Source organism: Gymnodraco acuticeps, unplaced genomic scaffold (genome assembly GCF_902827175.1).
Source record: "Gymnodraco acuticeps unplaced genomic scaffold, fGymAcu1.1, whole genome shotgun sequence".
NCBI lineage: Eukaryota > Metazoa > Chordata > Actinopteri > Perciformes > Bathydraconidae > Gymnodraco > Gymnodraco acuticeps.
The window spans coordinates 361,191-483,812 of NW_022992122.1; the positions used below are offsets into that span (position 1 = coordinate 361,191).

Below are 122,622 nucleotides of genomic sequence, written 5' to 3' on the forward strand. Positions count from 1 at the left end.
AAAGACCCCCCTCTGTGTGGTGTGTGTGTGTGTGTGTGTGTGTGTGTGTGTGTGTGTGTGTGTGTGTGTGTGTGTGTGTGTGTGTGTGTGTGTGTGTGTGTGTGTGCTCTCTGAGTTCAGTGAAAAAAAGGGGACAGATATGGCCTCACTTCCCCAGCTGATCTCGTACATAAAGACATTTTTATTATATATGACACGTTTTCTAAAATGATGTTTAAATGTGCAAATGAGGGTTTTTCTGCCAGCAGGGGGCAGTAGTAGCTTGTACAAAACATGCTTTAGCACGCACGCACACACACACACACACACACACACGCACACACACACACACACACACACACACACCACACACATCAAACAACGGATATTTGGGGACTATTTTCAGCTGTGTGTGTGTGTGTGTTAGCATTACTATACTTGTGGGGACCTAAATCTGTTTACACAGTCACGTGTGGGGACTCGCCTCCCTTATGGGGACAAAATGGAGGTCCCCTTGAGGGGAATCATTAATTTTAGGGTGAAGACTTGGTTAGCGTTAGGGTTAGGCATGTGTTGGTTATGGTTAAGGTTAGGATAAGTCTCTAGGAAATGCATGTAAGTCAATGTAATGTCCCCTGAAGTGATGTATACACGGTATGTGTGTGTGTGTGTTAGTGTGTGTGCATGTTTTTAATAGTTTCAGGAGAACATGGCAGCTCTATGGCACAGAGGAAGAGAGATACATCAGACTTTGTTTACACAAACATGTTTACAGTGCCCTTATTTATTAAAGCAAACAGTATTTCTGCAATATATCATTTTCTGCTTTTTACATACACCTTATGATTTCATTTACTTATTTAAATTCTTTATCACTTTGTATGTCTTAAGTTAGTTATGATGTGCATCTACAGTAAAGCCTTGAATCTTTAGCATTTAGATAATCACTCACCTGAAGAAGAAGAGGAGGTCACGTGGTGTGATGAAGAGGAATTGCAGCATCAGGTGTTTTTAATATGCAGTCTTTTATCTTGTATCCCTGCATCAGTAAACTCAGGAGCATTACAGGTACAGTCAGGTTCTTGAAGAGTGTATCGCCCCCTAGAGGCCTGGACTGGAAATACAGCAGGAAAAACAGGTCTAAATAAATAAGATGAGTAATTACAGAACAGATTTTATAATAAAAGAAAATACTATTAAAAGTCCTGAAAATAAACCATACTGAAGTGAAAATATAAAATGTAAGCAACATTTATTTAAAAATAAAAGTGTTGATTGTGCAGTAAAGTTGATCTGCACCCACGTTACTGATGAAAACTCGACAGCAGGAAGTCTGTTTTGATTTCTTTTTAATGTAGAATATAAAATCTTCCTCCAGTGACAAACAAAAAGTAAAACGTTTGATCGTAAAAAAATAAACACACAAACCTGAGGGTGGTGCTGTCGAGCTGCAGTGTATTAACACACACACATACACACACTTTAAGAAATACACACACTAACACACAAATAATCGCACACGTCATTCAACAGCACACAACTGGTAAAATGGGCTCCTGCTCAACAGATGAAGCGCTGACTGAACCGGAGGACCAACCTGAAAGCTGACAGGATGTTGATCAGGGGATTTGAAAGGTCTATAGCCACCTAGCCAGGTTTTCTAGCCTCTTCTCGATGTGCCATTCTTAGAGCTTCCTCTGTGACGCTCTGATGCACTCTCCAAGAACGCTGAAGAGTACGTAAGTCAAATCAAACAGTCTCACTCTCTCTCTTGCCTCATACCTGATCCCAGGATATCACCACAGCTCCACTGAATGTGCAACACCTTCCTTGGCTCTGACACAAACTGTATGTTGTTTACAAAGTGAGAGCCAGGGCAGAGAGAGGGGTTAAACCCAACAAAGCGTTGTGTTGTCAGTGTGTTGGAGATAGAGAGAGAAACACAACTCATTATAACATTCATTAAAAGTACTCTTTTTATTTGGATTATATTTCATTAAAGCCGTAGTAAAAAAAAGGAGAAACATATTCCATTAGGACTTAAGCTAATTAAAACATCCTAAGATACTGGAGGCATTTCAGCTTTAGGAATACACATAGAGTAAAAAGTGAGTATAGCAAATATATGGTATAGACTATTGATCAGATATATACAGCATGTGCAGTAGTTACAGTAGGCAGTACAGGTATATATACTGTAGGTATAAGTACACGCTATGCTAATTATAAGACATTTTATGAATCATTAATTGAAAAACGAGATAAAACCATAATTAAAGTAATTAAATCGACATTAGGGTGAATGATTTTCCCTAGAGAACACAATTAAGAAAATATTTTATGGATCATTTTACAATTTAAATATTTTATGAATTCAACCCAACGCTTGTATGTTTGAACATGTGCAGCAGTTACAGTGAGAAGTGAAGGTATAAGGTGTGAGTACAAGTACTGCTAATATTGATATGTTCAGAATAAACAGCATTAAATCAGAAATATACAGTGTAAGCAGTATAACTATGTATGGGAATGTGAGAGCATAATGAAAGGTTAAATCAGAAAGGAATGAATATAATAAGCTGTGCTTCCTATCATATGGAGTTGAGTTTCTGAAGTGTGTCGTCTGTGTGCAGGGGGCGGGGCCTAACTCTCTCTCTGTGTGCGGGGGGGCGGGGCCTAACTCTCTCTCTCTGTGTGCGGGGGGCGGGGCCTAACTCTCTCTCTGTGTGCGGGGCATAACTCTCTCTCTCTGTGTGCGGGGGGCGGGGCCTAACTCTCTCTCTGTGTGCGGGGGGCGGGGCATAACTCTCTCTCTGTGTGCGGGGGCGGGGCATAACTCTCTCTCTCTGTGTGCGGGGGGCGGGGCCTAACAGACACGCTGCAGCGGCCTGCACACAGATTTTTAAGAGTAGTAGGCATACCGTTAAAAGTAAAGTGTTAAGAGAGTGAAATGTTGCTTTATGAATTTCAACACTTGATGCTGTCACCTTGATTCAGATTTCAGATTCCTGTATTTGCCGAACTGAATTAGTTTGAAGAGAGAAAACATTTTGACGAAAAGTTGACTAAAACGTAATGATTTTTTATCGACTAAAACTGGACTAAAACGTTTTGAGTTTTCGTCGACTAAAACTAGATTAAACTATGAAAATGACTCAAATGTGACTAAAACTAATAACCATTTTCGTCTAAAGAGTAAATCAAAAACAGCTGCCAAAATGAACACTGCTCAGGTGTTCTCAGTCATCAGAAAGGAATGAATACAATAAGCTGTGTCTCCTATCACATGGAGGTGAGTTTCTGAAGGGCCTCTCGTGGGGCTCAGGTGTTCTCAGGCATCAGAAATGTTCCAATGATCTCATGGTTCTCCTGTTTTCTCCTGTAACATATGAGGAGGTGATGTTTGACAGCATGGACTCTGAGGGGAGTTGATGTTGTTGATCAGTCACACAGAGGCAGAAGCCCCTCCATCGTTTTCATAGTTCACCTCATCTTCATCTTCATCATTCTGCTCCTGTCAGCATGGAACAGAGACATGGTAAAAACACAGAGCAGAGCTGGAAAGTAACGAAGTACATTTACTCAGTTTTCTACTTCAGTACATATTTGAAGGACTTGACTTGACTATCATCAGTTAATGCTACTTTACACTTGAACTGCTCCTTGTTTTGGAGCTTCGTGTTGAACTTTTTACTCGTCTTCATCCATTCATCTTTATTACACATTCTTTCTTTAACATGTTTTATATTCCTTTTTTATTATGTATTTATTTCATTCTTAAATTGAGCAGAAATCTCCATCTATGATGTATTACATGACAAATATAACTAGTTCAGCTACCCAGTAGTATGTAAGTCATTTTAATAAACCATTCATTGCAAATGGAAGTGATACACATTAAAACATCACTTATTATAATCACATATTATATTATTACATTCTGCATAATCAGTTCTTTCAATTTAGGTATATTTGTATTATCATATTTATATATTAGAGTATTTGTACATTGTAGTATTGCTACTTGTAATGAAGTACAATATCTCAGTACTTCCTTTAGTGCCTTGCTCAAGGGACCCACAGAGATACTTCATTTCAACACAACATGTACACTTTACTCCTTTGTTGAATCTTCTGCCTGTCTTATAATCACAGTTCAATGAAAATAATAAATATTACAAGCTATTATTTTATATTTAAACTCACCAGGTTTTTTGTCTTCCGTTTTTTGCTCCCTGAAAAAACAAAAAGACAAACATGTTGACTTCAGCTTCCACGGTTTCCTTTGTCCTTTCTCTTGAATCTATGAACCCTCACCTTTAGCTCTGGTCCAGATGTGGACCGTAACCACGGTGACGACGAGAGCTGCTAACCCCACAGACACCAGGATGAGCCTCAAGAGACCTGGTGTTCCAGTTGTTGTAGCATCTCCTTCAGGAACAAAACAACATCATGCAAAAAACTGTAGTTACAAAAAAAGGTTTTATGCATAAACCAAATGACAAAATGAAGTGACGTCAAAACCTCAAACCCCAAAAAGCATTATCTGTGATTAAATGTGTGATAAGTGATTTGAAACAACTCATTATATTCTAACCTGGTTTCTCAATTAAGAGCTTCTCCTTTTTATCAGAACCTTCCGTCTCTTCACATTTCAGAAACTCATTACATCCCTGATAAATGTGAGACGTTGTAAATGTGTTGTTTCAGTATATTCTAATAACAAGACTGTTAGAAGTGATTTTAAACATCTCAACGTGTTCTCACCTGAGGACTGAGGGCTGAGGGGAAACAGATGAACTTCTCCTGTGAACACATCAGTTACTGCACAAGTAAACAACTCAGACCTGTATGTGTTACTAAAGAGAGAAGTCAGAAATGTCACAGAGGCAGAGCAGGGAGACTGTGATGTGTTTATCTCTCTGTGATCGTTGTCCACATCTCGACCCTGAAGCAGCCACTTCACTGGGTGTATACACCATCCATCTGTCGACACAGAGCAGTCTAACGTCACCTCATCATTGTCCTGATGTTCAGTCACTGCAGATTGAGATATTGAGAGAGAAAGACAACAAAATTAAAATTGAACTTCATCACTGTAATCATTATTATTGTAATGATTTAGTATATTGCTCTATAGAGACAGTTTCGTCACGATCTTGGTGTTGTCTGTCTGGTAATGGGTTTTGTTTTGCTGTGCTGTTCTCCCTGTCTCTTGTTCTCCTCCTGTGTCTGATTGTCTCAATGTGTTCACCTGTTGCCCTTGTGTTTCTGCCTCCCTTACCCAGCTGTTTCTCGTCCTGTGATTACCCCTCTCTGTATTTAGTCTTGTCTTCCCCCTGTCGGTTCATTGTTTGTTTTTCCTGTCTCCCTCCATGTCACCGTCAGCTTTTTGGTATTGTATCTTCCTTGTACTTCCTTTGTGTTTTTTGCCATCAGCTTTTAAAATAAAGCTCGTTTTTTTGTCTAGACCTACTTACCTCTTTTTGTAGTCTGCATTTCACTCCTACCTTTTCCGCGATCATAACAAGTTTAAAACATCATGATGTAAATACTCACTGGAAACAACAGACAGATAAACACGAGAGTCTGGATCTTGTTGTTCTCCTGATCTGAACTGTCTGCAGCGGTATTGACCAGCATCCTCCTTTGTGACCTCCTTTATAACCAGAGAACATTTCTCTGTAACTCTCAGTCTGTCTGATTTAGCTTTGGCTTCTTTGTGAATCTGCCCGTCTTCAAACAGCGTCACTCCTGGGAGTCTTGAATGTCTGAAGGTCCACCTAGTACTCTCACACTCATCCTGATCATGTATCACATTGTCAAAAGGCAAAGTGACTTCATCTCCAGCTCTGACAATGCGGGAATAATCTTTCAGATCTGCAGCTGTTGGGGGAAAAAGCAGAAAGAAATATAGACGTGATAAATGCTGACAGAATAATGATGTATTATATAAAAGGTAAAGAGTTAGAGTTCTGGTTGATCTGTTTAATGAATCATTTAACGACACATTCAAACCAGAGTTAATTACAGATCCACATCACTAACTGAAGCGTTCATAGTGAGTGTGACGATCACTTTAAAGAATATTGCTATGTGGGTTTTAGTGAGCAAGAGTTCACTAAAGTCACCACGTTACAAACACAACTCTTCACTCTCAGTTAAAGGAACAGTACGTAGTAAAGTACCGTTAGTGATATTAGAGCTGTTTTATTTCATGTACTTGGTAAATGGTAAATGGACTGTATTCATAAAGCTCTTCATCCAGTCTCTCACCCCTCAAAGCGCTTTACATACAACAAGTCATAATAAAATAATAAAATTCAATAACGTGTTTTAACCACTAGGTGTCCCTTTATATCAGCTGTGCACCTTTATGGTGTAAATACAGCCTATCTACCAATTGGATCAAATATAAAAGTCAGCCGAATTAGTGTTGATACTGCAAGGAGACGTATTGTGTGAAAAGAAATGTAAGATGTTGTTTAATTGCTGATATATTTATGATCCACGTCACGTTTTCAGTGTTGGCGGCAGTTCTTCATGTTTGTCTGGAAGTCTTCTCATCAGGGCTCTATAAATAGAGAACTACGGCAGATATGTAATATTGAATGCAGCCGAACCGTGTATTACAATGCCGTTATGTGATGACTTCCAAAGAGAAAAGCAAGCACACTCGGAATAAAGTATTATTATTTTTTTTTTAAATGTTTTCAGATTTCACATCACATAAACACCAAATCCCAGCATGCATTGCGGATAACCATCCAATCATCGAGCTGAGGATCTTGCCTATGTCTGTTTCCGGTTTAGTTTATGACGGATGTATTTTGTTATACACAAATTCCTTCACATTTACATTTTAATTTGCATTAAAGTATTTTGTGAGGCCTTCTAACATGTTTTTAAATATAACTACGGTTATAGTTGAAGAGTTTGTAAATTAACATGAACCGAAGCTGTTGCCTGGCAACGCAATCGCACAACGTCACGTCCGTTAATTCCACATCCACACGCATGGATTAACATCGATTTAATACATTAATGTAGCCTTTGTTTCTGCTCAAAGAGATGTCGACCAGCTGGGGCAACAAGGAAACCGGCGTAATCGAGTGTGACTATTAAAAAATAAATCATTATTATATTAATATTGACAATATTGGCCGTGGTGGCGAAGTCGATAAGGACTTGGCTTGGTAACTGGAAGGTCACCAGTTCAAGTCCCGGCAAGACCAAGTGCTACCGAGGTGTCCCTGAGCAAGGCACCGTTCCCCACACTGCTCCCCGGGCGCCGTTCAAAATGGCAGCACACTGCTCCTAATACTCGGATGGGTCAAATGCAGAGAAACAATTTCCCCACGGGATTAATAAAGTATATCAAAATCAAATAACAACCGACCGTCGGGGTAGAGGATTTACTTGGCATTTCCGGGTATTTCTCCACTGGTTAACAATACCGTGTAACTGTCACGTTTGAAGGGACGAAATCGTGACATCTTTACGTCTCCCAGCAGTTGTTTACATACAACAAGTCATCCATTCACAACCAGTTCATACAGAGCAATGTGCCCCTTGGTCAATGCAGGTATTAGAGCCATTTCCCTTTCATCGTTATGCTTTGAATGTTTGTCTTATTACTAAAAGGCTTTAGAGGAAACTCTTAACTATCTATTTTAGTGAGTCACACTACGCTTTAAAAGATGTTAGTTTAAGCCTCACTTATTTGCTGTCAGATATGACGTGCATGTCTGCATGTCTGTATCTCTATATATGGCATGGCGTTGGTTCACAGCTGAGGGTGTGATTAGACAGGACGCGGTAGAGTCTTTTGACCGTGTTCTTTTAGTTCTTTTTTGATACGGAGAACTTTGAGTTACTTTGAAGCGAGGAAGTTTGTCTTCATGTTTGAATGTCGCCTGGATCAAAGAATAAACCTGATGTGATTCAAAGCTACAACGATCTCTGCAAAGTTAGTTAGGAAGCAAAGAGAGGCGCGTCGTAGCCCACACCCCGATAGAGGAACGTGGATATTAAATGTAGAAACGGATCAAAACGCCACGACAGAAGGTATCTTTCACACACCGTTCCCCATTGAGAGCGACTTGGGGTTCAGCATCTCGCCCAAGGATACACCGATTTCAATTGAGAGACGCCCTCACTAGCTTTCAATAACAGTCGTAAACAGTGTGTGTTCTCTGCGTCCTCACCTGGAAAGTGGAGCAGCAGCATCAGGAATGAAGACATCACGATCCTTCTGAATTCAGACATCGTGCTTCTCTCTCGGTCTCCGGCTCTCGACTGTCAGAGTCTCTCCCCGGCTGCTTCTTTCACAAGAACTCAGCATCTACTTCCTGTGGTAATGAAGAGTCACTTCCTCATTCATCTCTCCTCTGATGGCCGTTGGGTTAATGTGTGATATCAGCATTTAATCTCTCTTATTTTTGTTGTTTAATAAAAAAGAGTAAGACACTTTTTTAACATCAGATTTGTACGTTTGATGCATTTCTTGTGTCTGGTTATTCAGAGTGACGGTAACTGTAGGCCTTCTTCATCAGCAACACAACAGAGGAAGTTGAGAATGTAAAGAGCGTTAGTTTTAATGGGTTAGGGTGTTTCTGTGAAGTTGTGGTTAACAGCAGCAGCAGAGCTCTGCAGGTTTGACCCTCTGATGCCGACCAGATAACCATCAGAAACATTAATAAACTCAACGAGCGTCTAATGAAAGTCACTTTAATGGCCTTCTTTTAAACACATGTATTAGCCGGTGTTGTGTTTCATGTTGTTTTGAAATAGTTGGACGGACATCCCGGGACAAAGCAGAATCCATGGAGGGGATCTCGGGCGGACGGCCTGGGGGCAAGGCAGAGTCCCGGATGGAGCAAGGGGTGGTGTCGATTGGACCACCAACGCAACAGGGCAAGGAGTAGGCAGGACCCCCGGCGGGACAGGTGTCGGCAGGATCCCCCACGGAAGAGGACAAGGAGTTGGCAGGACCCCCGGCGAGACAGGTGACGGCGGGGCCTCCAACGGAACAGGACACGGGGTTGGCAGGACCCCCGGCAGAAGAGTAGTCGGCAGGACCTCCAACGGGACAGGACACAGGGTTGGCAGGACCCCCGGCAGAAGAGCAGTTGGCGGAACCGCCAACGGCACAGGACATAGGGTTGGCAGGACCCCCGGCAGGAGAGTAGTCGACGGGACCCCCAACGGGACAGGACATGGAGTTGGCAGGACCCCCAGCGGAACCTCCAATGGCACTTTAGTAGGGACTGGAGAGGGGACTTGTGAAGGAACTCGAGAGGAGACTCGAGAGGGGACTCGAGAGAGGGCTTGAGAGTGGGCTTGAGAGGGGACTTGAGAGAGGGCTTGAGAGAGGACTTGAGAGGGAACTCGAGAGGTGACTCGAGAGGGGACTCGAGAGAGGGCTTGAGAGTGGGCTTGAGAGGGGACTTGAGAGAGGGCTTGAGAGAGGACTTGAGAGGGAACTCGAGAGGTGACTCGAAAGGAGACTTGAGAGGGGACTCGAGAGGGGACTCGAGAGGTGACTTGAGAGGGGACTCGAGCGGGGACTCGAGAGGGAACTCGAGAGGTGACTCGAAAGGTGACTGGAGAGGGAACTCGAGAGGGGACTTGAGAGGGAACTCGAGAGGGAACTCGAGAGGTGACTCGAAAGGAGACTGGAGAGGGAACTCGAGAGGTGACTTGAGAGGGAACTGGAGAGGAGACTTGAGAGATGACTTGAGAAGGGACTCGAGAGGGGACTTGAGAAGAAACTTGAGAGGGAACTGGAGAGGTGAGAGACGGTCGGTACGCCGACAGGACACAGGGAGCTGGCGTCGGCTGGAGAGCCAACAGGAGACGAGGAACTGGAGTCGGCCGGTACGCTGACAGGACACGGGGGGCTGGCGTCAGCCGTAGGGCCAGTACTGGAGCCGAAACCATGGCTGCTGGGGCCGGTTCTGGAGCCGGAACCATGGCTGTTGGGTACGGAACAGAAGCCTGAACCCTGGCTGTGTAAGCCAGGTAATGGAGCACGGAAGCATGGCTGTGTGGGCCGGTACTGGTGCACGGATCCATGGCTTTGCGGGCCGGTTCTGGAGCCGGAACCATGGCTGCTGGGGCCAGAACTGGGGCTGGAACCATGGCTGCTGGGACCACGGCTGGAATCCTGGCCTTGCATCTTCTAGAGACCTTTTAGAGGCTCCGTGGACCTCCTAAGGCAAGGTGGGATCCCAAGAAGGGGTTTGAGGCTTGAGGCTGGCACTCAGGGCTACTTGTAAAAACCTTAAGCCACTCGGGCAACAAGCTCCAGAGCCAGGGTTTGTTGGCCACCTCCATGCGTGCCTCCTTCTGGGCAGCCTCCTTGGCCGCTCTTGAAGACACCCTCATCCACTTGTAAAAAATATACTCAAGAGTGTACAACCGTGGATCTAACTATTGAGGGGGAAAACTGCTGGGTCCATATTGGTCTGTTCGTACTGTCAGGGTGTGTGGAAAATGGGACCCAAGTGCAGTTTAAAAAAGGACTAAAAAGGTAAGGTAACAAAAAGCGAGCTTTATTAACAAAAGCCGAAGGCAGGAAAAAACAAGAAACTAATTAACAGAAACAAAACTGGGGAGCACGACTTGGACGGATTGTGACAGAAACAGGCGTTGTTAGCATCTTGACAGAAGGATAAAGAGTCTGTTGGAGGTCAAAAGGAGTCTGACGCAGATCTGCAGGCAAACTTAAGGTGACAGGGAAGTCAGAAAGTCTGAGTCACTTTGGTCATGCCAGAGTTGATCTCCATTGTCGATGTCAGATGACAGGGTCCGATACAAATCACTGAGTTAAAGAAACAATCCTTTTCAGGAACAAAGATTCTCTCTCTTTTTGATCCATTTCTATAAAAACCTGTCTGAAAATGAGCTGATCAGATTTTGGCCACTTTGTGATGTCATAACGATGTGTTGTCTTGTGTAACCATTAGCCAATCAGCAACCAAGGTAACCCCCCCCCCCCCTTATCACCTGATTCTCCTCCTAGAGCACCATTGAGTTCTTTGTAACCAAATGTCTCTCAGAGGGGCGTGGGGAGGGGCTCCTTATTTTCATCTAAAGTAACAGACAGAGAATCAGCACTTTGGAAACAGGGCTGAAACAGAGGGGATTATGGGTAATGCTGCAATGATCTGTTTAGTGATTGGAGCCAATCACTTCAGAGACATGATTGTTCTGAGTTAAAGAAACAAACCGAACCAACAGAGTCTGAAATAGAACTCCATGTTCTGCCGGGGTTAGAAAATAAACTCGGAGGATGATTGCTCGCAGAGATAATGAGGAAGAGAGAAAACTTCATCAGCTTCTAAGTCTTTAAGTCCAAGTCGAGTCCTACAAAGTTTTCTATCCGATTCATGCTCATATTTGGCCCTTAAGGTCAAAAGGTAAAGTCTGAGTCACTTTGGTCATGCCAGAGTTGATTTCCATTGTGAATGTCAGATTCCAGGGTCACTTTCAAGTCACTGAGTTAAAGAGTAACTTAAACCCAGACATTAGAAACGTCCTGCTCGCACTGAACATGGAGGGTTTGTAAATGTTTAGACAGAGTCTGAAATAAAACCTGCATGTTCTGCCGGGGTTAGAAAAGAAACTCTCTGACCCCTCAGACCGTGTGACACTGAGCGGAGGAGGTTAACTCGTAGAGGGATGATGGAGAAGAGAGAACACTTCATCAGCTTCTAGAGAAATCCTTAGGTCCAATTCAAGTCCTGCTAAATGTTCTATTCGATTCATGCTCATGTTCGGTGTAAAGACCAGCATCCTATTCTGTGACCTTCTTTATAACCAGAGAACAGTCTGTCTGGTTTAGCTTTGGCTTCTTTGTGAATCTGCCCGTCTTCAAACAGCGTCACTGAGCTGCTGAAATCACTGAAGGTCCAGGTAGCACTCTCACACTCATCCTGATCATGGAGCACATTGTCAAAAGGCAAAGTGACTTCATCTCCAGCTCTGACAATGAGGAAGTGACCTTTCACATCTGGAGCTGTTTAAAAACAAAGACTGAAGGAAATATGAAAACAACTGTAGTGAATATAATCAGCACGATGATCATCATACAGCAGATACAGAAGTTTGAAAAAGTATCTCTGTGAGAGGTTGGTTTCCAAGAGTTCACTAAAGTCACCACGTTACAAACACGACTCATCATTCTCAGTTAACCTGTTTAGCCTGTTTTCAGGTCTCAGGCTCGAAAATGACATTCCCAGAACAAATGACCATATCTTCTAAAAGGGTTAAATTAATAATCGTTTTTCTCAAAGTAATGATAAACCTGTGAGTTGGTTGTAGAACAGTCAGAATCAATATAGATGTTTTTTATTGTAAAGAAAATTCAGATTGAACATAGAAAAAACTGTAAATTATAGTGTCCGTCCAAAAATTATTTTTTACTTATAGTGAAAACTAACTTTGGATAGGTAGACTAAAAGCTTTAGGAATCCAAACTATAACATATAATAAGTACCCTGTATCAGGATTGATGCAAAACAAGTGATATTTGACCTTTTTAGAGAGGTTTAGCAAAAAAAACTCCACCTCTGAGGTGGAGTTTCTCTGGAACCCATTGGTCGATTTTGGTGATTGACATCTCTTTTTAACCGTTAGAGTTAATAGAATCGAAGGGGGATATTCACATACACACCAACGTTACCATTGAGAAATGCGAGCTATGCATACACAGTTTTGCATCAGAGCGAACCTATCTCTAGCTCTGACATCTGGAAACGGAAAAGCAGGTTTATTGCTGATGGATTATCAGAAATCATTCAAAGGGACACAGACACATTGGATTAACCTATGGATTAACTTCAGCAGCGTTTTTATCGTTTTAATGCCATTGAAGACCAGTTTTGACCAGACAAAGAGACAGGTGAGCCATGTTAGCGTTTTTAGCTACCGAGCGCCACATGTTTTGATGTCTGTTATTGTTTATAAAGTCACGAGTTCTTATCATGGAGTGATAATGTAGGTACCGATCGATTCTGCGTCTTCTCAGATACTGCTTCCTGCAGATGATGCGTTTTCCTCCCCGGTACCGGGGGGATGGTGCTTAACAGGTTAAAGGAACAGTACGTAGTAAAGCACCGTTAGTGATATTAGAGCTGTTTATTTAAAGTGTTCTCCTCACCTGGAAAGTGGAGCAGCAGCATCAGGAATGAAGACATCATGATCCTTCTGAATTCAGACATCGAGCTTCTCTCTCGGTCTCTGGCTCTCGACTGTCAGAGTCTCTAACCTGCTGCTTCTTTAACTAGAACTCAGCACCTGCTTCCTGTGTAGGAGCCATGAAACGTGTACAGTAATGCGTTTTGTTTTAATATAAGATATCAGTTTGATCACTATTGATTGGCTGGCTTGGTCACATGGATATGCACGGTGTGTGGAAGAGAGGGTGACACAGGGCCGCAGTACTTTTTGTTGACCGCAAGATTTATGATTGCTTTGATTATTATTACAATGTCTACGTCTGATCACGGAGCTTTCTCCATTAACCTGTTAAGCAGGGGCGGCGGGTGCTGTAGGCTAGGGAAGGCTAAGCCTTCCCAAATATTTGTGTCACTGCATCCTGGTAAAATACAAATATAATGTATAATGTCTGTGTCTTTGACATTAGCGCTGCTAGCCACCTGTGCCCTGTGTGCTACGAAGCCAGTTCAACAGACCCTGGATATGTTTGAGTAACAAAAAACTAACAACAACAAACTAACAAACGAGATCTCGCTAAGCGGTCCTACGACGCTGGTTATCAACTCGGTAAATCAAGCCAGGGTTTCTCTCTCCAGCTGAGAGCGCGTTCACGTTAAAGGGCGGGGTTAGCAACATTTGACCAATCACAAACAGGGACAAGTGTACTGACATCGCAGCGTCATACTTCATTAATGAAAAGTAAACTAATATTAGACAAATATGAACTTTAAACATCCATGACTTAAACATATAATCCAGGATACAAGCCACATAGTTGCACCTGCAAGGAGAATACAGAACAACTGGTTAAAAAATAACTAAACTACCGAGTGTTTGAAAGTGTATAGTTTTAGGATATCACTGCCCCGCATCTAAGACACGAGTGGATCTGACTTTAATTACATTTGACTCGAGTGTTTCGTCAACATAATGTGTTGCTTAAAATAATACTTCTGCATACAGTATGTGACACTGTAAGTGTTGCACGGCCAGATACGGCTGGAGAAGCTGACTCAGATAAGGAAATATATGATATATTATGATATTATAGCGACCCTGTATAGGATGCTGAGGGTGTCACTCAGGCATCCCCCGTCTCTCTGCCAATCATAGAGCTGCACAGTGATGCTGGTTGAGGTGCGGGCCTGTGGTTGGGGGAGCAGACGAGGGAGGGCGGGAAGTTGTGACGTAGACACTGTTACATGTATGGGTGTGTGGAAGTTACGGCCCGTCCACACAGAGGCGTGCGTTGACGCTTGCCGGCGGGCGTGTCTGACACTCGACCAACAACCAATCACATGAATCTCCCGCCCCTGACACACAACCAGCGGTTTGATTGGCTAGAGCTTGTACTGGCATATGATTCGATTGGCTGACGCTTCTGCCGAGGCATCAAAAGTTGAACATTGCTCAACTTTTGTGTGGACGGGCTGTTACGGCCTGTCCACACAGCAGCGTGCGTTGAAGCTTCCAACGCTTCTGCCCATTCACTTTGAATGGGGTGACGTCACTTTTAGCCGAACTGCATCGTGGGAAGCGACGCAGAGCGTCGCTGGCGTGGCTCGCTGCAAAAGTTGAGCAATGTTCAACTTTTGACGCCTCGGCAGAAGCGTCAGCCAGAGTATGCCAGTACAAGCTCTAGCCAATCACACCGCTGCTTGTGTGTCAGGGGCGGGAGATTCAGGTGATTGGTTGTTGGTCGAGTGTCAGACACGCCCGCCGGCAAGCATCAACGCACGCCGCTGTGTGGACGGGCCGTTAGAGTGTGTGTGAGGTTGAACCCACAAGCTGTTCCTGAACCTGTGATCATCTGTAAAGAAGAAGAAGAGTTATTAAAGCCTAATAACTAGCAGCCTGTTTCCGAGTCCCTTTGTGATCGTTACATTGGTGTCAGAAGTGACTTTTCGAACGGAGGACATCTATCCTGACGGGAGTTCGTAACTGCATCACGGAGCTAGCCGGTAAGCTAGCGGAGATGGAAAAGTTCAGCAAGATGGGAGTGAAGCAGGAAAGTTGTGATGGAGAGGAAGATGGAACATGCGGGTGGTCGAAGGACATGAGTGGGGAGTTCAGGAGTGCACGGGAGGCGAGAGAGCGCCTGAGAGAGTCGGCGGTGAAGATGGCTAGAGACGCGGGAATGTCGCCGTCTTCAGCGGCATTTCGCGCCATTTCCAAGCTGGATGTAAACAACAATGGCGGCGCCCATCAACCAATAGCAGCCGCCGCGTCCGTGAAAACACCCAAATACTCGGGTAAGGCAGACTGGGAGGCTTTCCATGCCCAATTTGAACTACTTGCACATGCCGGGGGTTGGTCGATAGAGACTAAAGCACTACAGCTAGCTTTGTGCCTCACAGACGAGGCTCTTTCATGTCTGCTACTACTTAGCCTTGAGGACCGACATAGCTATGAAGCATTAGCGGGGGCTTTGAAGAGGCGGTTTGGACAGTGTTTCCCGCCAGAGCTGCTCCGGAACGAATTGAGTAACCGCTGTAAGAAGTCTGGAGAGACGCTGCGTGCGTTGGCTAACGACGTGGAGAGCCTGACGCGGCGGGCATATGCACACATGCCACCTGGAGTGCAGAGTGAGCTGGCACGTGATCAATTCATCAGGGCCCTCCTCCCTGCGGACTTGAGGGTTGGGGTACAGCTGCAGCATCCACAGTCCTTGCAGGCGGCCTTGGAGATGGCTGTGGAGAGAGAGATTGTGTGGAGTGTAGCGGCGAGGAGCAACGGAGGGCCGGTACCACCGGCTGTGAGGAGCTGCAGAGTGGAGGAGAAGCATGTATGGGTTACCGAAATGACTAAAAGTGTTTTATTAGAGGAGAAAATGAGGGAGATGGAAGCAGCTATCAATGCAGAGAGGGAACTGCGGCAGCAACAGGAGGCTAGACTCAAAGCGGAGCTGGCCTCTCTTGAGCGAGATCTCCAGGAGAGTAAAGAGAAGGAGAGCCTTGTGGCCTCTCTGGAGAAGTGCCTCCAAGAGGCAAAGAGAGAGAAAGGAGCCTGGTGGAGGAGGGTGCCAAGAGGGAGGCGCAGTTCAAAGAGCTGCTCAGGAGCCTGGAAGCCGAGAAGGACAACCTGGAGGAGCGAACCAGCTGTCCCAGCTCAACGGCATCATCGCAGACTACCAGCAGGAGGCGGCGGACAACCGGGAGCACTTGGCCGAGCTGCAGCGGGAGGTGTAGCGGTTGGCGAGGGAGCGGGCCGAGTTGCAGGCTGAGTCGCAGAGCGAGAGCGACCGGGCCGCCAGGCTGGAGGAGGACATGAGGCAAGCACAGAGAGAGAGAGCAGAAGCAGAGTCTGGTAAGCAGGAGGAGCAGCTGAGGGAGAAGCAGCTGGAGGTCCGGCAGCTGCAGAGGGACTGCATCAAGTACCAGGAGAGGATCAGCGAGATGGGTAGAGACGCTAAGGCGCTGCAGCAAGGTTACAACGAGCTCCAGAATAAGCTCCAACAATCCCAACTGGAGACTTTGAAAACTCTAGAAGACCTGTAAAGGACAGAAGCAGAGTTGGATACCTGTAAATCTCAGCTGGATGAGTCCCAGAAGCAGGCAAGCGTAGCTATAGTGGAGAGGAGTACCATGGAGCAGAACGCCCAACACAGAGAGGCCTCGATGAAGGCAGAGGCGGAGCAGACCCTGGACTCTGTGAGGTTCAGACTCGGAGGCGAACTGAAGGAGATGGAGCTGAGACTGGACGAGGTGGATAGAAGCGGAACTATGACACCAGGACAAGAGGGCAGCATTTCCGGGCCGGGGAGCTGGTCTGGGTCTACAGACCACAAGGGAAGAAAGGCCGGTGCCCAAAACTGGACAGCCAGTGGGTTGGTCCCTGCAGAGTACTGGAGAGGGTGGGGGTAGTGTTTGTGCTGAGTTTTATTTGTTCCTCGTGGGCGAGGAACTTTGTAGTGAGGGGGTAGTGTAGCGACCCTGTAGGATGCTGAGGGTGTCACTCAGGCATCCCCCGTCTCTCTGCCAATCATAGAGCTGCACAGTGATGCTGGTTGAGGTGTGGGCCTGTGGTTGGGGGAGCAGGCTGGGGAGGGCGGGAAGTTGTGACGTAGACACTGATATATATATATGGGTATGTGTGGGAGTTAGAGTGAGTGTGAGGTTGAACCCACAAGCTGTTCCTGAACCTGTGATCATCTGTAAAGAAGAAGAGTTATTAAAGCCTAATAACTAGCAGCCTGTTTCCGACTCCCTTTGTGATCGTTACAATATTATATGATCGATGATCTGATTGATGATGTAATATGAATGATAAGTGCGATACGTCGGCGTCTTCTCTGCATACGGCAGTTTAAACTGTATTTCCTTTATCCTGTAATATGACTTGAGAGATTTAAACTCCGCACACTGAGTTGATCTCTTTTCTATAGACGCCGGAGGCGGGCAGCGTCAGGTAAAAAAAGTTATTTAGCCTTCCCAAACCTGAGCCTCACGTGCCGCCTATGCTGTTAAGCCCGAGAGATCCCGGTACCGGGGCCCTCCCGCAACATCTTGCAGGAAACAGTGTATTTTATATCCATGTAACGGGAAGAAACTCATCAAACTGATCATTTAAAAATGTTAAAAAAACACAATGCTAACGCTGAGCCTCTGAATTAGCAACTAGCCAAAAATGCTAACAGATGACTGCACCGAAATTCACTCACAAAACCTTATTATTTATCTTTGCTGCACATCCAACACATCTTTTCACATCGTGAGATGACACAGAATCGATGGGTACCCTCATTATCACTTAACGATATGAACTCACGACTTTAAAAACAATAACAGACATCAAAACATGTGGCGCTAAGTAGCTAAAAACGCTAACATGGCTCACCTGTCTCTTTGTCTGGTCAAACGTGGTCTTCAATGGCATTAAAACGATAAAAACGCTGTTGAAGTTAATCCATAGGTTAATCCAATGGGTCTGTCTCCCTTTGAAATGATTTATGATAATCCATAAGCAATAAACCTGTTTTTCCGTTTCCAGATGTCAGAGCTAGAGATAGGTTCGCTCTCATGCAAAACTGCATGAACAAAGCCCCCACCTTTTTGTTTTACCATGTGTGTGTGTGGGGAAATCCCCCTTCGATTATATTGGCTCTAACGGTCAGAAAGAGATGTCAATCAGCAACATCGACCAATGGGTTCCAGAGAAACAGTAAATCCCCCATTTCCACCCAAATCACCTCAGATGTGGAGTTTTTTTTGCTAAACCTCTCTAAAAAGGTCAAACGTCACTTGTTTTGCATCAATCTTGATACAGGGTACTTATTATATGTTGTACTTTGGATTCCTAAAACTTTTAGTCTACTAACCCATCATCCAAGGGCAGTTTTCACTATAAGTACAAAATAATTTTTGGACAGACACTATAATTTATAGTTTTTTTACTATGTTCAATCTGAATTTTCTTTAAAATAAAAAACATCTATATTGATTCTGACTTTCTACATCCAACTCAGAGGTTTATCATTACTTTGAGAAAAAAGATTATTAATGTAACCCTTTTAGAAGTGAAGATATGGTCCTTTGTTCTGGGAATGTCATTTTCGAGCCTGAGACCTGAAAAACAGGCTCAGGTTAAACTACATCACAATTCAACAGAGTTTTGATCTCAGCAAGTACTCTTTCTTAGCGTGTCATAGAATATCAAACAGGCCCGGCCTCAGCCTCTCAGCGACTTTGTTTGTTTCCTGCTGTCGCTATATCCTGTGATAAATGAGAAGTCACTTCCTCATCCACCTCTCCTCTGATGGCTGTGGAGTTCATGTGAGATTAGCTTTTAAATCTCTTTTGTCTTTGGTTGTTATAAAAAAGAGGGGAAAAAGTGTAACGTCTAACTTTTGTGTTTGATGCATTTCCTGTGTCTGGTTATTCAGAGTGACGGTAACTGCAGGCCTTCTTCATCAGCAACACAACAGAGGAAGCTGAGCATGTTGTAATGCATGTTAACAACATGGTGGTTCCTCTTTGTATCTCTGCGGATTTATTTTTACTTTTTCTGAGAACTGAAGAAGTGTTTCTGTGAAGAAGTGGTTAACAGCAGCAGCAGAGCTCTGCAGGTTTGACCCTCTGATGCCGACCAGATAACCATCAGAAACATTAATAAACTTGTTGGCATGTTGACAGAAGGATACAGAGTCTGACGCAGATCTGCAAAATGGGGTTCCTTATTCCTGATCGGGGTGTGACTTTCGGATAAACAGTTCAAAATGGTTTGAATCCGACTTACAGGACAGGAAACACTTTGTTTCTATAGGTAACGACCAGAGATGGGGTCGTTACTCGTAAAAAGGAATATATTACACATTACCTATTACTTAAAAAAAAGTCATATATTACTTTACTTCGTTACTCTCTACATAAAGTAACTTGTTACTTAACTCGTTTCTTTACATCACTTTTGCACACCAATTTGTGTATAAAGTTTCGACACATTAAAGAGACCCTATTGTGCTTTTTGGGGTTTTCCCTCTCCTGTAGTTTGTTATATAGATTTGTATTCATGTAACTGGTCTGCAAAGACTACAATCTCTGTGCTTTTCAGAAAGTTTCAGGAACAAAGATTCTCTCTCTTTTTGATCTATTTCTATAAAAACCTGTCTGAAAATGAGCTGATCAGATTTTGGCCACTTTATGATGTCATAACGATGTTTTGGCTTGTGTAACCATTAGCCAATCAGCAACCAAGGCATCTGAGTTCAGATGCCAGGGTGAGATTCAAGTCAGTGAGTTAAAGAATAACTTAACGCCTTCTTCCTGCAGAGAGTTGAACTTCTCATCCTGCAGCGATGTTCAGGATATCAACATGTTTGAGGTTGAAGGTGCAACAGAGCAATTGTCTGACCTCTAGCAGCAGCTTCACTGGGATCTAAACTTTGATCTGTTAGTAACACTTCAATGTTCAAGTTGCAGAGTTAATGTCAAAGTCACTGAGGTCACTTCTAAGTCTTTAAGTAGGTTTGTAAAAAAGTGATATAACATACATGAAGCACTTCAAAGTAGATTTCAGATTATTCAGAAATATCACTTCGCACAGGTCCGATGTAACTTTAAAACACATTGCATGTATACTTTGTATTATTTAACACATTTAACCTCTTCTACACCGCACCCCCGATACCGGGGGGGAAAACGCGTCACCTGCAGGAAACAGCGTCTGAGGGGATCTTAATATTCAATAAACTATGAATGTTTTATATCCATGTAACGGGAAGAAACTCAGCTAACTGATCTTTTTTTTTTTTTTTTTAAAACCACAAAGCTAACGCTGAGCCTCTGAATTAGCTACGAGCGAAACAATCTTAAGGCCGTTAGCACAGAACTCTAGCCATACCGATCGATATACTTATTGGATCTGCACAAACAAGATAAAATCCTGAGAGTCCACAGATTATAGAAATATAAGGATCATCACTGAGCGATCAGAACTCGTGACAGGGGAAGCAAATACAGACAACACACAAGTAGCTTTAGGTAGCAAAACACGGAGATATGCTCACTTTAGCTGTATAGACTATACACCGAGAGAAGAAGAACAGGCTGCGTGATATAAACAAACAACAAATTCGTCTGGTTTCCATTTTCACTCTCTCTCGTCGATTGAAAACATGTAAACATAAAAAAGAAACTCTTGCGTCCGGGTGAGGTGAAAATGAAAAAGATTAGCCGTCTGTGTGTGCCTTCTTAATCGTTTGTTTTGGTCCCTAACTTCCGCTTCGCTTCTCATGCACTGACTCGCTAAGCTGAACAGCCAATCAGAGTGATTTCTTTGTCCCGACTTTCTTTGGCCTCCCGCGGCCGATTCAACAAAGAAAGGTGTGAAAATGTGCCGTAAAGCAACAACGGTGCGGGACACACCAACCTGAGTAGGGCGCCGCGAATGCCCGACTGCCTCTGACTCCCAAGATCGGGTTGGTGTGTCAGGGGCTTTAGAAAGAGATGCCAATCAGCAAAATCGACCAAGGGGGGGCCAGAGATATGGAACATCCACCCAAATGGCCCCAGAAGTGTTTTTTTTTGCTAAATCTCTCTAAAAAGGTCAGATTTAACTTGTTTTGCATCAATCTTGATACAGGGTACTTCCTAAAGCTTTTAGTCTACTAACCCATCATCCAAGGTTAGTTTTCACTATAAGTACAACATATTTTTTGGACGGACACTATAATTTACAGTTTTTTCTATGTTCAATCTGAATTTTCTTTAAAATAAAAAACATCTATATTGATTCTGACTGTTCCACAACCAACTCACAGGTTTATCATTACTTTGAGAAAAAAGATTATTAATTTAACCCTTTCAGAAGATATGGTCATTTGTTCTGGGAATGTCATTTTCGAGCCTGAGACCAAAAAAACAGGCTCAGGGCTTAACAGGTTAAAAAGGTACTTGAACTTCCCCATCACTTCAAAGTCGGCCATGTTGACTGAAAAGGGGGCGTGGCTCTACTGGCGTCTATTTAATATCATGTGGAACACTGATTGGTTGAAAGACATCCAATCAAATCAGTGTGTCCATTTGGGTGAAGTCACATGACACACACACTTTACCAACACAAAAAAATAGATTTGATGCATTTTAACACACATCATTAAACTGGACACGCACACACACAGTGACACACATACACACACAGCGACACACACACAGTGAGACACACACACACACACAGTGACACACACACACACACACACACACACACACACACACACAGTGACACACACACAGTGACACACACAGTGACACACACACAGTGACATACACACACACACACACACACACACAGTGACACACACACAGTGACACACACACAGTGACACACACACAGTGACACACACACACACAGTGACACACACACACACACACGCACACACACTGTGACACACACAGTGACACACACAGTGACACACACACACACAATGACACACACACACACAGTGACACAAACACACAGTGACACACACACAGTGACACACACACACAGAGACACACACACAGTGGCACACACACACACACACACAGTGACACAGGCACACACACACACACACACACACACACACACACACACACACACACACACACACACACACACACACACACACACACACACACACACACACACACACACACACACACACACACACACACACACACACACACACACACACTCCTTGACCTGGTTGACCTTCAGTCTGAATGATTTCTGAAGAACTTCTTTGACCTCTCTGTAACCGGGACAACACAGAGCCTGTATCCACACACACACACACACACACACACACACACACACACACACACACACACACACACACACACACACACACACACACACACACACACACACACACACACACACACACACACACACACACACACACACACACACACACACACACACACACACACACACACACACACACACACACACACACACACACACACACACACACACACACACACACACACACACACACACACACTATATTTGATGTGTAGAACTCCCTCTGGAGGAAACACACATGTATCCTCTGCAGACCTGTAGAACACCACAGGATATGGACTCAGAAAGTTCTTCATTTCTTTCAGACCGGTTCATCTGTTCACAGACTCACAAAGTGAAACACAACTCGTCACACTGCTGATGAGAAGAGAGACAACACAAGAGACGGACAGGAAGATGGAATGAAGACAGAAAGAAGTCAGACTGAGAACAACGAGACACACAAACTCAACAGACCCCAATAAAGACAGGAAAGATAGAAAACTGAAAATCAAATAAAGGCTTTGGAGAAAATAACTGGACAAATACAGAGTTTGGACTCAGTTCTTAAGAGAAGACTTTTCAGTTCCCATGTGGACCCCAGAGAGGGGAGTTAGAGGGGGGAGGGGGGTCTCAGGAGCCAGGTGGTCTGAATACCCCCCCCCCCTCATCTCCCCCAATCTCAAGAGGCGTTCAGGGCCCGGCTGCTCGGGATTAACCTGAAGAGGGTCTGAGGGACTGAAAGGAAGCAGGAACCATTAAAGGGGGGGTTACATGGTTTAGTGTCCCCCCCCCTCAGTCAGAGACCTGTTGAAGCCACAGGTGTTTCTACCTGAGGAACACAGAACATCTGCAGAGGTCTGGAGTAAAGAAGATAAGATGTACTTTATTCATTCATGATGTTGCAGCAGCGGAACTAAACTATTCTGAAATAGAAACATCTCAAAATAGAAATAGAAATAAAGCAGCATTAGAGTAAGAAGAATAGACAGCTGACCGTGAAGATAACACATCTATAAACTGTCTGACAAATACAAAATAAATGTCCTTAATAACATGTTACATTGAAGTGAAGTATTATATGTTCTGAGCAAAAGTAAATGTGTTGTTGTTGTTGTTGATCTGTCCCGTTAGAGCAGTGTTTCTCAAACTTTTCATACCAAGGACTTAACCAATAAAAAAACACTCGCGGACCACCTAACTCCACAAATATCAAAAAACACATCGTTTTTCTAGAACAGATTACAAATCGCCTGAAAATGGTACAAACAAGTGGCAACATGTGTGACGAAGGTGTTGCGCTGGGCCATATCATGCAATTGAAAGTGAAACTTAACCTCACTCCATTGCAGAGATATTCCCGCGAGAGTGCGGAAAACTGAAATGAATTAACGTGGTGTACTCTGAGCGCAGAGGAAACAGACTTCTACGCGGGGAAACTTGTGCGTCTTTTTGTAACGAACATGACACACACATGAAACGGTCAGTCTGTGGCAGTTCAGTGCACTGTCAAATGAATAGGCATGTAAGTAAACACAGGTCAGTATACAAGATGATACGTGGAGAACAAAGTACAGACATCTAGAAGAAATCAACATAAATAATTACACCAGGTGTCCAAAGATGCCTCAAAAATAAAAAAGCATAAAAAAAGGGACTTTAACTCGATGAGATAATGTTATCAAACGGGTGAGACTGTAGCTGTCTATCTATTTCATGAAAGACCTACATTTTTTTAATGTTATGAATGCATGGGAGTAGAATAAAGATCAGAGCCTAAAGACCGTCAGGGAGGAAACTCTTCTTCGGTGGTTTTTCTTAATTAAAGACGCAAAAGAAAAAATGACCTCCAGACTCAGATTATAGGAAAGTTCAGATAACAGATACTTTATTAATGCCGAAAGGTTTTAGTTACAGCAGCATGTACAACTAAGTATTGCACATAATTAGACATATCAAAAACTGTAGAAAATACGCATATATACAATATAAACATCTCAAAATAGAAAGTTAAAATATAAAAGTTGGCCGTGAGAAAAGATCTGTAAATATCTGACAATGAAAACACTAGACGGGATGAATCACAGCTAACACGATACAACAAAGCGGCATTTAGTGAGCAAGAATGGAGCATTTTAAACACACATGTCAAACTCAAGGCCCGGGGGCCAAATCAGGCCCGTGGTGGATTTAATTTCGGCCCGCAGGATAATTTCTAATTCCTATTAGATCTGACCCGCCGGTATATTGCACGCACACCTTCACTCCATCCTGAGGGTCTCCTCCGCTCAGAGCCTGAGCCCAAACATTGATGACCTTGCACCCAAGATGAGATGCCAAGTATCTGAACTAGCATCACAGAGCAGCACACTGAGTTTAATGGATGTTTCCTTCTGCACTTTCTCTCAGGACAGCAGGGCATGTTTGGTTTTCTCTTTGAGGGGAATAGTTTTGTTGAAGCTGTTGTTGGCCTGTGGGGAAAAGTAATCATAAGAAATGACTCAGAAAAGCTGCAGATAGAGCCATAAGAAATGAATGCAACTGATTATTTAATGTTGTTTTTATAGGCAATCATTTAAGCTTTGTTAGTTCCAGGTTTAATATGTGCAATAAGTTCATTTCAATAAGTTCTGCAATAAACATTGAACTAGTCCGGCCCTCGACTAGTAGGCCTATACCCATGTTTTTATTTTGGCCCACTTGAGTTTGACCCCCCTGATTTTAAAGGAAAATAAAGATCTGAATTACTATATTTTTTGCATATTTTTTACATGTTTTTACAGGAAAATATTTGTAATTGAAAGAAAACTAATTATTAAATACATTACACTCTTTAGGAATACTGGATAAAAAGTAGTTTGTAATAAAGGCATTAAACAGTAAAGAGGACTAAAAGATAAAGAGTTAAATCATAAAGTACATTAATTAAGGGATATTATAAGAATTAAAATCGCCTTTTGGTTAAATTAAATTAAAACGGTGTCTTTATATTAAGCACAACACGACTTTAGTACAATTAATTACACATAAATTCGTTATGAATAGCCATTACACCGTAAGGGAATATTAAGAATAATTCTGTATTATACCATCACAAACTTAGGCATAAAAATAATATAGATGTCTTATAATATCGGCTGTAATAAATAGTAGACTTTCTATATTAAACACCTGTAAAAATCAGCTGTTTTTCTCCCGGTGCTCCCGGTCCTCTCCGGCGGGGTTTCCTCTCCTCTCTGCCCGCAGAAGCAGCTCTGATCCCGGCTGCAGATCCGCGGAGGTCCCGCCCGGTCCTCTGGAGCTCCGGAGAGAGAAACAGAGACCCGTTTATAATCAGTACCGAGAGAGCACGTGGGGTGACGTTAGGTGACGTAAGGTGACGTGATGCACAGGTCAGCAGGTGATTGGCTGCTCGTTTTACAGGTGCATTATATTTATTATAATGTGTTTATTGATTTATTAATTAAAGAGGAACATACGGTGAGATATGAAAGTAATTAAATTCATATTGAAAGTTAAAAGGTTTGAGAGAAAGGTTTAAATTAACGAAAAACGAGGTCCGTTGACTTTAATTAATGTCATTGTTTGATTTTATGGGCTTAAAAATACCCATAATTTATTTTTCTGTGATTTAACAAATACGATCCCATTATTCGTTGTTTCTTAAATAAAAAATTATGAAAAATAAATAATTTTGAGGTTAAAATCAAGAAATTCTCGCCGTTTTGACTTTTTCTGAATCGAAAAATGAGTTATCTTCCACTTTTGTCAGAAAAAGAGACATGCATATTAAACATGAATAACACCTTTATAATTTGTTACTATCATGAATAAAGTGTAAGATGGTAAATGTAACATCGTAAAATTGAGTGTTCATTTACAAAAAACACTGAATCTGCGTTTTAAAATATATTTTTTGACGTAGAACTCAACTTTCGAAACTCCTATAAACAAAACAATAAATTAAAACTTAAGTAAGTTATAAAAAAGGGAATATAACTGCGGCTTCATTCAACTCCATTCATGCGTAATTGGATATGAAAGTGACTTGTGCGCAAAACAGGGGAAATTAGTGAAAAGAGGTCAAAATTAATACAAATACGAACAGCAAGTTTTAATGTATAATAAACTACTTTTCCAAACAATAAAAGTTCAAAAAATGTAAAATAAATACAAATATGGAGGAAAAATATTAAACTTTCATAACTGCTTATTTTTGTATGACTGACTGACGCCATTACGCATAACGAGTTTTACTTTTTAATATATTTCGATGCAAATACTTGAGTAAAATATCGAATATTGGAGTTTATTTGTAACAGAGTATTTTTACGATTAGTTTTTGACACTTCAACTTCTTCTTGTATTTTGTGCCTCCTTTTATTTAGATCCAAACCTCACGAAACAAACACATCCGCGGAAGAAGAAGAAAGAAAAAAAGTAGGTCCAAACATTTAATATATGATTCTGAAATGGGCCATTACGCACAACGAGTACTTTTGGCATATCTCGATGCCAATACTTAAGATACGGAATATTGGAGTGTATGTTGTGCCTCCTCGTGTCATTTTGGTCCAAACCTCACAAATCAAATATATCCGCGGAAGAAGAAGAAAGAAAGTTCACCTCTTTTAAAGTTACTGAAAACAAAACAACAGAAGCAGTAGAAAGTAAGTGTAAGATATAATATGATTCACAACGAGTACTTTTACTTTTGGTACATCTCGATGCCAATAATTAAGATACTGAATATTGGAGTGTATTTGTATTTTGTTCCAAATCTCACAAACCAAACACATCCGCGGAAGAAGAAGAAAGAAAGAAAGTAGGTCCAATCCATTTTCCTCCTCTCACCTCTGTAATGCCAGCTCTCTATTGTCGGTGTCGCTCCGCCTCTCGGAGTTAAGCACAGCTCCTCCCGGTCAGCTGTATTTTCTCCCCGGGACGCAGCAGCAGCAGAAGAAGAACCGGAGGGAGGGAGGGAGTCTCCGGGACAAAACCCCCCCGTCACATCCAGGCAGAGCGCACCATGTCATTCAGCCCCAAACACTCCACCTCCACCTCCACCCCATTCTCAGTCAGCGACATTTTGAGCCCCATGGAGGAAAGTTACCGGAGGTTCGGCGGGATGGAAGCCGCGGCGGGGAGCCTCTCTTACCGGCAGCCTCAAGTCTCTCAGCCCGGTACGCAGCAGCACCTCCATCACCACCACCACCACCATCACCACATGTCCTCCTCTTCATCCTCACCCTCCTCCTCCTCTTCCTCAGCAGCAGCAGTGGGACCAGGGGGACCGTATCACCACCACCACCACCACGTCCCCGCGGGAGTGCCGCAGTTCTCCGGGGCCGTTGGAGGATTCTGCGGCGGAGGGATCGGCACCGTGGGAGACTTGCCGTCCTACCAGGAGACGGTACGCGGAGGCGGGGCGGCCTGGTACAGCACCCCGGAGCCCCGGTACCAGACAAGTAAGAGCAGATTGAAATACAAGATTACTTTTATTTATATCTCAGGTTTTTGCAGCCGCCTGGAGCCCCGACTTTTCTTTAAATCTCTGGTTTTAAAAAGGAAGATAATGCTTTTACGCACGATGGAAACACGCGTAATGTTTGTTGGCCTGGTTCAGCAACCCGGAGCACCAAACCAAACCAGTAAGAGCAGCGTTTATTATTTTAGATCGGAGGGTAAGTCAACATGACAGAAGAAAATGAACGGTGGCACGCGTTATTGTATTGTTGTATTGTATTGATTATGTACTAACACAATCATAGGATTCATTTATATGTTGTCATATTGATCTTTATCTAGGTGTTTTTTTTTATAGCCGTCACCATTTATTAAGAGGCTAATCCATGTGAGCCCCGAAACCTGAGAGCAGCTTTAAATATAACTTTATTTTAAATCTGAGGTTTTAAAAAGGAAATAATGCGCTTTTACGCACGATTGAAAAAGGCGTAATGTTCCCAAAACGTGTCCAAACTTAAGCGTTCTTTATATTTTATATAATATCTGTATTTCTACTATTATACACTACAAACAGGCCTTTTCACAATGCAGTTAAACTTTGATTTTAAAAGTATGAAGCTTATATTCTGAGCAGCAGTGAAATGAAATAAGACGATGAATAAAAAGTGATAATAAATAGATAATAATTGCAAAAGTTTCTGTGGATTTAATAACTTATTATTAATGATCACAGTGAGTTACCACAGTGTGTCTGGTCCTCCAACATTTCTTTAAATGTTTAATCTCTTTTAATATAAAGGTGTACAGATGAACAGCTCCTATAATACTTTAATTAAAGTCACTCAATTATCCGTAAATTATTTTGAAGATTGAAAGATTTTTTTCACTAAAATGTCTCATTTGATTTAAAATCGCATCGTTTCCTAATAAAAAATACGTATTAATAAAAAGCCATTAAATGCATTTACCTGTCTGAAATCTAACATCCTTTGTTTCGAAACTCACAATGAATAACCCTCCTCTGTTATATTAAGATTAGATTAAAATAGTGCACTTTGCATCCAACCAGAAAGTGCAAGGAGTAAATAAAGTGCACGAGGTTACAGAATATCCTCCTATTGATCACAGCGTCACAGTAGATGCATATTAAATAAATACTTACGAATGAGGTGTAGGGTTAGGGTCTAGGCATGTCGATGTTATAATGCAACATTAAGTAAGACGGGCCTAACAGTCTAATTGTACGAAACATAACATAATTAATTTGACCCTTTATTTAATCCTTAAATATATAAAAGAACAAGCATTACATCCTCCAATACCCATATCATCTAAAAGGCTTTAAAGAAGATGTTTGATTGAGTTCTTTATCCATAATTGTTTCCTAATTAACAAAAGTATAACAAACGATTTATTTGATAATGTTCAACGATGTGATTATTACTCGTTTTTAAAGGTTATATAATTCCCTTTCTCTCCCCTTTAATTCCTCCTTAAAGGCACTCGTTTTCTAATTCAAACTAACATGTGTTAAAAGCCTTTAAAGCAGGGGTGTCAAACTCAAGGCCCGGGGGCCAAATCCGGCCCGTGACTTCATTTAATGTGGCCCCACAAGAGCCTGCAAATAATATAATATGTTTACTATACGGTTACATGCTACTTTACAGAAGCACGCTGCCCATAAACTACATGTCCCACAATGCATCTCAAGTTTGACTTTTCTTCTCAGAATCTGACTTTTTTTTCAAAATGTCACTTATTTTTATTTTTGACTTTTCCAGAATTTGGCTTTTCTTTTTAAATCATTTTGTGACATTCTCACTGAAGAGATTTGTTAAGTTATTACCCTATCCGATAATAATCCAATGCAGACGGCAATAATGTAATATAATACATTCTTTTAAATATATTAAATATTTATATATGTATTTTTGTATGTATATAAAACCGGCCCTTTGAGTGCGATGTGATGCTGATGTGGCCCGAGATGAAATTGAGTTTTGACACCCCTGCTTTAAAGAATCCAGACCATAATGTTTTCCAACACATTCTCACTCCAAACTCGTACTATAGGGACGTTATGTCAGGATCCCTTGGCGTCACTATTAAACGCAGTGGGGCCCTTTAGCGTCGATGTTCAACGATCAGGGCGTCCCGTAAACTTGCATAGAGCTCGCTGAACGTTGGGATCGCGGAGAAATGCTCTTCACAGACCCATTCTCACTGCGTTTATCAACCTTTTTCTTACTCAATATCAAGCCACACTTATTGTTTCTATACTTTATTTTAATTGCATAATGTCTGACTTGTGTTGCCGTCAGTTAGGGGGAGAGTAGGTGTTTTCACACATTTTTAAAGGGATCATTTATATTTTCAATTAAATTCATTTTTTATCTAGTCTTAGATAGAATAGAATGAGAGGGATGAACCCTCTAATGGTCCCACATGCAGAGCACACAGTGACATGTGTTCTCTGCTTTTAACCCATCCTAGCACCAGGAGTCTAGTTCTAGGAGCAGTGGGCAGCTATTGTACAGCGCCCAGGGAGCAATGGGAGTGGGGGTTGTCCGGTGCCTTGCTCAAGGGCACCACAGCAGGGCAGGAGGTGAACTGGGACCTCTCCAAGTAGCAGTCCACACTCCATATGTAGGTCTGTTTGGGGACTTGAACTGGCGACCCTACGGCTCACAGTCCAAGCCCGTGCTGACTGAGCCACTGCCGGACAGTCGAGTTAGTTAATTGCCTTCTAATCCAAACATGTATTTATAAGTAAAATGATTGTTCTTTATTTCTTAAAATCCAATATTTTCCAATTAAAGCAAATATAACAATCCATTAATAAGGACCGTGGTTTTTAAGCAACATTTGAGGATAATAGTATTTTTTTTCATCAGTAAAACAACTTCCTTTCCTCCTCCTTTTCATTCTGAAATGTTTTATTAGCCTATAGTTGAAAAGGTATTTATAATAAGCCATTTAATTCATCAAGGCCATTAGGATGTTAGTAATGATGTGTTCTCGAGTTATGCTTTTAGTCTGTAAATCATATTTTGTTTTTTATATTTTAAGTGTGTTTTAATAATTTTTTAAAGCATATTAAGTGTCTGAGTGTCTCGAAAGCGCTCTATAAATAAAATGCATCATTATTATAATACATGTTAAGGATTAGATTCCTTGAAATAGTTTCCTAATCTCAATATGCATACCTGTTTTTATAAAAGGCTTTTATTATGTTTGATAGCCTACTATGATTACTACTGATTTAAGTGAAATGTATTTTAAGATGTAATTGGGCATCATTTACACGAGTCGTTTAAGGATTTGATTGCTGCCGTTGTCTTCATTTTCTTTCCCATTTATTTTAATAGAATAACAATCCATTCATAATAATAAGCAAGTTTGATAAGACTGGTTTCAGGATGTCAGTATCGGATGTTTTCTTGAGTAATGCCTTTCTTTCTTTCCCATGTATTTTAATGTAATAGAATAACAATCATTTAAGGGTAATCATGTTTCCTCGAGTTCTTTCTTTCCCCATGTTTCTATCCAATCAACGATCGTTTCTCCTCTAAGTCTCCAGGTTCATGAACCCCTCGGGAGGGATGAACATGTCCGGGATGGTGAGCAGTTTGTCCGGCATGGATCCCTGCAACAAGTCCATGGTGACCATGCACGTGAATCCGCGGAGGAAGCGGCGCGTGCTCTTCTCGCAGGCGCAGGTGTACGAGCTGGAGAGGCGCTTCAAGCAGCAGAAGTACCTGTCCGCGCCGGAGAGGGAACACCTGGCCGGGCTCATCCACCTGAGCCCCAACCAGGTGAAGATATGGTTCCAGAACCACCGGTACAAACTGAAGCGGCAGAACAAGGACAAAGTGCCGCAGCAGGAAGGAGGAGGAAACACCGCTGGAGGTCTTTGCGCAACGACGCACCGTTCCTCCTCCGTGTCCCCGGTGCTCTCCAAGACCGGTAAAAGCTGCCAGGATCAGTCCAGCCACACCGGAAACAGACAGGTGGAGGTGGTGATCGCAACAGGAAACCCACTTTCCTCCGCAGAGGTGCTGGAGGATTTGTCCCAAAGTCCGCCGCTCGGCCTTCATGGACAGATCAATATGACGCAGACGGACGCGGCGCTAATCGAGTACACGAACAGCATGATGGGGTCCAATTTACTGTACGGGAGGACTTGGTAGGGACACCGGGAGGAAGAGAGACATTTACCCGTTCTGAGAGGCTTAAATCCCGGGTTGGATTTTCTTTTTTGGGAGGAGAAAGAAAAAACCACCAGACTGTTTTTCTCGTCTTTATACTCACCATAAAAGTCTGGTTCCTTTACGCACAGAGTACACAAACGGCATTATGGGGTCCAATTAACTGTACGGGAGGACTTGCTGGGGACACCGGGAGGAAGAGAGACATTTACCCGTTCTGAGAAGCTTAAATCCCGGGTTGGATTTCTTTTTTGGAGAAAAAAGACGCACAAGACTAGTTTTTTTCCCTCATCATTTCCGTGCGTTGAAGTCGGTTTCCTCTGCGCACCGAGTACACAAACACCACGTTGGGATCCAATGTACTGCACGGGACGACTTGGTAGGGACACCGGGAGGAAGACAGACATTACAAACCCGTTCTCAGAGGCATCAATCCCGGGTTGGATTTGTTATTTGGAGGAAAAGCACCAAGACTGTTTTTGTCTTTTTTTCCATGCGTAAAAGTCTGGTTCCTTTACGCACACAGGGACACTGAAGAGCAATACCGTGCTCAAGAGGAACTGAAAATGACAGCCTTGGACTGAATGTTAATAATCTTCCTCTTTAAAATAATTTGTTTTGTAACTGACAAAATGTGAATGCTGCGGCGTTTAAAGGGGGATGAGCCACTTTCCCTTTTCATCCAATTACGCAAATTAAATTATTGCAGGTTTATAAATAAAAGGTGAAGCAATAGAAGCCGGTTTGAAAACATTATCCCACATATTTTCATTTCAAGTAAATCTTTCATTTTTCTTTGTCACATTTTTGTTTTGAATAAATGATATTTGCATTTTGGATATTTTAACGTTTTGTTGTTGTTGACACTGAAGCATCACTTTCAAAGTTTGAATCTTTAAATGTTATTAATATCCTCATAATTATTAATAACAGCTGCTTTGCAAAAAGACTGATTTTGGATTTAAATGTTTTTTTTTTACTGAAGAAATCTTCAAATGTTCTGCATTTAAACCTTTTTTCAAATATATGTAAGTAAGTGTAAAGTGACATTTAAGGGTGAATTTGAAGTAAGAAAAACCCCTTTATGGGTCAGATAATTCCTGAAAGACAAATAAAACCTGATGATATCATTTTAAAGTAAATATTGAGTTTTATTACGAATTAAAGTCGGTATTCCTGTCCAATTAAGATGACATTTAAGGGGGATTTTAAGTGGAAAAAAGTCCTTTATGGGCGAGATAATTCCTACCAGACACATTAAACCATATAAGATCATTTACAAATGCATCTTGAGTTTTAATACAAAACAAGATCAGATTAAAGCCTTTAGTAGTAATTTAAGTGTGTTTAAGGGTGAATTTAAGTGTTCAATTGAATAAAATGTTAAGGGTGATTTAAAGACAAAGTATTTTATGTTAGCGATAATTCCTGCTGGACAAATATCACTTAATAATAAAAAGAAATATAAATCAACCTTTTTATTTCTTATATTACAGCAGTATTGCCGTCTTAAGTTAAAATGTAAGGGTGCATTTTAAGTGTTGAATTCAAGAAAAAGTCCTCTATAGACAAAATAATTCCTGTCTGACAAATATCACTAAATAATAAAATCATAAAAAAGGAATCTTGATTATATTGAGAATTTAAAGTCTGTATTTCTGTCCAAGTCAGAATTTAAGGGTGAATTCAAATATTAAATTTAATTCAGTTTTAAGGGTGATTTAAAGGGGAAAAAAGGCCTTTATAGATAAGATCATTCCTGTCAGACAAATATCACTTAATAATAAAATATATTGTAATTTTTTAAAAAAGATTTAAAGTTGGTATTTTCTGTCAAAAGTTAACATTTAAGGGTGATTTTAAGGGGAAACCAGGCCCTTTAAGGGTGAGATAATTCCTGCTGGACACATATAACTTAATAATACAAGATAATAATGTAATAAAAAATGAAAGAATCTTGATCATATCGAGGATTTAAAGTCTCTATTTCTGTCAAAAGTTAACATTTAAGGGTGATTTTAAGGGGGAACCAGGCCCTTTAAGGGTGAGATCATTCCTGCTGAACACATATACCCCACATGAGTGTTATTCTTTTATTTCACATGCTTATCTTACGTTTTAAACACAGGAACCTCCGGGAGAGATCTGCCTAAAGTATAAACACAGCGGGACTCAGTCCGGGACACACTTGTATTTTCACAAGGTCTAAAAAAAAAATAATCACATTTTCATATTACACGTTTTTTTTTTTGTGGATAAAAAGAAGAAAAAAACACAACAACAAATTAAATTGTACAATTAAGACAATTCTGACATTTCTCCCCTAAAAAACAGACGCAAAGTCCCGAAAGACTCGAGTTTGAGCTCAGTTGTTCCAGTCGTATCTCCTGGAGGGAGGGGGGGGCCGGGAACCCTCTGGAGCCGTAGCCCTGGAACACAAAATAAACAAGAATTAGTGAAAATTAAACCACAGATAGATTTGTGACTAAATGTTTTGGTGTAACTCCAGCCGGCGTTTAAATCCATCCGAACCAAAAGCGATGTTATTCAGAGTCAAAGACAGGTGTTTATTTTATGGAAGAGGATGAGGGCCTGACACGTGAAGAGCATTTTGAGAGCCGACCAAAAAAACGGACATTTTATTTTTTGAATTCTGAGGGAAAAAAGTGGGAATTCTGAGAACGAAAAGTCTGAATTCTGAGAAGTTGGAAATCTGAGATTAAGGTCGGAATTCTAGGAAAGAAGATTTTAGTCAGTTCTCAGAAAGACAAAATTCTCAGACAAAAATAAAACAAAAAAATCCCCCAAATCTCAGAATCCTAGTTTTTTCTATTTGTATCGGGCAAACCAAACTTGTCTTTATGTTTTAGTTCTGACCTACAAAAAAGTCCAGACTTTAAAAAAACTAAATGATCAATAAAACTCTCAAATCTCAGAATCCTAATAAATAAGTTTTTTTATTTTAAGTAAAATTCTTAATTGAAAAAAAACAAAACGTCACTTTTGGTCAGATCTAAAAGAAGAGTGTTCACATGTGGCCCTAATCCTTCCGTACCATTTACCGGGCATATTAATGCAACGTTTTTATAGACGACTTCTCTGGAGTTCATTGAAATCAAACTCTGGATTAGAAAGAGTTTTATGTTTCTGAGATATCAACTTTCTCATCATCCTATATTTAGTTTTTGAGCCCCTGATTTCCTTAAATTACAATGAAATAAAAAACCTACTTAAAAGAGTTAAAGATAATTTTACAACTGATAACTTCAGTGCCTCTAAAGACTTTATTACAGTGTCTCGCTTATGACCTTCTAAAAACACGAATAACAGAGTAAGTCGAATCTAATAGGTGTTATTTTCAGCGTGTGTACCTGATGGTGTTGTCCCCGGTTCTCTCTCCGGTCATCGAACCCCTGCTGGTATCCTCCCGGCTGCTGAGGAGGAGCCGCCCCCCCGCGGCTCTGGTTCTGCTGGTTCTGCTGGTTCTGCTGGTACGCCGAGCCCTGAGCCTGCGTGGCTCGATTCCAGCCGTGACCCCCGCTGCCGCTACCATACGGCTGCTGCTGCTGCTGCTGCCTACACACACACACACACAGAAACACACACCTGTTAACACTCCTGACAAGGTCTCACATCAAAAGATATTCAGAGTTTCTGTCTGAAGAGGAGATAAAGACCTCGGGAAGTGAAGGAAGCATCCCTGAATCTGTTAAACACTTGAGTAATATTTTATGCAATTCACGCCATTAAATCCAGAAACACTACTAAAGTAAATTAGCATATGTTCTATTATTGAAAGGGGCGGCATAGCGATGTATTTACTGGAGTTGAAAGTCAGGCAGACGTAAAAAGAGTGAAAAGGAAATCATTTGAACACAGAAAGAGAAATAGTGGAAAAAGCTCCAATGACTGGATTCTCTAAAGTCAGATTTGACAGCTTTCTCAGTTTGATATTTATTTAAACTAAATATTGCTGAGTTACATTTCATCACAGGTCACTTGTTAGACGCTTTTATCCAAAGCGACTTACATACTCAATACTGTGGGCGATCCCCACGGGAGCAATTTGGGGTGAAGTGTCTCAGGGACACAACGACATGCTGACTGCAGTGGGGTTTGAACCTGTGCCCCCTGATCCCAACACCTACGGACAACCCACTGCGCCACACACCCCCAGTTGTTGGACTGCCAGTCAAACAGCAGGACGTTTTAAGCAGTCAGGTTTCATCTGCAAAATGATGAATAAAACAAAGACTAGCAGCTCTTAAAAGTAACTTGAGACTGAGCTTTTCCACATCAGGAAACGTCTGACTGACTTCCTTCTACAAATCTCTCCTGGACTCTGATTTGTGTTTTCATTCATAAAATACTTTTCTCCACTCGAGGAACTAAGATGTGTCCAGCCGACTGTTTGGAACGTTTCCTCATCATTTCCCCCAAATCTTTACACATTTTTGGGGATATTCTTCAGACTTCAGGTTGTGCTCGTCGCCCAGTTTGATCTGCATCATATTCTATAAGCTCCTATTTCCAGCCCAACTTACGAAACCTCAGGACCTTTTCATCTAAAACGTGACCTCGGCCTCTTCTTTAAAGTGACCTCCCATCGTCGAGCGTTTACCGAAAGGCCTTCGCTCTCGAGGACATGCAAACCGCCTCGTCTCTTCAGATGACTTTGCAAAGAAAGCGGCGAGTATGAAACGAACCAATCGGATCGCCTTCATCTCTAAGATAAAGCGAGGCAGGACGCAGTTCTTCCGTGGGATTGAGCGCAAAGTCTCCGCGGCACAATGTGTGAAAAGCAACGTGATATAATTCTTTAAAATGAGGAATTTGTATTTTGGAATGTTCTGGTACATGGATATTTCTCCTAAGTGTATTGGACTGTATTATTGTAATATGTAGGATGACCTTATTTATATACACAACCCATATTTTATTTTATTTGTGTTATACCTGTGTTACTTACATTCTCAGTGTTATTATTGATTTGATATATTTATTTATTTATTCCACACATGGAAGTTATTTTAAAACAAAACACTTGTACTGGTTTTATGTTTTATAGCGCATGGTGAAAAGGAGCATTTGATTTCTAAACATTTCGTTTCTCATGTAGTTGAATTTTTAGGATTTGAGACCTTCTACATGTTGTGAGTTAAAGAAACTATTCACACATTTAAATCTCAAAAATCTCCTTTTTTCAAATATGTTAAAGTGTAAAGTGAAATTTAAGGGTGAATTTGAAGTAAGAAAAAGTCCTTTAAGGTTCAGATAATTCCTGAAAGACAAATAAAACCTGATATATCATTTTAAAAGTAAATAGTGCGTTTTATTACAAATTAAAGTCGGTATTCTCGTCCAATTAAGGTAACATTTAAGGGCGATTTTAAGTGTTGGAGTACTATTGGATGTAAAGGGGAATGTCTGACCCCTTGTTAAAGAAACCTATATAACCCATCTTTTTTTTATTTGTGTTATACCTGTGTTATTATTGATTCCGATTTCATATTCTCATGTTTAATTTGTAGGATTTGAGACCTTAACCATGCTGTGACCCCTCGTTAAAGAATCTAAATTGGAGTACTATTGGATGTAAAGGGGAATGTGAGAAACTAATAAAGAACAAGTTTAAAAACCGAAAAAGGAGAATCCCTCATTACTGAACCAAGTCACACTCCTCAGATTCAACCGGTAATCCCCTCTCCTCCAAGTTCCTCCTGCTTTTCATTCACTCCCGTGCCGAGTAGTTTTTTTGAAACTGTGTCCGCTAATAACTACTGACCCGAGGTGACGCGGAGCCACAATGGGCCTGGACAAGTTAAAACTGATGAGGAGTGGAGAATCAATAGCAGGACGGCATCAGTGACGCCTCATTAAGCTGCACCAACTCCTCCAGAGAAATGCGGTTCAGAGCGCCGAGAGAAATCTTAAAAATCAAAAGCCCCGAGGGGAGAAGAGCCGCTGCGAGAATTAACAAACGAAACAAGGCCGGGACATGTTTGATGCTCTGGGGTTTGTGAAAAGAGAACCTGAAGACGGACTTGTTTTCGCAAAAATAGGCACACAATAAAACGTTCTGAAGATTTGAAAGCATTGGCGAACAATCTGGATTCTTACAGCTAAAGGAAAGTTAGATACAAACCTTTTTTTTAATGTACGACCGATTTAATGCACAGTTTCTCCAGATTTAATGCAAAAATAATGATCATAAAAAATTACCACTAAAAGGCGTTTTAGAAATAGATTTGAGATATTTTGACACCATTGAAGGCCTTATTTCGTGAACGAAAACTATGACGAACATTTTCCGTCTTCATGACTAAGACGAGACGATGACGAGCTAAAAATAGATTCTTGATAATAAAAACGATGACGAAATGTATATTTAGTTTTCGTTGACGAGACTAAGGTGTTAACGGTGGACTATCGGACATTCAAAATGCAGTGTCCGTCTTGTCTTATTGTTTACGCTCTCTTCACTCCAGAAGAGCGATCCCTCTGGATATTTCTCAATCTCGAGGACGCTTGCTTGGTAGCACATGTCTTCCGAGTCACTTGCTTCAGAAGCGAGGCAAGAACACTTCCTGGTAATTGGAAAACGAAGAGTGGAACAGACTAGCAAGTGTGCAGGTGTGCGTCATATGAGAGGCACCGCCTTACATTTTCCGCCACAGATTTGGGGAAATTGGTCCGTGCGCAAAGCATTGTGGGGATTTTAAGACCGGAGTATACACATGTGCAGCCTCGACATTTCTCCAAACGAAGTACGCCGGGCTCGGTAGAGTTCCAAGTATGCTGGAGATTGGAACAGTCCTTCGGCGGCACTCAATGACGTAGTATGCTTGAAATAGTGGCTCTGGAGCAGCTTTACTCGACATTGAGAAACACCCCTTGTCTCGTCTGTGTGCGGGGGCGGGGCCTCTGTCTCGTTTGTGTGCGGGGGCGGGGCCTCTGTCTCATCTGTGTGCGGGGGCGGGGAATCTCTATCTCATCTGTGTGCGGGGGTGGGGCCTCTCTATCTCATCTGTGTGCGGGGGCGGGGCCTCTGTCTCTCTGTGTGCGGGGGCGGGGCCTATGTCTCTGTGTGCGGGGGCGGGGCCTCTCTGTCTCATCTGTGTGCGGGGGCGGGGCCTCTCTGTCTCGTCTGTGTGCGGGGGCGGGGCCTCTCTGTCTCGTCTGTGTGCGGGGGCGGGGCCTCTCTGTCTCGTCTGTGTGCGGGGGCGGGGCCTCTCTGTCTCGTCTGTGTGCGGGGGCGGGGCCTCTCTGTCTCGTCTGTGTGCGGGGGGCGGGGAATCTCTGTCTCATCTGTGTGCGGGGGCGGGGCCTCTGTCTCATCTGTGTGCGGGGGCGGGGCCTCTCTGTCTCATCTGTGTGCGGGGGCGGGGCCTCTCTGTCTCATCTGTGTGCGGGGGCGGGGCCTCTCTGTCTCATCTGTGTGCGGGGGCGGGGGAATCTCTGTCTCATCTGTGTGCGGGGACGGGGCCTCTCTGTCTCATCTGTGTGCGGGGGCGGGGCCTCTCTGTCTCATCTGTGTGCGGGTGCGGGGAATCTCTGTCTCATCTGTGTGCGGGGGCGGGGCCTCTCTGTCTCATCTGTGTGCGGGGCCTCTCTGTCTCATCTGTGTGCGGGGGCGGGGCCTCTCTGTCTCATCTGTGTGCGGGGGCGGGGCCTCTCTGTCTCATCTGTGTGCGGGGGCGGGGCCTCTCTGTCTCATCTGTGTGCGGGGGCGGGGCCTCTGTCTCATCTGTGTGCGGGGGCGGGGCCTCTGTCTCATCTGTGTGCGGGGGCGGGGCCTCTGTCTCATCTGTGTGTGGGGGCGGGGCCTCTGTCTCATCTGTGTGTGGGGGCGGGGCCTCTGTCTCTCTGTGTGCGGGGGCGGGGCCTCTCTGTCTCATCTGTGTGCGGGGGCGGGGTCTCTCTGTCTCATCTGTGTGCGGGGACGGGGCCTCTCTGTCTCATCTGTGTGCGGGGGCGGGGCCTCTCTGTCTCATCTGTGTGCGGGGGCGGGGCCTCTCTGTCTCATCTGTGTGCGGGGGCGGGGCCTCTGTCTCATCTGTGTGCGGGGGCGGGGCCTCTGTCTCATCTGTGTGTGGGGGCGGGGCCTCTGTCTCTGTGTGCGGGGGCGGGGCCTCTGTCTCATCTGTGTGCGGGGGAGGGGCCTAACAGACACACTGCAGCGGTGTGCACACAGATTTTTTAATAGTAGTACCGTTAAAAACCTTAACGGTACCCATCCCTAGATATCACAAGTAAAGTGTTAAGAGAGTGAAACGTTGCTTTACGAGATGCCTGTATTTGCCGAACTTAATTAGTGTAAAGAGAGAAAACCTGTTGACTAAAACTATGAAGGATAAAAATGACTAAAATGTGACTAAAACTAATAAACCTTTTCGTCTAAAGACTAAATCAAAAATAGCTGCCAAAATTAACACTGCTTATTTGTAGCTGCTCTTTAAGCTTCTTTAAAATGCAACTTGTGATGACCAATGTAACATGTAATTTCTCCGCTATGTGGATATAATGCAACTTCAGAAAAGGGAGAAGCCTGACCCATGTAAAGGTGGAGAAGTTCAAGAAAAACTATATTAAAAAAAGGCACAAAATGTTACTTTCTAAAGAGGTTTTATTTATTTTTGTATCCATAAAAGAATTGATTTAACCAAAGTAATAAAACATCACAAAATCCTATTTCTTACGTCTTGAAAACAGATTGATTTCAGACACTTTAATAGCATGTAAGGAGTGATTTTTAAATCCATGAATTCAAGGCCTTTCCAATAATCAGCTGTTATTGGAAATGTTTGTGTAAGACATAAAAACAGCAAAAAAAAGATACTTTTTAAAGAGTCCTTGCCTGACAACGGAACACACACCAAATTAATTTAAAAAAACAACGTTCCCTTGTTTTCTTATTGGATAGGTGTTCATATCCAACCTTACCGTAGATCTACAACGTCACTGTTTTTATTCTGTCGTTTACTTTATAGAACGGACAAGTCAAATCAAGCAATCTGATTGGTTCTTAGCCGTGACATAATGAGCGTATATCATATTTAAGACTTTTTAGACCCTGCGGGAACCCTGATATATATATTTTTGGTTTTGTTTCAACCATTTTACTCAGTAGCACTTTTAGTTTTGTTTATATATATTATTACTTATTCTGTATATTTTAGACTTTATTCTTAATTATTCTGTATATTTTACACTTTATTCTCAATTATTTTAGACTTTATTCTTAATTATTCTGTATATTTTACACTTTATTCTCAATTATTTTAGACTTTATTCTTAATTATTCTGTATATTTTACACTTTATTCTCAATTATTTTAGACTTTATTCTCAATTATTCTGTATATTTTAGACTTTATTCTCAATTATTCTGTATATTTTACACTAATAAAACCGTTTTACTCTGTAGCACTTTGAGTTTTGTTCACTCAAATGACAAGTCGCTTATAAATCCAATAGATTGTTATTATAAGCAAAGAGGGGAATTCCAGCACAAAAACATTGGACTTATTTCAAAACACAGCCCAGAAAACACAGATTTAAGTTAAGGGAAGACTCACCGAGGGTACTGGGGCTGCTGGTAGGACGGAGGCGTTCCCAGTAAGCTGTTCTGCCGGGGATCTGCAGGAACAAAAGAGAGTGCGATCAGAGGAGGCCGTGCGGAGACAAGTCTCAAGTTTTTAGAGAAACAAAGAGGACTGAGAATAGACAGGAATGTGTTTTTAAATCACTTCATCATGTGATTACTAGGGCTGAACGATTAATCGATTTTAAATCGAAATTTTAAATGATGCGGTTATTTTTTTTAAAACACTTTTCCTTGTGTGTCAGTCATCCACACCAATCAGAAGTGCTGTGCTCCACATGTACCAGCCATTGTTAACCAATCAGAAGTGGCCCATGATAGAAGGTGATAGACAGATTGATCCAATCACCTGCCCTTTCCAAATGGCTTCCAATGGAGCTTTAGATGGTTTGGTGAACCATCTGAGTCAGGTTAGTAATGCTCCATCACGTGTTTCTATTACAGGGTGAATCTGAAACTGAAGCGTGACTTTAAAGCAACCCAACGGAGGTTTCATGTAAGTTTAGTTCTTTCACTCGTAGCTCGGGCTGCGGGGGTGCTAGAGACGGGAGCACGTTGATGCGACCTTCCTAGCCGGAGATATGGCCGCATTTTACAATAAACTTCCGTTGGGTCGCTTAAAAACAAATATCGCAATATCTGTCAGAAAAATCGCAATAAGATTATTTCCCCAAATCGTGCAGCTCTAGTGATTACCTATAAGTGATAAGGGGGATGAAACTTTAGAAATACTTCACATCATTTTAAGGTATAAAACCTGAGAAAATCATCGTGTTTTATCGTTAAAAACACATAACGTGAAGGATTTGACTTCAAACATGGATACGAATGAACCCAAATCAGCTGTTTCCTTTGTAGATAACAATAAAAAAACTTCCATTTCTCTCATGGATGCAGAATAAATGATAACATTAATGTCTTTCAAACGGAGGATGGATGGAGGAGGGGAGGCGAGGGAGAAAAGCAGCAGCAGCTCCTCTACATTTGCATTTTTTGTTCAGAAAATGAAATAAGCATTCAGCCGGCAGCATTGTGGACGCCTCAAGTACTCGGGTCCATCGCTGCGGACCCTTCACAAAGACACACTTAAAAAAAATAAAAAAAGGAGCTAACGGCTTCTTCCAGACCCACTGTTGCCAAGGGGATGACCAGCTGCCGTTAGTTTACAAGGGGCCGTGTGTGTGTGTGAGTGTGTGTGTGTGTGTGTGTGTGTGTGTGTGTGTGTGTGAGAGAGAGAGAGAGGAGAAGTCTGTGTAAGAATCAGGATTTGACCGATTTTGAAGCATTCGATACAGAGTGGGATGCACATTTTATTAAACATGTTATTTTAAATGCTCTGTGGGTTTTATATATTTTAATCCAACTTATTCTGTATCTTTTAGACTTAATTCTTAATTATCCTGTATATTTTTAGACTTCATTATAAATTATTTTGTATATTTCACACTATATTCTCAATTATCCTGTATATTTTTTGACTTTATTCAATAATTATCCTGTATATTTTAAGCCAAGTCCCCAGACTGACCTACTTTTGCCAAAAATGCCCACCTGCAGCAATCAAACTGCGCTAATTAGCTTAACATGGCTATGCTAACACGCTAAATGAGTCAACACACCTGCTAAACATCCCCATGTTAGCACGCTAATGTTAGCATTCAAACACAAGTACCCCAATTACCGAGAACTATCCGACTCTAAAGTTTTGTTTTTCTCTGTGTGTCGAACTCTCGTCGACTGACTAAATGTTTGAAGTCCCTAAATTTAAAAGCTAAAACAGCTGATTTGAACAATTGGAGTGACATTCGGTAAACAGCTGGGACATTTAGAGAAAGATATAGCCTTATTTTAACCAAATACTTCAACATTTCAACCATTTTGTTTGGTTGATCGTTGGTGCTTTCACACAATACTCAAGATTTTGTCTAATAACCACCAGTAATGTGGATATACTGAATATGTGGGAAAGGGAAAATAAAATAAAAAGCAGCTAAAGAAAACAGATTTTTACTCTCAATAGGCGCTTTCACACCAAGTACTTTGCCGTACTTAGTTCCCAGTACTTAGTCTCGCCGAACTCTTTAGTCCCTGAACTATCTAGCAGATCGCGTTCACACCGGAATAAGTTCCCTGAGGGAGTATTACGCAAATGAAGCCACTGACGTCACTACTTCTTCTTCTGCTTTGGGTTTACTGGCAGAGCGCAAACCACTTCACGGCGTATACTGCCACCCGGAGTCCCCGGCCGGAAGTCCCCGGAGTTGGGGAAGGCTTCAGTAGAAGCTGCTGGGACTCCCAGCAGCTTCTACTGAAGCCTTCCGAGTAAATCGCCAGAACGCCGACACCTCCTCATCTCCACCGCTCCCACGTTTTCTTTTGGGTTGCCATAAGTTAGTCTCTCTGCGTTTGTGCGCTGGGCTAATGCTAATAATGCTAATGATGCTAATGCCAGCAAATAAAATGGCAGCTTCACAAAACTTTTCTGAGTTTTACGGGGTGTGGTTTGCAATTCGACCAGCCAATCAGAAATTGGAACTTTTTTCTCCCCAGGAAAGTACCACCTCTCTTGCAGGGACTGAAAACAGGGGAAAAGGTTCCCGATTTTTTTTGTGTGAACGCAGAATCCCAGGAACTATTCCAGGGGAAAGTGTTGAGAACCAGGAACAGAAATCACTTAAGCCATTTATATACAATATCCAAGACGGTATCTAGTGTCATATATATATATATATACACACACACAATATAATGTCGATATATTGCACAGTTTTAAATCTGTTAATACTTGTTTAAACAGTTAATTTAAATGTAAAAGTCTTCATCACAGAGTGCATTTTAGGACATAGAAATAGAATAAAGTGTGAAATATACAGGATAAGTAAGAATATAGTGTTAAGTATAAAGAATAAAATAGGAAACTTTTCAATTTAAATGAATTGTTTGAACAAGTAGGATTCACAAAACTGGACTCAACGCAAATAAATAAAAATGGTGTTACAGTACTATCCTCCTGTAGATAAGCTGCACAAAATGAATTAAGTATAACATGTCCCTGCAGGTTAACAGATCTGATATCAGGAGGGTCTAAAACCTTTTGGACACTAATGGGAGACTCTTCAGCATTTCACAACTCACGATAAAACATAAAAATGGAAGAAAAATCCTGAATTAAATTTGATTTAGGACGTGATATTGTCATCATACAAAGTACAACAAAATGTCTTTGGCAACTCTCACTGCAGTAAAAAATAGACAAATAAATAAGAGGTAAAAGAGGGCGACTGTGGCTGCGAGGGAGTGCGGTCGTCTTTCAACCAGAAGGTTGTGGGTTCGATCCCAGCCCGTGCAGTCGATATATCTTTAGGCAAGACACTTAACCCTGAGTTGCTCCCGATGGCCAACGGTGTGTGAATGTTAGGTCCTAGAGTAAGGTACACTGCTCTGTGTGAATGGGTGAATGACATGTATTAGGTAAAGCGCTTTGAGGGGTCTTAAAGACTGGATAAAGCGCTATATAGGGACGGGTGGCGCAGTGGTCTGTGCGTTTGATCATCAGATCAAGGGGGGTGCTGGGGAACTCCAGTTCGAAACCCGCTCCCGCCCCACTGCGTCAGGCCGTTGTGTCCTTGGGCAAGGCACTTCACCCGAATTTGCTCCTGTGGGTATTGTCCACAGTAGATGACCATTACATGTATGATCTGTATGTGTAATGTGTATCTGTAAAGCGCTTTGAGAGTCATTGATAAAGCACTATAATAAATATAAGGATTATTATTATTATTATATAAGTACAGTCCATTTACCATTTCAAAGCAGAGGTAGTTGCGATGACAGAGCAACGAGATCAAATTCAATGTGAAATTAGACAGAAAAACATACACATGACTAAAGAAAAACACCGTCAATGACCAGAAAGGAAGGGAGAAATAGATGCATAATGAACTTAGAAGATGCTAAATGACATCAGAGAGATCCAGAGTTACGACACAAATATGCAAAATGACCAAATTAGACAAAATATAACCAATAACGTGCAGAGTGGTAACAGCAGAGGTAGTAGCGATGAAAGTGCAACGAGATAAAACTCAATGTGCATATTTACACCTAACGCTACATTTACAAAACTGTATGAATGTAGTGGGTTTCTAACTGTGTTCATAAAGGGTTTTAGTACCCAAAGGATGGAGGTCAAATAGCCATAAATATTTCTAAATAGTCAACCCAGTCTCACGGCATTTTGTGTTATAGTCACGAAATGTAATCTATTGATTCGTGTTCACCAACACCATTTTCCCGTCACACAGAACGATTTAAAAGCAATGTATTTATATTGGTAGTATGTTTCGTGCCTGCGCCAAATAATAACAAATTAGAAGGAAACAAATATTTTTAAAATACAGATTTCAGTATTCTGAGTAGGGCTGTCCCGAATACCATTTTTCGGGCTCCGGATATTCGGTAGCTATCAGCAGCGAATATTCGAATATTCGGCCCGCGCGAAGCGAACCGCTTCAACGCGTGTATTTCGGTTTATTCATGGCATTAATTTAGTTATTCTACAGTATTGTAGTTTTATAGTTATTAACCCAATTTGTGTTCTTTGAAATTGAAAAGGATATCGCATTGTGTGTGTTACTTTCGATGCAGTTGTATTTGTCTTAAGTGTAATTTGGCTTGGCTTCCTATTTTGTATTGACATGCTTTTATTTTGAAGGAGAGGTAGAGCTGTTGTTGGAAGTTGTTGTTGCTATGGAAACAACGTGACAGAGATTAACGGAGAAAAAGTTATATCTACATATAAAGACGGAGAAAGTAAACGATAACGTGTATGGTTAAGTGTTAGCACCCCCCGAAGAGGCACAAGCTCTTACGTTGATATTGGAGATTTCAATAAATTCAATTTGAGAGAAAAAACGGGGAAAAAACAAACAAAACGAATAACGAAATTGAAACCCGAATAGTACTCCAACGAACGAATATTCGGATATAGCCCTAATTCTGAGGCTCATTTATTTTCCTCGCGGACGGCAAAAAAAGTCAGACATTATACGATTTAAAATAAAAACAATAATCGTGGCTTGATATTGAGTAAGAACATGTTTTTATGAACCCCACAGCTTCCGGTCGTCCAAGACCCGACAAAAAGACGCAGGCACGAAACACACTACCAATAGAAATACATTGCTTTTAAAATCGTTCTGTGTGACACGAAAAAAAGGGGGAAATTGTGTTGAACACGAATCAATAGATTACATTTATGTTGTGACTATACTAGACTGGGTTGAAATAGTAGTGGTCCTAGTCCCCCCAGTTCTCCGCTGCCGAGGAGAAGTAAAACCTCACAATTAGCGGCCAGCAGGCAGACTGCTGTCGCCACATTATCATTTTGTTTTTTGTCATTCAGTTTTCATGTTTGATTATCTCCTGCGCCAACAAACTTTAAGTGGACCACCCAGCCGGGCTCCAATTATAACTCTCGCTCTGCTCTCCCCTGACTCAAAGGACAGAATTACAAGTGGACACCTGTCAATCTGCTTAATTAACAATGATCTGAAAGTGTATAGACCTCCAGTCTGCGGCGGACAAAAGCCAACGAGGATTACGCTTTAAATCCTTAAAACACGCGATGTGTGCACTGTATTAACGCCGGCACTAAACAACTAAACGCCTCGCTCCGCCTCTTTTCAATTAGTGCAGCGACTATTTGACTCAGCAGCAGGACAGTAACTCTTTCTGCACAACGGAGACAAGCTGGAGAGAAACATTTCAGATAGGATTTTAAAAGGTCTAAATGAGAGACAGCTGGCTTCAAATCAGAGGAAGATTTGACTGGTATCAACAATAACAAAGATGTTTTAAAATGGCTCCATACAGCATTGGACCTGCACTAAAATACATAATATATAGTATTTAAATTACATAAACTGATGCACGGAACTTAGTCTACAATTCGCATGTTTTTTGGCTTAAATATGGGACTTTCCAATTAAATATTAGTCAAAAACGACAACAAAAAAGTGTCAAATAATGACACTTCTGAAGGTCAAAAGTGACCAAAGAATGCGTATTTTTTTGTGTTCAAATATATATTATTTTGCACATGATTGCAGCGAGCACTGACCGCTATTGTAAGCTGATTGTGACCTTAAATTATATTACATTTTCAATGAAAGTGACGTTGTGTGACTCCCATCACGTTATCGTTTTCCCTTAAACTTCTTCCCACAATAAATATTAGATATTTAACGTTGTTCCACTCTTACCATTTATCTAACAAAAGTATTTGTGTTAATGTCAAACATCCTTACAGCCAATAAATACCCTCAAATCCTTCGAGCTTCAACAATAAGTCTCTGTTAAAGTCAATGATGTTCAGTTTTTAGGATGTTTGAGGGTACAATGTTGAATCAATGTTGAGTATTAATTACTTAGAAACAAGCCGAGGCGTCAGAAAATGAATAATCTACAAATATATGTTTTTATAAAACGTTTTTAAAATGAAAATGTGTGTTTTCTGAGACATTAAAGCAACGTTTTATGAAAATACATTGTTGTCACCAAGGCCTCGTGTACTAATACAACTAGTAAAATCCTGACTTCAAATGCAACTCAAGCTGAAGTACACAAGTATAATCAGCTTGATACTTTGTAAAATACTGTGTAGTATAGTAGTACAGTCCTGTAACTAGTGCGGCGACTTGTAAAAAGTTTCGGTTGAACGTCGGAAACCGGTACTTGGACTCGCAAAAAAAACTAGCACTTACGTATATTCTCCTTTTTGTTCCAAACCATCTAAAACCTTCAGATCGAGAAATTACGCTGAGAAAAGACGAAAAACATCGTGTCGGCTTCTGATATGGCGGCCATTACTGAACTCACGAAGTCTCGCAAAATATCGCAAAATATCGCAACTGCTCGCGAGATCTGTGTGACGTCAAGGGAAGCTAGCGATGTGATTGGCTTAGACATAGTGGACAGCGTGGGCTGCTGGTCGCCATATTGGATATTTGGTAGTGTAGCCAACTCCTTTGTTTGGTCTACGGCGTCACGGCCCGGGTCATGTAAACACAATGCCGCGGGGCTTTAAAGGATGTAGGCTCAGTCAGCTCAGGGACTGTTTGGTTACTTTAGTAAATGAAATAAATGTTTGAACTCTGTAGTAGTTCACTGTAGTTGCTGTCATAAGTCATAAGTCATTTATTTTCTAAAGCTAAAAATACACCAGAGACTACTTTGGATATTGTAACTACGCAAGGAATAAAACTTGAAGTGGTTACCTGTTATAAATACCTTGGTATCTGGTTTGATGATTGTCTCACTTTTAAACTTCAGGTCAATAACCTGCTTAAAAAGCTGAGGGTTAGGCTAGGTTTCTTCTACAGGAACAAGTCCTGTTTCTCGCTTGAGGCCAGGAAAAGGCTCTGTGACCTTTGACCTGTGCTGGACTCTGGTGATCTGTTATATATGAATGCACCTGCCAATTACCTGAGCAAGTTAGATGCTGCGTATCACAGTGCACTGAGATTTATGACAAATTGTAAAGCACTTACGCATCACTGTACCCTGTATACCATCACTTACTGTACGGAGGCTCAGCCACTGGTACTTTTTCATTTACAAAGCCATGTTGGATAAACTACCATCTTATATCTGCTCCCTGATCTCTCTGCGAATTGAAAGTACTTATTGCCTGAGATCGCATGCTGTGGTTTTATTAAATGTGCCAAGTGCTAGGACTGTCTTAGGGAAGACAGCTTTTAGATGTGCAGCTCCACTAACATGGAACAGTCTGCAAAAAGAATGGAGAATTACCAAGCTAGTAGCACTACATGTTTTTAAAGCTCGGTTGGATGCTACTCAATCAGATGCTGTTGGTACCTGTACATGTGGTTAAATATGTAAATTGTAATCCCTGTACATTTTGCTGTATGATGTCCTTTTGTTGTTCTGTTTTTTATGTTTTGATGTCTTCTTGTGGAACCTACTGCTGCAGGTCTCCCTTGAAAAAGAGATCATTGATCTCAATGGGATTTCACCTGATAAATAAAGGTTTTGAATTGAATTTGTAGACTAAGTGGCAAAAAGTGTTTTTTTTACATTTGTACTTTGTAGAGAAATGTAGACACAAGTTGGAAGGGAGCGCAATAAACCTGATGAGTTTGAATTTGAGTTGATTATGAGTTAATTTTCAATTGATAATTAGCTCACAATAAGTTCACTTTAGTTACTCACGCAACTTGACACAAGCCATGGGTTCAGGTCCGGACTTATAAGTCTCTGGACTTGAGTCCGGACCTGAATGTGAGTCCAGGTACGCAGCACTACCTGTGTTATATCATGTGTTTTTATACACGTTTTAATATGAAGAAAGCTTGTTAAAACTATAGTAAAACGACAATATTTTCAAATTAAGTGGAGTGAAGTATAAAGTAGCATACTCAAGTAGTACTTTGTCATAATGTTACTTTACTTAATGCATACGTAGTCTCTGTCCACCACAGTGTTCATTGTGTGCAGTTGTTACTCTGAAGTGTTTGCAGGCTTATCCTCTGCAGCCGCTGGATGGATCCGTTACTTTGGTTAAAATGTGGTGTCAGTGTGTCAATAAAGACAATAATGGCCCCATTTTACTAATAAAACTAGTGAAATCCTGACTTCAAATGCAACTCAAGCAGAAGTACACAAGTATAATCAGTTTTAGATGCTTATCTTCTCCTATATCATGTGTTTTTAAATGCGTTTTAATATGAACTAACTATGCTTATTAAAACGACAATATTTGCCTCTGAAGTTAAGTGGAGTATAGTATAAAGTAGCATAAAGTGGTCAATCACTTTCAGATACTTTTTAAAATACTATAGTAGTACAGTCCTGCGTTACATATATGCGTTTTAATAGGGGAAAAGTAACTTTGGTTGTTAAAACTACAGTAAAACGACAATAGTTGCCTCTGAAATTAAGTGGAGTAAAGTATAAGAGTAGCATAACATGGAAATACTCGAGTAGTATTTTGTCTACTAATAAAACTAGTAAAATCCTGACTTCAATGCAACTCAAGCAGAAATACACAAGTATAATCACTTTGTAAAATACTGTGTAGTATAGTAGTTCAGTCCTGTGTTATTAGGGATGCCAGAAACGGACCATGATCAAATTCGAAAATCGGACAGCGAATATTAATCGATTATTCGCCGCCCCGCTGCTGGCTTCCTCCAAGTTTACAGTAAAACAAACTGGTGGTGTGACCAATGGCCATTTACAATTATTAAAACGATTACTATTATTAGCATTAGTCTATATTTTGGTTGAAACTAAGCCAGGAAAAAAAAAATGAAAAACATAAATAATAATAAAAGAATATATAAAAATAAAATCGAATTTTAAAAAATAATTTTCGATTATGGAGACTAACGAATATTCGAAAAATCGCTGGCATCCCTATGTGTTTTTATATGTGTTTTAATATGAAGAAAGCTTGTTAAAACTAGTAAAACGACAATAGTTGCCTCTGAAATTAAGTGGAGTAAAGTATAAAGTAGCATAAAATGGAAATACTCGATTACTATTTTGTCATAATGTTACTTTACCGAAGTATTGTGCATAACGTAGTCCCTGTGTTCCTCCTTGTTACAGAAGCTATTCAGTGCAGTTGTTACTCTGAAGTGCAGGCTTATCATCCTCTGCGGCCGCTGGATGAATCTGTTACTTTGGTTAAAATTTGGTGTCAGTGTGTGTCAATAAAGACAATAATGGCCCCCTGCAGAGACCCCCCTTCCTCCCCAAACCTTATTAAACTCCAGACGGTGTTTCTGAGGATCACAAAGCCTGGCGGCGGGTTTCAGAGGCAGCGTGTTGACACATCACCGCAGGGGGTAGAAACGCCTCAAAGGGGGAAGTTAACTTTGGTTTCAACCCTCTTCACAACGCATCACACCCAGATGCTTTTATCAGAGCGAGAGAGGAGGAAAGGGGGGGTTGCTGTTTCCACTGTTTCCACTCCAGAGTCTCATTACAGGCCAGGGTCTCCCACAACGCCAATCAGACCCCGAAAAATGACAAAAGCCCGGAGCAGAAAAGCCTGCGGTGATTACTGGCCGAGCAGAAAAAGTGTTTTTTGGACAAAAGCCCCCGGCTGCAGAGAGAAGAGATACTTGTGCGGATAATCACATTCCTGCAGATGCTGATTTTATACTTGGATAAGACCAGGTTTTTAATCTACTTTCTCTTCATGTTATGTAAGATCTTGCATCGCCGATGACAAAGAGAAAATATATTATTAAGTTGAAACTTTACAGCAGGGCTAATCCATAATTTTTTTAACGTTTTCTTTTTGGGCCAGAGTGCCTTTATTCCTGAGAGGGTGTTCAATTGAGGGATAGAGGGGAGGACATTGCCTGAAAACTTCTGCGGGCTCGGGTTTCGAACCCACCTACTAGCTACTGTAGTGACAACCCACCTACTAGCTACTGTAGTGACAACCCACCTACTAGCTACTTTAGTGACAACCCACCTACTAGCTACTGTAGTGACAACCCACCTACTAGCTACTTTAGTGACAACCCACCTACTAGCTACTGTAGTGACAACCCACCTACTAGCTACTGTAGAGACAACCCACCTACTAGCTACTGTAGTGACAACCCACCTACTAGCTACTGTAGTGACAACCCACCTACTAGCTACTGTAGTGACAACCCACCTACTAGCTACTGTAGTGACAACCCACCTACTAGCTACTGTAGTGACAACCCACCTACTAGCTACTGTAGTGACAACCCACCTACTAGCTACAACCCACCTACTAGCTACTGTAGTGACAACCCACCTACTAGCTACTGTAGCGACAACCCACCTACTAGCTACTGTAGGGAGGCGTGTGGCGCAGTGGATAGAGCCTTGGTGTTGGGATCAGGGGTCACAGGTTCAAACCCCACTGCAGTCAGCATGTCGTTGTGCCCCTGGGCAAGACACTTCACCCCAAATTGCTCCTGTGGGGATTGTCCACAGTACTGAATGTATGTAAGTCGCTTTGGATAAAAGCGTCTAACAAGTAACATGTTATGTAATGTAGCGACAACCCACCTACTAGCTACTGTCGTGACAACCCACCTACTAGCTACTGTAGCGACAACCCACCTACTAGCTACTGTCGTGACAACCCACCTACTAGCTACTGTAGCGACAACCCACCTACTAGCTACTGTAGCGACAACCCACCTACTAGCTACTGTAGCGACAACCCACCTACTAGCTACTGTAGCTACTAGCTACTGTAGCGACAACCCACCTACTAGCTACTGTCGCGACAACCCACCTACTAGCTACTGTAGCGACAACCCACCTACTAGCTACTGTAGCTACTAGCTACTGTAGCGACAACCCACCTACTAGCTACTGTAGCGTCAAACCCACCTACTAGCTACTGTAGCGACAACCCACCTACTAGCTACTGTAGTGACAACCCACCTACTAGCTACTGTAGCGACAACCCACCTACTAGCTACTGTAGCGACAACCCACCTACTAGCTACTGTAGCGACAACCCACCTACTAGCTACTGTAGCTACTAGCTACTGTAGCGACAACCCACCTACTAGCTACTGTAGCTACTAGCTACTGTAGTGACAACCCACCTACTAGCTACTGTAGCGACAACCCACCTACTAGCTACTGTAGCGACAACCCACCTACTAGCTACTGTAGCTACTAGCTACTGTAGCGACAACCCACCTACTAGCTACTGTAGCGACAACCCACCTACTAGCTACTGTAGCGACAACCCACCTACTAGCTACTGTAGCGACAACCCACCTACTAGCTTAAACTCCACGTATATTAAAACGTGTATCATAAAAAAGCCGCCTACGGATAATCACATTCCTGCAGATGCCGATGTTATACTTGGATAAGGCGGGGATTTAATCTAGTTTCTCTTTATGTTATGTAAGACCATAACTAACTATATATATATACTAATGCTGTAAAAATTATCGTGTTAACGGCGGTAATTAATTTTTTAATTAATTGCGTTAAAAAGCATTTAACTCTTGTGCAGAATGGCCCGCCCCATACAGTAAAACAATATACATAAAGAAATGGAATATTTTGGACAGTTTGAATGGTGATTAATCATGATTAATTAATTTTTATTTATATATATATATATAGGGGAGGGATGAACCCCTCTTTAATGGTCTCACATGCAGAGCACACAGTGAAATGTTTTCTCTGCTTTGAACCCATCCTAGCACCAGGAGCCAAGTGGGCAGCTATTGTACAGCGCCCGGGGAGCAATGGGAGTGAGGGGTGTCCGGTGCCTTGCTCAAGGGCACCACGGCAGGGCAGGAGCTGAACTGGGACGTGAATGAGAACATTTATATTTTGGAGCTTTACAGCGTGGAGCACGGAAGAGGTTTCGGGCTCCAGGTGAATTTTATTTTTTAGATCTGACCGAAAATGTATTTTTTGTTCCCGAGGTTAATCTGAGATTTTTGACTTTAATGTCAGAATAATAATCTCATAAATCGCAAATACCAATTCACATGTGGCTTCAATCGACTTCTGTTGTGCAGATCTCTTTGTGCCAGGCCAATTTGATATTGCTTGCACTTCATAAATTGAGAATTTAACATCCATTTTGAGAATTAAAAGCAAAATGTAAGCTTCAGAAACTTGATATATTAAATCTGATAAAGAAAAATCACCAGAACACAGAATCACTTCTACAAATATAACGGTTTTAAAATGAAAATGTGTGTTTTCTGAGACATTAAAGCAACGTTTTGTGAAAATACACACGTCTGTTGTCACCAAGGCCTCGTGCGTTTGGTGACTAGGTGTAAAAACTACTCAGATCCTTTACTTAAAAGTAATCCTATGCAACTCAAGCAGATACTTTCTAAAATACTGTGTAGTACAGTCCTGTGTTACATCATGTGTTTTTATACGCGTTTTAATATGAAAGCTTGTTAAACTAGTAAAACAACAATAGTTGCCTCTGAAAATAAGTGGAGTAAAGTATAGTGGCATAAAATGGAAATACTCGAGTACTATTTTGTCATGATGTTACTTTACCGAAGTATTCACTTAGCAGAATATCACTAGGCAATAATGATGAAGACAAATGTTTGAAGATTTTGTGTTGACTGCTTATTGGCGAGGTTGATAAAGTTTCATTAATGACCGGCTTTTTCTTACACTATCCCTTACTTAGAAATGACCAGAATACAGCCAACGATGATGTAAAAAAATATAGAGATTAAAGAGAAATACATACTGGAATTTGTGTTAATACAAAAAGTTGAATAATTCCAGCTGCTGAGTCGAACATGTCATTTTAGAGCAAAATTAAGCATGTGACGGCCATCATTTGAGCAAAAAATACAAGGATTTATAACTTTAAATGGACAAAAATAGATTAAATATCAGTGTTACAATGCCATTTAAGTTCTATCTTAAATATCTATGTAAATAATAATTAATAATTCCAGTTACTGATGGTTAAATGTGTCATTTTAGGCCAAAATTGAGCATGTGACGGTCATTGTTTGAGGAAAAAGAAGACCAAGGATGTGGAAAAAATATTGAGATTAAAGAAAAATATATATTGGAGTTTATGTCGTTAGAAAGAGATTAATTATTCCAGCTGCTGAGAGTTAAACGTGTCAATTAAGACCAAAAAAATGCACGGTGCGTTGAATGCATAAAGTCAGAGGTTTATGGCAAAAACAATCACTAGAAAACGGCCAAAGATGAATTAGGGCTGTGCAATTAATCGTATTTTAATCTCGATTTTGGCTTGCAACGATTACGAAAACAACGTAATCGAAATAAAACGATTAATAATTTTATTTAAAAAAAGAAAGTCTTTTTTTCAGTTGAATGACTTAAAGTTCAAGGTAATCAAACTGTTTGTCAATAAATGTATGTTTTCAAAGTAAATGGATGACGTTTTTTAATATACCAAATATTGACTCAAAATAATCGTGATTATGATTTTTGCCATAATCGCACAGCCCTAGCAAAAATCATCAACAATTGAATAAAATATCAGTGCTATATTACCATTTACACTCCAGGGGCTTTCTATATTACAAATCTATATTAAAAAAGTGTATTCGCTGTTGAGTCAAACGTTTAATTTTAAGTTACGTTCAAAGCACAAGGATAAAGTCAGAGGTTTATAGCAAAATAAATCACCCAAAACATCTTCATTTATCCTCTTGGTGCTTTATATAATAATAAATCAACCAGAACACGGACGAGAATCAGAGCCCAGGTAATAATTTCCCCAATGATGATGGAAAGAACACAGATGAGATAAAACACGAATATCCTGCACAGCTAATTGGGGAGTTTAACATTAGGAAGGAGCGGCAGAGGCCAGAGGAGGTGATTCATTTGCATGAAGTGGCCCCAGAATAGCTTCGACTCCCCCGCGCTATCAGTGGAAACGGCAGATTATTCATCCGCTTGCAAATTGGCACATCAAAGTCAAACTGCAGAGCGGCGTGATTAGACGACGGGGAGAGAATCGGCTTCAATTCGAGACGACGTTCAGTCATCTCTGAACAAAAGGAAGCCGTTTAATGTTTGAAAAAGCTAAATATTTGGGTATGTAAGAGACACAGTTTAGCGCTGAGTGAAATAGTGACGGTATCTGATGGTCTACGTTTTGTTTAAGACCATCAGTAAGGAGGAGGTAATATTTGTGAATTAGAGAAATGACCAAATACTGAATTTCTTGCAGGCTTCAATTCGAGACGACGTTCAGTCATCTCTGAACAAAAGGAAGCCGTTAAATGTTTGAAAAAGCTAAATATTTGGGTCTGTAAGAGACACAGTTTAGCGCCGGGTGGAAAGAGTGACGGTATCTGATGGTCTACGTTTTGTTTTTTGGCATTCACACGATGCTGTTGCATTTTAATCTGCAGGTAATCTTTGTCGATTAGACGAACATGATTGAAGTTGTCTCAAAGCTATGTACTGATGCTATATAATCACGGTAAGCCTGATGTTGGTCAAATAGGAATCCGACTTAATAGAAATGACCAAATACTGAATTTCCTGCAGATGACGGGAGAGAATCGGCTTCAATACGAGACAAGGAAGCCGTTTCTAAAAACCAACATATTTGTGGGTTAAAGAGAGACAGTTCGATGCGGATATGTAGCTGTACTTGAAGAAGTGTGTGTGTGTGTGTGTGTGTGTGTGTGTGTGTGTGTGTGTGTGTGTGTGTGTGTGTGTCTTACGTTGGAAAGGCTGGTGTCCGCCACTTTGTTGACCTCTGTAGTTTCCTTGGTAGGAGTTTGGTGGAGCAGTGTTGCTATACTGACCACCTCCTCCTCCTCCTCCTCCTCTCCTCCTCCTCCCCCTCCTCCTCCTCTTCCTCCATGTTGGTTTCTGTTCATACTGTGACTGAAGAGGAAGACGCAGAGAAAGATATACTGTTAGAAACGTATTCACAACAACGAAAACATATCCATTTTGTATTTTCTTTATACAAAAACAAGTTTATTTATACAGCGCCTTTGAATGAAAGACATTAAGAAACAGGTTATGAAATGGCATCTCTTTCAAAAGCAAAGATAATAATTAGGGCTGTCAAGTTAACTAATTTAACGTGCGATTAACGCATGTGTATTTGTCCTCGGCCGCCCCGTAGTTTCAGAGCGAGAGAGAGAGAAGGAAAGTGCTTGACGTTGTTAGTTGGGAATGGTGGTGAGGATTTCAGGGAGAGAATTGGATACAAGAAAAGGTGTTTTAAACGGCAAGCCAAGCACACAGCTGATGCTGACAGGTTGGGGGAGAGGGAGAGAAAAAGAAGAGAGAGAGAGAGAAAGAGAGAGAGAAAGAGAAGAGAGAGAGAAAGAGAGAGAGAGAGAGAAAGAGAGAGAGAGAAAAGGAGAGAGAAGAGAGAGAGAGAGAGAGAAAGAGAGAGAGAGAGAAAGGGAGAGAAAGAGTATCACTACCCCCGCTGTATGTCTCCCCCTCTCCTCTCCCTGAGAGGAGAGATGGAGTAGCAGAGAGATTGTTGTGTGTCATTGCTCAAATGATCATAAACAAACATTTGCATAAAGCATATTTGTCCACTCGTGTTGATAAGAGTATTAAAAACTTTTAGAACAGATTAAAAATGTACGAATAATCGTGATTAAATATTTGAATCGACTAACACTACTTTAAACGTGTGAATTATTCAATAGTCTGATTTAGATACAAAAACACTTCATATTATGGCAAAAATCATAATCTCGATTATTTGGGTCAATAATTGTAATTGCGATTATTAAATGCGATTATTCATTGACTTTGAAAACATCCATTTATTGGAGACAAACATTTGAACAGTATGTTTTTAACAGTTGATTTCCCTGAACTTTAAATATAACTCAACTGAAAACCCAAAAAAATAAGTAATAATAATAAATAATAGTTTTATTACGATGTTTTCGTAATCGCTGCAAGCCATAACCGTAATCGCGATTAAAATACGATTAAAATACGATTAATTGAGCAGCCCTACTAAGGTGCTGCTCACACGGGAACGTTTGCGTTTATGCACAGTATGCGTTTTCAAAAAAGTCTTCCGTTCACACGTATTCGTTTCATTTGACGCGTCGGTTCACACGAGAACGCTGTAGTACATATGCCGGGCCTGTAGCTGGCGCTGTAACTTCCGCCACAAAATACACCAAAAGCAGCGAGTATAAGATCCCCCCCCCCCCCCCCGGATGTGTGAGGCACAAACAAAGGCGGGGGGAGGCGGGGCTATCGTTATTTTTTCAGGAAATGATCGTATCGAGGCGATCACACGGACCCCCCAGAGCGTTTCGCTTGCAAATCTATCCACCAGTTGGGACCCGTTATCGTTTGTGGGGTCCGTTTCTATCGTTTTGTTACGGCCTCGTGTAAACGAAAGGGCTATACGCAAGAGAAACTATGCGGATCCAACCCGTTCTCGTGTAAACGGCGTCTTAATATACAAAGAAAATACTGTTTTACTGTTCTGTGTTTCTTAGACAAGTCTCCATCATCACTGGCTTCTAATAAACCCCTCAGTGAATGATATCCAAACACGATAAAAGATTATATCCGTTAAGAGGATTCCTCCTCTCAGCACCTGGCTGTTTGGCCCCATCGAGCCTCATAACTGCCTGAATTAAAGTCTTATTTAGCAGGAAAACCCCAAAAACTGGATTACATCGAGTTTCCTCATCCTGCTGCATGATTAATTCCCAAACACGCCACAGTCGCACGGCGCCAGATGTTCAATTATTCACATTTCCTTAATGATAATATCACTGTGCGCAGCTTCGATCACAATCAAGCACGGCTGCTTAATGGGGAGCGTGGAGAGAGGGAGGGGTGCAGACATTTAAACACATTTTCTGTTTTAAAATACTGAACTGTGTCCGCCACGAATCTCAATACTGAGTCACTGCTGGCGTTGTTTAATACTCTTAAAATGATATCACAAACTGCAGGAAGGGGTCCAAGCAGGTGTGTGAGATTTAAATTACTCTGCTTGTTTATAAGCTGCAAAAAATGAGGAAAATTACAATAATTTTTTACTAATTGCCGTTTATTTGAAAGACTATCTTAGGGGACAATTTGTTCCCCATGAGGTATAAAGGAGTGACATTAAGTCCTAAAACCATGAAATGAGTCAATATTTTCGCACTTCCTCGTCTGGAAGTGTCTACAGATGACTGTTAGACTAACATATTGAGGAAACCTTATGTTTTTGAGTTGTTCAACCTATAGAATCAGTGTGACCCTTAAACATTAGGGGCTTGTAAAATAATATACGTTTATTTCAGAGAACTGTTCATAACAAACAACCACCTAAACCCAAATTCCTCGATCAAAGAGAACGAAAATGAAGAACCGATAGTGATGTCTTAGCAAATTTGACAGTTTTTAATGGCTAGTCAGCATTTGAGCACTTCCTCGTCTGGATGTCTCTGTTTGAGACTACAAAATATTGAAAATGACAGTCAGGAAATTTTGTGTTTTTGAGTTGTTCGACCTGTAGTTTCAGTGTAACCAGCGCTTCTGCCAGGCGGGCGTCGTGCCGTCATTTGACGCCCTGAACTCGAGCCGAGGGCGTCCAAAAATATTAATAATTCCAGAGAAGATCGAGAGTTTGTATTGCTTGAAATAACGAAAAGGAAAAAGGACAAGGACATCCCTCTGGGGGGGCAACGGAGTATTGAAGATCGTTTCCCGACATCGGCGATGCCTGCTAGAGGACAACACGGAACGTGCGCGATGTGGACGCGATGAGCGCCGCAGGTGCTAGTGGAGCACGCGCGTGAGCTGCGAGCACCAGAGCCTCGCAGCGGAGAAACCGAGGCTCCGTGGTAAACTGTGGTAACATGAAGAGCCGTGTGGGAGCCGACACAGCCGGCGCTTTAAGAGAGCCGAGCCAAATCGTCCGGCTCACTAACGTAAAAAGACAGTATCTATAAGGGACGGCTCAAGTCAAAATTCAAGCCCTCCCCCTCAGCCCTGGTCTGGTGGAAACACTGCATGTAACCCTTTAACATTAGAGCCTATTAAAATAATACACGTTTTGTGTGTTTATTTCAGAGACCTGTGCCTAACAACCAACCACCTAAACCCAAATTCATTGATCAAAGAGAACGAAAATGAAGCATCGATAGAGATTTCTTAGCTTGATCAGACAAGTTTGACTCCTTCAGTGTTTTTTTAAATAGCTTTTTGATAGATATGAAGAGAGGAAGTTACCCCAGAGCTCTGAAGCCGGACTGGTCCAGGTGGGCCGGCTGTCGGTGCTGGTTGAAGCCCGTTTGGGGTCTCCATGGTTGTCTGTTCCCTTTCTCCCAGTCCCCGGGCTTCAGCACCGCATTGGGCATCCTGAAGACACAACAACAACAACAACAACAACAAGAGTTAAAGTACATTGATATGTGAAATCACAGAGGTGAGGGCGGTCATTTTCAATCATCTGCTTTTAATCTGTCATTAATGTTGTGTTTATGATTTTTTTACTCTTTAAGGTGTCCTTGAGTTTCAAGAAAAGCTCTATGAATAAAATATATTATTATTAATCCGCCGCTGAAAGTAGTTCCAACAAATGATCACTAGAGCACCAAATTTGTATCAATCCGCTGCTGAAAATAGTCCCCATCAAAATCACAATTTCCTATTGTTTGATAAAAACAGAGCAGCTTTTTGGGGAAATTACAGATAAAACATTAGTATATATATATATATGTTTTTAAAAGTACTTCCTTAGTAGGAACTAATGGCCTGAGAACCACAGACAGAAATCATATTTTAGGTATTTTCATGTTATTTTTTAGACGTTATAAGAAATACTGTCATTACCAACTTAAGGCGAGACACCCAGGTGAATAGGGTAATTTTTTTAACTTAAAGGTATCAGCTAGAAATTTCTCCAGTTAATTACTTACAATAAGGCAATTGTCTTTTGTATTACAAGTTTTCTGAAATAGCATGTTTAAATATGCAAATTATCCATTATCTCATTAAATATGCACATATTTTAACACATTGCAGGAATCGAAATCTGAACTTTGGATATAGCCAGATTCAAAATTCTTGTTTCATTTTGTAGTCATATTAGAATCTAAGGCTTTTACAGAAGGGATATTGGATATCTCTTTTTATCACTCCATAAATCAGAAAATACTGTCAACAGCCCTAAAATATCCATTTTCGCCATGTTTTTAGGTACAATGTTGTATAATTCAGGCTATGAATGATATATGAACAAACCCTTCTGTAAAAGCCTTCATAATATTGATAGGAATATAACTGGAAGGTTTGGTGTATGTAAGTGCAACTGAAGTTGAAATTTCGAACTCAGAGTAGGAGAAAAAACTCATTTTGAGAAAAGGACCTTTAAAGATTGCAGTGAGGCGCTAGCTAAACCCTCCTGGTCTTTGGATGACAGCTTGCGCATCGATGCACTCCGTGAAGGTATTTCATGTTCAGGGTCATTTTTTTTTTTATAACCTTGCTTCGTGCAATTGACAATTGTTGGCGTCTTCTCTGAACGTTTTTTTCGCCGTTCTTTTGACATTTTGAGATTTCAATTTCTAGCGGAAAGCTAACCAGGAGGTGTTTTAGCACATCACGTGACGCATCTGAACGAATCACGTTGTCAGAAATTGACACCAGCCAATGAGATTTTGTTTCTTGGTTTAAGACCCCTTTGTGCTTTCACGATTGGTTGCTGATACAAAGGAAATGACCATATTTGGATCAGATGAGATTGTGCAGGAGAGACGGAGCTTTCCAGCGATACCTCTGTTGACATGGTGCACACAGCGGTCGCGGTACTTTATGTTACGTTAGAATGCTAACTTTTGGTGAATTTAGGAGAAATATACAGACGCAAATAGACAAACTATAGTAAAATAAACACTTAAATGTGTATTTTGTACGTTTTCCTTCCAAAAGCCTGAAAGAAAACATGTTATGGAATCAAAATAGCACAACATCTCAAAATTGACCAGTACTTGAAAAACGATGTTTTTGCCTGCCGTGTCTCGCCTTAAAGGGGCCCTATTATCATTACCAACTTAAACCTGCAAAATGTTTTTCATAATTGACCCTGAAACTGAAACATTAATATTTTCTTATCGTTATGCAATAGATAAGTGCTGGTGTGCTTATCTTTGTTTTAAATCATATTATATTTGTTTTTAATAGTTCCCAACAAAAACTAACTAGAGCACCAAATGTGTATCAATCCGCCACTGAAAATAGTCCCCATCAAAAGCTAAATATCCAATTGTTTGATAAAACCTAAATTGAGCAGCTGTTTTGGGAAATTACAGATAAAATAATTCATGTATATATTTGTGTTTTTAAAGTACTTCCTTAGTAGGAACTAATAGCCTGAGAACCAGACAGGAATAATTATTTTAGGTCTTTTCATGTTATTTTTAGACGACATAAGAAATACTGAGCGGTGCTAAATGAACTCCTACGTTAACACCTGAGACAAAAAGCTTTCAACATTTGGTAAATCATATCTGAGATGAAGTTTAATAAAGAAAAACCCCTCACTTTGCTCCGGAGAGGAGGACCGCCTTGAACACGAAGTCTTTCTCGAAGGCAGGATCCCTGAACTTCACTCTGGAAAAGGAAAAGGAGACGAATCATTTCACAACGAGAACAAACACTCTTCCATCAGCTCACATTTTCGGAGCATTATTCTGGTTGTCATTTTCAACCTGCCTCGCCTTCCTCACCCTGTTATTTCCCCACATGCTCCTTCCTGACTGCCTTTTCTCTCTCAATGTGTATTATTCTAAAGAAAGGTGGCCGAAAGATTATCTGCTTTGGAGCGGCGCTGTAAATGTCTGCAGAACGGTATGGCAGCGAATCACTGGGAAAATATACAGGACAGATACGAGATGGTTTGTTTACTTAAAGTATATGTATATGTATACTAAGAATACTAAGTACTGTATACTGTTCAAAAACAGAGAATGGATGGAACACCTAGGCATTACTGGGGAAGGGGATTAGGGCTATGTGGACATTTTGACGTTCTTTTTTTAGTTTTCACTTCGACACCCAAATTCTGAGAAAAACAATCAGAATTCTGTGGCGCAGATTTGGTCTCAAAGTGACGATGCAATTCATCAATGTGCCCCGGTGCATCAGGGAACTCACGCAGCGTCAGGAAATAAAACCCTCTTTCTTTTCCTCCGTACCCAAATCTCTAAAAACGGGGAACAACGGAGCTGATCCAGATTTGCGTCCGATATGACGTAATATCTGAAATGTGGACCCACGGCCCAATCAGAAACGTTGCTATCAGAAACAATGCCCGACTGTTTTGGACGTAATGTGGTCGGTGTTTACATTAGCATCGCTAACACTCAGCTAACCTGTACTGGAGAGCATGTGTGTGAAGAAGCAGGAAGTAAAAAGGAACTCACCTTGTGGTATAACCGGCAAGAGAGAAAGCCTTTGAGCTCCAAACTGTTTCAGAGAGAATCCTTGATAATCCATGATATGGCGTTTCATCACGGCAGCATTTAGTTTAGACAGTAGCTGCCGGGTCCCGCATGAGCTCAGCCCCCTCCTCTCTAAAGCTTTATACCCAAATCAGCACTTTTGAAACAGGAAGTGAAATAGAGGGATATGAGGCGTGGCTAGAATGATCTGTTTGGTGAGCTTTAAATGTATAAATAAACAGGTACCAGCCCCTTAAACTGCTCTTTAAATACCGCTTTTTAGGATTTAAAAATTGTGCCATTTCTTTCAACCGCTATGTTTTTAGGTCTAGGGGGAGGCGCTTTTCTTCACGTCTGTATGGAGAAATACCGACAATACCACCTCGTTTTATATTCATTTCTTGATATAAACGAATGCATTGAAATGTCAGATATTTCAACCTGAAAACACGTTTATCACTTCTGCTTTTAGACAATTTATGGGAGAGTTTCTTACCCGATGGCGCTGTTGTGTGCGATGTCTCGCAGCGTTGGGATGGGGGACGTCACTGGCCTGAAGAATAAATGTTAAATAAAAGTTAATAAGGAGGAGGAGTCGCCATGCGTTTGTTAAAAACATCAGAACACGAGATAGAGAGAATAAAGCGTCCTTACTGATCTGGTAGAATAGGTTTGCCGTCAAGGTTTAATAAACCCTGGATCCCATGGCACAGCTCTGCAGGGATCTCAGTGTCCTTAACGAGCAAGATATGGACGTTTTAATAAATTCATAAATGAGGATTTTATTAAATGACAGGAAAAAAAAACACATATTTTGTCCATAAATGTCTTAAGAAAATCATACTTTGATATATTTCTATCTTAATATTTACGTAAAAAATATATCAAAATATGATTTTCTTAATTGTTTTTATATATTTAAGCATCTATATACATACACACTTATGACCTACATAAATAAATACAATAAATTATTAAGAAACTGCCAAAATAAAGTAAAATATGGAGATTTGTTCATTTTTTTTTTTTATTCAGGCGTTTTTGGGGCTTCATTTGCCTCAAAATCACTGATAATATGTACGTTCTCAATTAGATGAAGTCTTTCCATTCTGATATCTCTAATTGACGACATTTCGTTCGTTCGGTCATTATTGTCACTTTTTCTACTCTTTAAAGTCCATTTTATTCAATGTTGAACTTGTTCCAGCAGTGACTGTGCTGCAAATCGACTTTGTTCCTCGGGATGAAATGTTGTGCTTCTCTCTTCAGATGTGCTCATTAGGAAACTCTGAGTCACAACAACAATTTGCTTTGGTTTGCAAAATGCATAATCAACAAGAACAAATCTGACTCAGGCGACACCTGCTCAGCGTCAGAGACACATCTGCAGAGCAGTGATGCAGCAAGTTCGACTCAGCAGGCTGAGCAGCTGAGAGGAGAGAGTCAGCTGCAGTTAAATAATATACTCTGAGAAACTAGCTGCTAAAACATCAAATGTACCGTGAAGTTGTTGGTGGTTCAGCAATCGAGAATAAAACACTGAGTTCAATCAAAGTAAATACATAAAATACCTATAAGTTCCTTCATTAGAAAGTTTACTTAAGAGTAGCTCTGCAACTGTTTTCATAACCCCATCATCTTTTTAACAATATTTCCTACAAAGCAAAAGGGCTCTTCGTAGCTTTTTAGATATGCAGTTTTCCTGCTTTTCTGTTAAAGTCAATGTCTTTAAGTATTAAAAGTATGTAAAAACAAGACATTAAGACGTTGTATTGGACTTTGAGAAAGTAGGATAGGCTGCCTACTTAAAAGTACACAAATATTCCCATGAAAATAGACAAAAAAGTACTTTTGAATAACTTGGTATACGGGGATAGTGGCTCATGAACTGTTCGCCGGAGTTAGTGCGGAGCGCATAAAGTAGATCCTTCACGCGATAGCAGGGTGAGGCACAGGAGGGGTAGTTAATCGATCGCATGGCGTCGTGCTCGCGGACGGATACAAAAAGATTAAACCTAAATGGGTCGCGAAATATACTTTGGCGGACGTGAATATACCTGGGCGCCCAAGTGAAGTCTATGTGTGGGAAACCCTGAACTCTGAACTTTGAGAAAGTAAGATAGGCTTCCTACTTAAAAGTTCAAAAATATTTGGATATAAGTACACGTTAAGTACAAAAAAGTACTTTTAAATAACTTGGTATACTGCTGAGATTGTGAGAAATCACCAAGACATCAATAAAGGTTTTAGCTTAATCTATAAAACGGTATATATATATATCCTTCGCGTCGAAAGGAGCCAGTTTAGGTGGTTCGGGCACCTAGTAAGGATGCCACCTGGACGCCTCCCTAGGCTGGTTGATGTCGCCAGGGAAAGGAACGTTTGGGGCTCTCTGCTGGAACTGCTACCCGGAGACCCGACCACGGATAAGCGGGAGAAGATGGATGGATGGATAAAACGATATATGATATTTAATTTGTTGGTTATCTTTTTGAATATTTATTCTGAGTGTATTAAAATAAATGACAGTATATCCTTCTGAGATATAGAAGTATAAAGGTGTAACTCAAGTACAAAACATGTCAACATTAAAACTACATTTCCCATCAGCCCCTTTGTGTCTCCCTGTCTAAAAGTGCGTCCACCATTTCAAAGCTTTGTTATAACCAACAATAATTACTTCTAAAGACGGCACAACGCGGTCACTTTGATTTAAACGTGTTGTTTCGTGTGTCGTTGTTACCTCGTTAGATTCTGTGCGGTAGAGTTCGTGAATGAAGTCGAACAGCGGGTGAGCTTTCCCCACAAACATCAGGTCGCTGCCAAGACTGTTCCTCCTCTCTGCAAGAAGACATACATGTATATAGTAAATCAATGTCATCTGAATAATGTCGACTATAAATAACATGTTCTACCAATGTGCCATCTCATCTCTTCCACTGCCGTCTGTGTTTTAGATTGCAAACTTCATGACAGGCGCTTGTTAAAACTTAAAAATCAATGACAATCATGAGGATAAGCTACGTTTCTGTCCAACACTAATCCCCTCAGCACATACATACAGTTAGTTCATTTAAATAGTGTCTTTGTACTCACGTTCCTCAGTAGTGAGGTCGGGGTAAACGTCCGCCAGAGCCGCCCACAGTCTGCGTTCATCGACAAACGGCAACAAGGCCACTCCTTCAAATTAACAGCACGGATACAGGAAGTTAAAGTGCCATCCAATGAGAAACAAGCATGGGATATGAATCAGTGCATGGGAAAAAGTGGATTATCTAGGGATGAATTTAAACATTTAAAAAAACATTAGAATAGGTTTGTTTATATATATATATATATATATATATATATATATATATATATAAAAAAGGCACATTTCCAACAACTTCTGAGCTTCTCAAAGGTTGATTTAAGAAGAGTTATTTGGAGGGAAGCGACTCACCCTGCCAGGCGTATTTCTTGCCGTTGAGATCGATGGCAAAGTCGTCGGGGTAGAAGTCGATGATGGAAGAATCCTGAGTGAAAAAGAAGCGTTTAAATACAAAAGTAGGCTTTAAAAATACACATTTTAAGATGATTAAGTGGCATCATGCTGATGTAGAAGAGACAAGAAGAGGGGACACATGTTGATGTAGAAGAGACATGGAGAGGGGACACATGCTGATGTAGAAGAGACAAGAAGAGGGGACACATGCTGATGTAGAAGAGACAAGAAGAGGGGACACATGCTGATGTAGAAGAGACAAGAAGAGGGGACACATGTTGATGTAGAAGAGACATGAAGAAGAGGGGACACATGTTGATGTAGAAGAGACATGAAGAAGAGGGGACACATGTTGATGTAGAAGAGACATGAAGAAGAGGGGACACATGTTGATGTAGAAGAGACATGAAGAAGACGGGACACATGTTGATGTAGAAGAGACATGAAGAAGAGGGGACACATGTTGATGAAGAAGAGACATGAGGAAGAGGGACACACGTTGATGTAGAAGAGACATGGAGAAGAGGGGACACATGTTGATGTAGAAGAGACATGAAGAAGAGGGGACACATGTTGATGTAGAAGAGACATGAAGAAGAGGGGACACATGTTGATGAAGAAGAGACATGAAGAAGAGGGGACACATGTTGATGTAGAAGAGACATGAAGAAGAGACATGAAGAAGAGGGGACACATGTTGATGTAGAAGAGACATGAAGAAGAGGGGACACATGTTGATGTAGAAGAGACATGAAGAAGAGACATGAAGAAGAGGGGACACATGTTGATGTAGAAGAGACATGAAGAAGAGGGGACACATGTTGATGTAGAAGAGACATGAAGAAGAGGGGACACATGTTGATGTAGAAGAGACATGAAGAAGAGGGGACACATGTTGATGTAGAAGAGACATGAAGAAGAGGGGACACATGTTGATGTAGAAGAGACATGAAGAAGAGGGGACACATGTTGATGTAGAAGAGAGATGAAGAAGAGGGGACACATGTTGATGTAGAAGAGAGATGAAGAAGAGGGGACACATGTTGATGTAGAAGAGACATGAAGAAGAGGGGACACATGTTGATGTAGAAGAGACATGAAGAAGAGGGGACACGTGTTGATGTAGAAGAGACATGAAGAAGAGGGGACACATGTTGATGTAGAAGAGACATGAAGAAGAGGGGACACGTGTTGATGTAGAAGAGACATGAAGAAGAGAGGACACATGTTGATGTAGAAGAGACATGAAGAAGAGGGGACACATGTTGATGTAGAAGAGACATGAAGAAGAGGGGACACATGTTGATGTAGAAGAGACATGAAGAAGAGGGGACACATGTTGATGTAGAAGAGACATGAAGAAGAGGGGACACATGTTGATGTAGAAGAGACATGAAGAAGAGGTGACACATGTTGATGTAGAAGAGACATGAAGAAGAGGGGACACATGTTGATGTAGAAGAGACATTAAGAAGAGGGGACACATGCTGATGTAGAAGAGACATGAAGAAGCTCCTCTCTCTGGACTCACCGGGCTGCTCATCAAGCTCCTCCACGTCGGGGGCAGGAAGTTCCCGCTGGCTGCAGGGAAGACTCCCATCAGCTGCTCCAGGGGCTTGAACTGCACAGAGAAACCAAGTCATTTACACTCAGAGTTACAGCGTTTTATTCTAACAAGGATTATTCACAAGGAGGAACAGAGAGAGGGTTGTATCTCCTGACACACCGGGGACTAGGGTTGCAAAGGGGTGGAAAGTTTCCGTGGGAAGTTAAGCTGGGGGATTTTGGAAATACTAAAAAATTAAACAAAAAAACCTGACATTTCAACAGATTTTTTTTATTTTAATATATATATATTTTTAAGTAGAACAGAACAAGTTTGAATTATTTTAATGAACAATTATTTGTTTAATTGAAGAACGAAAACAGGAATGTTGAGTTAAAATTACTCATCTGTGCCTGTAGGGGGTGTGGTCTCAATAGCCATGCAGTAAGCCGTGTGCTATGGCATGGATATTCAAGTGTACTTGAATGGCATCTGTTTGTTTTAGTCAAGATTATGCTAAAATATACTTTCCCCAACTATATTTAAGTTCCCTACGAAGAGCCAACATTCCCAGTTTATTCCCGTTAATTCCCATCTTTGAAAATTCCCGGAATTGTGCAACCCTACCGGGGGGGGGGGGGGACACCGGACACACCGGACACACACGATGTATAAAAGACATCAGAAAGTGCATTGTGCGTGATAGGTCCCCTTTAAGTTAGTTTTCTAAGGGTCAATGGAAACATCAACACGTGAGTATCGTGATATATTGAATCAAGTAGTAACAATAATATTGGACGTTTCAGATGGATTTAAACGCAAAAGCAGAGCCCACTTTTAAAATAGATGTAATGCATATGGAAGTGCGTGTTTTATATCTGTTGTTGTATCGCAATTTACATGATTGCATATCAGCGATTCTTTCCAATACTTTTTGGAGTGCGATGAGATAAAACGGCAGAGACAGAAAACAAAGACGTTTTATGTTTTTACCGGTTTAGTGTCCTTCTCGAAGTCGTCGAACATCCCTTTGATGTCTTTGAAGTCGGAGGCGAAGGGAGCGTAGTGGAACGGGAAGTACCACTTCCAGGAGGCGCAGCCCTGCAGAAACACACACACACATTAACGTCACACCACACACACACAAGTAATAATGGTATATGATATTTGTTCCTTGTCATTCGTTGCTTTCCCCTTTGTGATTCGGAACATTTTAAAGTACTGGACTTGTGTTATTTCCCAACTGACAAAATGAGATAAAAGCACTAAAAGACACTCAGGAAATGAATGAAGCTTTTCTTTGCCCTTTTTCCCCACTAAGTTTCCCCGCAGCACAAAGCTTAAAATCCAGTGTGATCAGACCGACGTGGACACGCTGACATTTAAAAACCTCCAGCAGGAATCCTGATCAGAACATCTGTTTAAACTGTATAAAAGCAACCTTTCTGTCTCACTACAGCGTGTGTGTGTGTGTGTGTGTGTGTGTGTGTCTGTCTCACTACAGTGTGTGTGTGTGTGTCTGTCTCTCTACTGTGTGTGTGTGTGTGTGTGTGTGTGTGTGTGTGTGTGTGTGTGTGTGTGTGTGTGTGTGTGGTGTGTGTCTGTCTCTACAGTGTGTGTGTGGTGTGTGTCTGTCTCTCTACAGTGTGTGTGTGTGTGTCTGTCTCTCTACAGTGTGTGTGTGTGTGTGTCTGTCTCTCTACAGTGTGTGTCTGTCTCTCTACAGTGTGTGTGTGTCTGTCTCTCTACAGTGTGTGTGTGTGTGTCTGTCTCTCTACAGTGTGTGTGTGTGTGTGTGTGTCTGTCTCTCTACAGTGTGTGTGTGTGTCTGTCTGTCTCTCTACAGTGTGTGTGTGTGTGTGTGTGTGTGTGTGTGTGTGTCTGTCTCTCTACAGTGTGTGTGTGTGTGTGTGTGTGTGTGTGTGTGTGTGTGTCTGTGTCTCTACAGTGTGTGTGTGTGTGTGTGTGTCTCTCTACAGTGTGTGTGTGTCTGTCTCTCTACAGTGTGTGTGGTGTGTGTCTCTCTACAGTGTGTGTGTGTGTGTGTGTGTGTGTGTCTCTCTACAGTGTGTGTGTGTCTGTCTCTCTACAGTGTGTGTGGTGTGTGTCTCTCTACAGTGTGTGTGTGTGTGTGTGTGTGTGTGTGTGTGTGTGTGTGTGTGTGTGTCTCTACAGTGTGTGTGTGTGTGTGTGTGTGTGTCTCTCTACAGTGTGTGTGGTGCGTTTAATACTTTTTAATAGCCTTAATTTTTTTCCTAAATTGATTGATCAACTTTTAACCCTTTGTAAGACCCCGCGGACCCCCTGTGAGAATACAAATATAAAAACTGTTTTTCTTTTACTGCAAAGGAATACAGTATTAAAGTAACCCTGTGTGTCGAGAAGACCGCACGTCCTCCACCACCTGCTGAGAGCCTCTTGCATCGAGATGAATTCCCCCAGCTCGGTGTATCAGACGTGTTTATGTGGGAGTGAAGAAGAGCAGGAGGAAGAGGAGGAGGAAGAGGAGCGGTGGAAATTAAACCCTGCAGATGAAGCGTTTGGACCACTTATCCTTCGTGAACAAACGCGACCTTCACTTCCCACAATGCACCTCTGAGAAAAGCAGACCCTCTCTGTGAGATAAACCCAGCGCTCCATTATCAAAGACGGTCATTCAGATGATAATGCGGGACGTTAGCATGTGGCTTTTTAATAATCGCACAGATCATTTATGGTAATGCAAACACATGTTTTGTCTCCGGGAGGAATTCATTCGTGACCTTGTTCAGCGGGGTCAAAGGCCATAAAGCACGAACAATAATAAATACATATATACCGCCCTGTTTTATAACAGCTGAGAGGAGGAGAACAGCTTAGCATTTAATGATAAAATATTACTTTTTTTAAAGAAATACAGCCAACATAATGGCACAGACACTAAGGGCTGATGTTGGGATGTTTATAAGATAATTGGAATTAAATAGGAAACAGAAAATCAATAAACCGGCCTGGCCGTGTTGGTTAGAAAAGTCTTTTAATTTGTATAAAATACATTAATTCATTAACTAGGAGGTTTTGTTTGGCTCCCACTGAGATCTACCTGTGATCGTTTATTCAGGTTCACATGCCTACACCAGAAGCCCCCCCCCCCCTCTATAAGCCCCACCCTCCCATCTATAAGCCCCACCCACCCCCATCTATAAGCCCCACCCACCCCCATATATAAGCCCCACCCACCCCCTGGTGTCATTGATGAGTCTCAGCTGTGATCAGCGCAGTCAACTCGTCTTCGCGGCCGCTCGGGTCGAGTCGTCTCTCCTCGTGGATCCGGGTCGACTCCGGCAGAACGCCGAGTCGATGACATCACCACGAGGAGAGGCCCCGCCCCCAGAACGAGAGCGGGGGGTGACTGCGACGAGATGGCCGCTCAGCGAATGGATAAACAGCTTCATCATTTCACAGATCTGAGCTCAAGTAAATTAACTACAAATGATAAAATCGGGAGAATTAATTATCCAAATGGTTCAATTATTTAAAATATAAACCGTATCTATACTGTCCGGTTTTATAGCAGCTGATAGGAGGATAAAAGCTAACCGTATTATATCAAATATGTTAAAATATAACTTTTTAAAAAGGAATAAAGCCAACTTAATGGCACAAAGAAACTCAAACACTTTAAATACATTTGAAGACGCTGTTATTCTTCTTATTCATTAGAAAACATATTCTATATTATTTTAAAACAGTAGTTTTGCTGCTATACGTGGTTTACTTTTGAAATCTGTATTAAATGACATTTTGATTAAACCTAAAAGAAAATCCAATAGTGTTTTCAATCCTGTCACTTTAAAAGCTTTTCTAAATGTTGGGGAAAGAAATACATCCAGCCGTCTTATCGTGCTTTCTTTACGTAGTTACATTTTAAAATAAACTACAATGAATGTGTGAAACGTCCCAAATAAAACCCACCTCCTCCCTCGGGGGGTTTCACACCTAAAACCTGACATACCGTCCCTTTCTGTATTTGGGATAACCCCGTCTCTGGTGATTTAGCGATGTGTGCGTGACCATCATCCCTCTCTCTGAATTAATGGATTCCTGCAGAGCGGCCCCCTGAGAGTCGCATATAGACAACTCACAATCAGCACCAATCCCCCCCCCCCCCGGACCCTCTTATTACCCGACGCTGATTACTTCATTTCAAGATAAAGATCAATATTTTACAACAATAGAAATGATTTAGGGTTTAATCACATTGCAAACAATAGAGATCAGACAGCGAGGTCTCTGCTGTTTGTCCAGACACTCCACAGTAAGCAGTTCTTGACTTTAAAACAGGGTAATAAAAAAAACGGTCGCTGTGTTAGAAAACAGCCCTGACCCCCCCGTTAGTATCTCGGGACAGACCGAGTGAGTGTCCTGAGATGAGTAGCTTCAATTGAACACTAACTGGGGAATAAATAAGTAATATATTGGCTTTTAATCACTAATTTGTGTGAATTTGAACCATCATTTTAGTTGAAAATGTAAGTTTTGTGACTAAAATCATGGTTTTCTGACAGCTCCATTTAAAAAATAGCTTAATAACAGATTCAATAAATAAAATGTTCTGTATAAACACAAGTTCAAGTAAGAATATGCAATAAAATGAAAATAAATATGTATATACATGTAAGAATTTCAAGTTAAATGCCTAAAAAAAAATCTCAAATACAAATATTTACATGAACATAAACTAGGAAAATTAAGTAAAAATGTACACTTCATTATATATAAAAGTGTACATTTAGTTAATGTATGCAAGGTTGATATATATCAGTGTTCTTGTAGATAATTTAATAAAAACCTGGAAATGTTTTGAGACACAAAAGATGACACTCATTTCGCCCCTAAGCGACAGTTTGCTTTATGATAGTGTTGTGTACATTTAATGAAGACGCAGAGTGGCGTAATTCATAATGATCATCAAAGAACCAAATGCTAGTTGAGAAGATATCATCTTGCATAATATCGTCCCCTCTGTCACGAACCTTGGAGTGACCTTCAATAGCGCTTTTAAATTCGATAAGCAGGTCAGCAGCGTAGTCAAAACCTGCTTCTTTTTTTTATAAATACGACTATTGGCTGAGACCAAGTCGTTTTTATCTTTTAAAGACCTAGAAAGGGTTATTAACGCCTTTGTTACCTCGAGACTGGATTACTGCAACACTCTGTATGTGGGTATGGACCAGGCCTCAATTAAACGCCTGCAGCTAGTGCAGAACGCAGCTGCACGTCTTCTGACTGGCCACAAAAAGCGTGACCACATCATCCCAATTCTGGCCTCACCGCACTGGCTTCCAGTTCGGTTCAGAATAGATTTTAAACTCCTTTTATTTGTTTTCAAAGCCCTAAATGGGCTCCGGCCTATATAGCTGAACTCCTCCAGCGCTACACCCCAGCCAGAGCTTTAAGGTCTGCTGATCAGCTGCTGCTGGTAGTGCCTAAGACCAGGCTCAAAACCCGAGGGCACCGAGTCTTCACAGCAGCTGGCCCCAGGCTCTGGAACACTCTGCCCCTCCACGTGAGGTCGGCCCAGACCCTGGGGGTTTTGTAATCTACTCTTAAAAACACACTTCTTCTCCCTGGCCTTCTAGTCAGAGCGGAGCACGACTCCTGACTATTCCCTGTGTTTTTTATATCTGTTGTAATTTATTGTCTTTTATTGTGATTGTAGTAATGTGTTTTTATGTGATTGTAGTATTTATTACATGTACAGCACTTTGGCCCGACCAAAAATCGCTTTTAAAATGTGCTTTATAAATAAACTTTGATTTGATTTGCAGTTTGACGACCAGTCTTAAAGTGCCATGTTTAGACTCTTTAGTGTGAGTAGTTGCTGTAGAGACATTTGCTTTCTGTGTCTCTTGATCATTAGTCTTTTTGACCAGTTCATTGTGTCATTAACAATGTTTACAGAGTTACCTGGTAGCAGTGATTAAAGACTCTTTGACCAATGTTTCCAGAGTTACCTGGTAGCAGTGATTAAAGACTCTTTGACCAATGTTTCCAGAGTTACCTGGTAGCAGTGATTAAAGACTCTTTGACCAATGTTTCCAGAGTTACCTGGTAGCAGTGATTAAAGACTCTTTGACCAATGTTTCCAGTGTTACCTGGTAGCAGTGATTAAAGACTCTTTGACCAATGTTTCCAGTGTTACCTGGTAGCAGTGATTAAAGACTATTTGACCAATGTTTCCAGTGTTACCTGGTAGCAGTGATTAAAGACTCTTTGACCAATGTTTCCAGTGTTACCTGGTAGCAGTGATTAAAGACTATTTGACCAATGTTTCCAGTGTTACCTGGTAGCAGTGATTAAAGACTATTTGACCAATGTTTCCAGAGTTACCTGGTAGCAGTGATTAAAGACTCTTTGACCAATGTTTCCAGTGTTACCTGGTAGCAGTGATTAAAGACTATTTGACCAATGTTTCCAGAGTTACCTGGTAGCAGTGATTAAAGACTCTTTGACCAATGTTTACAGAGTTACCTGGTAGCAGTGATTAAAGACTATTTGACCAATGTTTCCAGAGTTACCTGGTAGCAGTGATTAAAGACTATTTGACCAATGTTTACAGAGTTACCTGGTAGCAGTGATTAAAGACTCTTTGACCAATGTTTCCAGTGTTACCTGGTAGCAGTGATTAAAGACTCTTTGACCAATGCTTTGAGTGTTACCTGGTAGCAGTGATTAAAGACTCTTTGACCAATGTTTCCAGAGTTACCTGGTAGCAGTGATTAAAGACTCTTTGACCAATGTTTCCAGAGTTACCTGGTAGCAGTGATTAAAGACTATTTGACCAATGCTTTGAGTGTTACCTGGTAGCAGTGATTAAAGACTCTTTGACCAATGTTTCCAGAGTTACCTGGTAGCAGTGATTAAAGACTCTTTGACCAATGTTTCCAGTGTTACCTGGTAGCAGTGATTAAAGACTCTTTGACCAATGTTTCCAGAGTTACCTGGTAGCAGTGATTAAAGACTCTTTGACCAATGTTTCCAGAGTTACCTGGTAGCAGTGATTAAAGACTATTTGACCAATGCTTTGAGTGTTACCTGGTAGCAGTGATTAAAGACTCTTTGACCAATGTTTCCAGAGTTACCTGGTAGCAGTGATTAAAGACTCTTTGACCAATGTTTCCAGAGTTACCTGGTAGCAGTGATTAAAGACTATTTGACCAATGCTTTGAGTGTTACCTGGTAGCAGTGATTAAAGACTCTTTGACCAATGTTTACAGAGTTACCTGGTAGCAGTGATTAAAGACTCTTTGACCAATGTTTACAGAGTTACCTGGTAGCAGTGATTAAAGACTCTTTGACCAATGTTTCCAGTGTTACCTGGTAGCAGTGATTAAAGACTCTTTGACCAATGTTTCCAGAGTTACCTGGTAGCAGTGATTAAAGACTCTTTGACCAATGTTTCCAGAGTTACCTGGTAGCAGTGATTAAAGACTATTTGACCAATGCTTTGAGTGTTACCTGGTAGCAGTGATTAAAGACTCTTTGACCAATGTTTCCAGAGTTACCTGGTAGCAGTGATTAAAGACTCTTTGACCAATGTTTCCAGAGTTACCTGGTAGCAGTGATTAAAGACTATTTGACCAATGCTTTGAGTGTTACCTGGTAGCAGTGATTAAAGACTCTTTGACCAATGTTTCCAGAGTTACCTGGTAGCAGTGATTAAAGACTCTTTGACCAATGTTTCCAGTGTTACCTGGTAGTAGTATCTCAGCACCCAGCAGAGTCCCTCCACGTACGACCGCACCACCTTCTGCCTGAAGTCGTCGTCCGTCGCCTCCACGTCAAACTTGGTCTTGTAGTATCTCTGCCTCCAGCCGTCCTCCCACAACCTGCAGGATTAAAGAGGAAGATATATAGTGTGTATTCGGATTGCGAGTATGTACTTCTCTTACTTTTTAAACGTGTGTAAAAGAACTTAGTGACATTACAACACTGCAAATGAAAGCCAATTACTTAGGGGAAAGTCTTGCGAGGTGAAGGTTGAAATAAAGTGGGAAAAAAATAGTGTTTTTGATTTGGTGCCACCCTTTTTTATTTTATGTTATTTGCTTGTAAAGTAAAGCATTCTATGATTTTATTCTCTGTATTATTATTTGTATAGGGGTTTCACAGCGATTATGGGAACTACAATTTCATTTTACAAAAGAAAACTATAAATAAATACGCAACGTTTTATTATTTAAAACTAAAATCTAATAAAAACCTTTTTATATATATTTTATTTGCCTGTAAAGCGCCTTTGAAGAGCGCTCTATGTCAAGCATTATTGTTTTTATTATTATTAATATGATAATAGGGTTTCACAACAAGTCCAGGATTCAACACAAGACCCTTTTACTAAAAACTGTAAATAAAGTGTTGATTTGGTTGCTTTTTATTTTAAATGCTGCATCATCGTCTCCTCACAGCATTTAGCTCCCGATGCATCACACTGCTCTCTGGATTCAAGAGAGTGGATTAAACATCCTTTCCTCCATCACTTCTGCTGTTTGTGACCTTGAGGTATAAATGTATTCAACACTAAAGTGTACGTGACTGTTGGAGGAGTCGATCACATGTTTGTAGATGCACCTAAACGATGCATTTGCTTATTAAAGCGCTGCTCTGAGCATGTATAGGCTGAAATAAAATGTGCATTAACTTCCTCCCCGCTGCAGGAACAGTGTAATGGCTTTGACTTCTGGGTAGATTTGCGTTGTGCACACATAATGAAATACGGCGGAGCGTATGTATGTGTGTGTATCCTCAGAGAGCGGCTCTTGAGAGGAAGAGCCTCCATGAATACCAATTCAGCCCGACGGGTTTAGCAGCTTTGAGGAGAGCGTCAGAGGAATTTACCGGAATATTCTTCTCTGCAGATTAATCACGTGCAGAGGCAAGTGGGAGCTGTTCAGCAGAGGTGTGTGTGTGTGTGTGTGTGTGTGTGTGTGTGTGTGTGTGTGTGTGGAGATAAACAGCTTGTTCTGCAGCACCGTGGAATTAATGAGTGAATCGCTCTAGTTGTGTTTTCTTAAGTGCGAGAAGCAGGACTTTTTTAGGCACATATTCAACGGTTCCATTTCCCATATCCTCGCTACGTTGTCGAAAAACCCACTTTTATATTGAAATGCGTAGTGGATAGATCAGACAATTAATTATTATCTAAATTGTAGCATATGAACAGCAAAAAAATACCAAACACTTCCCTAGTTTTACCTTTTCAATTGTGAGGATCATTAGGATTTAATAATAATAATAATCCTTATATTTATTATAGCGCTTTATCAAAGACTCTCAAAGCGCTTTACAAATACACATTACACATACATGTAATGGTCATCTACTGTGGACAATACCCACAGGAGCAAATTCGGGTGAAGTGTCTTGCCCAAGGACACAACGGCCTGGGAGGCCTGGGGCGGGATTCGAACTGGAGTTCCCCAGCACCCCCTTGATCTGATGATCAAACGCACAGACCACTGCGCCACCCGTCCCCGGATTTAGTCCCTCATAAATCAGAAAGTGTGGAGATTATCCTAAACGTGTATTTGCCACAGAGATTCTTTCATGCAATAAATCAAAATCACATGGAGGAATCCCATTGGCTTTTAGTCGAGGGAACCAGGGAGATGCTGCCTTCAGGGTCCAACACAGAAATACGACATGACATTACTGCGAGTGTTAACTTAAGATGTGTTTACCTGACGTCGTCTTCAGGCTCCGGCTCGCTGTCGCTGTCGTTAGATTTCCTCTTGACCCCGCGGCCGTCTGTGCTGCCGCTCGGCCCTGCAGACTGGGGAGGGAAACAAAAACACACATCAGAAAAACAACTCATTTCCTTTAGAAAACAGTGGAAAGAAACGGCAGTAAATATATGGAAAAATATTTAATTAATGACTCAAAAATGATGCCATAAACATTTCCAGGGATTTTTTTTTTGCTTAAAAGTGAGTATTTTTATATTTAAATGCATTGTCATAAAACAAACTAATATCCTTTAGAAAACGGTGAGAAAATATATGTAAAAAGTGCATTAAAATGACTTGTGTTGTCCATTTAACCGAACAAATCCAAAATATAATTGTTTATTAACTTTAAGTGTAAAAATAAAGCAAAAAAGCCTCAACTGAAATTTAGGATGGTTGCATTTTGTCTTAAAAAGTGAGTATTTTTATATTTAAATGCGTTGTTTGAGAGTCAGAAAACAAACTGACTTCCTATAGAACGCAGTGAGAAATAAATGGCAGTCTAGAAACTCAAGATTATGACAAAGAAAAAATCTTGTTTTGTCCATTTAACCCCAAATATAATAAGTTTATTAACTTTAAAGACAGAGAAGCTGAAACTTAGGATTTTTTTGCATTTCGTCTTCTGACTATATTTAAATGCGTTGTTTGAGAGTCAGACTAATTTCCTATTAATAACAGTCAGAAGAATGGCAGAAAATTATGAAAAACGTGTATTAAAATGTCTAATCTAAGAGTATGACTTTAAAATGATATTTGATATACTTTATTAATCCCCGTGGGGAAATGGTTTCTCTGCATTTGACCCATCCTAGTGTTAGGAGCAGTGGGCTGCCATTTTGAACGGCGCCCGGGGAGCAGTGTGGGGAACGGTGCCTTGCTCAGGGACACCTCGGTAACACTTGGTCTTGCAGGGACTTGAACTGGTGACCTTCCAGTTGCCAAGCCGAGTCCCTATCGACTTTGTCTCGGTTTGTCCATTTAACAGAACAAATCCAATATAGTCAGTTTGTTAACTCAACATAAAATTAAAAGCAGTAAATCCTGAAAATTGAGTATCTGAAATTTAGGATTTTTGCTTTAAAAAGTGACTATTTTTATGTTTTTATGCGTCGTTTGAGTCAGAAAACAAACTAATTTCCTATAGAAAAACCAGTCAGAAGAATGGCAGAAAATTGTGTAAAACGTGCATTAAAATGACTTAAAACTCAAGATTATGACATAAAAAAGTATTGTTTTGTCCACCTAACAGAACAAACCCTTTATTAATTTCAAAGAAGTATATCCTGAAAACTGAGCAGCTCTAAAGGAGGATTTTTTTGCATTTTGTCTTAAAAAGGTGAGTATTTTTATATTTAAATGCGTTGTTTGAGAGTCAGAAAACAAACTAATTTCCTTTTGAAAAAAACAGTCAGAAGAATGGCAGAAAATTATGTAAAAAGTGCAGTAAAATGTCTTCAAATCGAAGATTGTGACTTTAAAATGTCTCGGTTTGTCCACCTAATAGAACAAACACTAAAATAGTTTATTAACTTTAAAGAAGAATAAAAACAATAAACTGAGCAGCTGAAACCAAGTGCTTAAAAAGTGACTATTGTTATATTTAAAAGCGTTGTTTGAGTGTCTTATTGATTTCTTAACTAATCATTTAAACTCTAAACATTAAATCTTTGGCAACAAAAAACAATTATCGCATTAAAAAGCTGTTCAAACGAACCTTAATGCTCTTAAATAGCGCTGCTCAATTATGGCAAAAATCATAATCTCCATTATTTGGGTCAATAATTGTAATTGCGATTATTAAATGCGATTATTCATTGACTTTGAAAACATCCATTTATTGGAGACAATGTTTTTGTACAGTATGTTTTTAACAGTTGATTACCCTGAACTTTAAGTATAACTCAACTGAAAACCCAAAAATAATTAAAAAAAATAAAATCGTTTTATTTCGATTACGTTGTTTTCATAATCGTTGCAAGCCATAATCGGAATCGCGATTAATTGAGCAGCCCTACTCTTAAATTCAACATATAAAATGATATTTTAAATGATGGCACATTTTACGAGAGTTTTCTGTTCCATCACTTGATGATTATAAAAAATGTAGCCAACTATTATTCTCTGCACTGAAACTCTTTGCCTTTAAGGAAAACTGATGGAAGTGATAAAATTAAATATAAAATCGCCACCATAGCTACGCAGCCTTCCTCCTTTGTGAAGCCTTTGTGCTCTCGTTCATTCATGTGCTAATGTTCGTCTGGCTATTGCTGCTCGATGTGTTGATATGTAAAGCTTTACATCGGCAGGACATTTAACAGCTCCGGGGGTAAATTGAAAGACATGACCATGAAAGGAAGCATAACAACGACACCTGCCATCAGCCACAATTTAACTTCAAATATGCACTGGCGTCAAAGAAGTGTCACATTTTCAGAATTCTTCAAGGATTTGATTTTAACAGGTTGTTTAACAAAGATTGGCTTTTGATTGTGGGGCATATTGTACTTGATAGAAGGCCTTTAAGAGTTATATGACATAGTTTTTCTTGATAAAGGAATGCATTGTTCCATTATGTATATCCAGCAGAAATACAGTGAGGTATACAAGTGGATGTCTGCACACCTCTCTCGAATGTGGATGAATAAACGTGCGTAAAACCAAATGTGGATGATTTGCAGATTGTGAGGTGTCGAAAAAAGTTAAAATATGCAGTCAAATATTCAGAAGACAGACAATAACACTTAGTATGGCCTTTAATCGAACTAAATCCTCCATTTGCTGATGAACTTTTATCAAAATAATTGCTAGAAATGTATTATTTTCTGCCTGGAAAAACCTCACCTAATGATGGCACACGTATATAAGTTGATAGAAATATCAAAAAGGGGTTTTAAAAAATGATTAAATTGGCAATTTATAGAGGACTTACATTGCCACCGTTCTTCATCGAGGCCTTAAGGGACTGAGCGGCATCCTGGAGGAACATAAACGAATAAAAAAAAAGAATCAGTCTTATGGTCGCAACGCTGATTCATCAACATGTTTTATTAAATCTCCTCCCCTCTCTTAATATTATTGACTGAATTACTGAATATTTTTTACGTGAAGTCATGTGACCGTGCTGTAGTTCCTTTGTAGCCCAACATTAGCCTCCTTTAGCTTAGCGGTGGTGACGTGAAGTCATGTGACCGTGCTGTAGTTCCTTTATAGCCCAACATTAGCCGCCTTTAGCTTAGCGGTGGTGACGTGAAGTCATGTGACCGTGCTGTAGTTCCTTTATATGCCAACATTAGCCGCCTTTAGCTTAGCGGTGGTGACGTCAAGTCATGTGACCGTGCTGTAGTTCCTTTATAGCCCAACATTAGCCGCCTTTAGCTTAGCGGTGGTGACGTGAAGTCATGTGACCGTGCTGTAGTTCCTTTATATGCCAACATTAGCCGCCTTTAGCTTAGCGGTGGTGAGGTGAAGTCATGTGACCGTGCTGTAGTTCCTTTATAGCCCAACATTAGCCGCCTTTAGCTTAGCGGTGGTGACGTGAAGTCATGTGACCGTGCTGTAGTTTCTTTATAGCCCAACATTAGCCTCCTTTAGCTTAGTGGTGGTGACGTGAAGTCATGTGACCGTGCTGTAGTTCCTTTGTAGCCCAACATTAGCCTCCTTTAGCTTAGCGGTGGTGACGTGAAGTCATGTGACCGTGCTGTAGTTCCTTTATAGCCCAACATTAGCCGCCTTTAGCTTAGCGGTGGTGACGTGAAGTCATGTGACCGTGCTGTAGTTCCTTTACAGCCCAACATTAGCCACCTTTAGCTTAGCGGTGGTGACGTGAAGTCATGTGACCGTGCTGTAGTTCCTTTATAGACCAACATTAGCCTCCTTTAGCTTAGCGGTGGTGACGTGAAGTCATGTGACCGTGCTGTAGTTCCTTTATAGACCAACATTAGCCTCCTTTAGCTTAGCGGTGGTGACGTGAAGTCATGTGACCGTGCTGTAGTTCCTTTATAGACCAACATTAGCCTCCTTTAGCTTAGCGGTGGTGACGTGAAGTCATGTGACCGTGCTGTAGTTTCTTTATAGCCCAACATTAGCCTCCTTAGCTTAGCGGTGGTGACGTGAAGTCATGTGACCGTGCTGTAGTTCCTTTGTAGCCCAACATTAGCCTCCTTTAGCTTAGCGGTGGTGACGTGAAGTCATGTGACCGTGCTGTAGTTCCTTTGTAGCCCAACATTAGCCTCCTTTAGCTTAGCGGTGGTGACGTGAAGTCATGTGACCGTGCTGTAGTTCCTTTATAGCCCAACATTAGCCACCGTTAGCTTAGCGGTGGTGACGTGAAGTCATGTGACCGTGCTGTAGTTCCTTTATAGCCCAACATTAGCCTCCTTTAGCTTAGCGGTGGTGACGTGAAGTCATGTGACCGTGCTGTAGTTCCTTTGTAGCCCAACATTAGCCTCCTTTAGCTTAGTGGTGGTGACGTGAAGTCATGTGACCGTGCTGTAGTTCCTTTGTAGCCCAACATTAGCCTCCTTTAGCTTAGCGGTGGTGACGTGAAGTCATGTGACCGTGCTGTAGTTCCTTTATAGCCCAACATTAGCCGCCTTTAGCTTAGCGGTGGTGACGTGAAGTCATGTGACCGTGCTGTAGTTCCTTTACAGCCCAACATTAGCCACCTTTAGCTTAGCGGTGGTGACGTGAAGTCATGTGACCGTGCTGTAGTTCCTTTATAGACCAACATTAGCCTCCTTTAGCTTAGCGGTGGTGACGTGAAGTCATGTGACCGTGCTGTAGTTCCTTTATAGACCAACATTAGCCTCCTTTAGCTTAGCGGTGGTGACGTGAAGTCATGTGACCGTGCTGTAGTTCCTTTATAGACCAACATTAGCCTCCTTTAGCTTAGCGGTGGTGACGTGAAGTCATGTGACCGTGCTGTAGTTTCTTTATAGCCCAACATTAGCCTCCTTTAGCTTAGCGGTGGTGAAGTGAAGTCATGTGACCGTGCTGTAGTTCCTTTGTAGCCCAACATTAGCCTCCTTTAGCTTAGCGGTGGTGACGTGAAGTCATGTGACCGTGCTGTAGTTCCTTTATAGCCCAACATTAGCCACCGTTAGCTTAGCGGTGGTGACGTGAAGTCATGTGACCGTGCTGTAGTTCCTTTATAGCCCAACATTAGCCTCCTTTAGCTTAGCGGTGGTGACGTGAAGTCATGTGACCGTGCTGTAGTTCCTTTGTAGCCCAACATTAGCCTCCTTTAGCTTAGCGGTGGTGACGTGAAGTCATGTGACCGTGCTGTAGTTCCTTTATAGCCCAACATTAGCCTCCTTTAGCTTAGCGGTGGTGATGTGAAGTCATGTGACCGTGCTGTAGTTATACTATTATTTTCCATTTTACAATATTTTGTCTTATGTTTTGTAAGTTATTATAGTGTTCTTAAAATAGTTCGCCATCTGTTTTTTCTTTTATGTACGCACCATGACACCAAGTCAAATTCTTCGTACGTGTCAACCTACCTGGTGATAAACCCGTTTCTGAACACAAACACCACATCCCTGCATCACTCTATGAACAACTTGTGTTACTTTATCTTAAAAACATTTTGTACCTCGTGTGAAATCTCTTAATAACCCTCTAAACGCCTGCATTTCCCCAAAGGGATAATAAAGTTCCATCTCATCTTACCTTGTTGGATTGCATCCTCATGTCGAAGGCCTGGTGCCGGGCGTTGTTCACGGCGTCGGGTTTGTCTCTCCTCCCCAGAGCCTGAGGAGCAAACTGACCCGAGGTCATGTGGGCCGGACCCCGCTCATTCTGAGGGAAAACGGAGGAAGAACATGGGTCAGCAAATACATACCTTTAGGATCGTTGAGTGTGTTAAGGATAATAATAATAATACATTTAACTTATATAGCGCTTCTCATCTGCCAAGACAAATCTCGAAGCGCTTACAAATAAGTAAAATGATAAGATAAGACTTTATTTATCCCAAAAGATATTGTTGTGCCAGAGTTACAAAAATACAATAAACACAGCAGCATAATAATAAAACTGTACACAAACAGTGGATCAAATATTAAATAACCACAAGAAACATGATGACAGCTACATAAGGATGGGTATCGTTACGGCCCGTCCACACAGCGGCGTGCGTTGAAGCTTCCAACGCTTCTGCCCATTCACTTTGAATGGGGTGACGTCACTTTTAGCCGAACTGCATTTTGGGAAGCGACGTGGAGCGTTGCTGGCGTCAAAAGTTGAGCAATGTTCAACTTTTGATGCCTCGACGGAGGCGTCAGCCAATGAAATCCCGTTTATGCAAATCTGCCAGTACAAGCGCTAGCCAATCAAACCGCGTGTATGCTGGGAGAGACTATGCAGGTCATTTCCTCATATTCAAAAAAATGGAGGGAAAATTCATTGTAGCGGTAGAGAATCACCCGGTGCTGTATGATCAGTCTCTGTTCATCTACCGGGATACAAACCGGAGGAGCGAGGCATGGAGGGAGGAGGCAGAGACAGTGGGTGAAACTGGTAGGTTTTCGCCTGTTTGGGGATTTTATATCCAGTTTACTTCGTTTTAACTTTGCTATTGCTTTGTATGTCGGGGGCGGGAGATTCATGTGATTGGTTGTTGGTCGCAAAAAATCCCCAAGCTTCAGATACGCCCACCGCCAAGCGTCAACGCACGCTGCTGTGTGGACGCTCCGTTAAGGTTTTAACGGTACTACTACTTTTATCGATACCGCTTATTGGTCCGGTCTTTTAACGGTGCTCTTGTCAGTTATTTTGGAGGAAACATATGAGGTAAGCTAACTAACTATATGTCAGATGTACGGATGGAAATGAGCTCAAAGCTAAAATCCGGCATTTTTACACTTGAAGCATTATTTGTCTAAAGTGTTCATTAATGTCCCTATTCAAATAAAAGATTGAATGAAAAATTAAAAAAAACACATTTTGAACAAAACGAAGATTGCTTATTATTATTTAAATTAAATACATAATATTTCACATCAAAAGAAACAACAATGTTTTAACAAAATCGTATTAAATAATCTGATGACAGAACTGTGAACAGAATCGCTGAAACTTTAACTAAATAACTCAGTTTCCTCTAATCATTAATGTTTGTATAACATTAACTCCGTGTGTTGCTGCTAGCATACAGAACACCTGACGTGGAAACGTTACTCGTGGACGGGGCTACAGAGCTGCTAGAAAGACGGTGGAACCCGGTGCATTCCTCCGTCTGAATGTGGAGCGCTTTTGATAAATGTTTAGACACACTGCTCGTGTTACCGCCCTCACATGCTAAACTCTTATTGCACTTTAGTTAACGAGCATCGAGACGGGTAAAGTTTAACCATCTCCTCCGTGTGTGTGTGTGTGTGTGTGTTGCTGCATGTAGCAGCCACGTGTGCGTAAACTGCCCCGCCCCCTCGCAAGCAGGAGGGGGAGAGAGATCTCTCGCTTGGATTGGAAAGATCGAAAATACTAAAAATGTGCAGTCTTATTGCGTATTAGAAACGGAGTTGGCGAAACTAAAACTGCAATATAATGTTTGTGAAGCAATAATACATATGACGTATTTTGTACATGTCTCCAGTACCGAAAAAAAAGACGGTCTTTAATAATTCAGCCCCGGGGCCCGTTTGATACCGGGGCTCGGTACCCATCCCCACAGCTACATCTTAAAAATGTAACTGTGTCTTAGAAGAATGGGAGTCATGTCATTCAACCAAACAGCGCTAATGAGATCTACATGTCTATTAATACTGGAGTTTCTGTTCTAGGTGCCCGATGTTATATTAAGAACCTCAAGACAAACTGAAAACAAATCTGGGAAGAAACACTTCGGGTGCGAAGCCTGTACACCGAACATATTTGAATTACAGAATGAAAAATTACAAGTTTATTATTACCAATGGGACAATAAGGGGAGGAGTCATTTTTAAAGACTTTGGTAACACCAGAAAAGGAGCAACTTTAACATGAGCTCTACATTCCCATGAATACTGGAGTTTCTGTTCGAGATGCTTTTATATGAATAAACTCAAGGTAAGAAATGCCAGCTTCATCATCATCGCTTTACTCACCTTCATCCTCTTCTTCTTCTCTTTCATTCTTCTCTTGAAGCCTTCCTAAAAAGACGAAAGTGTGAATCACAAAGCAATTAATAAAAGATTACAATATAAACATATACCCTACTGCTGTGGTGTATCATGTGATGTATTTGCGAGTAGTTTGTATGTAGTTTTTAGTCTTTTATTAACCTCAGTATTAATGTACTTATAACCGGAAACATATAGTTTTCCAGTATTTTATTTTGAGAGATATAATCCAAAAGACATGTCGTAATAACACATGAAGCCTTACTGGAACTTTAAATACTCGTAAGTATGCAACATTCTGAGATATCTTGTTTCAACAGTTACTTTAAAAACATTTTTAAATGATTACTATAGTTCAGGAAGTATGATACAAAGGTGTGTTACTATGCTAAAAACAAGGGTATAGAGGCCCATCAAAAGAGTCGTGATACTTGGTGATGAGCTTGGTGTGTAATGCTCGCTGTGAAAAGCTGCAGAAATCTTACGTCGTCCTCTTTGCGTTTCTTGAAGATATTGTCCTCTGCGACGCCGACCGCCTGCATGATCAACTCCACTCGCTCCAGATCCACATAGCCGTTGTGTGTAACGTATCCCTGCACACACACGCACACAGGTTAGTATCAGACATGGCAAAAGTACACACATCCTTTACTCAAGTAGAAGTACAGATACTCGTGTTTAAAAATACTCTGGTGAAAGTAGAAGTACTGACTAAACTTCACGTAAGAAGTAGAAAGTACAGGTATTTGAGTTCAAAGTGTAAGAAGTAGAAAGTACAGGTATTTGAGTTCAACATGTAAGAAGTAGAAAGTACAGGTATTTGAGTTCAACATGTAAGAAGTAGAAAGTACAGGTATTTGAGTTCAACATGTAAGAAGTAGAAAGTACAGGTATTTGAGTTCAACATGTAAGAAGTAGAAAGTACAGGTATTTGAGTTCAACATGTGAGAAGTAGAAAGTACAGGTATTTGAGTTCAAAGTGTAAGAAGTCAAAGTAAAAAGTCGTCAGAAAAATAAGTACAGTAATGAAGTATTTGTACTCCACTAGCTCCCGCCTCATTAGTACAAGAGCTTCTTTAAAAGGGAAATCACTCACAACAGGAAACACTTAAGACACAAACCGGTGATAATACTCACTCCAGTTTTGTGCACAACGTCTTTGTAGATGGTGACGAGTCGATCGATCGCTCCCTCTCTGAGACACAAAAACATCTCCGGTTAAAATGACAGACGAGTCATTAAGTGTTCATTTCAGTTAGGATATTTAGCTACAAACCAAATGAGGACTGCGGGATTTGGAAATAAATGCTAATTGACATCATTTTGAGTGATATTGTAATTAAGATATGATTGACAAAAATGCAGGAATTGTAGTTTTTTTGCTCGTGAATTGTTGAACGAGAGGGGTTTATAGGTTGCCATAAGGCTGTTTTATGTATCCATTGGTTGGTTTTGTGGCACATTTGTAACGCTGTGCCAACTTGGGCAAGCACGCAGGCAAACTTGAGCGCACACAGGGTGGAGAGGTGGAGTGAGGTTGAGCGATGGAGAGAAAGGGAGAGAGAGATTGAGCGAGGCAGAGAGCCTGTGCAGCGGTCTGCTTGCGCACAGAGCAGGAGTTTGTGAGAGCCGGCTTGAGAGTAAATTTCTCTTCAAAATATAATTGATTGCCAGCTGACTTGCTTGCTCGTTGGTAACGTAGGCCTAACTGGGTTCTTCTAATGTGCTGCATCTGGCGCTGAGTTGCCATATTCCTTTCGTGAACCACTAGCAAGAGTAAACTAACAGGCTGCTGTGCCGCATCTCACTCAAAAACCCACACGACTCAACCCAGCGAAAAACCAGTCTTGCGCTCAGCCTTTCATTCAGAATTTCCTAGCAAAATAAAAAAATGATATTAAACTAATACAAAAATAAATATTAGGACAAAGCCCTACAAATAACAACAATAAACATAATAATAAAACAATAAAAATGTGGTATTCAGCCCTGATTAACAGCGGGCCCAAATCCTGGATGGGCGGGCCCGGCCCCATGGGGTCTGCCTGGAGCTCACCTGATCTCTAAGGACGGCAGGCAATACGTGTACATTTAAAATTGGGATATTTAGCTCAAGCCAAGTGAGGACTACACGGTTTGGAAAAAGTGCTAATTGACATCATTTTGAGTGATATTGCAGTTTGCGATATGCTTCACATAATTGAAGGAAATGGTAGTTTTTGCATCATAACTCTCCTTTTAGTTGACAATTGTACTAAAATGATTATGGTGGGATTCGTTCAAGAGGATCAGTCTCTTGAATAACATTTCTCAGACCTATGACGCACCAAAAACGTAATTTAAAAACCCCACTTTAACATATATATTGTGCATTTAGACAAACATAGGTTTTACTGGAGCTCACCTGATCTCTAAGGACGGCAGGTGAGGCAGGAAGTCGTTTCCCACGAAGAAGCACATGAAGACCCAGTCGTCTATGCTCCTCTCGAAGTCGAAGGGAAACGGCAGACTGGCCATCGTCAGCTCTCGAGCCAAATACTGAAAACATGGAAAGGAAGAATTAACAACAATGAAGGAGGAAGCAATTACATTATTTATTTCCCAAAAGGAGATAAAGTCTTACCTCTCGCAGCACACAGAGTCTGATGAATATGAACTCCTGCTCAGAACCCGGCATCGAGCCGGCAAATTCATCGTGCTGAAAGAGAGGGAAACAACGGATCAAATATCATTGGTGGTAACATGGCAGCTTCCTAAAGGTCCCCTATTGTGCAACATCCACTTCCTCATGTCTCTTCTACATCACCATGTGTCCCCTCTTCTTCATCAACATGTGTCCCCTCTTCTTCATCAACATGTGTCCCCTCTTCTTCATCAACATGTGTCCCCTCTTCTTCATCAACATGTGTCCCCTCTTCTTCATGTCTCTTCTACATCAACATGTGTCCCCTCTTCTTCATCAACATGTGTCCCCTCTTCTTCATCAACATGTGTCCCCTCTTCTTCATCAACATGTGTCCCCTCTTCTTCATCAACATGTGTCCCCTCTTCTTCATCAACATGTGTCCCCTCTTCTTCATCAACATGTGTCCCCTCTTCTTCATGTCTCTTCTACATCAACATGTGTCCCCTCTTCTTCATCAACATGTGTCCCCTCTTCTTCATCAACATGTGTCCCCTCTTCTTCATGTCTCTCCTACATCAACATGTGTCCCCTCTTCTTCATGTCTCTCCTACATCAACATGTGTCCCCTCTTCTTCATGTCTCTTCTACATCAACATGTGTCCTCTCTTCTACATGTCTCTTCTACATCAACATGTGTCCTCTCTTCTTCATGTCTCTTCTACATCAACATGTGTCCCCTCTTCTACATCAACATGTGTCCCCTCTTCTTCATGTCTCTTCTGCATCAACATGTGTCCCCTCTTCTTCATGTCTCTTCTACATCAACATGTGTCCCCTCTTCTACATCAACATGTGTCCCCTCTTCTTCATGTCTCTTCTTCATCAACATGTGTCCCCTCTTCTTCATGTCTCTTCTACATCAACATGGGTCCCCTCTTCTTCATGTCTCTTCTTCATCAACATGTGTCCCCTCTTCTTCATGTCTCTTCTACATCAACATGTGTCCCCTCTTCTTCATGTCTCTTCTACATCAACATGTGTCCCCCTCTTCTACATGTCTCTTCTACATCAACATGTGTCCCCTCTTCTTCATGTCTCTTCTACATCAACATGTGTCCCCTCTTCTTCATGTCTCTTCTTCATCAACATGTGTCCCCTCTTCTTCATGTCTCTTCTACATCAACATGTGTCCCCTCTTCTTCATGTCTCTTCTTCATCAACATGTGTCCCCTCTTCTTCATGTCTCTTCTACATCAACATGTGTCCCCTCTTCTTCATGTCTCTTCTTCATCAACATGGGTCCCCTCTTCTTCATGTCTCTTCTACATCAACATGTGTCCCCTCTTCTTCATGTCTCTTCTACATCAACATGTGTCCCCTCTTCTTCATGTCTCTTCTACATCAACATGTGTCCCCTCTTCTACATGTCTCTTCTACATCAACATGTGTCCCCTCTTCTTCATGTCTCTTCTACATCAACATGTGTCCCCTCTTCTTCATGTCTCTTCTACATCAACATGTGTCCCCCTCTTCTTCATGTCTCTTCTTCATCAACATGTGTCCCCTCTTCTTCATGTCTCTTCTACATCAACATGTGTCCCCTCTTCTTCATGTCTCTTCTACATCAACACGTGTCCCCTCTTCTTCATGTCTCTTCTACATCAACACGTGTCCCCTCTTCTTCATGTCTCTTCTACATCAACACGTGTCCCCTCTTCTTCATGTCTCTTCTACATCAACATGTGTCCCCTCTTCTTCATGTCTCTTCTTCATCAACATGTGTCCCCTCTTCTTCATGTCTCTTCTACATCAACATGTGTCCCCTCTTCTTCATGTCTCTTCTACATCAACATGGGTCCCCTCTTCTTCATGTCTCTTCTACATCAACATGGGTCCCCTCTTCTCCATGTCTCTTCTACATCAACATGTGTCCCCTCTTCTTCACGTCTCTTCTACATCCACATGTGTCCCCTCTTCTTCATGTCTCTTCTACATCAACATGGGTCCCCTCTTCTTCATGTCTCTTCTACATCAACATGTGTCCCCTCTTCTCCATGTCTCTTCTACATCAACATGTGTCCCCTCTTCTTCATGTCTCTTCTACATCAACATGTGCCTCCTCTTCTTCATGTCTCTTCTACATCAACACGTGTCCCCTCTTCTTCATGTCTCTTCTACATCAACATGTGTCCCCTCTTCTCCATGTCTCTTCTACATCAACATGTGTCCCCTCTTCTCCATGTCTCTTCTACATCAACATGTGTCCCCTCTTCTCCATGTCTCTTCTACATCAACATGTGTCCCCTCTTCTCCATGTCTCTTCTACATCAACACGTGTCCCCTCTTCTTCATGTCTCTTCTACATCAACATGTGTCCCCTCTTCTCCATGTCTCTTCTACATCAACATGTGTCCCCTCTTCTTCATGTCTCTTCTACATCAACATGTGTCCCCTCTTCTTCATGTCTCTTCTACATCAACATGTGTCCCCTCTTCTCCATGTCTCTTCTACATCAACATGTGTCCCCTCTTCTCCATGTCTCTTCTACATCAACACGTGTCCCCTCTTCTTCATGTCTCTTCTACATCAACATGTGTCCCCTCTTCTCCATGTCTCTTCTACATCAACATGTGTCCCCTCTTCTTCATGTCTCTTCTACATCAACACGTGTCCCCTCTTCTTCATGTCTCTTCTACATCAACATGTGTCCCCTCTTCTCCATGTCTCTTCTACATCAACATGTGTCCCCTCTTCTCCATGTCTCTTCTACATCAACATGTGTCCCCTCTTCTCCATGTCTCTTCTACATCAACATGTGTCCCCTCTTCTCCATGTCTCTTCTACATCAACATGTGTCCCCTCTTCTCCATGTCTCTTCTACATCAACACGTGTCCCCTCTTCTTCATGTCTCTTCTACATCAACATGTGTCCCCTCTTCTCCATGTCTCTTCTACATCAACATGTGTCCCCTCTTCTTCATGTCTCTTCTACATCAACATGTGTCCCCTCTTCTCCATGTCTCTTCTACATCAACATGTGTCCCCTCTTCTTCATGTCTCTTCTACATCAACATGTGTCCCCTCTTCTCCATGTCTCTTCTACATCAACATGTGTCCCCTCTTCTTCATGTCTCTTCTACATCAACATGTGTCCCCTCTTCTTCATGTCTCTTCTACATCAACATGTGTCCCCTCTTCTTCCATGTCTCTTCTACATCAACATGTGTCCCCTCTTCTCATGTCTCTTCTACATCAACATGTGTCCCCTCTTCTCCATGTCTCTTCTACATCAACATGTGTCCCCTCTTCTTCATGTCTCTTCTACATCAACATGTGTCCCCTCTTCTCATGTCTCTTCTACATCAACATGTGTCCCCTCTTCTCCATGTCTCTTCTACATCAACATGTGTCCCCTCTTCTTCATGTCTCTTCCACATCAACATGTGTCCCCTCTTCTTCATGTCTCTTCTACATCAACATGTGTCCCCTCTTCTTCATGTCTCTTCTACATCACATGTGTCCCCTCTTCTTCATGTCTCTTCTACATCAACACGTGTCCCCTCTTCTTCATGTCTCTTCTACATCAACACGTGTCCCCTCTTCTTCATGTCTCTTCTACATCAACACGTGTCCCCTCTTCTTCATGTCTCTTCTACATCAACATGTGTCCCCTCTTCTTCATGTCTCTTTTACATCAACATGTGTCCCCTCTTCTCCATGTCTCTTCTACATCAACAAGGATGAGTGTTCTCCTGGACTCACCTCTCCCTGCTTCTCTCGAGCCACGCCCTGGCACTCTTTGAGTTCGTGTCCGACCTGGTTGCAGAGGGCGCAGGGTCTCGGTTTGTTGGGTTTGAACTCCTCTCTGATGATGGTGAAGTTGGGCTCGTGGGTAGCCAGGCCCAGCATGATCAGATCAGCTGAACATCAACACATGGGAGGGGGAGAACGGTTAATAATGAACACATATTGGCTTAGAAAGTAGTCAAAAAACAATACATCAAGGTCACTTCAGACTGGAACATGAATTACTTGTATAAAATCTTATTGATTTCACATTTAGGAGCATCATTTAAAGGCTTACCGTCAGCTCCACACAGGCAGTGGTGTGTGTTCGGGTCGTGGTTGGGTTGAGCTGCAAAATAGAATCACAAACAAGAGTCAATATAATGTTTGTCAGCTTGTGTTTGTAGAGTATTTGTTTTAGTCTCAGATCAAAGTCTTAACATGAACACATTCATTTTTCTTCCACAGTATTTCAAGTGTGAGAAATGCTAGAATTAATGCACAATATTCTCGTGTGTATTCACGTTTATGTTGTGAAAGTTTGAAGCACTGTTAATGCCGTTTAAGCTAAACTGTGTGGTTTTGTTTCTGCTCTCCTTCGCACTGTACCTCTCTGTCTCCGGATGTAGTCCATGATCTTGTGTTCACCTTCACCGGGAACACTGGCATCAGACAGAATCACCTGGATAAATACAAAGTGAATAAAGGTTATATACATGAACACTTTTCACATCAACAACCAGCGCATTACATGCAGACTTCCAAGATATTGAAACAAACAAAGTTCAAAAGGCCCATTTATTCTAATCTTGATACCATAACATTTTTGTGTTTTGCCTAACAAAATGTCCAAGGTTTCTTGTTCAAAACACACTTTTACATATCTGTTGTATTAATGGGGTATAAAATATATACGGTTATTATCAGGGACGCGGGAAGTCAGTCAGAGTTGGGGTTGCAGGGGGTGCTAGTGGAGCCTTGCAGCGGAGACACTGTGGCGTTCTGGGGGGGGGGGTGCTAGTGGAGCCTCGCAGCGGAGACACTGTGGCGTTCTGGGGGGGGTGCTAGTGGAGCCTCGCAGCGGAGACACTGTGGCGTTCTGGGGGGGGGGTGCTAGTGGAGCCTCGCAGCGGAGACACTGTGGCGTTCTGGGGGGGTGCTAGTGGAGCCTCGCAGCGGAGACACTGTGGCGTTCTGGGGGGGGGGTGCTAGTGGAGCCTCGCAGCGGAGGAACTGTGGAGCGCTGGGGGGGGGGTGCTAGTGGAGCTTCGTAGCGGAGGAACTGTGGAGCGCTGGGGGGGTGCTAGTGGAGCCTCGCAGCGGAGGAACTGTGGAGCGCTGGGGGGGGTGCTAGTGGAGCCTCGCAGCGGAGACACTGTGGCGTTCTGGGGGGGGGGGGTGCTAGTGGAGCCTCGCAGCGGAGACACTGTGGCGTTCTGGGGGGGTGCTAGTGGAGCCTCGCAGCGGAGACACTGTGGCGTTCTGGGGGGGGGGTGCTAGTGGAGCCTCGCAGCGGAGACACTGTGGCGTTCTGGGGGGGTGCTAGTGGAGCCTCGCAGCGGAGACACTGTGGCGTTCTGGGGGGGGGTGCTAGTGGAGCCTCGCAGCGGAGGAACTGTGGAGCGCTGGGGGGGGGGGTGCTAGTGGAGCTTCGTAGCGGAGGAACTGTGGAGCGCTGGGGGGGTGCTAGTGGAGCCTCGCAGCGGAGGAACTGTGGAGCGCTGGGGGGGGGGCTAGTGGAGCCTCGCAGCGGAGGAACTGTGGAGCGCTGGGGGGGTGCTAGTGGAGCCTCGCCAGCGGAGGAACTGTGGAGCGCTGGGGGGGGGTGCTAGTGGAGCCTCGCAGCGGAGGAACTGTGGAGCGCTGGGGGGGGTGCTAGTGGAGCTTCGTAGCGGAGGAACTGTGGAGCGCTGGGGGGGTAGGTGCTAGTGGAGCCTCGCAGCGGAGGAACTGTGGAAGCGCTGGGGGGGGTGTGCTAGTGGAGCCTCGCAGCGGAGGAACTGTGGAGCGCTGGGGGGGGGGGTGCTAGTGGAGCCTCGCAGCGGAGGAACTGTGGAGCGCTGGGGGGGGGGTGCTAGTGGAGCCTCGCAGCGGAGGAACTGTGGCGCTCTGGGGGGGGGGGTGCTAGTGGAGCTTCGTAGCGGAGGAAACTGTGGAGCGCTGGGGGGGGGGGTGCTAGTGGAGCCTCACAGCGGAGGAACTGTGGCGCTCTGGGGGGGGGAGTAGTGGAGCCTCGCAGCGGAGGAACTGTGGAGCGCTGGGGGGCGGTGCTAGTGGAGCTTCGTAGCGGAGGAACTGTGGAGCTCTGGGGGGGGGGGTGCTAGTGGAGCCTCGCAGCGGAGGAACTGTGGAGCGCTGGGGGGCGGTTGCTAGTGGAGCTTCGTAGCGGAGGAACTGTGGCGCTCTGGGGGGGGGGGTGCTAGTGGAGCCTCGCAGCGGAGGAACTGTGGAGCGCTGGGGGGCGGTGCTAGTGGAGCTTCGTAGCGGAGGAACTGTGGAGCGCTGGGGGGGGTGCTAGTGGAGCCTCGCAGCGGAGGAACTGTGGAGCGCTGGGGGGCGGTGCTAGTGGAGCTTCGTAGCGGAGGAACTGTGGCGCTCTGGGGTGGGGGTGCTAGTGGAGCCTCGCAGCGGAGGAACTGTGGAGCGCTGGGGGGCGGTGCTAGTGGAGCTTCGTAGCGGAGGAACTGTGGCGCTCTGGGGGGGGGGGGGTGCTAGTGGAGCCTCGCAGCGGAGGAACTGTGGAGCGCTGGGGGGCGGTGCTAGTGGAGCTTCGTAGCGGAGGAACTGTGGAGCGCTGGGGGGGGTGCTAGTGGAGCCTCGCAGCGGAGGAACTGTGGAGCGCTGGGGGGGGTGCTAGTGGAGCCTCGCAGCGGAGGAACTGTGGAGCGCTGGGGGGGGGGTGCTAGTGGAGCCTCGCAGCGGAGGAACTGTGGAGCGCTGGGGGGGGGGCTGGTGGAGCCTCGCAGCGGAGGAACTGTGGCGCTCTGGGTGGGGGGGGTGCTAGTGGAGCTTCGTAGCGGAGGAACTGTGGAGCGCTGGGGGGGGGTGCTAGTGGAGCCTCACAGCGGAGACACTGTGGCGTTCTGGGGGAGCGCTAGTGGCGCTTCGTAGCGGGGGAACTGTGGAGCGCTTACACTGTAGGTGAGCCACGTTTGGGGGTGCGGCTGCTAGAGGAGCCTCGTAGATGGGGGTGCTGCAGCCCCCTCAGCACCCCCCCTTCCCGCGTCCATGGTTATAATAAATGCAACGAATGTAATGATATCAAAAAGTATGAAGTTGTATTGCATGATTCTGCCATGACAGTATGATTGCCATATCTATAGAACATTTGATGAAAAAATATGGCCATCAGTGAAGCTATTATTTAACATTGTGTGTCATGTCTTGTTTTTGGCGACCAACTACACTTCAAATACGTGGTAGAGTATGCAACACAACATCACACAATACCAGCATTATGCTCCGAAATGTTTAGTCTGTATTCAAAGTCCGAGCAGTGAAGTTACCGTGACGTTCTTCCAGCCCGGATCATTGCTGATTCTCTCTGCGACGTAATATCTGAGACACTGAGCCAAGTTATCCATGAACTCTGTTCCCTGCAGACAAAACAAGATCAAATCTGTTATTCTGATGATACAAAGAATATATTTACAACACTTGGAAAATAAGGCTCCTCGTCCTCAGTGAGTTTTTTCTTGCAATTTGGCATCATAACCAAAAAGAGAGAATGTACTTAGAGTTTATAACAAGAAGCCACTTACTGGAGTGATGCAGTTGCTGTCAAATCTCTCTTTAATCTCGTCAGGTGGAAGATAACCTCCTGTAGAGGAAATAAAACAAGTTAGTTTACACAGAGCATCAAGTGGTATTGGAGAAGTAGGATAAACGTACAAAAACACAGAAAAGCATAGAATAATTAGACTGTAAACTGTATGGAGGATTCATTAATATATCCAGAGTTGTTTGATTGAATCATCTCATGGTTTTTGAACTCGCTGGTCAATGTTGAGTGATGTCAAACAACACTTCAGATTAAATGTTAACATCCAAAGATAACTAGTAGTACACCTGCTGTTTTAAAAGTCTGGATCTGCTCTTAAATCAACACAAACTATTTTTCCATCTCATTTGCCGTTAACAATCAGTATTTCCTGTCCTTGAGCTCAGATCAAAATGCCTTGCCGTGTTCAGTTTCATCAGAGCTATTTAGCCATCCTCCACTCTGCAGGTATTCAAAACACACACACCTTTCCCGATGACCTCCTCTCGGATGCGAGTCTTCTCCTCCACCAGCTCTGCTCCTTCTTTGGAGGCTCGGAAACGGCGAGAGCGCTGCTGGTTCATCTTGGCGCGTGGAGCCTGGCGGTGTAAACAAAGGATTAGACATATCAGCTTGTATTAACCCAGATGACATTAAAGAGGTTGTTATTTTTCTTCTTTGCCTGCTTGCAAAGCGCTTTGAGAACCAGGAAACACGTGTATTATTGTTATTATCAATGTGCTGTCTGTCTGGATTAGGGTTCACTGCTTCAGTATTCTCTCTCTCTCTATATTTATAACTCTAATACATGGTGGATTCTCTGGCAGATGTTTACTTATTTTAGCCACATTTTTCTGTTTAAACACTGAAAGTAACTTACCACTCCATCGATGGCCATGTAGAGAACTCTCCTGGGCCGCACGATATTGAACAGGCGGTCGATGTACTCAAAAATGGCGACCATCATCTCGTCTTCATTTTTTGGGGCAGCTCTGTGGACAGCAGAGGGCAGAATGTGAGCACAGTTTTAAGCCCTAGATTTAGGGTCCATACGCCTAATTAAAAAAATACAATTTTAAAACTCCCCGTCTGCATAAAGGAAAACAGACTCGTGTTGTATAATAACTTAAAACATTCAATAAATAGGACGCAATCCCTTTGGAAAACACTCAAATGTGTAACTTTTAAACCCTTTTATTACAACAATACATCCAGGTTTGATTATAAAAACGAAATACTTCATTTTTGGTGATATTTAACTTCTTTAAATCACTTGCAATGCAATCTAGGGATTCAGCCACTTGTGATTTAAAGATCTATTAATGTAATGATGATTATACAGAAGTTATTTTAAAGAATACTAATTAGTTGGCATTAGGGCGGCACGATATATCGTGCTGTGACGATAATCACGATATGCGCGATAGTTACATCGCAGGACGTACGATATTAAGTAGGCAAATGAACTCAAACACGTCATGTTACAATTATTTTGCTACAAAACGAAAAACTGCTACCCCCTGATTCAAAGTTCAGCGCACTATTCACTGATCCACAGCCTCCCCTTGTTGCTCTGATAACTTAAGATCCAGACGTCCGTGACTAAAATCCTTCATCCGGTTAAATATAGTTGTATTGTATAGCATTAAAGTTCAAGAAAGGACGGTCTTTTCTTCAATTCCTGTATTTTTTCATATCGCAGGGGAAAAAATATCGCAATGTCACTTTTTTCCAATATCGTGCAGCCCTAGTTTGCATATGTGTTAACTATCAGAGAAGTCTGGACTCATGGGAAGAGTCACATTTAAAGTCCCTCTGCTACTTCAGCACCACGGACAGACACTAATGGCACGTTTCCACTGCAGCTCGCTTTAAGCGAGCCGTGCAGGGCCCGTTTTTGGTTGCGTTTCCACTTGGCCTAGTACCGGCTAGCGGGTTCTAATTCACAGTTTTTCTGGCCCCATAAAATCGTGGTTCTAGGGCCAGGAACAACCAGGCTGAGTCGGGCTGAGTATGCTAAACTGGAGAGAGAATCGCTGGCAAGGGGGCTACAACTACAACAAGATGAACATATTTGACCGTGATTTAATTGTAATACACGTTTCAAAATGATGCCGAAGTAACAACATACTGATACCGGTTAGTAAAAACCATGAATTAATGCTTTGACAAGTCTGCAGACAGACGGCAGAGAAACACCTTTTAAAATGCGTGTTTTCTGAATGTAGCTTGGCTAAGCTAACGTTATATATGCTCCGACCGTCCACACTCACAACAACGGCCTACAGACATAAATAAACCAGCGACTGTATTCTCCATGACACAGGCAGTCTGTGGTTTGTACTTGTTTAACTTTTGTCTAGTTTCTGAACAGATATGAGGAGCTTTGAGCTCTGAGTGCTAACAGCTAACGGCTGCGTTGTTTTTCTGGGGCTCTCATTGAAGATGACGTCACGGCTCCGCCTACACTGCGTTACTATAGTAACTGCCCCAGTTCCTAAACTGTAATGGAAGCGCAGCATTAAAGTGAGCCGGGCCTAATAAGGCCTAACCAAACCGAGCGAGGCCGAGCGAGGCCTGCAGTGGAAACGCGCCATAATACATAGATATTATTACACAGCAGTTAAGCTACTGAAACAGAGACAAGCGTTACGTTTCAAGCCAACTTGCTAAAAGTTATTGGTACATTAAAACAGATAATGTATTGAGTGTTTCGTACTTGTCCTCTGGATGTGTGCAGGGGTGAATGATCCCGTTCATGTCCAAGTACAAATTGTCAAATTCCACCTCGTTGGGGTTAGGCTTTGTCGTATCAACAGGAATGCAGACGCCGTTACATTCTTTCCCCTGTGAAGACAAAGAGCACAATTAAGCTTTCGTGAAGAAAACACAACAGAAGCTAGACACCAGACGCTCAAGAGACAAGTACAATGTTTCGCTACATTTCAATGCTTTGAGTATAAGATGTTGCATTGTATTTCAGCTCAAAGTAGAGGTGGTTAAGGTAAGGTAAGTTTGAAAGCCGAAGTCATTGGGTCACATGACATGGAAGCTGATGAAAAGCTATGAGAATTTCCCCCCAAAAAACTGCAGATCTTTCATTAATTTTTTTTGTAGCACTAAAATCCAAATTAAAGTGGTGTATCCTACTTGTCTGATGGGCTATTACAATGCTAGATTGATTTAAAGTCACTTGGTAATATGACAGAAGAAGAAGAAACTGCTGAATTGTACTCTTAATTTCAAGCTACTGTACACATATTTTAATGTATATAGTACACTATGTTTATATGTCCAGTAGATAGGTATATTAGACAGACACTGTATTGATCCCAAATGGGGTGTTCAGGGATTAAAATCTTTTAAAAAAGGTGGAAAGAAGTATAAACAAGGATTCTATAAATTCTGTATATTGTATAATGCCTAGTTCCTCATCTGAATATAGGTATTCTTCACTGAGAATACGTATATAGTGTTTTATAATTGTTATATATATTCGAAACAGAAAATGGCGGACAATCACCCTGTTGACTAGAGAGCATGAAACGTAAGACTAATTTCAATAAATTTAAAACAAGTTATAATGGAGGTTTTTTGTTGGTACTCCAGAGATAAGAATACGATCTTCTTCTCCTTGCTCCTTTCCATCATGGGCTAATACAGTTATATAATAATTGCCATGGAGTGGAACAAACAAATAAATAACCACGCAATTTTGTTTACAATCTCACAAATTAAACCACAAACATCCGGGTCTCTGTGGCGTCGGTGACGAACACAAACATTAAAAACACAACAAAAATGAACTTTCAACGCAGCATTAATAGCAAAAAAAAACACATATCAGCTTGTGATAAGAATAAAATGCATTTATAAACGGTCAAAATAGTTAAAATGTTCCCGCCAACGTGAATGCGACATGTACCCGAGCAGATGCTATCATGCTAACATGCTAACCCTTACCTTCTCCTCAACACAATGCACAACGATTGAAGCATATTTTCGGCTAAGCCAACGGAAAAACGCCGGGACTCCCATCTTCGGTGAACAGTGGCTTCTCTCTCAGCGTATAAAAAGTGTGAAATGTTAAAGAAACAGTTAAAATAGCTTAAGTTAAAACACGAGTTGTTTGGATGAAATCAACTCTTCGGCTACATGCTGTTGGGCCGTTAAGAACTGTTTCCGGTTCACTCGGCTTTTACCGGAGCACCTCGTAGAGCCGAGTGTACCCACAGCGTCCCCGAACGGTCACAAGCGGTACTGCAGTGGCAGAATCAGTGCGTAATACGATATAAGATAAGATAAGAAGTACTTTATTGATCCCGATTTGGGAAATGTTTGCGTTGCAACAGCATAAAAAGACAAGGAGAAGTTAAAAGACTAAGATATACAATCCAAAACGTCTCAAATTGAAATAAAATAGCATTAAAAAAGTAAAAAATATACAGGTGGAAATACAAACATACATAGTCTCGCTGTTCAATCTTTTTTTTAAGGTTTTCTCAGTGATGACAGAAAGCAGACGTAATATTGGGGCCAAAATTGGCCATTTCAAGAAAGATGTGTCCCAAGTGTCCCCAGTGCAAATGATGCCATGGTTGTATTAGAATAAACATAATTTAAAGGAACATATTTGCAAATAAAGTTAATGGGAGATGGCGTCTGAAATAACATTTTCAATGCAGAGCTTGTAACACGTTATTTATACAGTGCATTTAAAAGTATAACTTTCACAAAGAAATGTAATAAACAAGAACACTGGTTTAGTGTCAAGATGTGCAATGTTGACATGTTCGTAGACTTTTAACAGAAAATGTAAAAAAAATGTAAAAACCATTTCTCCCGTTTTGCAGCAGCAGGGAGCAGATTATAAAAATCACTAAAAGAGGATTACAAATAGACTTTTAAATCAACAATTACATATAAAACATTTATTAAAATGCAATAAAAATAAAGACCTACTACTGATTTTTTAATAAATTGTAAATAAATGGTCATAATTGTTGAATAATTGAAAATACAGCTTTCAATTTAAATGCAACACTTAAAGTCACAGAGTGTGTGTGTGATGTAGTGTGTGTGATGTAGTGTGTGTGCAGTGTGTGTGATCTAGTGTGTGTGATGTAGTGATGATGTAGTGACGATGTAGTGATGATGTAGTGTGTGTGACAGTGTATGTGATGTAGTGTATGTGCAGAGTGTGTGATGTAGTGTGTGATGTAGTGTGTGTGATGTAGTGTGTGATGTAGTGTGTGTGCAGAGTGTGTGTGCAGTGTGTGTGATGTAGTGTGTGATTCAGTGTGTGTGCAGTGTGTGTGATGTAGTGTGTGTGACAGTGTGTGTGATCTAGCAGTCTGTAATTGTTTTGTCCTGATGTGACATAATGTTTCTTTAATGGAGACTCTCTGCTCTGATGCCCTCTCGCTTCCCATCCTGCAGCTCCACATTTAAGGTGAATTAGATGTTTCTCTCATACAGTTGGTGTGTGTGTGTGTGTGTGTGTGTGTGTGTGGGTGTGTGTGTGTGTGTGTGTGTGTGTGTGTGTGTGTGTGTGTGTGTGTGTGGGTGTGGGTGTGTGTGTGTGTGTGTGTGTGTGTGGATGTGGGTGTGTGTGTGTGTGTGGGTGTGGGTGTGTGTGTGTGTGTGTGTGTGTGTGTGTGTGTGTGTGTGTGTGTGTGTGTGTGTGTGGGTGTGTGTGATCTAGTGTGTGTGATGGGGGGGGGGGGGAGCCATTAGCCTCCCCTCTTCAGGCAGCCTGACACCAACACTGTATCATTACTGCAAAGAGCTGCTGATGGAAAACACTTGGCCTGCTCCGACGGGCCATTTCCAAAAACATTTACGCTGCAGCTGCTGGTAGAAACCATAGACTGGTAGAAACCATAGACTGGTAGAAACCATAGACTGGTAGAAACCATAGACTGGTAGAAACCATAGACAGGTAGAAACCATAGACTGGTAGAAATCATAGACTGGTAGAAACCATAGACAGGTAGAAACCATAGACTGGTAGAAACCATAGACTGGTAGAAACCATAGACAGGTAGAAACCATAGACTGGTAGAAACCATAGACAGGTAGAAACCATAGACTGGTAGAAACCATAGACTGGTAGAAACCATAGACTGGTAGAAACCATAGACTGGTAGAAACCATAGACTGGTAGAAACCATAGACAGGTAGAAACCATAGACAGGTAGAAACCATAGACTGGTAGAAACCATAGACTGGTAGAAACCATAGACAGGTAGAAACCATAGACTGGTAGAAACCATAGACTGGTAGAAACCATAGACTGGTAGAAACCATAGACTGGTAGAAACCATAGACTGGTAGAAACCATAGACTGGTAGAAACCATAGACTGGTAGAAACCATAGACTGGTAGAAACCATAGACAGGTAGAAACCATAGACTGGTAGAAACCATAGACAGGTAGAAACCATAGACAGGTAGAAACCATAGACTGGTAGAAACCATAGACAGGTAGAAACCATAGACTGGTAGAAACCATAGACAGGTAGAAACCATAGACGGTAGAAAACCATAGACAGGTAGAAACCATAGACATGGTAGAAACCATAGACTGGTAGAAACCATAGACTGGTAGAAACCATGACAGGTGAAACCATAGACAGGTAGAAACCATAGACATGGGTAGAAACCATAGACTGGTAGAAAACCATAGACTGGTAGAAACCATAGACTGGTAAAACCATAGACTGGTAGAAACCATAGACAGGTAGAAACCATAGACAGGTAGAAACCATAAGACAATGTTAGAAACCATAGACTGGTAGAAAACCATAGACTGGTAGAAACCATGAAAACCATGGTAGAAACCATAAGACCTGGTAGAAACCATAGACAGGTAGAAAACCATAGACTGGTTAAGAAACCATAGACATGGTAGAAACAATAGACATGTAAGAAACCATAGACAGGTAGAAACCATAGACAGGTAGAAACCATAGACTGGTAGAAACCATAGACTGGTAGAAACCATAGACATGGTAGAAACCATAGACTGGTAGAAACCATAGACAGGTAGAACCATAGGGTAGAAACCATAGACTGGTAGAAACCATAGACTGGTAGAAACCATAGACAGGGTAGAAACCATAGACTGGTAGAAACCATAGACTGGTAGAACCATAGACTGGTAGAAACCATAGACATGGTAGAAACCATAGACTGGTAGAAACCATAGACAGGTAGAAACCATAGACAGGTAGAAACCATAGACTGGTAGAAACCATAGACTGGTAGAAACCATAGACATGGTAGAAACCATAGACACTGGTAGAAACCATGGACTGGTAGAAACCATAGACTGGTAGAACCATAGACTAGGTAGAAACCATAGACTGGTAGAAACCATAGACATGGTATGAAACCATAGACAGGTAGAAACCATAGACTGGTAGAAACCATAGACTGGTAGAAACCATAGACAGGTAGAAACCATAGACAGGTAGAAACCATAGACTGGTAGAAACCATAGACTGGTAGAAACCATAGACTGGTAGAAACCATAGACTGGTAGAAACCATAGACAGGGTAGAAACCATAGACAGGTAGAAACCATAGACTGGTAGAAACCAGACCTGGTAGAAAACCTAGACGGTAGAAACCATAGACTGTAGAAACCATAGACAGGGTAGAAACCATAGACAGGTAGAAACCATAGACAGGTAGAAACCATAGACCTGGTAGAAACCATAGACTGGTAGAAACCATAGACTGGTAGAAACCATAGACTGGTAGAAACCATAGACAGGTAGAAACCATAGACTGTAGAAACCATAGACTGGTAGAAACCATAGACTGGTAAAAACCATAGACTGGTAGAAACCATAGACTGGTAGAAACAATAGACAGGTAGAAACCATAGACTGGGTAGAAACCATAGACAGGTAGAAACCATAGACATGTAGAAACCATAGACTGGTAGAAACCATAGACATGGTAGAAACCATAGACTGGTAGAAACCATAGACATGGTAGAAACCATAGACAGGTAGAAACCATAGACAGGTAGAAACCATAGACTGGTAGAAACCATAGACTGGTAGAAACCATAGACTGGTAGAAACCATAGACAGGTAGAAACCATAGACAGGTAGAAACCATAGACAGGTAGAAACCATAGACTGGTAGAAACCATAGACTGGTGGAAACCATAGACTGGTAGAAACCATAGACTGGTAGAAACCATAGACAGGTAGAAACCATAGACTGGTAGAAACCATAGACAGGTAGAAACCATAGACAGGTAGAAACCATAGACTGGTAGAAACCATAGACAGGTAGAAACCATAGACTGGTAGAAACCATAGACTGGTGGAAACCATAGACAGGTAGAAACCATAGACAGGTAGAAACCATAGACAGGTAGAAACCATAGACAGGTAGAAACCATAGACTGGTAGAAACCATAGACTGGTAGAAACCATAGACTGGTAGAAACCATAGACTGGTAGAAACCATAGACAGGTAGAAACCATAGACAGGTAGAAACCATAGACTGGTAGAAACCATAGACTGGTAGAAGATAGAAGAAACCATAGACACGGTAGAAACCATAGACTGGTAGAAGAAACCATAGAATGGTAGAAACCATAGACAGGTAGAAACCATAGACAGGTAAAACCATAGACTGGTAGAAACCATAGACTGGTAGAAACCATAGACTGGTAGAAAACCATAGACTGGTAGAAACCAGAGACAGGTAGAAAACCATAGACAGGTAGAAACATAGACTGGTAGAAACCATAGACTGGTAGAACCATAGACTGGTAGAAACCATAGACTGGTAGAAACCATAGACAGGTATGAAACACATAGACTGGTAGAAACCATAGACAGGTAGAAACCATAGACAGGTAGAAACCATAGGACTGGTAGAAACCATAGACTGGTAGAAACCATAGACAGGTAGAAACCATAGACAGGTAGAAACCATAGACAGGTTAGAAACCATAGACTGGTAGAAACCATAGACTGGTGGAAACCATAGACTGGTAGAAACCATAGACTGGTAGAAACCATAGACTGGTAGAAACCATAGACTGGTAGAAACCATAGACAGGTAGAAACCATAGACAGGTAGAAACCATAGACTGGTAGAAACCATAGACAGGTAGAAACCATAGACTGGTAGAAACCATAGACTGGTGGAAACCATAGACAGGTAGAAACCATAGACAGGTAGAAACCATAGACTGGTAGAAACCATAGACAGGTAGAAACCATAGACAGGTAGAAACCATAGACTGGTAGAAACCATAGACAGGTAGAAACCATAGACTGGTAGAAATCATAGACTGGTAGAAACCATAGACTGGTGGAAACCATAGACAGGTAGAAACCATAGACAGGTAGAAACCATAGACTGGTAGAAACCATAGACTGGTAGAAACCATAGACTGGTAGAAACCATAGACAGGTAGAAACCATAGACTGGTAGAAATCATAGACTGGTAGAAACCATAGACTGGTAGAAACCATAGACTGGTAGAAACCCACGCAAAACTCTGTTTGTGCAGCAAGACGGAGGAGAGGAAGGGCGAGATGATGCAGATCCACCACGAGAGAGAAATACATTCACTCAGAGGCGGTGCAGCTCAGGAATGTGACATTAACACATTTTAACAGACGACGCGTTCACTGAATTCATGTAAAAATGCATGCTTGGGTTATTTGTTGAAAGCTTGCTGCTGCAGATTAATGTTTTTAAAAGAGGTTTTTGTTAAAAAAGTGGAAATGAATTGTACTCGAAGTTTTTTTTCTCTCATAGCATGCCTAATTTTAAACCAAAAAAAACTCTTGGCCTATCCCAATGGGCCATTTCCGTAAACCTTTATGCTGGAACTGCAGGTCATATTTAGAAAAACAGAGGAGATGAAGGAGGTGCAAATCACATTTTTTCTGGGTGTTGCAGCTCAGTGATGATGTGACATGAAAACACACTTTAACACACGATGCATTCACTGAATTCATGTCAAAATGCAGGCTTGGGTTATTTTAAATGCCTTCTGCTACAAACTACTCTTTCTAAAGATCGTTGAAATTGGTCAGAATCAGAAATCCTTAATTTATTATGTTTATCAACAGCATAACAGAAAAGGGACAGTGCAGATAAAAGACAGAAAACAAAAAGTAGTCTAACATTTTAGTTAAAGAGGCAATCAAACAGTTAAAGGTAGCGATCATAGACTGTATATATAAAGGTAAGAATGAAGAAACCAGCTCGAGTGCGCTAGAATTTGAAAATACACAACCGAAACAAATCTGCCACTTCCTCACAGAGCCCCTCCTCCAACACACACGAACGCGCACATGACCAATGAGGGCACGAGATCAGTTTGTGCACAGATGAAGGCTGACAGGCAGGTAGGCCATCCAGTTACTTTAGCCGGCTCAGATGATTGGTCGAGCTTCTTACAGAGCCACGGTTTCCACTGATGACTTTTTTCTATGTATTTATTGTCAAAGCATTTAAGATATTCATTGCTTTCGGGATGTTAAGAGCATTCCATGGAATATAACAACAAGTGTTTCTGAAGTTGTTACGTCCCCAGCTCGCTTAGGGTAAAATTACCTACCCCACCTTTAACAAATGATATCTAATAAGTACACATACAAAGTTAGAGTATAAAGAGTGACACTTTGTGAGACTAGTATTACATGGAAAAGTTGCCTTTTTCAGTTTTTTGTCCACACATTTCACATAACTGTATTAGTTTGTTGAAAGCATTGAATATTTAAACAAATATTAGGTTCAACTTAATAATATTGCAGTTATGTGAAATATATTGAAATAAAACATTGAATTAACGTCAACGTTGCAGTTTTTTCAGTGTACTTTAAAGTGGACATATACTGTAAGTGTAACAGACAGTTATATTATAAGTAAATTGTTTTAATTATTTGCACATTTGTTTTTCTCAACAGTGGTGTTACAGTCTGGTTGTGAAGTATTAAATGATGTTTAAGGATTACAGCAGAGAAAGCAGTGAAAACATTTTCTTTATTCGAACAGGATGGGATGAAATAAAATCCTGCAGGTTTTCTCAGTGTGTGTGCGTGCGTGCGTGCGTGTGTGACCTGATTTCCTCCAACATGCAGACGAGATAAAGAGAGAGAGCGCCCTCACCTGGTGGGTCATCACATTTTGACCAGTGTAAAGATTTAAAGATTAAAATCTGAAGTCCAAGGCTCCTCCAACTGTGCAACATACAGCATTGTTAAAAAGATTAAATAAATAGTGCACTAACCTTATGGTGCCAGAATAAGCAAAACATATTTACAAGTAAAATACAATATGATAAGATGTGTGTGTGGGTGTTTCATGATAATGTTTGTTTAATTAATGTGTATTTTTCAAAACACTTTCAGAGATGTTAACCATATTTTATTTATATAGAAAAGGTGTTTCAAAATGCTGTTTGTTGCTTTAACCGTTATGTTGTGTTCGGGTCTCCCTTTTCAAGTTAGAATGATATAATAACTACGCTCTAGTTTTTTGTATGGGAACAAGGCAAAAGGTGATTTTGACCATTTTAGCCAAGTCTGAAGGTTTCTAAAAAAAAGTGTATAATTTGGTGTTGGGGTCTGGGGAGACCCAGCAGAATAGTTGTGGGGGACTCGGGGTCAAATGTGGCCTAATCAAAATTCATCTTTGCCTTTAGACGCCCCTCCCTCGGCCCCTTCATCCACTGTAACAATAATTGTTTCGCAACATGCACCTGGGGCCTCATTTATAACGCCGTGCGTAGGATTCACGTGGGAAGGTTGCTTACGTAGTAGAAATCCAAAAAATAAGTACAGAAATGTTCCGACATTTTCCGATTCACCAAACATTGCGTACCGGCGAGGAAAGTGCGTACAGCACTTCCTACGCCGGTTTCCCTTTATAAATCACAATCGACTCGAAATGCGGTGCAGCTTTTGCGGGCTTCACGTAACGCCCATATTGGCCTTTAAATAGTCAAAGAAACGCCCATTCATTCATTTATTCATTCATTTTGACTGACTGCATGAAGAAGATCGCAGGAAATGACGATAGAACAGCTAAAAAAGACATCTCACACCGTGTCAGATTTTGGTTATTTTGGGGAGGTCGAGATAAATCATATTGTTCGGTGGATGCAGTTTGAACCAGAGTAGCAGCATGGAGGTCGGATCGTCACCAAAATAAATAAATAAATGGTCCGAAAAAGGTTCATGACAAAACAAATACACAGCCTTCCTCAGGCAGTAGGCTTGTTTGAGACAAGCGAGACCTGCGCAGACCTGCGCAATTTCGATCAACGTCTTGCTAGTGCGTTGCATGATGGTTAGTCATTTTGTCCGACTTGCTCTGGAGGCCCGCCCACATGAGACTTTGAAATTTCGCGGGACAAAGACGCCCGCAGCCTTGAGAGCGAGGCGAGGCGAGTTGGCGCAGTTGCTCTCCACGGGCTGCGGAAGCGAAATGCTTGATGGGAAACGGCTCGCTGGTATCTCGAGCTGAGCGCTCATTGGTGGTTTTTACCACGTGCTGCTGATGAAACTCTCCAATTGGCTGGCAAAAGTTTGTTGTTGTTTTGTGTCAGTTTTACGTCGCCACATCCATTCCCATTTTTCATCATTGTTCCACAATATTTATCATCATGAAATTAATATCCATATATTTTATACTATACTGCTTACCGTTTTCATACTTTATATATCTTAGCATATTCATACACACTGTTCATACTGCTCACAGGCTGATATCTAGTGTATTCATACCCCTCACTGTTTATTCATCATTCAATTCATTCTATATGTTATTCTGTAGATTGTGTACATTACTTTTCACTTTACTGCTTGTTGCACCTGGTTAGAAGCTAAACTGCATTTTTTTTGTCTCAGTACCTGTAATATGTGCAATAACAATAAAGTTGAATCTAATCTGGAGCAGGAACAAATGTATTTACTTAGTACATATCTGACATTAACGATTAAACACATGTGTGCATTCTTTATAAATGCAAACCGAGTCAAGCCGACTCCGGAGGTGGCGGTATGCACCTTAAAGTTGTTTGCAATCCGCCAAAAAACCGAGAGAAGAAGAAGAAGACGAAGCCGACTCCGAGCATGGACTCCGAGCTGTCCGACTTAAGACGAGCTTTTTGACACCTCCCCCGGCTGCGATCGGCTACTCTCGTCTACTTTCGAGGCGAGCCGCAATGTGTCTCAAACAAGCCTATTGTGTTTGTACCGGGGACAGGAAACCCCCCCCCCCTTGATGAGAGACTGTAAGACATGATCGGGGAATCCCTCCGGAGTGGAGTCATGACGACTGGATCTGAATTATGTTTTCGTATTTGGTGGTTTGTGTCCCAGCTGTCGATCAGCTGTCGATCAGCTGTGCGCAGCGTCTCCACTGCAGCAACTCTATATCCACCAGTTAAAGGAAATACAACTAATGTGTTGTGTTATATTAGCTGTACAATTTACCACATATGGTGTTCTTAGTTTCCATACCTCCTGTGTTTTACGAGCAACTTATCAAGTCTTAGCAAACGGCATAAAACATGATTAAACATGGTAGTGTGGTGACACGTTATTGGACATAATTCACCTCTCGTATTGTGTTGCCACACGGACCCTTTAGTGGGAACACCGGTAGCGTTAGCTTCCATTCCTGCTAGCTCGTCAGCAGAGCAGTTGATGTGATAACCTCTCTGTTATTAATGACTAATAAAGATTGGAACTCTGTTCTTAATACACCGCCTCCGACTCCCTTTTCCTGGCACTACACTGGTGACCCTGACTTTTCCGAGAAAGTTTCCGGGAAATTAACGAGCATGGCTGAACGCGATGTGTTCGTAAAGCTGACGGAATTCTGGGAGCACGCCGCGGAGGCATGGTTCGCACATGTGGAGGCGCACTTCGCCTGCCGACAGGTCCGTGACGGGGACCTAAAATACTACCATGTGGTAGCAGCGCTGGGCAGCTCTGCGTCGTCCAGGTTGGTGGGATTCATCGCAGCCCCCCCACATCATGGCAAATATGAGGCGATTAAGGCCCTTCTCCTTAAGACATTTAGCTTATCTGCTAAGGAGAGGGCCCGCCAGATACGTGACATTCAAGGCCTAGGAGACAGCAAGCCATCCCAGCTAATGGAGAAAATGCTAAATCTGCTAGGGGGGGAAGATCCCCGGATTTTATTCACGGAGATTTTCCTGCGTCACTTGCCTCCCCGGGTACAGACGGCGCTGGCCAACACGCCTCTCACGGAGCCCCGTGCTTTGGCTGAGGAAGCGGATCGTTTTTTCCTGGCTACACAACAGCCCGGTGCAGAGACGTTAGCCGCGACGCTCAGCGGCCCACCTGCAGTCAAGAAAGCGTGGCGGAGGCCGGACACGGCTGTGGCGAGCCGTCGTTGAGACGCCGGAGAGTGCGTTTACCACGCACGTTTCGGGACAAGGGCGAAGAGATGCATCGCTCCGTGCAGCTACAAACCCCCGGGAAACGGAGGGTCCGGCGCTCAGTAGTGGCTCTGAGCGTCGGCGGCACGTGGAGGCTCCTCTTCGTCAGCGACAGCGTTTCGGGGAGCTTGTTTCTGTGTGACACGGGCGCTCAACGGAGCGTAGTTCCAGCGTCGAGTGAAGACGTCGCCCGTGGGGGGCACGGACCGCTAACAGCGGTCCCATTCGCACGTACGGCGTGAGGCCTATGTGTCTGTGCATCGGAGGACAGCGTTTCAGCTGGGATTTCGTGACAGCGGACATTTATTTTCCCCTCCTCGGAGCGGATTTTTTGTGTGCTCATGGACTCTTAGTGGACGTTAAGAATAGACGTTTGGTTGATGCCTTAACGTTTTCTTCCCTCGTGTGCACACTTGGCAGCGCAGCGTACGACGGGCTGTCAGGCTCGCTGTCAGGGGCAGACACGTTTCTCAGACTGTTGGCCGAGTTTCCAGACCTGTCGCTACCCACCTTCTCTGCGCTTAGCACTAAGCATGGCGTGGAACACCACGTCACTACCGGGGGGCCTCCTGTCTACGCCAGGGCCCGGCGGTTGAACCCTTCTAAGCTGGCTGTAGCGAGGGTGGAGTTCGCAACCATGGAGCGCCTGGGCATTGTCCGCCGCTCCGACAGTCCTTGGGCTTCCCCCCTGCACGTCGTTCCCAAACCAAACCCGTGCGGGGATTACCGCTGACTCAACGACGCCACTACGCCTGACCGCTATCCGGTGCCGCACAGGACTTTTCGGCGCATCTGGCCGGTACGGGGGTGTTTTCCAAGGTGGACCTGGTGCGTGGATACCACCAGGTGCCCATGCACCCCCTGGACATTCCCAAGACAGCAGTGATAACGCCTTTTGGACTTTTTGAGTTCCTGCGGATGCCTTTTGGACTCAAGAATGCCGCTCAGACGTTCCAGCGCCTGATGGATTCGGTGCTGCGGGACATGCCGTTTGTGTTTGTCTACCTCGACGACATACTCGTCGCCAGTGCTTCAGTGCAGGAGCACCTGTCCCCCCTCCGAGCCCTTTTCACGCGGCTCAACGACCACGGATTAATCATCAATCCTGCAAAGTGCCAGTTCGGGGTGTCGGACATCGATTTCCTGGGGCACCGCGTCACCAAGGGCGGTGCGACACCTCTGCCAACGAAGGTGGAGGCTGTTGCGGCTTTTCCTCGCCCGCTCACAGCCTGGTCGCTCCGTGAGTTTCTGGGGATGGTGTCTTTCTACCACCGTTTCATCGCCCGGGCCGCACACATCATGCGGCCGCTGTATGAAGCATTGAAGGGCAAGACCCCGTCCAGGAGATCGACTGGACAGCAGAGGCGGACGGCGCTTTTGCTGAGGTCAAGACCGCGTTGGCTCAGGCGGCTTTGCTGGCACACCCATCATCTACGGCTCCCATCTCCATCACCACGGACGCGTCGGACTATGCGGTCGGCGCAGTGCACGAGCAGTGGGTGGAGGGCGCTTGGCAGCCGCTCGCCTTTTTCAGCCGCCAGCTGACGCCTAGAGAACGCAAATACAGCGCCTTTGACCGGGAGCTCCTCGGACTTTATTTGGCCGTGCGGGACTTCCGTTTCATGCTGGAAGGCCGTGAATTTACGCCGTTTGTCGACCACAAGCCACTCACCTTCGCCATGTCAAAAGTGGCGGAGCCTTGGTCGGCACGTCAGCAGCGGCAGCTGTCCTACATATCGGCGTTCACTACGGACATTAAGCACGTGGCTGGCAAGTCGAACCTGGTTGCTGATTGCCTCTCCAGGGTCGTCATCGGTGACGTCCAGTTGGGCCTGGACTATACTCGCATGGCGGCGGACCAGGTCACAGATCCCGGCGTCCAGGCTCTGAAGGTGGAGAGCGCGGGGCTGCGCTTGGAGGACGTGGTGTTCGGCGACGCGGGCATTACTCTCCTGTGTGACGTCTCTACGGGCCTGACGCGGCCTGTCGTCCCTGCCAGCTGGAGGCGTCCTGTGTTCGAGGCTGTGCACGGCCTGTCACACCCCGGCGTTAAACCTTCAGTACGTTTGGTAGCGGCGAAGTTCGTTTGGCAAGGCAAAAATTTGCTCATATTTAAAGTGTTTCATATTTTTAAACCCTTTTGTTCTGTCCGAATACCTTGAATTTGAGTGATGAGTTTATCAGTATTACACGTTAGACATTGCTCGATTATGGCAAAAATCATAATCTCGATTATTTGGGTCAATAATTGATATCACAATTATTAAAAACGATTAGTATTTTTTTAACAGTTGATTACCCTGAACTTTAAGTATAACTCAACTGAAAAACCAATACAAATTAAAATAAATAATAATAATAATAAAATAAAAAATAAATCGTTTTATTTCGATTACGTTGTTTTCGTAATCGTTACAAGCCATAATCATAATTGCGATTAAAATACGATTAATTGAGCAGCCCTATTAGACAGCCTAAAAAGTTATCTGCAATAAATAATAAACCCTTTCCACTGTTGGCACCATGATGGTCTGAATATAAGATCATTTAAAATGTGAAATTGAAAGCATGTTATGACCTTTTTTGGTGAATTGTCTGAAACTCCTAAAATTATAATTCTCCTTGATTTATTATTGGTTGCATTGCTCTAGACGGGTTGTTGTTTGCAAAATACATGAATGGCTCTTCTGCATACCTTATGTAAAACAGCTGATCAATGATTTGCAGCATGAGGACACCCACACACCCACACACACACACACACACACACACACACACATACACACACACACACACACACACACACACACACACACACACACACCAGCTCTCGTTTAAGTATTCAAACATCATTTAATCTCATTTAATCCTCCAGTCAGGAGGCCTTTTCTCCGTTAATGCTCACACACCAGGAGCGTTCACACCAGGGAACATTCCACACACACCACATAGAAATCAGTTCATGAAAAGAAGTTTCATAAAAGGAGCTCGACGAGGGAAATATGATCTCCATTTCCCGCCGTGTGAGTTTACCTCTGTAGCTGTAATGTAGCTTCATGCTAACAGAGGAGCGGAGGGCTAAATGGCGCCTTTGATTAGCGGATCCCTTTAGCAGGAAGATGATAAACCCAGCAGGACGTCAGGCGGTGTGTATAACAGTGTGTATATAACAGTGTGTATATAGCAGTGTGTATATAGCAGTGTGTATATAACAGTGTGTATATAACAGTGTGTATATAGCAGTGTGTATATAGCAGTGTGTATATAACAGTGTGTATATAACAGTGTGTATATAACAGTGTGTATATAGCAGTGTGTATATAACAGTGTGTATACAACAATGTGAATACAACAGTGTGTATATAACAGTGTGTATATAACAGTGTGTATATAACAGTGTATATAACAGTGTGTATATAACAGTGTGTATATAACAGTGTGTATATAACAGTGTGTATAACAGTGTGTATACAACAGTGTGTATACAACAGTGTGTATATAACAGTGTGTATATAGCAGTGTGTATATAACAGTGTGTATATAGCAGTGTGTATATAACAGTGTGTATATAACAGTGTGTATACAACAGTGTGTATACAACAGTGTGTATATAACAGTGTGTATATAACAGTGTGTATATAGCAGTGTGTATATAACAGTGTGTATATAACGGTGTGTATATAGCAGTGTGTATATAACAGTGTGTATACAACAGTGTGTATACAACAGTGTGTATATAACAGTGTGTATATAGCAGTGTGTATATAACAGTGTGTATACAACAGTGTGTATACAACAGTGTGTATATAACAGTGTGTATATAACAGTGTGTATATAGCAGTGTGTATATAACAGTGTGTATATAGCAGTGTGTATATAACAGTGTGTATATAACAGTGTGTATATAGCAGTGTGTATATAACAGTGTGTATATAACAGTGTGTATATAACAGTGTGTATATAACAGTGTGTATATAACAGTGTGTATATAACAGTGTGTATAACAGTGTGTATACAACAGTGTGTATACAACAGTGTGTATATAACAGTGTGTATATAACAGTGTGTATATAACAGTGTGTATACAACAGTGTGTATACAACAGTGTGTATACAACAGTGTGTATATAGCAGTGTGTATATAACAGTGTGTATATAACAGTGTGTACAACAGTGTGTATACAACAGTGTGAATACAACGGTGTGTATAAAGCAGTGTGTATATAACGGTGTGTATATAACAGTGTGTATATAACAGTGTGTATATAGCAGTGTGTATATAGCAGTGTGTATATAACAGTGTGTATATAACAGTGTGTATATAGCAGTGTGTATATAACAGTGTGTATATAACAGTGTGTATATAACAGTGTGTATATAGCAGTGTGTATATAACAGTGTGTATATAGCAGTGTGTATATAACAGTGTGTATATAACAGTGTGTATATAACAGTGTGTATATAGCAGTGTGTATATAACAGTGTGTATATAACAGTGTGTATATAACAGTGTGTATATAGCAGTGTGTATATAACAGTGGGTATATAGCAGTGTGTATATAACGGTGTGTATATAACAGTGTGTATATATGGTGTGTATATAACAGTGGGTATATAGCAGTGTGTATATAACAGTGTGTATATAACAGTGTGTATATAGCAGTGTGTATATAACAGTGTGTATACAACAGTGTGTATATAGCAGTGTGTATATAACAGTGTGTATATAACAGTGTGTATACAACAGTGTGTATATAACAGTGTGTATACAACAGTGTGTATATAGCAGTGTGTATATAACAGTGTGTATATAACAGTGTGTATATAGCAGTGTGTATATAACAGTGTGTATATAGCAGTGTGTATATAACAGTGTGTATATAACGGTGTGTATATAACAGTGTGTATACAACAGTGTGTATATACGGTGTGTATATAACAGTGGGTATATAACAGTGTATATAGCAGTGTGTATATAGCAGTGTGTATATAGCAGTGTGTAGTGTGTATATAACAGTGTGTATATAGCAGTGTGTATATAACAGTGTGTATATAACGGTGTGTATATAACAGTGTGTATATAACAGTGTGTATATAGCAGTGTGTATATAGCAGTGTGTAGTGTGTATATAACAGTGGGTATATAACAGTGTGTATAACAGTGTGTATATAGCAGTGTGTATATAGCAGTGTGTAGTGTGTATATAACAGTGTGTATATAGCAGTGTGTATATAACAGTGTGTATATAACAGTGTGTATACAACAGTGTGAATACAACAGTGTGTATATAACAGTGTGAATACAACAGTGTGTATATACGGTGTGTGTATAACAGTGTGTATACAACAGTGTGAATACAACAGTGTGAATACAACAGTGTGTATATACGGTGTGTATATAACAGTGTGTATACAACAGTGTGTATACAACAGTGTGTATACAACAGTGTGTATATACGGTGTGTATATAACAGTGTGTATACAACAGTGTGTATATAACAGTGTGTATACAACAGTGTGTATATAACAGTGTGTATATAGCAGTGTGTATATAACGGTGTGTATATAACAGTGTGTATATAACGGTGTGTATATAGCAGTGTGTATATAGCAGTGTGTATATAACAGTGTGTATATAACGGTGTGTATATAGCAGTGTGTATATAACAGTGTGTATATAACAGTGTGTATATAACAGTGTGTATATAGCAGTGTGTATATAACAGTGTGTATATAACAGTGTGTATATAGCAGTGTGTATATAGCAGTGTGTATATAACAGTGTGTATATAGCAGTGTGTATATAACAGTGTGTATACAACAGTGTGTATACAACAGTGTGTATACAACAGTGTGTATACAACAGTGTGTATACAACAGTGTGTATACAACAGTGTGTATACAACAGTGTGTATACAACAGTGTGAATACAACAGTGTGTATATACGGTGTGTATATAACAGTGTGTATATAACAGTGTGTATATAGCAGTGTGTATATAACGGTGTGTATATAGCAGTGTGTATATAGCAGTGTGTATATAACAGTGTGTAGTGTGTATATAACAGTGTGTATATAGCAGTGTGTATATAGCAGTGTGTAGTGTGTATATAACAGTGTGTATATAGCAGTGTGTATAACAGTGTGTATATAACAGTGTGTATACAACAGTGTGTATACAGCAGTGTGTATATAGCAGTGTGTATATAACAGTGTGTATATAGCAGTGTGTATATAGCAGTGTGTATAGCAGTGTGTAGTGTGTATATAACAGTGTGTATATAGCAGTGTGTATAACAGTGTGTATATAACAGTGTGTATACAACAGTGTGTATACAGCAGTGTGTATATAGCAGTGTGTATATAACAGTGTGTATATAACAGTGTGTATATAGCAGTGTGTATAACAGTGTGTATATAACAGTGTGTATATAGCAGTGTGTATATAACGGTGTGTATATAACAGTGTGTATATAGCAGTGTGTATATAGCAGTGTGTATATAACAGTGTGTATATAGCAGTGTGTATATAGCAGTGTGTATATAACAGTGTGTATATAGCAGTGTGTATATAACAGTGTGTATATAGCAGTGTGTATATAGCAGTGTGTATATAACAGTGTGTATAACAGTTTGTATATAACGGTGTGTATATAACAGTGTGTATATAGCAGTGTGTATATAACAGTGTGTATATAGCAGTGTGTATATAGCAGTGTGTATATAACAGTGTGTATATAGCAGTGTGTATATAACAGTGTGTATATAGCAGTGTGTATATAGCAGTGTGTATATAACAGTGTGTATAACAGTTTGTATATAACGGTGTGTATATAACAGTGTGTATATAACAGTGTGTATATAACAGTGTGTATATAACAGTGTGTATATAACAGTGTGTATATAGCAGTGTGTATATAACAGTGTGTATATAGCAGTGTGTATATAACAGTGTGTATATAGCAGTGTGTATATAGCAGTGTGTATAGCAGTGTGTATATAACAGTGTGTATATAGCAGTGTGTATATAACAGTGTGTATATAGCAGTGTGTATATAGCAGTGTGTATATAACAGTGTGTATAACAGTTTGTATATAACGGTGTGTATATAACAGTTTGTATATAACGGTGTGTATATAACAGTGTGTATATAGCAGTGTGTATATAACAGTGTGTATATAGCAGTGTGTATATAGCAGTGTGTATATAACAGTGTGTATATAGCAGTGTGTATATAACAGTGTGTATATAGCAGTGTGTATATAGCAGTGTGTATATAACAGTGTGTATAACAGTTTGTATATAACAGTGTGTATATAACAGTGTGTATATAACAGTGTGTATATAACAGTGTGTATATAACAGTGTGTATATAGCAGTGTGTATATAACAGTGTGTATATAGCAGTGTGTATATAACAGTGTGTATATAGCAGTGTGTATATAGCAGTGTGTATATAGCAGTGTGTATATAACAGTGTGTATATAGCAGTGTGTATATAACAGTGTGTATATAGCAGTGTGTATATAGCAGTGTGTATATAGCAGTGTGTATATAGCAGTGTGTATATAACAGTGTGTATATAACAGTGTGTATATAACAGTGTGTATATAACAGTGTGTATATAACAGTTTGTATATAGCAGTGTGTATATAACGGTGTGTGTATAGCGGTGTGTGTGTATAGCGGTGTGTAACGCGGCGATGTCCTCGGCTGAACGTCTTCACATCCGAGCCTCTTTGGGTCTGCTCATTGTGCTCTGGAAGAAAGAAAAGCAGAGCTATAGATTATCATCCAACCGCATCATCTGGGACCCAAAGCATGCTCTGAACAGAGGATACGAACTGCTACCATCTGAGGGAGATTCAATAAAGTCAGCCGCAAGCATCCTTTGAGCTCCAGTCATCAGCTGAATCCAGATCAGATGCACACTGAAGGCTCTTCGAGCATCTCTCACTGATCCTGATGTTATGTTCTATGTTTGTTGTTTATTTCAATTTTCAGAGAAATTGCCTTTTTAAAAAAAAAGTATTTATTTTCTCTGTTTGTTTACCCGTGTTTTAAACTGAGTAAAACCTTCTTGATCTCCATTACTGCTGAAGAGGGTGTGTTTTCAGTGTGTGTGTGTGTGTTGTGGTGGCACCCCTCGGTTAATGAAGGGAACTGACACCACTGTGTGAGACAGTCAGCAGTTCAGTGTGTGTGTGTGTGTGTGTGTGTGTGTTAATTGAAAAGCAGCTGATGATGTGAAACACTCCTGGCAGAGGTAAAGCGTTTTAATTGAGTTAAATTTGTCTCAATGAAGGCGCTCATTTAAAGCGAGAGTGCGTCAGCGGGACGAGGGTCCTTACCTGCACATTAGAGAGGGGGGGATTTTACTAACAACACACACACACACACACACACTCCCACACACTCCCCCCCACTCCTCCGCGTTAGCAGCTCACTGGAGTGGGACTCAATTATTGCTAATGGAAGTTCAGCTTGCATTTTTAAATGGGAGCTGCAGCAAACATTTATTAAATGCAGAAATAAAATGGTAAACTTCTCCTCAGTTAACAATATTTAAAATAAATACACTATTATTCGTCTTTTTTGCAATGTTGACTTGGTGCATTGACTCAAAAACTGACCTTACAATTCTGCCCTTTCTTCACTGTATTGTACAATTATATAGTTTCAATTCAAGCAGTCTCTTATATCAGACATATGCCAGTTTAATATCTAAAGAACAAACTAAGTCCTGACGTTAAATCCCGGTTATCACACAGAGCTCCTCTCGTTGCCGTGTGCTGCCCCCTGGTGTCAACACTTGAACAATTCAAAAGTGCAAAGGTGCAAATCCAGAGCGTCATGAGAGAGATGAAGTGCTGAGATGTTGTTCTTTGGACTGGAAGTGTGTCTTTTTGAGACTCAACCCGATCCATGAAGCTGCAGGAGACACACTTTATTCTGTGTGTCAGTCACTTCCATTAGGAGAGAGACACGCCCTGCAGCTTCAGAAACGATGCAGATATAAAAACATAAATGTAGAAACATCTTCAGCAACTCGAGGAAACACGCACAGTATTTACTGAAAGCTGCATAAAGGAAACGCTGCAAGGAGCTAAAGCGATGTCCAGACATGAACCAGTTCAAGAGGAAATACAGAGACATTATTTTCTCGAGGTACAGGGATGGCGAAGGTGTTTGACTATGTGTATATGTGTGAGTATGTAGGTATATGTATATGTGCATATATGTATATGTGTATGTGTGTGAATGTATATATGTCAATCAACAGGTAAAGCAGATTAATAATAATAATAATAATGATAATTATTGCAGATTATAGATTATAAATAAATCATTTAGGGACAAAGGGGTGAGATTAAATAACTTACTTCTCACTCCTTTTCGAACACTAGATGTGGCACTGTTAATGTTGCTAATGCTGTTGTTGTTGTTGTTGTTGTTGTTGTTGTAAATGTCATTTTCTGTTTAGATTTCTCTTACATGACTATACACTGCAATATTTATTTTGTTTTGTAATTATTTATTTTGACTTGTTCGAAATAAAATGTATCAATCAATCAATCAATCAAGCTCACAACACAACAGAGACCAGGGGACACTAAAAGGTGACGCACACACATTTCAAAAGTTAGCTACATTTCAAAAACCGTCCGGCAAATAAAATGTGCAGGTAATAATGCCATTAACATAAAGACCGCACATTTCATATAATAAGGGCCATTATCCACCACTGTTATCGAGTACATGTAAACACATACATTTGGACTTATATTGTCACTTTCTTTTATTCTTAAATGTCATTATTATTATTATTATCATCATTAATACTATTATTATTGTCCTTGTGTGAATTCATATCTGTCCTTTTGTCCTTAAAGACAGGATGACTTTTAGACTGTTCACCTTCATTAAAACAACTTCTTCAGCGTGTCTTCCTTCTTTATTTCTGATTATCTTTCCCATTTTTATTCCTTTCTTTTTTGTATATGTATAAAATATATATATATACTGTTTACTGCAGACTTGTAATCGAGTATTTATTCCACATTTGCATTAATAATTGTACTTCGGGAGGGGATTTGTTTTCTCCTTCTTAAGGTAAAGACCAATAATACTTAATGTCATGTATTTCCATTACCTTCTGTAGTTTCATTGTAAGTGAACGTACCCTACCCCTACCCACCGTACCGTCTCCCCTTACGTCATGATGATCTGTATCCGATCCAAAGCATTAAAGGGGTCTTTATTAAAGGGGCTTGTCATTGAGTATTTATTCCACTGAGACTTTCCCTCTGTGTCCTCCTTCCACCTCCGAGGAGAAACCTCCCAACTGGATGCATCGCAGGATGACCTGTGTTTGACTCGCTGTGTGTGTTAACATGTCTGTGTGTGTTAAGTGTGTGTGTTAAGTGTGTTAACATGTGTGTGTGTGTTAACATGTCTGTGTGTGTTAACATGTCTGTGTTAACATGTCTGTGTGTGTTAACATGTCTGTGTTAACATGTGTGTGTGTGTGTTAACATGTCTGTGTGTGTTAACATGTGTGTGTGTGTTAACATGTCTGTGTGTGTTAAGTGTGTGTTAACATGTGTGTGTGTGTTAACATGTGTGTGTGTTAACATGTGTGTGTGTGTGTTAACATGTCTGTGTGTGTTAACATGTCTGTGTTAACATGTCTGTGTGTGTTAACATGTCTGTGTTAACATGTGTGTGTGTGTTAACATGTCTATGTGTGTTAACATGTGTGTGTGTGTTAACATGTCTGTGTGTGTTAAGTGTGTGTTAACATGTCTGTGTGTGTTAAGTGTGTGTTAACATGTGTGTGTGTGTGTTAACATGTGTGTGTGTTAACATGTGTGTGTGTTAACATGTCTGTGTGTGTTTTAAGTGTGTGTTAACATGTGTGTGTGTGTGTGTGTTAACATGTGTGTGTGTTAACATGTGTGTGTGTTTAACATGTTGTGTTACATGTCTGTGTGTGTTTAACATGTGTGTGTGTGTGTGTGTGTTAACATGTGTGTGTGTTAACATGTGTGTGTGTGTTAACATGTGTGTGTGTTAACATGTCTGTGTGTGTTAACATGTCTGTGTTAACATGTGTGTGTGTGTTAACATGTGTGTGTGTGTTAACATGTCTGTGTGTGTTAACATGTGTGTGTGTGTGTGTTAACATGTGTGTGTGTTAACATGTGTGTGTGTTAACATGTCTGTGTTAACATGTGTGTGTGTGTTAACATGTCTGTGTGTGTTAACATGTGTGTGTGTGTGTTAACATGTGTGTGTGTTAACATGTCTGTGTGTGTTAACATGTGTGTGTGTGTGTTAACATGTGTGTGTGTTAACATGTGTGTGTGTTAACATGTCTGTGT

General features: G+C 41.6%; 3 protein-coding genes and 1 non-coding gene across 8 annotated transcripts; 1 reads left to right on the plus strand and 3 right to left on the minus strand.

The window, feature by feature from the left end:
• Positions 1 to 2,740: 2,740 nt before the first annotated feature.
• On the minus strand, positions 2,741 to 8,330 carry LOC117537832. 2 transcript variants are annotated; one of them, XM_034203216.1, is made up of 6 exons: positions 8,187 to 8,330; positions 5,539 to 5,865; positions 4,747 to 5,019; positions 4,297 to 4,407; positions 4,186 to 4,214; positions 2,741 to 3,493 (listed from the first exon to the last, which is right to left on the minus strand). In XM_034203216.1, exons 1-6 carry the CDS (start codon positions 8,245 to 8,247, stop codon positions 3,425 to 3,427), a joined length of 870 nt encoding a protein of 289 aa, XP_034059107.1. In that variant the 5' UTR covers positions 8,248 to 8,330; the 3' UTR covers positions 2,741 to 3,424. The 2 variants fall into 2 exon arrangements, with proteins under 2 accessions (XP_034059107.1, XP_034059104.1); XM_034203213.1 differs by having other exon boundaries at positions 4,297 to 4,410.
• A 19,088-nt stretch (positions 8,331 to 27,418) lies between these two features.
• Positions 27,419 to 32,975, plus strand: nkx2.4b (NK2 homeobox 4b). Of its 3 annotated transcripts, none has more exons than XM_034203196.1 (3): positions 27,419 to 27,647; positions 27,735 to 27,932; positions 31,504 to 32,975. In XM_034203196.1, the coding sequence occupies exons 1-3, from the start codon at positions 27,494 to 27,496 to the stop codon at positions 32,118 to 32,120; spliced, it is 969 nt and encodes a 322-aa protein (XP_034059087.1). In that variant the 5' UTR covers positions 27,419 to 27,493; the 3' UTR covers positions 32,121 to 32,975. The 3 variants fall into 3 exon arrangements, with proteins under 3 accessions (XP_034059087.1, XP_034059088.1, XP_034059086.1); XM_034203197.1 differs by having other exon boundaries at positions 27,738 to 27,932; XM_034203195.1 differs by having other exon boundaries at positions 27,419 to 27,932.
• Positions 32,976 to 34,217: 1,242 nt separating this feature from the next.
• xrn2 (5'-3' exoribonuclease 2) lies at positions 34,218 to 100,975 on the minus strand. 2 transcript variants are annotated; one of them, XM_034203187.1, is made up of 31 exons: positions 100,741 to 100,975; positions 99,497 to 99,624; positions 97,658 to 97,769; positions 97,265 to 97,376; positions 96,779 to 96,837; positions 96,524 to 96,613; positions 93,627 to 93,699; positions 93,316 to 93,366; positions 92,994 to 93,151; positions 89,229 to 89,303; positions 89,010 to 89,143; positions 87,743 to 87,800; positions 87,091 to 87,198; positions 86,591 to 86,635; positions 84,177 to 84,305; positions 81,436 to 81,480; positions 78,459 to 78,550; positions 76,472 to 76,607; positions 69,730 to 69,837; positions 68,722 to 68,811; positions 67,149 to 67,221; positions 66,803 to 66,886; positions 66,450 to 66,547; positions 64,361 to 64,440; positions 64,203 to 64,259; positions 62,808 to 62,876; positions 60,495 to 60,623; positions 56,993 to 57,158; positions 41,716 to 41,776; positions 35,510 to 35,714; positions 34,218 to 34,567 (listed from the first exon to the last, which is right to left on the minus strand). In XM_034203187.1, the coding sequence occupies exons 1-31, from the start codon at positions 100,813 to 100,815 to the stop codon at positions 34,504 to 34,506; spliced, it is 2,964 nt and encodes a 987-aa protein (XP_034059078.1). In that variant the 5' UTR covers positions 100,816 to 100,975; the 3' UTR covers positions 34,218 to 34,503. The 2 variants fall into 2 exon arrangements, with proteins under 2 accessions (XP_034059078.1, XP_034059079.1); XM_034203188.1 differs by lacking the exon at positions 81,436 to 81,480.
• On the minus strand, positions 71,984 to 72,178 carry LOC117537841. Its single transcript, XR_004567779.1, has one exon. It is a non-coding gene; the product is annotated as a small nucleolar RNA SNORD17 (small nucleolar RNA).
• Positions 100,976 to 122,622: the final 21,647 nt, after the last annotated feature.

Bases quoted from the DNA above. Each gene is read 5' to 3' on its own strand.
- LOC117537832 (XM_034203213.1), bottom strand. From the start codon at position 8,247: ATGTCTGAATTCAGAAGGATCGTGATGTCTTCATTCCTGATGCTGCTG. The intron at 5,020-5,538 runs GTGAGTATTTAC...CTCAATCTGCAG, and splicing joins TTATCTGTCTGTTGTTTCCA to TGACTGAACATCAGGACAAT. The intron at 4,215-4,296 runs GTGAGGGTTCAT...TTGTTTTTTCAG, and splicing joins CATCTGGACCAGAGCTAAAG to GGAGCAAAAAACGGAAGACA.
- nkx2.4b (XM_034203195.1), top strand. From the start codon at position 27,494: ATGTCATTCAGCCCCAAACACTCCACCTCCACCTCCACCCCATTCTCA. The intron at 27,933-31,503 runs GTAAGAGCAGAT...TTCTCCTCTAAG, and splicing joins GGAGCCCCGGTACCAGACAA to TCTCCAGGTTCATGAACCCC.
- xrn2 (XM_034203187.1), bottom strand. From the start codon at position 100,815: ATGGGAGTCCCGGCGTTTTTCCGTTGGCTTAGCCGAAAATATGCTTCA. The intron at 97,770-99,496 runs GTACGAAACACT...TGCTGTCCACAG, and splicing joins TGCACACATCCAGAGGACAA to AGCTGCCCCAAAAAATGAAG. The intron at 96,838-97,264 runs GTGTGTGTGTTT...TTTCCTCTACAG, and splicing joins AGAGGAGGTCATCGGGAAAG to GAGGTTATCTTCCACCTGAC.